Here is a 124,834-nt window from a genome sequence, read left to right on the forward strand (position 1 = left end):
TATGCCGATTCGTGAATTCCTTACAACAGCGCTATGAGTAGACAGTAGTATGATTTCCTCCCTGCAGATGAAAACAACTGAGATCAAGCAATTTGCCCACAGCTAGTAAATGCTGGTGTTGGGATTTAAACTATTCAGTCCAAAGCGGTTCAGCCTGAGTGCATTTTTGCGATCCCGACACTGTGTTAAAGTGGGGGGCACAGATGCAAGGGCCGGGCCCATCTTTGCCCCAGCTTTTCAGTCTGTATGATGTCTATTGAGTATCTCTACAGGGAGTCGTGGTATATATCACGTATTGAAAGTCATACCCTCTAGAATCATGAGAGGGTTTATAAATTCAAATCGGCTTCAACAGGGCTTTAAGATCATCATATTGCAGCACCCCAGAAATAGAGGTTTTCTTGGAACACCAAAAATTTTAGGGAAACATAATTCCTCAAAGGTGATGCCAGCAAAGCCTTCCTACAATCTCAAAGCTCCCAGTTTCCTTGCTTGTTCCTGGTTCAGAAGCTTGGTTGCTGAATTAATCAAGAAAAGCTAGAGTATGCTGCAGTAACAAAACTCCCAAATCTCAGTGACTTAAAACAATACAGGTTTATTTATTTATTTACTGAAACTCTTTATTTTATATTGGAGTATAGTCGATGAACAATGTCGTGTTAGTTTCAGGTGTACAGCAAAGTGATTCAGTTATACATATACATGTATCTATTCTTTTTCAAATTCTTTTCCATTTAGGTTGTTACATAATATTGAGCAAAGTTCCCTGTGCTATACAGTAGGTCCTTGTTGGTTATCCACTTTAAATATAGCAGTGTGTACATGTCAATCCCAAACTCCCAGTCTATCCCTCCCCCTAATCCTTCCCCGCTGGTAACCATAAGTTCGTTCTCTCAGTCTGAGTCTGTTTCTGTTTTGCAGGTAAGTTCATTTGTATCCAATAAAGGTTTACTTTTCATGCATGATACATGCCATAGGTCATGGGCATGTAGGAAGATACTCAAATGTTCCATGCCTAACCCGGGTTGCCAGGGGGTCTCTGCTCCTAGCGATTATTCAAGAACCCAGGATGACAGAGCAGCCACCATCTGCAAGTTGGTAGTTGCCACGCCAGAGGAAAAGAATGCCTGGGAAGTTCTTGACCTGCAATTAAAGTTTCTGCCTGGAAGAAACACAATTCATGGGCCCAAACTGGTCTCATGGCCTCACCCAACCACAGGAGACCAGGAAGTGCAATTCCTATATGTGCTGAAAGGGGGGAGAACAAGCAATCATTGGCAAGCAGCATTAACAACTTCTGTGAAGCTCAGTCTGAACCACCACGAGAAAGAGGATTTCAGAAAGCGCCCAATACACTAGTGGGAATCTGCTGAGATCGTGGTAGCACAGTGAACAGGGGTCGGTGCCAAGCCTTACTGAGTCTGACTTAAATACATCAGAGTAGAAAGCACTCAATTTAGCCTGTTGTTTTCTTGACTTCAGTGACAGCTCCATCCATTTTTCTCTGCTTCCCTCCTCCCCCATCCACCTGCCAGGTTCCAAAATTGTACTAGCGATGCTGTTCCGTTGATTTTATTGATAGTGATTTAGAGGGTTGCATGAAACCATGACTGCAAAGGGTGAAGAATAAGAATGTACTGGTAAACATTTTATGTACTATCCACTGATGAAGTGTTCCCCAGAGGGGGCTCTGTGGGACTCCTTCCCTCCCCCTCATGTGGTAGAGTCCTTTCATTTCGTCTGCACTATTTTTGGTGTGTGTAAGATAAGAGCTCTGCGGCACACAGAAACTTGCCATCAAATTGGATTCTGGATTGACCTAAGCGGAGGAGGTGAGAGAACTGTCACTGCTTCTCAGTTTGACTGATTGTGGGAAAAGGCTGGTTGCAAATGTGGTTGATCTGGGTGTGTCCTCCACAAGGAAAAAGGGAAAGGGAATTGATTTTGGAGTCGTACAGGCCTGGATTCAAATTTTAGTGGTGCCACTTTTTAGTGGGTCATCTTGGGCAGATCTTCATCCTTAACCAACTCAGTGTCAACTGATCTCTTTTAACAGACATAAAATAAGGAAAGCAGTAGGCTGCCATGACCTTATCCTTGATTCTGACATCTCAGGAACTGTAGGGTTATTACAGCAGTGAACCCATAGGGCTCTGCTTCGGTGCAGTATGTGGAGCCCAGGAGACATAGGTTTACATGAACTTGTCACCCCCCCCCACCCCTTCAAAGGACCATAGTTAAAATATTTCAACGTGTGGTTCGTATTTAGGGGGTCAAAAAATAGAGCTCACTACTAAAAAGACCTTTCAAGGAGAGAGACATGAAAATAGTCTGGGCTGGGGTAGGATGTTGTCGGGTTACTGACTGTAAGCAGCCCGATTTTAAAGGTTACAACACCCGAGTGCATCAAAAGTAGGAAAAGTCCAACCAAAGTGGTTGCTTTTATTCCTTCGTTATTGATGCAGTGCTGGGTGAATATACTCCATTGCGTCTTGCAGAAACTGGATTTAAACCATATTTGTTGTTTTCTGTTTCATTAGAGTGAGAAGGATAACAATATGTGGTTGAAACAGAACTCATGAGTTCTGAGTAAATCAGTGAATCACTAGTATCATAGATGACTATCAAAGCGAAGGCTTTCCCTTAACTTCTAGTGACCGCTCCCTCCCCAGGTCTAATCCTGGGGGACCTGGTAGCTTTCCTGCTCATTCCGACCTGTGGCTGCAGTGGTGAGTTGTTAGAGCCTGGGACTACCTGACTAAAGGTAACTTTAATGAATCAAAATCCCTGGGAGGTGTGGTCCAGGACTGAATTTTTATAAGTTCCCAAAACTCTGATGTTTGAAAACCATGGACGTGGAGTCCACATATGAAATCATTCCTAAACTCCATTATCGGCAAAGAGAAGCATCACACTTTTGAAGGCTTACGCAAACCAGAGGTGGGGTGTTCTAGAGCTTGACCATGGGCAGAGAGCTTCCTGAAATTCAAGCAGGTGCCCACTTCCTCCAGATTTATACTCAGAACTCCAATAAGCATCTAGAATAAGAAGTCATTTGCCAGGGATTTTCTACCTTTATTTTACATTAGTTCATTGACTTTTTTGTGACTTTTCGTAGATTTCTCCTTAAATTTTCAGAGGCTTATGTCTTTCCCCTCTAACTATGGATGACTCTCTTGGCTGTGTCTTGCTACTCCTTCGTGTTTCCTCCAGTGCCCAGCACATAATCTGTGCTCTGTGGAGATCTATGAATTCGTTGATTTGAGCGCAACTCAAGTGTCAGTTCAGCTAAGGGGTTAAAGATACCCTGAAGGAAATATCCGTGTCTGAGTTTCCCGCTGCATCCTTCCTGTGCCTGGAACAGTGCTGCCACAGGGCAGGTGGCCAGAATATGCCTGCTGATTGGTTGACTGACCTTAGACTTGCTATCTTATTTGGACCATTACCTTCATATCTTTAGGAAAAGCTGCCCCTGCTGGCAGCCACCTGTGAACATGCAGGCATTCCTTTAGAAATGGCTGCTTCCTGGGTGGTTCCTCCAAAAGTTAGTGTTAACACCATCTGACTGCCTACCTGACGTCTCCTCTTGGATGTGCAGTGGACATCTCTAACCGAACATGCCCCAAACAGGGCTCCTCGTCTTCTCTCCATTCTGCTCCATTCCCATTCTCCCCATCTTGGGTAGTGAAAACCCCATGCTTCCAGATGTTCACGTCCAAAACTTTGGAGTCCTCTTCTGTGCCACTCTTCTTCTCGTATCCCATCTCCATCTGCAGTAAATTCTGTTCACTCAACAAATGCATGCAGAATCTGACCACATCTCCGCACCTGCACGGATACCTCTCTGGTCTTGGCCACCATCATGTCTCTCGTGCATTTCTGCAGTGCCCTCATAAGTGGTCTCCTTGATTCTACCCTCACTCGCCTCTAGTCCATTCTCAATACAGCAGCCGAGGTAAACCTCTGAAAAGCTAGATAGATTATGTGACTCTGCTAAAACCCTACAATTCCTTGTTTTCCTACTTCCCCCAGAATAAAAGCCAGAATCCATAATTGGGCCCTTCTATACCTCTGTGACCTCATTTTCAATGACTCCTTGCTCCATCTGTCCCACAATCATGCCAGCCCCCCCCCAACACCCCGGAGGTGACTGTTGTCTCTGCCTAGAATGCTTTTGTGCCCCGTGGATACCTCCTTGCTTCCTTCACATTCTTGCTCTGATACCATCTTCACAGTGATTCCCTCCCCTACCACTCAGTTTAACACTTTAGCACCCACCAACAGCTGTTTGCAATCTTCTTAATTTTCCCATAGCATTTACCGCATTTTAGCGTCATGTATAAACTGTTTAGTGTTATCTTTTAACTGTTTAGTCTTATCTTTTCCCAACCAGAATGAAGGCTGGGCAGGGATTTTTGTCTGTTTTGGTCACTGATCTTTTCCTAGTGCCTAGATTGTCTAGTAAATTGTTAAGGAAGGAAGGAGGGAAGGGAGGAAGGAAGGAAGGACAGACTCCATTTTGTTAGAAGCCCTAAATATTAGATCGAGGTTGTTAAGCCGAAAGCAATATAGGTCCACATTGTATGGGGGAAGAGCACCAAATTATTAGTGAAGGAGGTATTTCTCACTTGCCAATTGTTTCTGATTGAGCTCTATATGAGTGGTCTGCAGTGCCTGCTCAGATTGATTAAATGACTTCCCGTCTACTCAGCTCCCCATCAGTTACTTGCTGTGTTCTCACCTGTCCACCATATTGAATGGTGCACGGCTCCCTGTGGCTCCTTGTTGGGCTTTCAGAGCCATGGGTTTTGTGACGTAAAGTTCCACGGAGGGTGGAAGGCGAACATATCCTATAGAGGTTGAGAGAATCTCCTTACTGGTGGCAAGGTTCCCCACTGTAAGTGTCCCCTGGAAGCCAAGGCCTTCTTGGGGGTACTGGATGATGCCAACCCGATGTGGAAGCTTTTAAACCATGACACCTGATCTAGGAACCACTGCGGCCCATGGTGAGAAGGCGGATCCAAGAAAGATGTGGGTGGGAAACTGTTGCTGCTCATCAGCCATATCCTCTGCATTAGCATTCAACAGCAGTGCTGGGCATTAATGGGGGAGAGTCTGTGGTCATTGCCAGGCCCATGATTCCCTGTGAATACAGTCCTTAAAGCTATCCTATAAGGCGGATTAATGGTGAGTTCATCCCATTGATGTCTTCCAGCCATCAGTAGCTCACTCTTCTGGGTACCCATGCTGCGCTAGTTGACATCCTCATGGGCTGAGTTATTAAAAGTCTTCGATGTGGTTCCAAAAGGCAAGGGCCACATGGGAGGGTGGTTCGTCTGGGTGAAAGTGATTGTAGTGGTTTTACGACACGGTCACAAGTTCTTTGACACACTCCCCATCAAGAGGTGGGGTCTATGTCCCCTGCCTTGAATCTGGGGGCGCTCTGTGACCATGGTGTACCAACAGAGAAAGGTGAAGCGATGCCTAACCCTTTCAGGGTTAGGTCATTAAATGTCATGCTGCTTCCACCTTGCTTGTGGAAACACTTACTCTTGGAGCCCCGGGCCACTGTGTAGAGTCTGACTATCCTGAGACTGCTATGAGTGGCCACATTGGAAGGCACTCCAAATGACGGTCCCAGTTGTACAAGCTCATCCTTCCTGACTCGGGCACCAGATGTGTGAGCCAGGAAGCCCCCTGGAAGTGAGTCCTCCAGATGTTGTGGAGCAGAGAACCTTCCCCGCTGTGCCCTTTCTGAATTCCTATCCTGCAGAATCCTCGAGCATAATCACGTGGATGTTGTTTCATGCCACTATGTTTTGGGGTAGTTTCACAGCAATACATACATAACAGGAAAAACGGCATATGGGGAAAACACCAGCTTTGGAGTCAGGTATAGACAAGTTCAAATGCCCGCTCCTACTCAGCTAGCTCTGTGACCTTGGACAGGGTCTAATACAGCGTTGTTTTTTTTTTTCTGTACGCGGGCCTCTCACTGCTGTGGCCTCTCCCGTTGCGGAGCACAGGCTCCGGACGCGCAGGCTCAGCGGCCATGGCTCACGGGCCCAGCCGCTCCGCGGCATGTGGGATCTTCCCGGACCGGGGCACGAACCCGTGTCTCCTGCATCGGCAGGCGGACTCTCAACCACTGCGCCACCAGGGAAGACCTCTGATACAGTTTTAAAGGGGAGAATATCACCTATATTTCAGGCTGACGTGTGGATTAAATGAGGTAATACATGTACAAGTCTTATCATGTATTAGGCTTTTGAAAAATAAAACCTTAATTTCCTCTTCTTCCCTTCCACCCTGGGGAGAAGAAAACAGTGTAACCTATGTGAGTTTATCCAATGCATTTTGTGATCCCAGGGTGGGTCACTATGCATTAGAGCTGTCAGATCACTTGTCCCACTGCCCCGCCTGCCCCCCCCCCCCCCCCCCGTTCCTCTAGGCAGGGCCGGCTCTCTACTAACTTGAGCTTAGCCCAGGGCCTGGCTCAAAACACTCGCTCTGTAAATGTCGTCAAATTACCGTGTTGAAGAAATGTCCACAGGCAGAAAGCAGAACCTGTGTATATGACTTCACTGTGGGGTAGGGGTGTATGAGGAATTATATCTCTAAGAATTGAAACTGATTTTTAGAAGTCAGACTCTAGCACTCGATTGCCAGGGATCAAATCCTGGCTCTGTTCCTTACTGGCTGTGTGACCTTAGCCAAGTTGCAAAACCTCCCTGTGCTTACATCTCTCCATCTACAAAATGGCACCTACCTAAGAGGTTGGTTGTGATGAGTATACACTCTGCATGAAGCACCTGTAACAGTGCCTGCCTGGCTCACAGTAACAACGTAACGTTGCTTCTCAAAGTGTGGTCCATGGACCAGGTGAATCCATAACATCTATGAACTTGTTAGAAATGCAGGAATCTCGGACCTCAACACAGACCAATCAAATCCTAGTCTGCGTTTTGACAAAATCTCCAGGTGATTCATGTGCCTATAAAAACTTGAGAAAGACTGCCTTGGCAAGCCTTGGCTCTTATTATGGTGTGGAAAAGAATTGTCATGCATGGGGACAACCCCTTCCTAAAAATTGTGTGTTGCCCCAACATGCAGGGGTTTACAGAGTGAGGTGACTTTGGGGATTAGGCCAAGCGAAGGACAATGCCAAGGGCCGCCACACACTTGGCCAGCAGAATCTTCTCCCCTGGCCCCGCTACACTCCACCCTTCAGCCTTGCCTCTCTTCTCGATTTCAGGCTAATGCACGCCTTGCCACGTGGCTCCTGGTTTATTTCTGGGCCTGATTCCTCTCTGCAGTACAAGTGCGGCTCAGTGTTCGGTGCGTGTTCCAGATGAAGGGAAGTGGTATCGTCTGCCATATCCCATGCCATGGAGATTTACTTTACATTGTCAGAGGCACCCTCCTTTGTTACCACTGTAAGTGCACCTGTAATTTGATCTCAAACCAGCTGCCCATTTAAAAAAGTATTTTGTGTAAAGCCTGAGACAGCCCCACAGTTAACACCTCTGCCACTCTTGTGCAGAAATAACGATCGTGGCCTATTTGTGGACTGGTTCTTTTTAAATTTTCATTAGAGTACAGTTGATTTACAATGTTGTGTTACTGTTAGGTGTACAGCAAAGTGAATCAGTTATACATATACTTGTATCCACTCGTTTTTAGATTATTTTCCCATAAGGTCGTTACAGATTATTGAGTAGAGTTCCCTCTGCTATACAGTGTTGGGAAAATAGGAAGTCAATGGATTCTGCATTAGGAGTCCTTGGGCCCCTATGTTGTCATTTGACTGATAAGGGCCACCCAGGTCTGGGAACGCGGTTGTTTTGAGGGCATGGTGGTAGCTGGGTCTTCCCCAGGAGCAGCAGGCGGGCTACAGCCACCGCACAGCTCTCTGGACCTTGTGACGGGGTTGGGAGCCGGCGGGGTTGGGGATGTATTGTCTACTCCCCCATGGAGCCGCTCCAGCCTCTCCCTGCCCCATGGACTCCCCCTCACCTCCTTTGCTCACAGCCGTAGCCTCTTAAGACACCATGAGATGCCAGATGCGAAGTGGTTTGGAACAAAAAGGGAGGAAGAAGCGACAGCTTCGCTGAGGCCCCTGCGCTCATGCCGCCCCCTCCTCCCGCTGTGGTTTAAAGATTCCGTTGTGGGCACAGAAAGCTGCATGTCTTTATGTCCCCAAAGGGAGTCGTTCAAATTTGCAAAGCCTTCATCCCAGCACGCAGGAGTCCGAAGGTTTTCTGGACCAAATGATCTCCCCCAGTACAAATGTTATTGTTTTAATATAATGAAAAATGCAGTGACATCAAGGGCTCACAATAACCTCCATCATTCATCCTTTCAAGCCCTGCAAGTGTATTTAGTAAACGGAGAGAGTAATCAGGGAGCACAAGGCAAGCTGCTCTATTATTGAGGTTATTATGGAATCGTCAATGTTTCCCTTCTTATTATAGTTTTCCAATTAGTGGGAAAGCAATGGCAATAGCCCAGCTTGGGGTCTCCAGGGAGATGCCTGAAATTTTACATGGGACTTAAAGGGGTAGTAGGAGTTATCAGGGCTGCGGACTTGTGCTAATCTTCCCTTTCACCAAGCGATTAGGTGGAGAATTGTGGACTTTCAGTTTTAATCAGAGGAGCTGCTGGAACTTTCATCACGGCTCTGAATTATGCCCGTGGCTCCTTCCCTCTCTGATGGAACAGGTTCACTGGATCCTTTGTGTGCAGGATCTAGGATTATCAGGGCTTTCTGGAATTGGCAGCCACGTGGGCAGCTGTTTCCTGCTCTGCGTCTGAGGAACCTTCACTCCACTCCAGGCTCTGTGCCCCCCTGTTCCTCCATGGGTGTGTCCGAGGACACCATACTTAGCTGGGCACCTCCCCTGCTCCAGCCATCCTGGCCAACCCCACTGCCTGTGCCCATCGTCTTCCCCGGAATGATGCGTCTCCTTCCTCTCGGGCCTCTACTAATCTGTAAATAGATCCTTGCTTCTTAAAAAATAGAGTATGCTGACATCCGATTATAAGAACAGTTCATTTTAGAAAATGTTGATAATACAGAATATAATATAAACCACCATATATCCCACTGCCCCCAAAGGTAATCATTTTTAGCTCTTTAACGAGGGTTTTCATATATGCATATTCAGTTACTTTCCGCACTTGACAGTGTGCCATGAGCTTTTCCTCACGTCATCAACGGTTCTTCTACAGCAGTGTTCTAAAGGGCAGAATAGTATTGGCTTGGCCAAAAAGTTCATTCGGATTTTTCCATAAGATGTTATGGAAAAACCTGAACGAACTTTCTGGCCAACCCAATATTTTATTATATGGATACCTCGTTATTGTTTTAAAATCAGTTCCTTATTTTGGGCCATTTAAGAGGCTTCTAAGAGTTCTCTCATATAAACTATGCTGTGATGAATGTCTTTGCACATATCTGTTATTATTTCCTTAAGATAACATCTTAGAAGCAGAATTGCTCCGTTAAAGTGCATGTGAATTCTGAAGGGTTTTGAGCGATATTGGCATTTTAGGTTAAATAAATATTGCTCCAACTTCCTTTGGCCCAGCAAGCAGTTGTACTGTTAGGAGTGCACCCTAGTTTCACCAGGATAAATCTGTAAGTTTGTGAAGGGTGGGAACCACACCTCCTCCTTTTGTCCCTGCACCAAATGTGGGGCACTAGGTCTCTTGCCCAGCTAATCAAGGCTGGACCAGGTGAGGAACTCACTCTCAGGGTTGTACAAAGTTCAGGATCACATCTGGTCTTTATTTATAATACTGATCATTTTTTTCTGCATGGAATTTTTGGGCATCAATTTTGATTTTTAAAATAATATTGCATTAAAATATTATTTATCTCGATTACTAATTTTTGGCACTCCCTTAAATTTTGCTCCCGAAGTGAATGCCTCGCTCTCCTCACCCTATTCCTGCCCTGTGCCAGCTTTCAAGATCTTCCCCAACCTACTGTCACTTTCAATGCAGGGCCTTGACCGTGTTGTCCTGCCTGAGCTGACCATTGGCCGAGCAGTCAGCCATGTCTCTCTGGTCCTCTTTTTGCAACTGTAAGTGTGTCCCGTCCCTTGTAGATGTAGCTGATGAAAATGAGAGCTCTAAGGTTGAGGTCATCTTTGCCCCACTTCCCTACTGGGTGTCTGATGCTTCAGGAAGGGGAATCACTGATTCAGAGCAAGAGAATGAGAGCCATATTTCTTGGTTCTGGGCTTTCCATGCGCAGAGGTTTAATTCTGGCCAGGAGGTTCAGGAGCCTCCCAGCGATCCTCCCTTCCTTTCCCTGCTTTCTAAATCCACAGGCATCCTGCCCCATGGTCTCAATTAATGGTAATAATTATGATAGTAATAATAGACACTGTGATCAAGCACTTACTGCATGCTCAAGAGAACATAGCCAGGGGGAGATGGGAGTCCTCATTTAAATGCAAGTCACCCGGCCATGGCAAATTGATTGCAAATTATAGCGATTACAGCTCTGGGCTTGGCCTACTGTGTTCAAAATCTAATTTGGCCATTTTCAAGGTGGGTGACTTGGGGCAAATAACTTAAGCCTTCTTAAGCAAGCCTCAGTTTCCTCAGCTATAAAATGGGAATACCAAGAGCGGCCGTCTTTTTTTTTTTTTAATTTTTATTGGAGTATAGTTGATTTACAGTGTTGTGTTAGTTTCTGGTGTACAGCAGAGTGATTCAGTTTTGTGTATAGATATACATATTCTTTTTCATCTTCTTTTCCATTATACGTTTTTTATTACAAGATATTGAATATAGTTCCCTATGCTATACTGTAGGGCCTTGTTGTTTATTTTGTAGAGTAGTTTGTATCTGCTAATCCTAAACTCCTTATTTATCTGTCCCCCCACTTTCTCCTTGGGTAACCATAAATCTGTTTTCTATGTCTATGAGTCTGTTTCTGTTCTGTGAATAAGTTCATTTGTATCATATTTTGGATTCCACATGTGATACAATATTTGTCTTTCTCTGTCTGACTTACTTAGTATGATAATCTCTAGGTCCATCGTTGTTGCAAATGACATTATGTCATTCTTTTTTTATGGCTGACTAGTATTCCATTGATGTGTACCACATCTTCTTTATCCATTCATCTGTTGACAGGCGTTTAGGTTGTTTCCATATCTTGGCTATTGTAAATAGTGCTGCTATCAACATTGGGGTACATGTATCTTTTCGAGTTAGTTTCCTCTGGATACATGCCCAGGAGTGGGATTGCTGGATCATATGGTAGCTCTATTTTTAGTTTTTTAAGGAACCTCCATACTGTTTTCCATAGTGACTGTACCAATTTACATTGCCACCAACAGTGTAGGAGGGTTCCCTTTTCTCCACTCCCTCTCCAGTGTTTATTATTTGTAGACTTTTAATGATGGCCATTCTGACTGGTGTCAGGTGATACCTCATTGTAGTTTTGATTTGCATTTCTCTAATAATTAGCAACGTTGACCATCTTTTCATGTGCCTATTGGCCATCTCTGTGTCTTGTTTGAAATGTCTGTTTAGGTCTTCTGCCCAGTTTTTGATTGGGTTGTTTTTTTTGATTTTGAGTGGTATGAGCTATTTGTATATTTTGGAAATTAAGCCCTTGTCAGTTACATTGTTTGCAAATATTTTCTCCCAGTCTGTAGGCTGTCTTTTCATTTTGTTGATGGTTTCCTTTGCCGTGCAAAGGCTTATAAGTTCGATTAGGTCCCATTTGTTTATTTTTGCTTTTATGTATTGCCTTGGGGGACTGATCTAAGAAAATACTGTTACGATTTATGTCAGAGAATGTTTTGCCTATGTTTTCTTCTAGGAGTTTTATGGTGTCATGTCTTATATTTAAGTCTTTAAGCCCTTTTGAGTTTATTTTTGTGTATGGTGTGAGGGGGTATTCTAACTTCATTGATTTACATGAACCTGTCCAGCTTTCCCAACACCACTTGCTGAATAGACTGTCTTTTCTCCATTGTATATTTTTGCCTCACTTGTTGAAGATTAATTGATCATAGGTGTGTGGGTTTACTTCTGGGCTCCAAGAATGTCTGTCTTACAGGTCATGCTTTGCCAATAGAGTACCAAGCCCAATGTTCAGCACACAATAAGTGGTGATTCAGTGTCAGTGTGGCAGAAGCAGTAGTGATCCTCCAAAATCTGTTCTCTCCTTCTTTTATAGTACCAGAATCTCCCATTTTTACTAGGCATATGGTCATACTGAAAAAAGACACCTCTTCACAGCCCCCACCAGTCAGTGTGGTCACCCTACTTCCAAGCCTTTAGAGAATTATAGGCTCAATCCCTGCACAGAAGGGGCCTTAAGAAATCATCTTAGTCTTTTTTAAAAAAAAATATTTATTTATTTATTTGTCTGCACCGGGTCTTAGCTGTGGCACGCGGGATCTTCGTTGCAGCACACGGGATCTTTGTTGCGGCATGCGGACTCCTAGTTGTGGCATGCGAACACTTAGTTGCGGCATGTGGAATCCAGTTCCCTGACCAGGGATCGAACCCGGGCCCCCTGCACTGGGAGCGCGGAGTCAGCCACCGGACCTCCAGGGAAGTCCCTCCGTCTTTATTACACAGTGTGTGTGGTCTGAGGCCCAGCAGTGCAGCCGTCACCCGTGGGCTTGTCAGAAAAGCAGAGTCTGAGATGCTACACAGCCCTGTGGAATCAGAACCTGCATTTTTACAAGATCCCCAAGTGATTCCGGGGCACCCTAAAGCTTGAGAAGACTAATCTAGTCTAATCCTTAGCTCTGGCTCTCCCTCCCCCATTCATCACCTCTGCCATCTCTCCATTGCACCCCTACCTGCTCTTTCTCCCTCTCCTTTCCCTCTGGTGGCCCTCCTCCCATATGGGGCAGAGAAATAGGACAACTTTATGCGATGTTCTTGAGAAGTTGCTTGCCTGCTTATCTAGGCTCTCAAGGTGCTCCTGCCTTGCCTCACATTCTGGATGTCCCCATACCACCAGGCTTGGCCCTGACTTACAGAGGAATGGTGGTTGCTTATGTGGAAGCAGAGTCACCAGCTTCTGCAGGGACTGCAGCATCCTCAAACCTGCATGAGAAGAGAACATGTCCCTGGTGGGCCCTAGAGGACATACTGTCAACATAGGCGCTGGGCCTGGGGATAGGCCTGGAGAGGGAGCTCAGTGAACCAAAGAGCTAGGATAGCTGAGTGACGACAGAACGGCACTGATGTCATAGCAGCCAATCCTCAAATCTGCAGACAGGGACCCAGTAGATCCTGTCAGAAAGGCCAACAGGTGTGGAATTATTTTTTCAGAGTTTGCAAAAGTCAACTTGCTCCATACTTAAACTTCTGCACACTAGCCTTCAAATTCAGCTTTTTCAAAGATAGCAAATGTTAATTGAGCTCCTACTATAGGCTGGGCAGTGTGCAGGGTTGAGGAAGTGATGGTTCCTGTCTTCCTGTTCACAAATGGAGACAGAGACACTTGTGAATCCCTGGAATTGAAGAGAGCCTGAGCTGGAGCTGTGGTATAGACACGGAGAGGACAGGAGAGATGAGGCTGGCATGGGGGAAGGCGGCCCGTCCGCTGGCTGTCAACCCCTAGGCCGTCAGTCTTGCTCCTTCCCTACTGACATTACCCTAATATTGTGCAGGTATTGGGTGATCATGGCCTTCAAGGGAGTTGGAATGTATGCAACTTCGGCAACTTGAACAAGTTAATAGAGAAAGGGAGGATTTTACTTTTTCAAAAACATCACTGTTGGAAGTAATCAGGTTCCCTTTTCATCTGTTTATGTCTTTTTAAAATCTATCTCCTCCCACTGCAGTGTAAGACCCTTGACAACAGAGATTCTGCCCGCCTTGCTCAGAGCTGTTCTCCAACACTTTGGGAACAATGTCTGGCCCGTGGTAGATATTCCCATGAAACCTGAAGACCCACGCAGTCATGCAGCTCATTTCAATTCAGCAAATAGTTATTGATTTGCTGTTGTGTGCCACACCCTGTGTTGGGCCCTGGGGATACTGTGGCGAACAGACACACACAAGAAGACAAACGCAAAGCACTGCAAGTGCCGGGAAAGCCCTGCGAGCCTTTCGTTAAATCAGAGGTGCTGGGAGAGCCCTCCCTGAGGCTCGAGGCAGAGTGAGAATTACCCAGATAACTGGAGGTGAGTGGGCAGGAGGGAGAGTGCTCCAAGCAGAAGCAACAGCATGAAGACTTTGAAGAGAGAGGGGACACTGTGCAGGTCCCAGAGCCTGAAAGAAGGTCAGAGCTGTAGGAGGATGGAGTGAGGAGAAGACGGGTGACGTGAGAAGGCAGAGGGGGCCAGGTGGACAGAGACGACAGAGACAGAAGGGAGAGCAGGTGGGGGGAAGGATGCAGACCAGGGCTGCGTGACCGTGGAGGTCCACGCGGGGGCACACGGCAGAGCTGCGTGCTAGGCACTGCAGGTGCGTGTGCCTCAGTGTTGCTGAGACCTGACTGCACGGAGTGTTTCCCCCATCGTCCCAAAGCCCACCGCTGAGCGAGGAGCGTGGATTCCATGTTTGGCTGGAAGAGCAGTGGCGGGAGAGTCACCCCAACTCCAACAGCACCACCGGGAGGGGCTTTGGGGCAGAAACGGTGATGGTGGTGGGTTGCTATGGAGCAGAGCTCTGGAAGTTGAGCTGGCCTGACAGTATGGGCTTTTTTTTTTTTTTAATTTTTAAAAAATTAATTTATTTATTTTTGGCCACGTTGGGTCTTCATTGCTGCGCGCGGGCTTTCTCTAGTTGCGGCAAGCGGGGGCTACTCTTCGTTGCGGTGCACAGGCTTCTCATTGCGGTGGCTTCTCTTGTTGTGGCGCACAGGCTCTAGGCGTGATGGCTTCAGTAGTTGTGGCACGCGGGCTCAGTAGTTGTGGCTCGTGGGCTCTAGAGCACAGGCTCAGTAGTTGTGGTGCACGGGCTTAGTTGCTCCACGGCATGTGGGTTCTTCCCACACCAGGGCTCAAACCCGTGTCCCCTGCACTGGTGGCGGATTCTTAACCGCTGCACCACCAGGGAAGTCCTGATAGTATGGGCTTTTAAGAAAATGCTGCATTAAAAAAAAAAAAAGAAAAAAAATGTTTATTTATTTATTTATTTTATTATTTATTTTGGCTGTGCCAGGTCTTAGTTCCAGCAGGCAGGATCTTCATTGCAGCATGTGGATCTTTAGTTGTGACATGCAGGTTCTTTAGTTTCGGCATGTGGACTTTTTAGTTGTGGCATGCGGGCTTCTTAGTTGGGGCATGGGGACTCTTAGTTGCGGCATGCATGTGGGATCTAGTTTCCTGACCAGGGATTGAACCCAGGCCCCCTGCATTGGGAGCTCGGGGTCCTATCCAGTGGACCACCAGGGAAGTCCCAAGAAAATGCTGTGTGTATTCCTTATTATTTTATTGACATGTGCCTTTAATTTTAATTAAAATAACAGGAAGGAAGTATCTGAGGCTTTTCCTGGGGGCTCTAAGCCCTGCATTTAGCCTTGTGAATAGGGCTGTGTACACTTTCTTCCCCTGGGTCTTGCTCAACTGATGATCTTTGTTTAAAAATGCTTCTCGCTCTGGCAGGACTTGCTATTTCAACTGAACTCAAGAAGTATTTCTCGAGCACACACTATATCAGAAGGGCTACAGAGGTAAATGAGACAGTCCTGGCTCGGGGGACCACACCGTAGGGAAGAGGTATGTAATCACCAGAACTATGGTGCAGGGAGGAACTGTGTGCTCTAATGGGTTTAAGTAACATGCTTAGAGGAGTGGGGGACCTGGGGGCAGGGAAGGTTTTGCTGAGGGGTGACTCTTGTACTGATGCTTGGAGGAGGGATAGGCAGTTGAAGCGGAGGGAACAGCATAAGTGAAGGACCAGAGGAGTAAACACACCCCAGTGTCAGAAGCATAGAATGTGTGCAGGGACACAGCATGAGATGTGGCAGTGACCCCCTTGTGATAGCTTTGCACTCTGTGTTCAGGAGTTAAAATTGCCTCTCGAGACAGTGGGGAGGCATTGAAGGAGGGTAGAGACACAGTCTGACGTGTGCTATAGAATGATCACCTTTCTCATCAGAGGGAGGATTGGAGAGGCAAGAAGTTGGAGATACGATGGGGCAGGGGACGGATGAAAATTTTAGTATATGGCTAAGCAATTGGAAAGGAGCAGTGGGTCTGGAAAGGAAAGATTAAATACTAGCTCTACAAGAGAGAGGTGTTTACCAACCTCACCTGAAATGAAGCTCACAAATAATCTAACCAACCTACTCTCGTAATTTCAGAAATTGTAATACACTAAGTGTAGTGTAAAGGAGAGACACCAAGAAAGTCATTTATAATCAAATAACATGCATTTCAGTATGAAGTAGTCAGATATTCTCACCCACACTAAAATCACTGTGGAGGTGACAGTCACAAATACAACGTGATGTGAAGTGGAGCTCTTTACATGCGATTTGAATACCTTGAGGGGTTTTCTGAAGTGCAGGACAGTTCTTGGAGAGCCAGTGATGTAGGGGAAGAATCAGTGGATACCAAGGTGGACTGGAAAAGCCAGGGGAGGATAAGGGAAGGTGTTAAGATGCCTCTGGCTTTCTAGTCTAGGTGACCGGGAGGAGAGCGCTGCCTCGCCAGAGGCTGGGAACTCAAGAATGGAAGGTTTGGCGGGGTGGCTCCCGTGCAGGTAGAGGAAGCAGGTCAGCATTGACTTTGGGAAAAAGCTGGGTGTGAGATGCACAGTGGACCTCTCTGGGTAGGGCTCAGGAATTTCCCGGAAATCCATGAGCACTCCCTCTGAAACAAGAGGTCACTGAATTTGGTAATAAAGCAGTAGCTTGTGATGTGAGAGAGCCGAGGTAGTTACAGTAGTGAGGGATGAAGCTAGAACACAGATAAAGGATGACATTAGCGGTTAAGGAAGTAAAGCAGCAGGTTTTTTTTTTTTTGTTTGTTTTTTTGCGGTACGTGGGCCTCTCACTGTTGTGGCCTCTCCCGTTGTGGAGCACAGGCTCCGGATGTGCAGGCTCAGCGGCCACGGCTCACGGGCCCAGCCGCTCCACGGCATGTGGGATCTTCCCGGACCGGGGCACGAACCCGTGTCCCCTGCCTCGGCAGGCAGACTCTCAACCACTGCGCCACCAGGGAAGCCCAAGCAGCAGGTTTTAAGAATTGTTGCAAGGAGTGGTGAGTGGGAAACTAGTTTGGATACAGAGTGTGTGTGTGTGTGTGTGTGTGTGTGTGTGTGTGTGTGTGTGCGCGTGTCTAGCGTTAGGGGTGGGTGGCATAGAGAAGGGGACTTACTATTCATTTGGCATGTGTTCTATTTAGCATTTGGAGAATTATACCCTAGCCAGCATTTTATAAAATTTGTTGAATTAATAAAAAACAATATCAAGGCTTTTTTTTTTTTTCCTTAAAAAAATTTCAAAGGCATCTGGCCCCGTGTTCCTGGTACACATCATTACCACTTGATCATTGTCAGTTGAATCTAGGCGTTGACTGGGCTTCCAGTGAAACGGAGGTAACGTAGTTAAAGGATGTGTTGGCAGTTTAATTATTGTTTTCTAATGACCAAGCCAAAGGATCTCCTGGGATTGGTAGGAGATTCTGTTGGACTAAGGCTCCTTGAAGAGACAGTGGGCAGATCACAAGTATTTTTCCATTTGGACATGGACAAAGAAAAATGTGATTTTTTTTTTTTTTAAAGGTCACCTGCCTGGTGCCAGGACAGAAACTCACACGTAGGTTTTAGTCCTGAGATGAGTAGAATACGTAGAGGCTGACCTTTGAGCTCATTCAAAGGCAACACAGCCCCCTAGCCCCTCCCTCTGAGCCCTCGGTAGAAAAATTCTTCTAATCCCATTTTACAGCTCTGACCTGCTGGGCTTATTACCTTGGTCTTCTCCTATTCACCCAGTTGTTTACTACAACTGAATCAAGCCGGTGTTTCGATAATAAACTCCAGGACAGGGAGAGTTTTCAAATTTGGTGTCTTTTTCCCTAATGTGGTTTTCATTGATTCCGAGAGTTGTTGGAACAGCAGCGGCTGGTTTACAATTCCCAGGCAGGGACTGAGGCGGTCTTGTGGGCTGGTGTGCGAGAACACTGTCTCCCTTTGTACAAAGACGGCTTAGGTTTCTTCACAGCTTCCTCTCCTGCAACAGCTCAGGAAGCGTAAATGGATTGGGGGATGGGGCACGTGTCGAATGGAAAGGTTTTGTAATTTCAAGGCAACCAAACAAAATAGATCCTGCAGAAAGGTTTTACCTCGTCACTAGCAGACAATAGGATTTCTCACCTACAGATGGTGAAGAGAGAAGAGCCTTAGCCAGAACATTACGTAGAAATTACTTGTCAAGTTTGATCAATTCAGAGAAAATCCAAATCCCCTTTGAAAAGGCACAGTTGATATTCGAAGATTAGTGGGGGATGTCCTTATAGATCCATTGTTTGGCTAAACTGTCTGCATATGCAGCATGTTTGCTAAATGAATGATACATTTGCATCTAAATGGTCCATAAATAATTTGATTCTGCTCTGGACAGGGTAATAAACAAGCCCCCTCCCCACTGTTGCACTTGTGAGCGGGCTGGGAGTGTGGACTCCTCTCTTATTGCTTGGACTGTGCTATTATTTGACAAGGCACTGGGGAAGGAGTACATGAATCTATTAAGGAGAACCAATCTCCATTATGCGCTGGGATTTGAGGGAACTGGCAGAGGAAGCTTTCATAATGTACAGCTTTTGGTCTCCGGCTGTCTGGGCAAAAATTTTAAAAAAAAAGAAAAAGAAATCAGAAATCAGAGTTGCTGCCACTGTAGCAAACCTGCCTTGTGCATTGGGGACAGTGTGAGGCGTTAATTACCATCTGTGTGCTGCTTTTTATGAGAGCGTTAAGTACCTGTGCCTCCCATCCAGCACCTGAGTGAGTATTTAGAGCACACATGTGAACGTGGGACCCAGGATCTGCGTTCGAGTTGATACTCTGAGGACTTTAGCTACTAAGTGGACACAGCCAGGTATTAGGATCACACAGATCGTTCCCTCCGTGTCCAAGCTGATGAGTTCCAGCTCTTAATTTGGAAGGCAGGGAGCTTAACGGCGGCACTGCCAACTGCTAGTTTCCATTTTGCAGTTATGTCATGCCTGTTATGTCAAAACTGTGACTCTTTATGGCATCCTTTCATGAGATTTGTGACGGTCCGTTCTTTTAAAGGCTCCAGGGGGATAGTATACCTTGATTTAAGAAAGCTCAATCTATTAAATCCAGCTTCGCGTGAGAGAAATATAGAAGTACAGTTACTCACTTCGCAGAGGACGCACAATGGGGTTCTTTAAGTAGTAAATATTATGTGTGGCACTTAGTATGTGATTTAGTTCATTGTTTCAGGAATAGGTCTATTGGCAAAATGCAGTCTACTTCAAGGATTTTGGTGCTTCTTACTTCGGGTTATTCACCCCTTGTTTCCCAGCCCACACCGGCACTGGGACAAGCCAGAACTCAGGCGATCAGTCCAGTGGTAGCTGGTTTGAATCCCCAGTTGTGTTCCTGGAACTCTGAGCCTCTCATTCTTTACTGAGACAGGTAGTGTAAGTTGACTTGTGTAGTACAGATTCCAGTCCCTTTCAGTTTGATTTCTGGAGCTTAGAGAGCCTGAAAGCTAAGACCAATTCTGCCTAGTTTCCCTGGCATTTAGAACTCCTCATATGATTTAGGGATTTGATCTCCCGGCAAGCACAGTGGCAGGGATAGCTGGGCTTTGTAGGGGAGGAAAACTACTTTCCCTCTACCCTTCTGAGCTCTTAGCTGAGATCCCTGTAATAAAACACAGATGGACAAGAGAAAAACAAACAGCAGTTTATTAACATGTACACCTCATGTATACATGGGAGACACCCAGGAAAAATGAGTAACTCAAAGAGGTGGCTTAGAATTCAGGCTTAAAAACCATCTTAATAGGGACAGGGAGAGGCGGGTATAGGCCTTTGCGGTGGGAGGGAGAGAAATTGACTTTTAGGAACGATGAATGGACCCTTAGAAGCACAGATGGGAGGTGTGGTAGTTTGTGATGAAGTTTGTCTGAGTGTGGTGTCGACTTCTAGTTCTCTCTCCTGTGATGAGTCCATCTTCCCTTGTTGATGAAACTCCTGGGGAGGGGATTTATGACAGTTGAGTTCCTTCTGAAGGATCTTCTTTAGGCAGATAAGGGGAGTTCAGAGAAAGCCTTTCCTTGTACAATGCTTGAGATTTTCCAAGTGCCTAGGGCTCAAAATAATCAATATACCAAAGTGGCATATTTTGGGGTGGCATGTCCTGAACTCCTATAGTCACATTTTGGGGTGCCGTATTCTGCTTTGGGGTGCCTTCACTCTTCTGAAGCAGCTGTGGCAGAGTTTCTGACCCTAGCATCCGGCCTCCTAGCATCAAGGTATCGAGAAGCAGAAGTCAACACAGTGGTGTTTCTGCTGGAAGAATTCTGTGCAGTGGCTGGGTGTTTTCTCTGGCTGCTCTGTCCCTGACTTTGTGACTCTCTGGCCTGCCTGTGAACCACCTCATGTATTTTCTGCTTAAACTAGCTGCAGTAGATTTTATTGTCCACAACTAAAAATCTTGACTGATATACTCCCCCATCCCTGTGTGTCCTGGGTGGTTCACACTCAGGCCTCTGGTGTACAGCTGTGCAGGTGGTGCACTGCACAACTCCAGAGGGCAGCATTCACCTAGGCTGAACACCTTTTCCTTATGAGCTGTTCTCCTGCAAGGCTGTTGTCGGTCTCTAAGCTCTGCTGCTCCCACTGCCTTAGTTTGGGCCTCACTCCACAGCGGGTACTGTAGCCACCCAAGTGTGAAGGGAGAATTTTGTACAAAGATGACAATTCTTTCAGCCCACATGACCTTCTCCAAGGAATTATAACTCTTTTAGTCTACAATTTCTTCTGTCCAGACATTTAGAACAAAATTTTCCTGGGCCTGGAGAATTGTATTAATCATGTGTTTTATTTTTTATGATGTTTTGACATCTTGGCGCCTTGAGGACCTAGAAGAGGGACAGCCCCTCCTAAGGTTAGATAGGTAATTCCTAGAGAGAGCAAACAACTTGCCTGAGAGCAGGCCCTTGATACGCAAACCAACCAATCCTGAATCCACACCCCTACCCTCCTCCTTTTGTCAGGCCCCTGCCCTAAATCACCCCAGGGGCCAAGTGTCCAGCAAATAAGAGACAATCCTGGTAGCCCAGAGGCCACTGAGATTCAAATACCTAATTCTAAACCTGCTCAGTGTTTCCTCTGCCTCACCCATTCCTTCTCAAAAAATGTACCAATAATGGCTTTTGCCCATGACGCTTTCCCCTCACTCCTGCCTCCTGATCAGCCCTGGTGCTTCCTTGTGTGGCTCTGTGTGGCATGGTGGGTCCCCCCTCCTCTTGGGAATTATAAATAATAAGCTTTTCTTTCAAAGGTAGTTGTCTCTGTGTCTACCATCTTATCATATCTGATTAAAACAAATCCTGGGCATCTTAAAACACTGGGGAGGAAAATATTTGAGTGGCACTAGATAGTATTGTATTCCAAAGTCTTTATGTCTTATGACAACCTGGATTTCCCAAGACAGCACCCTTGTATTTTGATTGTCCTCTGCTTCCGGGAAGTTATTTAAAGAATTCCCCATCAATGCATTCCCCCTCATTGTTATAATGAAGCAGTAATCCTGGTGTTTTGGACAGGTCACTGACCATCAGACTCAAAGTCCCCTTTATCATTTACTTCAGAGAACCTAGGAGCTATCATGAGTAAGGCTCTCTGTGGCCTTCTAGAATCTCTAGCTCTTCTAGAATTTTGGAGGTGAATATATAGATTAAGATTCCAATAGGACTCTAACTTCATTCTTATATCTGGAAGAAAACGCAAAATGCCTTTAGAGTTTATAGTTACTCTACCAAGACCCTAAACAATTATGGAATCTCAGAGTGATAAAGGATCCTACAAATTACCTAATCTAGATATTTCCTCTATTACTCTCTTCATTATTCAGTGCCACTTCATCCAACTCTCTTCCCATTGCATGAATCCTTTCTGTCATTTCCAACATTTGATCATCCCCTTGAATCTGTATTAAAGTTCATTGTTGTGTATTCCAGTGCAGGAGGTGACAAACTGTAGCCCATTGGACAGATCCAGTCTGCTCTTTGCTTTTGTAAATAATGTTTTATTGGAGCACAGCACACTCATTCATTCATGTATTGTCTGAGGCTGCTTCCACACCACAATGGCAGAATTAAATAGTTGCCATAGAGGGCATATAGTCTGCAAAACCTAAAATATTTATTATCTGGCCAGCCCCTGTCCTAGCAGATAGAATGGGCTGGAGTCCTGGACATTATTTACAAGTTCTTCAGGGACAATGTCAAGTTCATCTTCCTCCATGAAGCATTTTTTAAAATCATATAAACTTCCATCAAGCTCCTCCTCAAACCATGCCAGTTAAAGTCTTTTTTTTTTTTAAGTTTATCTATTTATTATTTTATTTTAGTTTTGGCTGCATCGAGTCTTCGTTGCTGCACGCGGACTTTCTCTAGTTGCGGCGAGCGTGGGCTACTCTTTGTTGTGGTGCGTGGGCTTCTCACTGCGGTGGCTTCTCTTGTTGCAGAGCACGGGCTCTAGGCGCGTGGGCTCAGTAGTTGTGGCTCACAGGCTCTGGAGCGCAGGCTCAGTAGTTGTGGCGCACGGGCTTCGTTGCTCCGCGGCATGTGGGATCTTCCCGGACCAGGGCTCGAACCCGTGTCCCCTGCATTGGCAGGCAGATTCTCAACCACTGCACCACCAGGGAAGCCCCAGTTAAAGTCTTAATCATTTCACTAGCTCTTTATTATCTAAGGCTGTGTGTTTCTACTCGTCTAGGCGTGAAGAGCCTGTTTGCTCTAGAACTATCTTTTTAGGAATATCAGTGTAAGCATGGAGACAGTGGCTCCTTCTAGAACAAATTTATTTACATTCCTGGGTAGTAAAAAATAGAGGTATTCCCTCCTCAGAGAGATTTGCTTATATTCCAGAGTAATAAAAATAATCTCTCTCTCCAGAAAGGAGGAGGGGCAGGTTTGCTAGCAACCCCGTATAAGATCAGAGTCTCCTGATCTCAGGGTTCCTCTCCCTAATTTATCCCCACTCTGTGCACAGTCAGCGCCTGTGCATTGTTCTTTCGGAATTGGGGCTCAGGGAACCTGGACTAAAATGTTCTTCTCACTGTAAACTGTAAATCGTCTAAATCCATTTGGGCTCTTTGTCTCCTTCTGGCCAAATCTATGGATGCATGTAATCCAACCCAACCACTGCTACTGGGCTGCTGCTTAGCAACTGCTGGACCATTTGAGAGTTGCTTTATGCACATTTAAATGCATTTATTTTGGCTCCTTGAGTCCACTAAGACATTCCTGAGGGCAGGGACCAGACCCTCTTTTCCCTTTGCATCCTCCAGCAAACCCAACGTACATAGGCATTCAGTAATATTTTTTTGCTTAGGCAGAAGGCGCTCCTACATCCTGTCCTGAAGCATTCTTCTTAATGGCACATGAAGACTTGCGACTATTTCTAAATTGCCATGGCTTCCCTGTGCCCAGGTGCCCCTCAGACTCTGGGATCTCAAGCCGTCCTGGGCTTGTTAAGAAGCAGAGGCGAGTTCCAGCCCGCCAGAGCCCACCCAGAGAACAGCCCACCATGGATGCGGCAGCGAGGCCTAGGGAATACCGCTCCACCAGCCCTGTGGCCGGAGAGAATTGGCCATACACTCGGCTCCCCAGATTATAGGCAGAATTAGCAAGATGGGGACACTCCCCCTGAGGGCCTACTGTGGCTAGTAACCTGCACCCACAATAAAACAAATGCACTTTATGGACTCTTTCCTCCTAGGTGTGCCAGATTTAGCAAATAAAAATACTTTTTACTTTATTTACTAAGCAGGCTTATTCTCTGCCCTCTCCCCTCTAGAGCCCATTCCCCAACTGAGCCTCACCCTCAGGATGTGGCCACATCACTAAACCAGACCCAGTGACAGTGGTTTTCCTGATTCTCTTTTTTTTACAGAGCACCTTTCCCGGGTTGGTGAAGATGCAGATCTGAATGTTTAGGGGATGGACCCAGAGTTTCAGGAGACCTTCCTTGCGTTTTGCTGACTGACCTCGACCTCCTGTCATTGTTCGCAGGAAGCAGGACCACAGGGTAGGTGGTGGGCTCACCTTCTGAATGATCTGGAAACTTTTCTGTTGCAGGAAGGGCGACCCCTTCCCGGGCCTGAGAGTGGGCTCCTGTCAAACACTTGGAAATGGATTGTCCGAGGAGACACACGTACTGATAAAGCAAATGATTTTATTGGGAAGGGGCACCCGGGTGGAGAGCGGCAGGGAAAGGCAGCCCAGGAGAACTGCTCTTCACGCGGCTTGCAGTCTCAGGTTTTATGGTAATGGCGTTAGTTTCCGGGTTGTCTCTGGCCAATCATCTTGCTTGGCCCGTAGCTGGCCTGACTCAGGGTCCTTCCCTGTGGCGCGTGCATCTCTCAGCCAAGATGGATCCAGCGTGACGGTTTCTGGGAGGTTGGCAGGGCATGTTGTCTCCTCCCTCCTCCTTTAGGCCCCTCCCGAATTCTCCTGGTTAGCTTTCCTCGGCAGCGCTGCATTCTTCATCGCGACCTTCTGATGAGGTCCTTCAAGCATCATGCCTGGCGAAGGCGGGCGGTTTCCGTCAACGATTCCCTAACATTTCGATGTATTGGGGTGCTTGATTTCCCGTTTGATTCTGTTTTGTTTTTTAACTCTGTAATTGCCAGAATTATGCGTCAAGTCAGATGTAAAAATCAAGAAATGTCTATCTCTGTGTATTAACAAAGTTGATTTGGAACCTAGGAAGAGGCAGAGAGAAGGGAAGATTGAATTACCTCGTGGATGGGTGGTAATCCATGCCCCCAACTTTATCCTTAATAGATGCTTTTCCCAGTGGCCCCCTTACAGAGGGTGTACAGAGTTTATCTTGTCTACCTCTAGGCTAGTAAGAAACTAGTTCAGTGATTTCCTTTTCTCTCGCCCCACAGGCAAGGCTTACATGGGGCTGAGCTCTGAGCGGCTGCCGAAAGTGGCCTGATAATTCGCATTCCCCACAGAGGGCCCTGAAACGGTGACCCCTGTTCAGGCATCCTGGGTAGATTTGCAGGATAAATAAATGCCTCCCTGGGGATTTGCGAGGTATCTCCCTGTCAGGGCTGGGGGCAGAGATTTAAATATGAATTACCATCCCAACCTGACAGGGATTTACAAGATAAGCCCCTTCTGTGCTCCTGGGGAAGATTTACACAGAAGGCTGCCTGCCCAGCCTTCTCTCACGCCTCTGTACCTACCATCTCTGCCCCCAAATGACAGGAGAATAGAGTTCCCTCTGCCAACTCGGTTTACAGGGAACCCCTACACAATTGCCGTCTGCTCTCCTTTTTGGACTCCATTTAAGTGTTTCCTGCTTCTCCATCTGAAGGTAACTGTGATCGCTTCCCATCACCTCCTTTCCTGCCTTCCTTCCTCCCGCAGAAAGACCGGCTTTCTTCTTCAGGTGGCTTTATCTGCTCCCTTATTATAGTCTCCTGTGGCCCCTGTTAGCATCAGTGTGTTCAGTTCTGGATTTGAGAATCTAATCCTCAGCCACATACCTCCAGCAGAATCCTCTGGGGGAGAATGTTAAATCAGAACCCTGGGTTCCACTCTGGACCTCCTGAAGGAAAATCTCTAGTTTCTAGGGCCCAGAAATTAAGTTCTGTTGATCATTCTTAAGCACACTCAAGTCTGAGAACTAACCTTGCATCCCAGAGTGGGTTCGGGGCTGGGCCTCCCTCCCCGGCTGACTTTCCGATGGGTGCGTCTCCCCCTTCTTTAAGTGGAGTGTCTCTCTGGCACTCAGCAACCTTACTGTGCATCTTTGAGTGTATTTTTAGGGCAAGGGCAAGTGTTTGGGACACCATGGTGTGCAGAACTGTCCCAAGAAAGGCCGTGGCCTGAAAAGTAACTGGGCTCATGAATATTCATGCTGGCCCTGTGGTCAGTTTTGATCACTCAGATCAATTCGAGGCGCTTTCTATAAACCTTTGTGAGAGCTGAAAACAGGTTCTGGGACCAAGAACGTAGGGAAGAAGATAGAGGTTAAGATGACTTGACAGGCAATAGGATTAAAACTTGCTCAATCCTGATCTTGCGAGTAACTAACAGTGGCCTGAAACTAAAGAATTAAACCATGAAGGCTCCCTTGACAACTGATCTGATAGGCCCAGAAGTAAATTTCAGGGACACTGTTGTCAGGCAGAGGCAGGGGAGAGCTGAGATAAGGGGCACTGGGAGGAAGGGGGTGGGCAGTGACGGCCAGCGAGGGAGGCTTTGGTCTCTCTTCTCAGGGTAGCACCAGATGCTGAAATAGTACTGAGGGCAGATTAGCTGCCACAGCATTTATTCACCTTCAGCCGTACTTTCTCCCCTACATCCAATTATGACTTTAAAATGGAGGCAAAAATGAAAAGGGGAGGAAGATAATGAAACATAAGTCAAACGTGGCGGCTGGTGAATTTCTGATAATTGCACTGTCGGGTATCGCGTTTCATTTCTATTCCCTCACGTGGCACAGTAGCCTATGGAGAGAAAAAAAATCCCAACGACGACAAACAACTCCAAAGGTTCGAGGAAACAATATCAAATGCAATTTAATGACATTTTTCATGGGAGACAGAGTAGAGAGAAAGTAGAATTCTAAATCTGCTGCTGCTTCTTGTCTTTAACATCATAAGAAAGCCTAGAAAACTATATACACATCAATTCAGATCAAGTAAAGTGATTCTCAATTTCCTTTCTCTGTCTCATCTCAATACCCTAAAAAAAGGTTAAAAAGGGGAGGGGAGTGTTTATAGTACAGTACTCAAGGTTAAATATTTTCATACAATATCGGAAAACACAAACCCTAACCCATGTAGGTAACCCATGTGATAATCTGATTTGGGGGAAACAAATCAACGCTTATCTACGACAGATTTCTTGGATCTCTTTTTAGTGAAGTTTTTCTTGGCTGGCCATTGTCCAGGTTAATACACTAGAGAGCTCACCAATCCTTAAAGGAAATCTTCAGAACAAATAATCTGAAGGTCTAACAATCTACTAGGAGACTCTACTCTTGATGCTATTTGTAGCTGAACTTTAATCGAAGCATAATTCTTTGATGTCCAGTCCGCAATCCCTTCCCCTTCCACCAGAAATTGCATCCAAGTGGAGGCTTCAACAAGCCTCACTTCTTTCACTTACGTTGAAGCCACTGGGATCAGAGTAACTGATTCACTATTGACCTTGGAGATTCTGCCTGCTACAGGGCACTCAGCCTGGAGTTCCTTGTGACTTTTATCCTAGTGGGAACCATACCCTTAATTTGGAAAGAGTATTGGTCTGGGTAGGCTATGGATTGTGAACAGGCTCCTTGTTGGGTTGCAGTGAAGTAGCCAGATTAGCGCTAGGCTCTGTTCTTCATGTAACATCCCCTGATCTGTTCCGTTTTTTGTCCTTCAGCTTTGAGGATGTGAGGGTCCTATTTCTGTGGTCATACATTTTATGTGATGTTTGCAACTACTGCCCACTGTGTCATTCTCAGATGTTGGATATTTCCAATCTCTAATAGCAAAGTAAAATATTTCTTTAGGTTTTGGTCTATGTACAGAGGTAAGAAAAATGACCTATAAGAACAAGCAATGGGAGATTCTAATTTTGTAGAGTTTGGTCTTACTTTTGGGATTGGGATTGCAATAGGTTGGTTTTGTGGAACCATAATTTTTCCATGAAAGTCATCAGATAGAACTTCCCACACTAACAGCAATAGGGAAGGATCTGGAATAGGGCAGGGAGTGCCCTTGAAGTTGCTTAGAGGCCTCAGACCCCCTTCTCCGGAACAATTTGTGTTTTCCCGAAAATTTGCTATTTGGCTAGCTTGGCTGTTATCTCTGTCCCTGTCAGTGTGGGCACCAGGATCTTGTTTCTCCTTCCAAGGTCCCCTCTCCCCACCCTGCCATGTGCATCAGAACTGTCCAGGCAGTGGTGTGCTGGTAAAGGCTTTCACAGCTAGTTCTCCAAGTGGGAAACACCCTGGCTTATAGCATTGACAGTTTCCGTGGGGTAAACACTGCCACCGTGGCCAGTTTCAAGCTGTTACCATGATGTCACCAAACATGGGGTTGGTAGCGCATCATTATATAGTATGTTCACCACACACATATGATCAAGGTAAATAATCTTGAGAGCATAGAAAATAAGAGTAGTGAAATAATTAGGAAGTGATGAGTTTTGAGTATTTATTACCTTCTTTTTAATAGAACTTATTTAATTGTAAATTTATATAATTTAATTTTTAATAGTGGCTGTGCTTAACAGTTTGTAAAATTCCTAAAGAATTTAACAACTGTTACACAAGCCAGCTCTAGCACACCGTTCTGTCTTGGTCTGGGAAAAGAGGGAGAAAGGGAAGAAATGAAAGGGCGCATTTAATACAACTCTACTAAAAGGCCTCTCTATGCCATTCAGTATTTATGACCGGTCCTTCTGAGCCTTGGGTCCATGAATTTCTAGAAATGACATAGTTGGTATTGGTCTGAAGCCTGGACTTTGGAGCAAGACACGCTAAATTCCAGACCCAGCTGTACCATTTGCTACTGTGTGACCTTAAAAGTGTCTAATCCCTCTTAGCTTAAGTTTCTTCATGGGTGAAATAATAGTACCTGCTTCATAAGGTTGTCATGGGGATTAAATGAGATAATATACTCAAAGTACTTAGCTCACTAGGTTACATAGTAAACCCTCAATAAGTGGTAGCCATGAGTACTATTATTATTATTAACCTGATCCGTTTCTTAAAGGTCCACGATAGCCACAGGTAGTGATGGGGTCTATCGCAGCTGCAGGTACATGGAGAGAAGGATAATTAAAGGCAATCTTCTTTGCCTGGCCTGACTTCCATTCTGCACTGACCATTTATGTAGGCTCAGCCTCAAGGGCTAGCTTGGCTGTTATCTCTGTCCCTGTCAGTGTGGCCACCAGGATCTTGTTTCTCCTTCCAAAGTCCCCTCTCCCCACCCTGCCGTGTGCATCAGAACTGCTGGAGCTGCGGGTTGGCAGCACAGGTGGCTGCAGGATGACCCAGTTGTTGGGGGGAAGGGTGTTGTGTTTGTGGATCAGTTATTTTTGGCAGAGAAAAGATTGCTGATGGCCATTCAGGGCAAAAGCTGCCCGAAACTAAATCCTCACTGGGAGGCCTGCCAGGACCCAGCCGAGATGGCCAGGGGAGGGAACGGGACCGAGAGCAACGTCTGCTTGGCGAAAGGTCCACTGGTGAGCGTCGTGTGGGGTTTGGGGGCCCCGTGTAGCTGCCGCAACCAGGGATTGGCCGAGGGGAGAACAAAAATGACCAAAAGGAGGGGGAAGAGGGCCTACTGGGAAGGCTTACAGGTATTCAGCTTCCATCAGACGAGACGGAGTCGACTGAACATGCTTACTTTCTTCAAAAACACGAGAGACTTCCACAAGAAGAGGTTTGGCAAAGTGTTCTGACAGCCGAATAAGGGAAGGCCATCTACCTGGAGGCAGTATGGATTTCCGTGGCCTCTTCATTCATACTGCAACGGGGCGCTGGACGCATACTGACCAGTGATAGCGTGTGTGTGCTGAATGGGGCCCTCGGAGCATTTTAGAAGTAAGGGAAGGAAAGAGGACCCTCTCAGGTGTCTGAGTGATGGGGACAGCCCTTCAGGTCAGAGGACCTGGTCGCACCCTTCAAGTTCCTTGTGTTTGATGCCGAATCGTGGTTCTGCTTATGAACTGTCAAGGGCACAGAGGGCTCTTTGCCTGATACAGACGTGCTCCACCCCAGGGAAAGGATTGGTGGATTTTATAACTTGATAATAAAGCTCTCTCAGGAGAGAACTCCCTCCCAGAGGTGGGAGATTCATTTTATCCTTCGCTTTTTCAGCTGCTTCTCTTCCCCTGCATCTTGCCCATCCTTTTCTATGAATTGCTCAACAGACGGCAAAGAGATTTTGAAGAAAGCACCAAACCCTTGAGGCCTTTGATTTTGGAGCAGGAAAAGATGGTCCGGGCTGACAGCAAGCTCATAACAGCCTGGCAAAAGAGGGTTCAACCTCTGCCCGTTTCCCCCAGCCCCGGGATCAAGCCAGAGGACACATGGCGTGGTGGTGCCTCCAGCCCGGTGCCCTGGCCTTCGGAGGAGACGCCATCTCCTTGTGTCCAGGCAGCGTGGCCCCTGAGGTTCCTGGGAAGGTGGCAGACTTGCGTCTGGTTGGTCTGAAATACATACCTCTGAGCTGGCCAGGTCCCGTTCCCTAATCTGCTGTCGGCACGCATTTCAGAGTTAGCTCACTCTGAAATAGATTAAAAAGAGAAGGAAAAAATGATTTGGACACTGTCTCCTTTCAACCCCAAGAGTCTGCTTCGTGACCTTGGTGACTTTTGCTCAATTTAGAAGCAGCGGAGAAGGGAATTGCAAGGAGACGGTGGCGAGAAATCACCATTCTGACTGAATCCGATTAAAAGTGTTCTATAAGACTATACCAACAAATCAGGACAAACCTCACACCCAGATCTTGAATCACAAGATGTTTACGTAATATAATGCCCATGGCAGACGAATATCAAATACCACAAAGTACCTGAGACAAGAAAAGAAAGGAAGGAAGGAGAGAAGGAGGGAGAAGGATAGAAAGGAGCCTGGAGTCCTGGCCTTCTGAGATCCAAGGGCCCAGGCAAGAGTTCCTCGGGGAAGGGGGGCGCTGCACGTGACCGTCCGGGGCCTCTGCTTCACATCTCAGCTTCCGAGGAGCAGACCTCCGTCGCCGCAGTGATGGCAATCCCGATGGCGAGGCTGCCGTTGTCGGAGAAGAGCTGGGCCAACGAGGTGTTGAGGACGAGGCAGTCCCCGTCAGTGATCACCGAGTCCACGCACTCCAGCACAGACCTGGGGGTGGCCTCCCACTTGAGACGCCGGTGGTTTCTGTTGAGCTCCAGGCGGTAGGTGAAGCAGTCGGCCTGGGTGGGGGTCCCGATGAGCATCATGGTGGCGAAGAACTGGGGGTGCCCTGCGTGCCTCTCCCGCTTCCTAAGCACCAGCAGAAAGTGGTGGCCGAGGCAGTTGTGCATGATGATCCAGTCGGCCGGTGCCGGGAGGTGCATGTCCGTGGCCAGGAAGACGATCTCGGCTCCCTGGAGGATGTCCACCCTGTGCATCTGCTGCAGGTGGGGCACCACCACCTCCAGGTGGCCTTCCCACTGGCAGGAGAACAAGGGGCAGGTGCAGGGCGTCACCTGGGCAGCGTGTAGCCCCGCCTCCTGGTTCGGGGGGTGGTGGTGAGGGCGGGCGTGGTGGCGGAGGTGGGGCTGGCGGGCGTGGTGGCGGAGGAGTGGGGGGAGGAGGTGAGGGGGGAAGCTGCCGGGCTCCGGGGCGCTCTGGGTGACGGCGCATCGGCCGGACACATACTGTAGGCGAAAGAGAAGAACGTTAGTGGCGGTGAGATCAGTCTCTCAGCCTGGCTGAGACTCCCCCGGTGTTCAGAATGTGGAAAGCAGACTCTCCCTTACCGGTAGAGAAAGCTCTATTTCTTAAAAAAATGAGACCTGCCAGACTGTTTTCCAAAATGGCAGCACCATTCTACATCCCCATCAGGCATCTAAGAGAGTTCCAATTTCTCCACGTCTTTGTCAACACTTGTTATTATCTGTTTTGACAAATATTTTAATGAGACGGAATTCATTGTTTTGAATGTTTTGCCAGATTTAGATGCTGAAGTCTTCTCCAAGTCATTTCATTTCAGTATAGAATGTAAATTTACCCAATCGGAAATAGAAGCTTCTTCAAGAGATTCCTCCTGCAAGAAGAGATTTTCCAAATGTATTAGTATATTTAAAAAGGAAAACAGGGCTTCCCTGGTGGCGCAGTGGTTGAGAGTTTGCCTGCCGATGCAGGGGACGCGGGTTCGTGCCCCGGTCCGGGAAGATCCCACATGCCGCGGAGCGGCTGGGCCCGTGAGCCACAGCCGCTGAGCCTGCGCGTCCAGAGCCTGTGCTCCGCAATGGGAGAGGCCACAACAGTGAGAGGCCCGCGTACCGCAAAAAAAAAAAAAAAAGGAAACAAAACTTTAAAACAATGAGGGACACGGTGGATGCTTTGGGTCGTTGAGATTCTGAAAACTCATCCAAGAAAATGCAATATTTCTGCCTTTCTGATTCTTCAATTAGATACTCAGGCAATTTTCCCCTTCAAATAACTTGCATTGATGGTCATTAGTCATAAAGAACAAAGAAAGCAATTTTTTTTGTGCTTTTTTGATACTGTTGATATTTTTGCGCAGGGACTGGAAGTCAATGGATTTTTTTCCCTCTATTTTATCATTACTATTATTTTTAGAACAAAATTTTGGTAAATACCTATTTGTCCTTCCAGTGCTGCCAGGGGTTGTGCTATCTGCAGTGCCCTTCTAGGTAGTAAGGCAACCATGGGACCCCGAGCTGATTGTGTGCAGCTGGACCACAGTCCCCAGGGAGGGAGCCTGAGCTATGACTCCTGGGACTTTGCCCCACCAGGCACACTTCTGTCCTGCTTTAGGCTCACTGTTCCAGAGCAACTTGCCAGGGGCTCACAACTAGGCAGCTTCCCCCCTGAGACTCTCTTGACCTTTTGTTCTTCACGACAGCGTGCCCACCAGTGCCCTCAAAACGTCAGGAGCTGTGACAACACATTCTGATCAGGTATCAGTAAGCATTTACTGAGCACCTGCCATGACCAGACCCTAGAGATACAGCTGTGAGCAAAATCAACACTGCGTTTCTCGGTGTAGGTGGTACAGACATTAGTGCGTATCTAATTAATTACGGTTTTGAAAAGGCTCCTCCCTGGCACAAGGACTGTGATTCCTGTTTTTCAGTTGAAGAAACAGGCTTCAGTAGTAACATGCCCAAGGTTACAAAGCTGGGAAGTGAAAGATGGGATTCATTTTCACGCCTCATGACTCTGAACACAGCAACTGCCCTCCCCTCAATAATCCCACCTCCAGCTCCCTCCCCCATTCTTTGAGGTTTTTTTCTTTAATTAGTCTGTGGGATCTGGGCTGTGCAGGGGAGGTGGCTGGTCTGCAGGGTGCTCCAGGCATGAGGCGTTCAAGTGGCAGCCTTCTCTGGGCTGCCCTCGGGTTCGCTCTCCAAGCCCCTCTGGACTTCGGGTGCCTTTGGGCACTTGCCTCGCTTCGGTTCCTTCCCAGCATGACCAGGGTGATGGGTGATGGTCTGTCTCTCATACTCATCACTGTTACGGCCAGTCTCTGTCTCCCCGGGCTCAGAGAGTGGCTGAGAGTGGAGGCCTGGCGAGCTTCCCTTTCTTTAGAGCACCCAGGGACACATACACACACACTGGGGGCCCAACTAGCTCTGTTCTGGAGTTGTTCGCCCCCGCTCTCTCCTCCACCGGGAGCCCAGCTGACCTGGAGGGTGAGTTACAGGGCCCTTCCAGTAGCTCCTGCGTGGCAGCTACTGGGCAGCCTGTCATCACCCATCCTGCACACCCGCCAAGCCACCTGTCCCAAGGGGGACAGTGTCTTCCCCTTGATGGAAAGGCTGTGTTCTAGAATCCTGCTAGTGATGAGCCTGACTCAGCCTTTAGAGTTAAATATGGGGAAGGGAATTAACTAGTATGTAGCATCTACTGAGTGCTAGGCGCTGTGGAAAGTAGATATTTTTTGTGTCATTATTTAATTTCTCACAGAAAAGATCAATTTTCTTACTTTTTAAAAAAGTTAAATCTTGCTTATTTCCTACCTGCTTGCTGGTGGCTGATATCATTTAGTCAACAGGTGAAGGAGGGGGGCCAATTCCTAGGATCCCTTGGGATTGTACAAGTAGCCCAGGCTCATACACTCCACCAGCCAGATGCAAGGACCCCTCCCAGGTCCTCCCAACAGGCCCGGCAGAAGATCAGCCTCTTCTGTTTCGCTCAAGAGGACCTGGTGTTGGCTTCTCATGGAAAGCCCCAAACGCTGTCCCCTCTCCTAGCCTCTGAGAAGCCCCCCACCCTCATTTAGGTCACAGCAGTCACGAGAGAAACATGTTATGTGTGTCTTCTAGATGAAGAAACGGACACAGAGAGGTTGAGTCACTTGCCCAGGGTCACACAGCTTATAAGGGGTGCAGATGGGAATGGAGCCCAGATCAGTTAAAGGTGATATGGATCATAGCCTGGGAAGATCACCAGCTGGATGTTGGCCAACTTTGGTCTGTTCCACTGTTTACTTGTCCAGCAGCCTTGATTAAGTCAGTTGCCCCATCAGCAAAATATTTATTTCATAGGGTTGTCGGGGGATCAAATGAAACAGTGCCTGTCAAACAGCTTTAACAACCACATCAAGTATTACATCAGTAAGGCATTTCCGTTTGGACACGGTTTGGGATGAAGAGTTTCGGTGGCCTTCCCCCTCGGTCCATGGCTGCCTGCCTTGGTACTGGTCAGCTGACCCTCGCACCTGGGCAGCACTCTGGGCTGAACACAGGCCACCGGAAGGGTCTGGAGACCCCAACATAGCACTTGGCTGGGGCCTCCTGTCCTATGCCAGTGCATGATGATGGAATATCCTGAAATTCCCATCTCAGAAATGGCCTCTGGGCTATTCTCTGCCCTTCTGCAGAGGCACCTTCCATCTTCTCCATCCTGTTCTGTGTAGCTAGTATCAGAGATGTGAAACCGAAGTAAGGAGGGCATGAGGAAGAAACACCTCGACCTCCCTTTCTTCCCCGACTCCAGTCTCCTGCCATACCTCCCATTGGCTAAACGCAGTCAGAGACATAGCAGAAGGAAGCCCAGGCGGTGCACTCAGTGAGGGTCAGCCGCCGTTGGAAACGGCGCTTCACCAGTGAGGAGCACATGTGAAGAGGGAATGCCCACCTGTATGCAGATGGCTCAGTTCCCTCCTTTGTGATGTTAGCTGATCCGACCAGTCTGGGCCTCCTAGGCTGAGCTTCGATGAGGCTGACAGTGGGGGAGGCAGGGAGGGCTAATATATGCCCACGATCGTTAAGCCGTTCGACAGGAATGGATACACCAGCTGACACGTGCACCGCCTCAGTACAGGCTGAGAATACTGAGCAGAGTACGATCCCAGTTCCTGTCTCAGTAGCTCACTGTGATTAGTATAATATAACACAATGCAAAAATGCAGGACCGGAGGGACCCTGAGTGTGCAAAGTGGGGGCCGTAGTTATTCTAGTCAGTGCCCAGTGCCATTTACCCTGGGCGAAGCAGGAAGGGTGATGCTCTAACAAAGTAGGCAAAAGGTTTGCTGTTGGGGTGAATAACAGGTTCCAAGGAGCTTGATCTGAAAGACCATGGGATTTTTTTTTTTTTTTTTTTTTTTTTTTTGTGGTACGCGGGCCTCTCACTGCCGCGGCCTCTCCCGTTGCAGAGCACAGGCTCCGGACGCGCAGGCTCAGCGGCCATGGCTCACGGGCCCAGCTGCTCCGCGGCATGTGGGATCTTCCTGGACCAGGGCACGAACCCGTGTCCCCTGCATCGGCAGGTGGACTCTCAACCACTGCACTACCAGGGAAGCCCCAACTATGGGATTTTTAAGAAATGAAAAGTTCCAAGTGGCTGTCACTAGAGGATCTGCCAGAGATGGTGAGGAGGGGGGCTGGAGAGCCGTCGGACCATATTGCCAAAGTCTTGGCACGGAGATGACACCCAACACTCAGGGGCCATCCGTAGGAGGGCTCAAGGGACACAGCTTCACACTTTAGGGAGCCCCTGCGGGCAGCATGATGGCCCAAGCCCACCAGCAGAGCCGGTTCCAGCTGTCACTCAGGATGGGGCAACAGTGAGTCCTGGCACTTGTCCAACCCCTGGACCCTAGGCTTGGCCATTCCACCCAGACTCTCCCCTTGCTTCCTTTTGGCCGCGTCTTCCACTGGCCTTTCCGTTGTTTAATTGCTGCAGGGTAACAGAGCAGCCAGTGGTATAATCCAAAGTGACTGAAGTGAATGACTATGCAAATAAAGCGAGGCATTATCAACTCACGGAGACCCCTGCGCTTGCTGTGCCCTGAGAAGGCGCTAAGAATAAACACAGCCTTAATTCTCCATTTCTTCCTGCTCTATCTTCTGACGCAAAATATGTTTCATTTAAATGATCTTCGGCTGAGCGAGGTCACAGGGCTGCTGGCAGGGAGAAGGGATTCTTTTAATTGGCAAAATGCTAATCGTTTTGGAAAATGAATTCTAATCTTCCCATCTGATACAGCGGATGTGTGAGTAATTACTTTCCTTCACTAAGCTGTTAATGCAACATTAGTGATTACATTAATTAAAACTCTTACAGGGTGATAAACCCCTCAGTCAGTCTGAGGATGTCTTCCTTCCATTGGCCATATTTAGCTTCCCATTTGGAAGAGAGATCTTGAATCAACCTTTAGAATAATTCGCAAAATTGGGTTTAGAAATGTTAGGCTTTATGGACTGGGTATAATTCTCTCCCCAAGCATTAATGAGACCATTTCCACTGAGGGTGTAATTGAATTTAAAAATGCCTTCCTTAATTTCATCAGCCACACTCCCATGGTTGGTAATGGCTATCCCTACAAATCCTGGCATCCAAAGAGGAAACCTGCCCCTGGAAAACCACGTGACCCTTTCTCCAGCATCTGTTCCCTCTGGTCAGTGAGCTCATTTGGAGGACTGCTCTCTCCTTCCACTCGATTCCAGGAACTGTGCCATGATAATTAATGCATTTCAGCTGAAGGCAGATGTTTTGCACCCAATTTCAAATGACAGGCATGTGCGGGACTTCCCTGGTGGTCCAGTGGTTAAGACTTCTCCTTCCAGTGCAGGGGGTATGGGTTCGATCCCTGGTCGGGGAGCTAAGATCCCACATGCCTTGCAGCCAAAAAACCAAAACATAAAACAGAAGCAGTACTGTAACAAATTCAATGAAGACTTTAAACATGGTCCACATCAGAAAGAATAAATGCTCTAAAAAAATAACGACAGACATGTGCTTTGAGTTTGCTCATGCCCTTATTTGTGAGAATTAATGAAGTGAAGCTTTCAGTACAGGGGGGGAAGGGGAAAGGCAGCGATGCTATCGATGTATCTCACACACAGGAGAGAAGAGCGGGGAGGAGTAACATTTAAGGGCAGGTATCAGAACATTGGGATAAAGTCAAGGATGGAACTTAGTTGGGAATCAGGTCTGCAAAGAAGGGAGGCTGATACAACCCAGCAATCCCACTACTGGGCATATACCCTGAGAAAACCATAATTTAAAAAGAGTCATGTACCACAATGTTCATTGCAGCTCTATTTACAATAGCCAGGACATGGAAGCAACCTAAGTGTCCATCGACAGATGAATGGATAAAGAAGATGTGGCACATATATACAATGGAATATTACTCAGCCATAAAAAGAAATGAAATTGAGTTATTTGTAGTGAGGTGGATAGACCTAGAGACTGTCATACAGAGTGAAGTAAGTCAGAAAGAGAAAAACAAATACCATATGCCAACACATATATATGGAATCTAAAAAAAAAGGTTTTTGAAGAACCTAGGGGCAGGACAGGAATAAAGACACAGACCTACGAGAGAATGGACTTGAGGCCACGGGGAGGGGGAAGGGTAAGCTGGGACGAAGTGAGAGAGTGGCACTGACATATATACCCTACCAAATGTAAAATAGATAGCTAGTGGGAAGCAGCCGCATAGCACAGGGAGATCAGCTCTGTGCTTTGTGACCACCTAGAGGGGTGGGATAGGGAGGGTGGGAGGGAGACGCAAGAGGGAGGAGATATGGGGATATATGTATACATATAGCTGATCCACTTAGCTATACAGCAGAAACTAACACACCATTGTAAAGCAATTATGCTCCAATAAAGATGGTAAAAAAAAAAAAAAGAAGGGAGGCTGGAACCTAGTTGGGAATCGGGTCTGCAGAGAAGGGTGAGTATCTGTACCCGCTCCAGGTCCCACTCTGTAGTCTTTAAAAATCCCCTCCGTTTCTCAGAAGGACGGTCAAGGCTGAAGGTTTAGTGTTCCGCATTCCATTTTCCTGGGACACCCACCTCTCCACCCCTCTTCGCAAAACCTAGCATGACTGTGCATGTGCATATGAAACCCAGGAGGACTCTGGAAAGCTTCCAGCAAACAGTTGAGAAATAAGTTACACGGAGATAGAAAACAACGATGGGGCTTTTATTGCCTGGGATAGACTGTCTTCCTTAGAAAATGTGTCTCATGCTCCTTTCCCCCCAGACGGTTATACTGAGAACACAGAATGAATGAGAGCTTCGTGTGGGCAGCATGATAATGTCTGTAATTTTCTTTAAAAGGCTTTCATAGAGAGAATGTGATAGGAATTTGTACATTTTTAACCTACACTCCAGGGGCTGTCAATTCCCTAATCAGGAATTCTCACTTCAAGGTGATCACCTAACATTTTATCAGAAAGACCACACTCCAGAGATAACGACTACAATTGCTTCGATTAGCACCCGTATTTCTGATCCACACCAGATGCTGCTAATTAACATTTCCACAGAGGTTTCCATTGGTGAAATTAGTAGTTTGTTCCTCAGCATAGTAGATGCTAGAAATGGACTCTCCTTGATGAAATTCCTGGTTTTCAAGCTACGAAGATTGTTTAAAACACTTCAGAGGAATTCCACACTTTAGGGACGAGCCCGGGAGCTTGTTCCCTGACTATTCCTGCCTCTGGCCACTGAGTCAAGGACTTACCGTGGTTTGGTACCATCTCTAAGAGTATCAGAATCTTGCTCCTGGTAGATCACTGCATACAAACTTTCCTCACTGGCAATTAAAATTTTATGTAAATTGAGCAAGGAGACACTTGTTAGCAAACACACAGAAGCCTTGAGTCCTGAGCGTTATATGCCAGAAATAAAAAAGAGGAAAGTGAGTTATTACTGTGAAAAGAGGAAGATAAAAATGTGGGTGGATCAAATTTTTAGAACCCAAGGTCCATGGGTGAAAAACAATGAAAGGGGTTCGTACAGATGTCTACACCGGCACTGGTCCTATGGTCTCAAAAGGCTCGTGACTCAGCTGGTCATCTTGTAAATTCAGACCCTGGCTGTGTGAGAGGCTGGGAAGAAATGTGTGGACGACATTGTGAAAACAAAAAATATGACTCAGTCCTCAAGCACCCCAGGCCTTTCTTTAGTTCCTAGATCCTGGCCCATTACCGCCCAGCATGCCTCCATCATGGTCCCAACTGGTATTGTCACTTTGAGACCATCAGCCCCTGTAAGATGGGGATGCTGCCTCTCTCCCTGACCTGAGAAGTCAAGCAGTGGTCAAGATCTGTCCGTACAATTCATTTTTTAATTTCAACTCGTTTTGAAAATCACTAGTGCATGGCTTTCTCTTCTTAGCTAGGTTGGAAGTCAGAGGGCAGAGACAGGGTTTAGTTTGCTCAGCGCTTAGCCCCGTGATGGGCAATGCCAGCACCGTGTAGTGTCTGGCATCTACTAGACTCTCCCTGAGTATTTGTTGCTTGAATGAATGAATGAACGATTCATAAATGGAACCGTGTCCTGCACTATATCCATGGAAAGGCTGCTTGTCTTCAGTCGGAGGCTCTGTTCTCTACCCTTCCTTCCTGTAGACATATGTGTGGCGTGGTGTGTGTATGTGTATGTGTGCGCACGTGCACGGGAGTCCATAGCTGTTGGCTTATCAGGTAGGTCTCCTGGTGGCTCCTCACTCAGAACCTGACAGTGATGGGACAATGGGACCTGACCAGGAGCAGGACACTGAAATGTACCCAGCTGCCATCATGGAAAGTCAAATAACAGCCTCGAAGAAGGAACTTCTCATGCCAGCGAGGTACTTTCTTTGCTTTTACTTTGTATAGAGATTATTCGGAGTCCTAGGCATTCCCTTTATCAATAGCAGATTGTTTCTTACAATTTGTTTGGGAAGGACAACCCTGGATCCAGCAGACTGTCTTAGATTGTCTTAATCTAACCCTCTTAGATTGGTCTAGACCCGCTTTCCCCTCTGGCACTTCGGCAGGACCAGTGACCTAACTAAAGGTTGGATGCCCCCAAACTTCCAGTTTCTGTTAACAATCAGCAGGAAGTAACTTCAATCCAACCAAAGATTATGGGCCCTCCCCCAGTTTTCCCCTTCCCCATAAGGTGGGGGGACTAATGGGTTGTGCCCACCCAGAGCCCTGAACTGGCCCTTCCAGACCATACTCCAGATAACTGGGATCCTGGAATTCCCTACCCAGTGGCTCTGAGTCAGCTTCTGGGAGCCTGTGCTATTTCTGGGATCCATTATCCCGAAGGTGGACCGTTAGACATGAGGTGTGGCCCATGGGGGACTATTTGGGGCTTGGATGTGTGGGCTAGGGTGTCCACTTGCCTTTGCCTGGGACTCATTTCAGTGCAGCATGAAGCCTCATTAGGAAGAAAGTGAGATGGGTTGCGGACGGGGGGCTGTGGCCATCCAGATCGTTATGAAGGGATAATTATTAAAGTAGAAGGGCACGCCATATTTTAAGTGTCTCTTACCTTGATCTTTTAAGTGTTTAGACATGCAGTGTGTGGGCTTCCGCCTTCACTTTTGCCTAGAGCCCCGCAAACATTAGGGGCGGGCCTGTAGTCAAACCACACAGCAGAGGAATCCTGCTCATTTCCATTTATTCTTTGACTCTGCCTTTTATCTGCAAGGTTTTGAGATGCTAATGAGTTTTGTGAATCTCTCCGATGAAAGACCTTTCCTGAAAAGCAACTTCTTGAGTAGTCAGACTTTTATATCTGCAGCTGGCAAGTGAAACCCAGGGTCTGTGTGAGCAATTTAAAGGTTAGGATTTGATTGGCTGAAGACCCATTAACTGCAGGGATCTGGGTAGGATTACTTAAGGACCCTGGGGGTGACTCAAGGGTGGTGTACGTAGAATGCTGGGAGCTGTCTCACCTGATCTGGATAACCTCGGGTTGTGGGCAACAATTTTGCTCATGTACCTGGTGTCGCTATGGTGGGATCCGGGGCCATAAAGTTGGGGGGGGGGGGTTGCTAAAATGGTTACACATGCAAATGCAAACTTCAGAAGCAGATGTGTTGGCAGGCTACGAGTGGACAGCGGTATGTCCTGGGTGGTCTGAGACATTCTGATGGCCAGGCTGCCCCAAGGCCACATGCCACCCTTGTTTGTCTGGTTCTTTAAAGACATTGTGACCAGGAACTCCACAAATTCAGCTCTCTCCACCAGGGCTCTCAACCCTCCCCATCTCCCACCCCCGGGGTACCCTTTGGCCTGGCTAAGTTGTATTCCTCCTTCCATGTTCTGTACTGACTAGGGCTGCTCTGTCTGCTGCGTGTTCCTTTATGACACATAGCACACTTATGTGTTTTGCTGCTGGACCGTGATGTGAGCTCAGGTGGTTGAGTGTTGCATCTGTTTCTTCCGTGCTGTATCCTCAGTGCCGGCAGTGCTTGGAACATGGTAGGAACCCGAGAAATATTTGTGGAGATGATGAACGAGTGAATCCTCTCCATTGAGCTGTCACCCTAATACAATCCAACCACTTCTCACCATCTGCCTGCCACCACTCTAAGGCAAGTCACCCTTACCGCCTTTCTGGGCTACTATGATAGCCTCCTGACTAGATGTAGTGGGTTGAAAGGTGGCCTCCAAAAGGTGTCCACATGGTAACCCCTGGAACTGAGAATGTGAATTTATTTAAGAAAACGGTCTCTGTAGATCTAGATAAATTAAGGATTTCAAGATGAGATCGCCCTGGATTATCCAGGTAGGCCCCAAATCCAATGACAAATGTTCTTAGAAGAGACAGAAGAGGAGAAGACACAGACACAGACAAGAAGACCATGTGAAGGTAGAGGTGGAGGTTGGAACAATGCTGCCACAGCCAAAGAATGCCCAGAGCCACCAGAACCAGAGCAAGGAAGGATTCTCTCCTTGAGCCTTCAGAGGGAGCATGGCCCTGCTGACAACTTGATTTTTACCATTTTGGCCTCTAAAAGTGTGTGAAAATAAATTTCTGTTATTTTGAGCCACCAAGTTTGTGGTTTTGTATGGCAACCCTAAGAAATGAATACACAAGTCTTCCTGCATCCATTCTTGGCCTCATACAGACTGTAACTTTTCTCACAAAATCTTTTAGTAGTTTTCCATCAGTATCAGAGTGAAACACAAACTCCCTATCCATGCCATCAAGAACCAACATACTCTAAAAGACATACAGATGGCCAATAGGCACATGAAAAGATGCTCAACATCACTAATTATTGGAGAAATGCAAATCAAAACTACAGTGAAGGGCTTCCCTGGTGGCGCAGTGGTTGGGAGTCCGCCTGCCGATGCAGGGGACACGGGTTCGTGCCCCGGTCCGGGAGGATTCCACGTGCCGCGGAGCGGCTGGGCCCGTGAGCCATGGCCGCTGAGTCTGCGCGTCCGGAGCCTGTGCTCCGCAACGGGAGAGGCCACAACAGTGAGAGACCCGCGTACCGCAAAAAACAACAACAACAACAACAACAACAAAAAACTACAATGAAGTATCACCTTACACCGGTCAGAATGGCCATCATCAAAAAGTCTACAAATAATAAATGCTGGAGAGGGTGTGGAGAAAAGGGCAGCCTCCTACACTGTTAGTGGGAATATAAATTGGTGTAGCCACTGTGGAGAACAGTACAGAGGTCCCTTAAAAAACTAAAAATAGAGCTACCATATGATCCAGCAATCCCACTCCTGGGCATATATCCAGAAAAGACGAAAACTCTAATTCAAAAAGATATATGTACCCCAATGTTCATAGCATCATTGTCTACAATACAAGACAAGGAAGCAACCTAAATGTCTATCAACAGGTGAATGGATAAAGAAGATTTGGTATATATACACAATGGAATATTAGTCATAAAAAAAGAATGAAATAATACCATTTGCAGCAACAACGATGGACCTAGAGATTATCATACTAAGTGAGGTAAGTCAGAGAACAATATATCACATATATGTGGAATCCAAAAAAGTGATATAAATGAACTTATTTTCAAAACAGAAATAGATTCACAGACATAGAAAACAAACTTATTGTTACCAAAGGGGAAAGAGAAGAGGAGTGATAAATTAAGAGTTTGGGAATAACAGATACACACTACTATATATAAATAGATAAACAGTAAGGACCTATAGCACAGGGGACTATAGTCAATACTTGTAATAACCTATAATGGAAAAGAATCTGAAAACGAATATATATTCTTATATGTATAACTGAATCACTTTGCTGAATCACTTTGCTATACACCTGAAACAAGCACAACATTGTAAGTCAACTATACTTCAGTTAAAAAAAAAGAAAAAGAACCAACATCCTCTGACGCCCAGCTAACTCTCTGCCTCATCTCTTCCCCCCTGCATCCCTTTGCTACTCTGCTCTAAGCACATCGGCCTCTTGCTGTTCTTTGAACACGCTGTCTACACACTTGCCACAGGGCTTTTGCACTGTCTATTCCCTTTACTTGGAACAACACCAGCTACCCACATGGCTCACTCTCGCACTTCATTCACGTCTCTGCTCCTCTACTCTGAGGCTGTCCTTCACTTATCTGTTAAAGAAACCCTCTCAATCCCCTTACTCTGCTTTATTTCACTTCCTAGTATTTATCAGTTCTATACAATTATAACATTATATTATAGTATATGTAGTGTAGGTCATATATTTATTTGTGTACCGTCTGTCTTCCCTACTGCAATGTATATTTCTTGGGACTAGGAATTTGGTTGTGTTCACCATTGTATCTCTAGAACATTATCTGATACCTAAAAGAGCTCAGTAGGTTTTTTTGGTTTTGAAAGAATGGATAAATTCCTTTGGGTCTTAAACTTCTCCATCTTAGAGAACCTGGGTAAAGTGCACGTGTCACTGGGATGTTGATATGACAGGGACTCTCCCCACTCCCCACTTCCTCCACCCCCTGCCCCCAGGTCTCCCCATCAGAGTTTTGTCCAACTCTGACCTGGCAAATTTCTCATAGCTTGTGGCTGCCGAGACCATGAACTTGTGGTGTCTGTAGGGGCACTAGGGCGGCACTGGAGAGCAGTGTTTACTCATGTGCGTCCCTGACCTTGGGTGTATCTTTGACCTGCTTATTTGCGGATTCAAAGTAAAATGCAGCAAAAACAAACCTGACCTCACTCTGACCAGACTTTGACCCTGAACCCGTGCTTGCGATCAGGCCTAGCTTACTGTGTAAATATGAGGCCTGGCCTCTAGGACTTTCAGGCCTGTCCCATCCTGGTTCCCAGTCTGTCTCCAAATCTCCCAGCGCTGACAAACTCATGCCTACACACCTGTATTCCTCTAAATCTTCTAGGCCCAAGACAACAAGGCTGTGAAAGAAGCCGGGGGTCCCTCTCTGTCTGCTTAGGACCTCTGCTCAGAATTCTGGTTTCCTTCCTGAGGACTTGGCTGAGGACGGCCTCACTGTCAGGAAACGCCGTGTCTACCCCCAGGCGTGGAGGTAGCAGTCTTTCCCAGGATGATTGTCAACTTAGTATCCATGTACTAAAACCAGAGCTGCACAGATCTAGAGCAGAGAATCAGGTCATTTCACACACACACAAATCCATCTTCCAACGGCAGGCTTAATTCTCAATAATCATCCTTAGCAAATTAGGCCTTCCTGTGAGCCCATCCCTAAAATAAGAAGCATGTCGTTTGACCAAGCGTAGATGGAAAGACAGTGCTGCAGAGTAGAAAGAAAACATTTTTGAAGTCAGACCCACTGGGGTGTGAATCCTGGCTTTGCTACTAAAAGCTGTGAGACCATGGACTCATTAATTAACCTCTCCATACTTGTTTCCTCCTCTGTAAAATGGGAGTTGTAATATCTCATAGGGTTGAAGTAAGGACTGAATGAAATACAAAGTACATTGTATCATGCCTAGCCCAGAGTAAGAAGATGTCATTACTATTATCATTATCACCGTCATCACTGTTGTTATTATTATTATTGAATAGCTAGCTAATCGAGATGTAAGCTAAGGTAATTCACCCTACATAATTTCTAGACACGTACCTGAATTGGATGGAATCATAAAAACACCAGAGCCCTTCCAAATCTCTCTTAAAACCTCCCTGACAGCTCTCATCCAAGACCAGTGTTTTCACTTAGCAGAAAGCCTTTTACTAAATCTTTTCATCTCATCACTGGCCAGTGGGTGCTGGCTGCAACGTACAGAGTAATTTAATACACGTAAGGAGCCTAGCTCAATACGTACTCAATAACGGATGGCTGTTATTTTCATCATCATTGTTATCATCACCTACTAGCATTTTGGTCAGTGCAGCCCTGCTAGAAAGTTCAGGTGATCCTATGAGCAGGTCTGGTCATTGGCCCTCCCGTGTTCCCACCATCGCACCCCTTTCTCCTCCACTGAGCAAGCCTGTCTCCTCGGGCCCCTCATAGTGGCTGGGCCTGAACAGCAGTGCTTCCCCTAAGACCAGCTCCCCCTGCTTAGGAACCACATCCTACTTGCTGTCTTTAAAATGTGTTTCCTGAGAGAAGTTTGCCCTGTGTGTCTGCTTCCCAGAGCCTCATATCTACATTGCCCACTGCTCACCTGGCATATGGCTGTGAATATGTAGTTGACAAAGGAAAATTTGGTAAAGGCAATAGTATTCATGTTGATCTGAACCATCATTATAAATAACATCTAGGGGCTTCCCTGGTGGCGCAGTGGTTGAGAATCCGCCTGCCGATGCAGGGGACACGGGTTCGTGCCCCAGTCCGGGAAGATCCCACATGCCGCGGAGCGGCTGGGCCCGTGAGTCATGGCCGCTGAGCCTGCGCGTCCGGAGCCTGTGCTCCGCAACGGGAGAGGCCTCAGCGGTGAGAGGCCCGCGTACCGCAAAAAAAAAAGCATCTAAACATCTACCATGTGGAAGAGTTCCTGAAAAAACAAAGGCATGGCCATAGTGAAACAGATCAGTACGGCTGTTTGGCTTAAATGAAACAGATCAACACCACCAGGTGCTGGCAAGGATGTGGAGCAGTTGAAACCTCAGACGCTGCTAATGGGAGTATAAATTGGTACAATCACTCTGGGACCCCTTTTTTGGCAGCATCTGGTAGAACTAAATGTAGGCCAGCCCCTTTGACTCAGCAGTTCCACTCCTGGGCGTTTACCTGTTGGGAAACAATTCTCTGTTGGGCTCTTGCATTTCTGTACACCTTGTAAGCAAGGCATTGAATGTCCTTTGTTCCAGACTATGTTTTCAAGGCTGTTTGTATACTGAACAGCCTTGAGATACAGAGCTAGTGTCTCCCTAGCAAAAGGGAGATTTGCTTACAGTCTTGGGACACAGATATTGTATCTCCCTCCAGAACTAAAGGCAGGCATGCTTACTGTCCATTATAAAAAAATGTGGGTTCCCCAAGCATTTGTAATACACCCTACTGTGTGTGTGGGCCTCATTTGTCCCTTTCTGCATTAATTACCCTTTAGGGATTGGGTCTCAAAGAGCTGGTGCAAAAATGCAGATACTCTGCCTGCTGCTCTTGCTGTGGGTGAGAAACGTCCCTTCACCTCTGACCCAGGAGTGTTGTGTCTTCTGCCAGCATCCATGAAATGGGCAGGCTACTTTGTGAGCCTGTAAATTGAGTAAAATCTCAGACGCATCTTGGTTACATTCAGACCCTGACAGAAGTGAGCATTGTGTGATCAAAAAACATACACATGGATATTTATAGAAGGATTAATTCATAGTAGCCAGAAGTCTATAAACCACCTAAACGTCCTTTCAATGGGTACACTGTAGTATATTCCCACAATGGAATGCTACCCAGCTATCACAAGACAATGAAAGACTGCTACACATATGGCTATATTTCAAAAACATGTTGATTAAGAAAAGCTAGACATAGAAGAGCACATACTTAATGATTCTATGTGTATGAAGTTCAAAACCATGCATAACTGACCTATGGTGACAGGTCTGAACAGTGGGACCTTTGTGTGGGAGCATATTGACTAGGAAGGGGCATGAGGGAACCTCTTGGGGGGGGGGGAGATGGAAATATTTTAACTTTTGATCCAGATGGTGGTTAGTTGGATGCATATATATGTAAAAATCTGTCGGGATATATACTAGAGATTGTGTACTTCACTGCACGCTATATGTGAAAGAAGAAAAACCAAACAACAAACAAAAAAGAAAGAGAGTGGTAGAGTGGGTGTGCATGGCTGTTGTCTCCAGGTCACTGTTAAATGGGCCTATCGTACGGGGCTTAAGGCAGAACCCAGAAAACCTTTTCTTTCATGTTCCCCATGTGTTCATTTGATCCTCTAGTGATCTGGTTGCCTGGGATGCTAATAACTAGGGCGATCAGAGGATGGGGATGGGAGTCACAACAGGGACAGGCTCTGAGTATCCAGGGAGAGTTAAGAGTTCCTTGCTCTTGAAAGGTGGGGTCTGGCTGACACTCCCAGGGAGACTGGAAACCAGAGGAAAGGATTGAAGGTATTCACAGCTGTGCCTGGAGTTTGGCAAGCCTAGCCCTTTGGTCCTTGGGGCAGAAGGCTGTTTCCTGAGACCAGATTGGGGGCTAAGGACTGAAACTAATACCACAGCAGGACCAAGGATTAGAGGAGACTAACCCCTGGCTGTGGGCTGAGGCCTGGCTGAGTAAATGTCTCCTCCTGTCTCTGCAGGGAGGCTCTCCCCACCCCTGCTGATGGCTCCAAGTCAATCCCCTTAAGTGAGGTGGGGGCCGGTGTCTCATTGACTCTAAAGCTCTCCCAGTAGCTGCGTACATATTTAACGCAAATCTTAGTTAGGCTTAAAGGGGAAAACATGGGAAAGCAGAAAGGAGAATTGCTGCCCCCTGGGCTTGGAGGTTAGCAGTCTGGCCAGTCCCTAATAACTCATTCATCCAATATTCATCTTTGAGTTATGACAGTCACCGTGCGTCTCTAAGGAACATGTTTATTAGTGTCCGCAAAGATAATTAGCCCAACGTACTTCAAGGCAATTGAAATTGTCCCCAGAGGTGTATTTCTTTACAGAATTCACCGTGGCTACATTTCAACATTGGTCCTGTTTTGGTCCCGTTTCCCCCATTGGAGGGTGCTCTCTTTCTACAAGGGTCCCAAACTCTCCAGCTGGCCCAAGGGGAAGGAGATGGTCCCCAGGCTCTGGCTCGGCCCTCTGCAGGCTAGGATGGCAACAGCCTGAACAGCGCCTGCAGAGCGGGTCCCCTCTGGGGTCACCCCAGGAGGTTGGGATGGCTTCCTATTTCTCTGCCATTCCTAGTGCTCTCAGGGGATGTTGTAGAAGGGAAGGCACATGCCCTGCACTTGTATAAATCTCCTATAGTAGCGGTCCCCCACCTTTTTGGCACCAGGGACCGGTTTCGTGGAAGACGATTTTTCCACCGACGGTGGGTGTGCGGGGTAGTTCAGGCGGTAACGCGAGCCATGGGGAGCGGCAGGTGAACCTTCGCTCGCTGGCCCGCGCTCACCTCCTGCTGACCAGTACCGGTCCGCGGCCCAGGAGCTGGGGACCCCTGTCCTATATCATCCCTTGCAGTTTCATAAGGCACAAAACTCTCCTTTCACTGTTCCGCAGAGAGTGGGCTAGACCCGTCGTCCTCAAACACTGCAGCGTGCATGCGAATTACCCGGGCATCTTGTGAAAGAGCAGACGGCGATTCAGCAGGTGTGTGCCGGGGCTGAGATTCTGCGCTCCTACCTGTGCCAAAGCTGCTGGGTCACAGACCACACTTTGAGGTTGAGCAAGGGGCTAGGCCCACTCTTCCCCGCCCGCTTAGATCCTACTGGCCATCTCTTTTGGAATCAAACAGATGGTCCTTAAGGACCTCAGACATTCCTCTTAAGTCTCTGCTTCTTTTTTTTGTGTGTGTGGGCCTCTCACTGTTGTGGCCTCTCCCGTTGTGGAGCACAGGCTCCGGGCGCGCAGGCCCAGCGGCCATGGCTCACGGGCCCAGCTACTCCACAGCATGTGGGATCTTCCCGGACCAGGGCACGAACCCGTGTCCCCTGCATCGGCAGGCGGACTGCGCCACCAGGGAAGCCCAAGTTTCTAATTCTTTAACATACTTTGAGGGCACCTTCGTAATAGAGGTGATCTGGCTCCCCTATTCTGCAGGATAACGGCTTGATTTGTCAGTCGTATAGAGTGCCCAGTACCCAGACAGAGCCTGGTAACACGGGCCCACTTCACAGGAGGGGCAGGGGGGAGACATAGCTCTGAGGGAATTTTTTTTGTGTGTGTGTTATTATTTTTTTAAATTTTATTGGAGTATAGTTGATTTACAATGTTGCATTAATTTCAGGTGTACAGCATAGAGATTCAGTTATACATATACAAGTATTCATTCTTTTTCAGATTCTTTTCCCATAAAGTTCATTACAGGGTATTGACTAGCGTTCCCTGTGCTCTACAGTAGGTCCTCGTTGGTTATCTATTTCATAGGTAGTAGTGTCTGTATGTTAATCCCAAGCTCCTAATTTATCCCTCCCCCCACCGACGTTTCCCCTTTGGTAACCATAAATTTGTTTTCGAAATCTGTGAGTCTGTTTCTGTTTTGTTAAATAAGTTCATTTATATCATTTTTAAAAAATTAGATTCCACATATGAGTGATATCATATTTGTCTTTCTCTGTCTGACTTAATTTCGCTTAGTATGATAATCTCTGGGTCCATCCACCTCACTACAAATAACTCAATTTCGTTTCTTTTTATGGCTGAATAATATTTCATTGTATCTATGTGCCACATCTTCTTTATCCATTCATCTATCGATGGACACTTAGGTTGCTTCCACGTCCTGGCTATTGTAAATAGTGCTGCTATGAACATTTTGGTGCATGTCTCTTTTTGAATTATGGTTTTCTCAGGGTATATGCCCAGTAGTGGGATTGCTGGGTCGTATGGTAGTTCTATTTGTAGTTTTTTAAGGAACCTCCATACTGTTCTCCATAGTGGCTGTATCTATTCACATCCCCATCAACAGTGCAAGAGGGTTCCCTTTTCTCCACACCCTCTCCAGCATTTATTGTTTGTAGATTTTTTGATGATGGCCATTCTGACTCGTGTGAGGTGATACCTCATTGTAGTTTTCATTTGCATTTCTCTAATAATTAGTGATGTTGAGCATCCTTTCATGTGTTTGTTGGCACTCTGTATATCTTCTTTGGAGAAATGTCTGTTTGGGTCTTCTGCCCATTTTTGGATTGGGTTGTTTGTTTTTATGATATTGAGCTGCATGAGCTGCTTGTATATTTTGGAGTTTAATCCTTTGTCAGTTGCTTCGTTTGCAACTATTTTCTCCCATTCTGAGGGTTGTCTTTTCGTCTTGTTTATGGTTTCCTTTGCTGTGCAAAACTTTTAAGTTTCATTAGGTCCCATTTGTTTATTTTTGTTTTTATTTCCATTTCTCTAGGAGGTGGGTCAAAAAGGATCTTGCTGTGATTTATGTCATGCTCTGAGGGAATTTTTAAGCACAGAATGGGAAGTTGGTTTATCTTCTTTCTTTTCACAGTATTTCAATTCATTTTTTAGGAGCGAGTTTAGCTTTAATTAATAAATTCTTCACTTTTTATGGCTGCCTGTAATTTCCTACTGTTTAGTTTAATTGGGTTTTCATGTTTGGAATTCAGAAACAGCTTCCTCCTCCGAGTTTTAAGTAGCAGTACATAAACAAACAAGCATCACCCTCTTCGGCAGTGTCCGTTGATAGCCATGCCGTTCTGCTGTCACAGAGTGAATTCATTCATTCACTCACTCACTCATTCATTCAACAAATCTATATTGAGCTGTTACTCTGTGCCATGGGACGTGCACAAGACAAGGTGGTCCCAATCTTCACAGAGCAGACTTTCCTAGCAGGGAGAGCACATGCTCACAGGGGTCAGCCAGGGATTTGTAGGAGAATGATCAGGGCAGTACCCTGTGCGGTGTCTTGCAGAGAGAAGCTGAGTGCAAACGGCCCTGTCTTTTCTGCTTTCTCCTTTCTTAATGTCGAACCCACGGGGAGGGGAGGGAATGTAAGGGGGAAAAGAAGGTGCCTTGGGTGGGAGGTGAGGAAGGAGCTAGAATCCGCTCTAGAATCTAAGGGTCTGGTCTCTGTATAAATTACTTGCAAAGGCAGGGGGGTTTGGAAGGACTTTGTCTTCCTCCCTGTACCTTCCCCCATTCCACCGTGGCCAAAAATTTCTTCCATGAATCTAACACTGGAGAATATGTCGGAAAGGAGATAAACTGATAATGGCACAAAGGCCTTCCTCCATAAAACACAGAAATGAGGAGTCCTCAATTCTAGCCCTGCTAACGTGCCAGCCTCCTGACAAAGAGTCAGAGTGAATGGAAGTCTCTTCAGTTCCTCCCTATTACTGGAACTCGGCATTTCCGCAGCATTTGATCTTGGCCGAGCACTTAACAGTAATTTCTTGGCTAATTTTCCCAAGTCTTAGTGGACAAGCCTTGGGATGAAACTTACATTTCCTTGTGTTGGCTAAGAAAGGAACTGAGGCATAGAGTTGAACCCCCGACCATGTGTGATGGGGCGAGGACAGGGGCACCTGGCCATAAAGGCTCCTAAAGAAATGAGATGTGGTCACAATTCTTCCACTCCTTCCAAAACCCAAAGCAACTCTTCACTTTTCCAGGTCTTCATTTCCATAACTGTAAAATGAGAATGTTGGCACCTGCCCTCCAACTAGAGGAGAGAAAGGAGATGTGAAAATGTGTTTTAAATGGTGAAATCCATTTGCAAGAAAGTATAATATGGATGCAAATCGTGGGCTGCTTGCCCCAGTGTAATTGTCCTGGCTGACACGTGCTGAGGGCCTGGGCTAAGTGCGTTACACGCATCATCTCCTTTAATCCTCCTCTGGCTCCAGGAGGCGGGGACCATTATCACTAGCAATCTGCATCCCGGGAAACTAGAGCACAGAAAGGATGGGTCTCTCCCCAGCAATCCCACTCCTGGGCATCTACCCGGAGGAAACCATAATTCAAAGAGAGTCATGTACCACAGTGTTCACTGCAGCTCTATTTACAATAGCCAGGACATGGAAGCAACCTAGGTGTCCATCAACAAATGAATGGATAAAGAAGATGTGGCACATATATACAATGGAATATGACTCAGCCATAAAAAGTTAACGAAATTGAGTTATGTGTAGTGAGGTGGATGCACCTAGAGTCTGTCATACAGAGTGAAGTAAGTCAGAAAGAGAAAAACAAATACCATATGCCAACACATATGTATGGAATCTATAAAAAAAATGGTTATGATGAACATAGGGGTAGGACAGGAATAAAGGCACAGACATAGAGAATGGACTTGAGGACACGGGGAGGGGGAAGGGTAAGCTGGGATGAAGTGAGAGAGTGGCACGGACATATATACACTACCAAATGTAAAATTGATAGCTAGTGGGAAGCAGCCGCATAGCACAGGGAGATCAGCTCGGTGCTTTGTGACCACCTAGAGGGGTGGGATAGGGAGAGTGGGAGGGAGACGCAAGAGGGAGGAGATATGGGGATATATGTATACGTATAGCTGATTCACTTCGTTAAACTAACACACCATTGTAAAGCAATTTTACTCCAATAAAGATGTTAAAAAAAAAAAGAAAAGATAGGGTCTCTCCCTATAACTTTGGGGTTAGCAGTAGTGAAGCTGGGTTTTGACCCTTGGGAATCTGGCTTCTGAGCAGGGGAACAGAGTCCCCCAGGCCTCCTGCCCCCTCTCTGTGTGCAGCCAAAGCTCAAGTATCCGCCTGTGGATTATCTGCAGCTCGTATTTCATTTTACTCCAAGCTGACTTTTTCTTGCCATCCAGTTCAGCTCATTAGTTGGCAAGGGAGCTCAGGGACTTAGAACTAATCCTGATATTAAGTAAAGAGCAAAGCATAATTAGGAAGATAAATCTTCTGGGGGAAAAATGTATGTAACATATTCCAAAGTCAAGCGTGGATGATTTTTCCCATCTTCTAGATGATCTACACCACTGTTCTCTTTTTCTAGCCCAGATAACTATGGCTTGATGGTGGATTTTTTTTTTTTTTTCTTTCTCTGATCAGAAGGGAATGAATTCTGGTCAAAGAAATTTCAGAAAATTCTGCATAGTATAAAGAAGAAAATAGAAAACTCAGAAGGCCACTATCCTGTTGGTACCACTGTTAATGTTTTGGTGGGTATTTTTTTCAATGCCTTTTAAACATAAATACCTAAATATTATATGTATGGTCTTGTACACTGTTTCTTCCATTTGAGAGCTTATGGAACAATACAGTACATGTCAAACAATGTTGATTAGCACCAGCATTTTTATTGGCTCCATTGACCTCAGAGAACTCATGGAAGACTCATATGGAGGGTGGCATAATTGGTTTTGTGCACATCTGGCTGAGAGATACAGTTGCATGCCTCCAATCATTTATTCATTCATTCAGCAGACCTGCCAGATATTGGGCGTAAAAAGAAAACTAAGATTCAGTTCAGATCTTCAAAGAGTTCACTGTCTTGTTTCAGAGTCTCTGCATCAATTTCTTTTGTGGCCTAATCTCACTGTCCTCTGTTGTCCCCTCTGCCCTTGTCCACAGGGTCCAAGAAGTAGCTTTGTCCCTGGAAGCAGCCAGGCCTTATTCACTGACCCTCCCCCCCACCTCCAGTCCCTTCCCCTTTTTGCCTCTGGGTTTAACAGTAGCATAAAACTAATTTATAGCTCTTGCCAGGAAGAGGACAAGTTTTCATCTCAGCCCGTCATGGGAAAAGCTGTAGTACAAATGAATAATTGTTGACCCATGCTACCTATTAGAGATTGTGCTGGGGTCACCTCGTGTGTTGTTTTAACACAAGAAATTAAGGGCTCTGGCAAAGGTTTCCACGGGGACTGAATTGGTAATGAGGTAGAACATTGTCTTTGTGGGTGACCTCTCCTGGTGCCATGTTCACAGTGGGGAGGAGGGGATGGGACCTCGCTTCCGCGACCCTCCCACGAGAAGGGCCAATTCTGCCTGTGTCCACTTTTGATTGTAGGCTCAGGGCCATTTTCTCCCAGGCTCCTTATCAACCAGCTTGTGCCTGTGAAGCAACTAGAGTATGCTGGACACCATGTGATGTGTTGAAGGGGACACGCACAGAGACGTCACTGTTTTGGCCATCAGGGGGCTTGCCAGCACAAGCCATATGTGAAGCCATATGTTTCTGTGATATAAGAGAGCGTGGAGTGATGCAGGCTGCGTTCCCTCTAGTATCAAATGGCTTGAGTTATAGGAAAAGGCTTGTGCAGGGGTTGGCCCTTGAAATGGACCAGAAATGATGGATGAGAGCTGGATAGTGGAGGGTTGGGAAGAGAGTGCTTCCGGAGGCCAGGGAACAGCGTGAGCTTGGTGAGGAGCTAGTCTTTTCATGGACTGGTGAGGCCTTAGCAGAATAATGAGAAATAAGGCCGAATGAGAAAGGTGTGACCACATTACCGAGAACTTTGAGAGCAAGATGGGGTGGGGGGTAGCATGGGGATTCACTGTGGATTGGTTTCGTATCCTGGATACATGATCATGATACACAGGGTGTATTGAATATGCCATGCTTTCTAATATTAGTGACTGAAAATTATAATGGAAATAGTGTGCATAGAGCTCTTCACACAGCAGGAGCTCAACAGATACTTAATAACACGTTACATTATTCATTGTTTTGCCTTGTCTTCAGTCAAGAGCTACTGCCTTAAACCATCACTTTAGCATTTGAAAGTGTTTTCATGCCTAGTGTCTCATGTACTCCTGAATATAGGGAAGGTCAAGTGCACTTGTCACCCAGTTGATGACATTTGCTGATATTCCCTACATTCTAGGCATTGGTCTAGGCCGGCAGCAAAAGACTCTGGCCTAGTGTCACAGTGGCAGGGAGGCTGAGTTTTGGTGCGGATTCTGCCCGTCCAGGCTGACTCTGGAAGATGCAGGTAGCAGGAGGGGAAAACGCTCTTCATGGAGATTGGGACATTATGTAAAAGAATCAGCCAGAAAATTGGTTTAAAAAAAAAAAAAGGAGTTTAAGGTTCAATAAAGTGGCAGAATGACAGGAGTCTAGTTTTTTCCCAGCCACTAGGCCCTGACCTGATGATGAGGGTGGTGAGGTTACAGAGCAAAGTGGGGTGAGCCAGGGAAGGAACTATTGAGTTAATCTTTCTTTTGTATCTTGGAGTATGGTCCCTGAGCAGAAAGGAGAGTGGGAAAAGCTTCTGGATTATTAGGATAATTCTCAGGTAAGGTATTCATACGCTAGACTGGGGAGTCACATTGGCTGTCACTAGGAGCCACGGTTCATGTTTTAGGATAGAGGGTGGGCTTCTCTGGGATGATGCACTATTTTAAAACAGAGAGCAGAGACCTTGGAGAGCTTCATGAAAGTGCCCTGCTAGCTCCAGTTCTGCATTCAGCACATTGCTGTCCCCAATTAATATTGCACTAGGCAAGTGAAAGATGGCAGAACCAGGAGTTCTGGGTTGAGCAGCCTTGGATTACAAAGCCTGTTCAGTAGAGTGTGGGCAGGAGCAACTTACTCTTTGAAGTAGTTTGAAATGGGGACCGCACTTTATACAACTCTGACTTTCTCAAGTCACTGGTGGGTATGTAGAGGTGATCAAGAGTGTCTGTTGATTTGCCTAAAGCTGGAGTGTATGGATTTAATTTTATTCATTCATTCATTCACTCAGCACACTTTATCAACCATCTTCCATGTGCCAGGAACTGTGATACATCCTGATGATAAAATGATAAATAAGGCCTAGTGTCTGCCCTCTAAATAGAGGACAGTCTGATGGAAGGACAGGCTGGAAAACAGACAACTACAATACATGTGTGGTCAGTGCTATGGTAGAAATATGGCCAGGAAATGATGGGAGCAGAGGAGAGACAAGGAGAGAAGTCCAGCCAGGGAAAGTTTCGTAGAGGAGTTGATAGTTGAGCCCAGCCTTGAAGGACAAATAGGGACTACCTTGGCAAAGGGCAGGTTGTGGGGTGAAGGAAAGGACATTCAGGTAGACAAAAAGCAAGGACATGTCAACAGAGTTGAAGGCTACAAATAATTCAGCCAGCCTGGGAAGTCGAGGTGGTCAAGGTCAAGGTGGGTGGGAATGATGAGAAATGACACAGAAGAGGCCATAGAGCTGTGGACGTCCTGCCAAGGAGTTCGGGTCTTGTCATGAAGGCTTTGGTGGGTCCACTAAAGGATTTTAAGGGGGAAAGGGAAGAGGCTGACATCAGCAAATTTCTTACTAAAAATTTGACACGTAGATGGGGTGGGATGTAAAGAGGGATATAAGGTTAGTAGCAGTTAAAGTGTATATTTTTATCTAATTATATACATCCCTTTTTAGAGATGCATATAGTTGTACACTGAAAACAGATCGATTCCTAGAAAGTAAATTGTGGTTGGAACTTTTACAAATAGAATGGTTTTACATATTACATTTTTAAAAATAAAATCACTTTATATGTAATTTAGGTGAGTTCATTATTACCATTCCTACTATTAATATATTAATATTCTATAAGTACATATGAATTAAAGCAAATCTATTTGTAAAAAGCAAAGACTTTTTTATATTGCACATACTCCATCTTAGGCTGTAAAGTCATACATTCAAGTTTTGTGTACTCTATCAGGTATTTTCTTTAATTATATTTTTATTTTGAACTCATTTTAGACTTAGAGAAAAGTTGCAAAAAGATTTCAGAGATTTCCTATGTACCGTGAATCCAGCTTCACCTAATGCTAACAATTTGTATAACCATCTTGCAATTGTCAATATCAGGAAAATAAAATTGGTGCAATGCTCTTAACAAATTACAGACCTTATTCAAATTTAGCAATAAGCTACTTCCTAAGTCTTGATTAGCATATGTTTGTTCAGGGAATCACTCAAAGGGAATAAGGGGAAATGAGAAGAACATTCAAGAGAAGGAGAGGAAAATGGCTCTTGACTTGGTGGAACATGTACCAAGTGTGCTGCGTGGAGAGCCTGGGTTGACCAAGCTGGATCTAACTTCTTGTCTCACATTTAAATTGATCCACTGGGGTTAGTGGGCAAAGGTGGGACACACAGAGGGGTCTCCTTTCCCCCAGAGAACACCTCGAGTCGTTACTAAAGGACAGTGTACAAATAAGAAATGAAAATAAGCAGAGAGGAAATTTGTAAAAATTACGAAACACTGTTTTACTTCAGCCTATGCAAATGTATGTATATTTTCCCTAGAAGAGATGAGTTCACAAAAGTAATCTCAGAAGAGATGGAAAATCTAAGAAGCAATAGAGGAAGCTGTCATTCCTCTCTCACACCCTCCCAAGATGCAACCACCAGGCCCAGGTGGTTCCACAGAGGAATTCCACCAAATCTTCACCAAACAGATGATCCTTATCGTATTTAAATTGTTAAGCAGACTAAAAGGAAATCTGATTTTTAGAAAACCATCAAAATATTAACAATAAAATTTAATGAAGATAGCACAAAAAGAGAGCTTAGACTAATCTCACTTATGAATATTGGTGTAAATTTCTAAATAAAATGGTACAAATAGAGTATGGTAGCAGCATGTTGAAAGAATAATACCCCTTGGCTAAGAAGGATTCATATCAGGAATGCAAGAATGATTCAATATTAGAAGGCTGTTAATATGATTTACCATATAAATAGATAAAAAAGAATTACATAATTATCTTCCTTGATGTTGAAAAGATAGTTGATAAAGCAAAAAATGAGAGAAACTATCTGCAAATCATATATCCAATAAGGGGCTTAAATCCAGAATATATAAAGAGCTTTTACAACTCAACAACAAAAAGACAAATAACCCAATTAAGAAATGGGTTAAGGATTTGAATATGCATTTCTCAAAAGAAGATATATAGCCAATAAGCACATAAAAGGAGTTCAATGTCATCAGCTTTCAGAGAAATTCAACTCAAAAGCACAATGAGATACCAATTCACACCCACTAGGATGGCTAAAATAAAAAAGATAGATAACAAGTGTTGGTGAGGAGGTAGAGAAATTGGAACACTCATACACTGTGTGTGGAAATGCAAAATGGTACAGCTGCTTTGGAAGACATTCTGGCCACTCCTCAGAACATTAAATATAGAATTACCATATGACCCACTCCTAGGTACATACCTAAGAGTAATGAAAACTTAAGTCCACACAAAAAGTTTCACACAGATGTTCACAGAAGTATTATTCACAAGAGCCAAAGACGTGAAAAAAACCAAATGCCCATCGACTGATAAATGGATAAAGAAAATGTAGTATGTCCATCCAATGGCAGATATTTTGGCAACAAAAAGGGATGGGTGGGACCTTCAAGAAGGCGGAGAAGTAAGATGTGGAGATCACCTTCCTCCCCACAAATACATCTACATGTGGAACAACTTCTACAGAACACCTACTGAATGCTGGCAAAAGGCCTCAGACTTCCCAAAAGGGTCTTGGTACTCCAGTCGGGTGTCAGGCCTGAGCCTCTGAGGTGGGAGAGCTGAGTTCAGGACACTGGACTACCAGAGACCTCCCAGCCCCACATAATATCAGTCGGCAAGAGCTCTCCCAGAGATCTCTGTCTCAACACTAAGACCCAGCACCACTCAATGACCAGCAAGCTCCAGTGCTGGACACCCCATGCCAAACAACTAGCAAGACAGGAACACAACCCCACCCGTTAGTAGAGGGGCTGCCTAAAATGATAATAAGTTCGCAGACACCCCAAAATACACCACTGGATTCGGTCCTGCCCACCAGAAGGACAAGATCCAGCCTCATCCACCAAAACACAGGCACCAGTCCCCTCTACCAGGAAGCCTACACAACCCACTGAACCAAGGGGAAGACACCAAAAACAACAGGAACTACAAACCTGCAGCCTGTGAAAAGGAGACCCCAAACACAGTAAGTTAAGCAAAATGAGAAGACAGAAAAACACACAGCAGATGAAGGAGCAAAGTAAAAACTCACCAGACCAAACAAATGAAGAGGAAATAGGCAGTCTACCTGAAAAATAATTCAGAGAAATGATAGTAAAGATGATCCAAAATCTTGGACATAGAATGGAGAAAATACAAGAAACGTTTAACAAGGACCTAGAAGAACTAAAGAGCAAACAAACAATGATGAACAACACAATAAATGAAATTGAATATTCTCAAGAAGGAATCAATAGTAGAATAACTGAGGGAGAAGAACAGATAAGTGACCTGGAATATAAAATAGTGGAAATAACTACCACAGAGCAGAATAAAGAAAAAAGAATGAAAAGAATTGAGGATAATCTGAGACACCTCTGGGACAACATTAAACACAACAACATTTGAATTATACAGGTCCCAGAAGAAGAAGAGAAAAAGAAAGAGTCTGAGAAAATATTTGAAGAGATTATAGTTGAAAACTTCCCTAATATGGGAAAGGAGATAGTCAATCAAGTCCAGGAAGGGCAGAGAGTCCCATACTGGATAAATTCAAGGAGAAACACGTCAAGACACATATTAATCAAACTATCAAAAATTAAATTCAAAGAAAACATATTAAAAGCAGCAAGGGAAAAGCAACAAATAACATACAAGGGAATCCCCATAAGGTTAACAGCTGATCTTTCAGCAGAAACTCTGCAAGCCAGAAGGGTGTGGCAGGACATGTTTAAAGACATGAAAGGGAAAAACCTACAACCAAGATTACTCTACCCAGCAAGGATCTCATTCAGACTTGACAGAGAAATTAAAACCTTTACAGACAAGCAAAAGCTAAGAGAATTCAGCACCAACAAACCAGCTCTACAACAAATGCTAAAGGAACTTCTCTAGGCAGGAAACACAAGAGAAGGAAACGACCCACAATAACAAACCCAAAACAATTAAGAAAATGGTAATAGGAACACACATATCGATAATAACATATCGATAATTACCTTAAATGTAAATACATTAAATGCTCCAACCAAAAGACATAGACTGGCTGAATGGATACAGAAACAAGACCCGTGTATATGCTGTCTACAAGAGACCCACTTCAGACCTAGGGACACATATAGACTGAAAGTGAGGGGATGGAAAAAGATATTCTATGCAAATGGAAATCAAAAGAAAGCTGGAGTAGCAATTCTCATATCAGACAAAACATACTTTATAATAAAGACTATTACAAGAGACAAAGAAAGACACTACATAATGATCAAGGGATCAATCCAAGAAGAAGATATAAAATTGTTAATATTTATGCACCCAACATAAGAGCACCTCAATACAAAAGGCAAATGCTAACAGCCATAAAAGGAGAAATTAACAGTAACACAATCATAGTAGGGGAATTTAACACCCCACTTTCACCAATGGACAGATCATCCAAAATGAAAATAAATGAGGAAACACAAGCTTTAAATGATACATTAAACAAGATGGACTTAATTGATATTTATAGGACATTCCATCCAAAAACAACAGAATACACTTTTTTCTCAAGTGCTTATGGAACATTCTCCAGGATAGATCATACCTTGGGTCACAAATCAAGCCTTGGTAAATTTAAGAAAATTGAAATCATATCAAGTACCTTTTCTGACCACAGCGCTGTAAGGCTAGATATCAGTTACAGGAAAAAAACTGTAAAAAATACAGACACATGGAGGCTAAACAATACACTACTAAAGAACCAAGAGATCACTGAAGAAATCAAAGAGGAAATAAAAAAATACCTAAAAGCAAATGACAGTGAAAACATGATGATCCAAAACCTACGGGATGCAGCAAAAGCAGTTCTAAGAGGGAAGTTTATAGCAATACAGTCATACCTTAAGAAACAAGAAACATGTCAAATAAACAACCTAACCTTACACCTAAAGCAATTAGAGAGAGAAGAAGAAAAAACCCACAAAGTTAGCAGAAGGAAAGAAATCATAAAGATCAGATCAGAAATAAATGAAGAAGAAATGAAGGAAACGATAGCAAAGATCAATAAAACTAAGAGCTAGTTCTTTGAGAAGATAAACAAAATTGATAAACCATTAGTCAGACTCATCAAGAAAAAAGGTGAGAAGACTCAAATCAATAGAATTAGAAATGAAAAAGGAGAAGTAACAACTGACACTATAGAAATACAAAGGATCATGAGAGATTACTACAAGCCACCATATGCAAGAAATGGACAACCTGGAAGAAATGGACAAATTCTTAGAAAAGCACAACCTTCTGAGACTGAACCAGGAAGAAATAGAAAGTATAAACAGACCAATCACAAGCACTGAAATTGAAATTGATTAAAAGTCTTCCAACAAACAAAAGCCTAGGACCAGATGGCTTCACAGGCAAATTATGTCAAACATTTAGAGAAGAGCTAACACCCATCCTTCTCAAACTCTTCCAAGATATAGCAGAGGGAGGAATACTCCCAAACTCATTCTATGAGGCCACCATCACCCTGATACCAAAACCAGACAAAGAGGTCACAGAAAAAGAAAACTACAGGCCAATATCACTGATGAACATAGATGCAAAAGTCCTCAACAAAATACTAGCAAACAGAATCCAACAGCACATTAAAAGGATCATACACCATGGTCAAGTGGGGTTTATCCAAGGAATGCAAGGATTCTTCAATATACGCAAATCAAACAGTGTGATAAACCATATTAACAAATTAAAGGATAGAAACCATATGATCATCTCAGTAGATGCAAAAAAGCTTTTGACAAAATTCAACACCCATTTATGATAAAAACCCTCCAGAAAGTAGGCATAGAGGGAACTTACCTCAACATAATAAAGGCCATATATGACACACCCACAGCCAACATCGTCCTCAATGGTGAAAAACTGAAACCATTTCCACTAAGATCAGGAACAAGACAAGGTTGCCCACTCTCACCACTATTATTCAACATAGTTTTGGAAGTTTTAGCCACAGCAGTCAGAGAAGAAAAAGAAATAAAAGGAATCCAAATCGGAAAAGAAGAAGTAAAGCTGTCACTGTTTGCAGATGACATGATACTATACATACAGAATCCTAAAGATGCTACCAGAAAACTACTAGAGCTAATCAATGAATTTGGTAAAGTAGCAGGATACAAAATTAATGCACAGAAATCTCTTGCATTCCTATACACTAATGATGAAAAATCTGAAAGTGAAATTAAGAAAACCACTCCCATTTACCATTGCAACAAAAAGAATAAGATACCTAGGAATAAACCTACCTAGGGAGACAAAAGACCTGTATGCAGAAAATTATAAGACACTGATGAAAGAAATTAAAGATGATACAAAATAGATGGAGAGATATACCATGTTCTTGGATTGGAAGAATCAACATTGTGAAAATGTCTATACTACCCAAAGCAATCTACAGATTCAATGCAATCCCTATCAAACTACCACTGGCAATTTTTACAGAACTAGAACAAAAAATCTTAAAATTTGTATGGAGACACAGAAGACCCCGAATAGCCAAAGTAATCTTGAGGGGAAAAAAAAGAGCTGGAGGAATCAGACTCCCTGACTTCAAACTATACTACAAAGCTACAGTAATCAACACAATATGGTACTGCCACAAAAACAGAAATATAGATCAACAGGATAGAAAGCCCAGAGATAAACCCATGCACCTATGGTCAACTAATCTATGACAAAGGAGGCAAGGATATACAATGGAGAAAAGACAGTCTCTTCAATAAGTGGTGCTGGGAAAACTGGACAGCTGAATGTAAAAGAATGAAATTAGAACACTCCCTAACACCATACACAAAAATAAGCTCAAAATGGATTAAAGACCTAAATGTAAGGCCAGAAACTATCAAACTCTTAGAGGAAAACATAGGCAGAACACTCTATGACATAAATCACAGCAAGATCCTTTTTGACCCATCTCCTAGAAGAAATGGAAATAAAAATAAACAAATGGGACCTAATGAAACTTAAAAGCTTTTGCATAGCAAAGGAAACCATAAAGAAGATGAAAAGACAACCCTCAGAATGGGAGAAGACATTTGCAAATGAAGCAACTGACAAAGGATTAATCTCCAAAATATACAAGCAGCTCATGCAGCTTAGTATCAAAAAAACAAACAACCCAATCCAAAAATGGGCAGAAGACCTAAACAGACATTTCTCCAAAGAAGATATACAGATTGCCAACAAACACATGAAAGGATGCTCAACATCACTAATCATTAGAGAAATGCAAATGAAAACTACAATGAGGTATCACCTCACACGAGTCAGAATGGCCACCATCAAAAAATCTACAAACAATAAATGCTGGAGACGGTGTGGAGAAAAGGGAACCCTCTTGCACTGTTGGTGGGAATGTAAATTGATACAGCCACTATGGACAAGAGTATAGAGTTTCCTTAAAAAACTAAAAATAAAACTACCATACGACCCAGAAATCCCACTACTGGGCATATACCCTGAGAAAACCATAATTAAAAAAGAGTCATGTACCACAATGTTCATTGTAGCTCTATTTACAATAGCCAGGACATGGAAGCAACCTAAGTGTCCATCGAGAGATGAATGGATAAAGAAGATGTGGCACATATATACAATGGAATATGACTCAGCCGTATAAAGAAACGAAATGGAGTTATTTGTAGTGAGGTGGATGGACCTTGAGTCTGTCATACAGAGTGAAGTAAGTCAGAAAGAGCAAAACAAATACCGTGTGCTAGCACATATATATGGAATCTAAAAAAAAAAAAAGGTTCTGAAGAACTTAGGGGCAGGACAGGAATAAAGACGCAGATGTAGAGAATGGACTTGAGGACACGGGGAGGGGGAAGGGTAAGCTGGGGCGAAGTGAGAGTGGCGTGGACTAGTATATACTACCAAGTCTTCTAATGTGTTTTAGAGTCTGCATCCCCAGTTCGTCCATAGAGGCACAGGAGCGAGCTGAGAGCTTATGGACCTGGAGAAGACACTGTGTGTAGAGAAATCAGGACACAGCGGTGACCTGCTCGGACCCGTGACCAGAGACCAGAGGTCAGCAAGACCTCTTCGTGGGTGCCAGTATGGATAGCTGACAGTGGCTAGAAAGAATGCCCACCAGACCCAATCATTGACAGCCCATAGGCAAGTGTCTATCAGCTCACAAGAGCTAATTGTTAAAGTTTCAGGAATTTTATGTGCTGATTGTTAAACCCAGCCATTACTAAAATTAAATTATGTAAACTGCCAGGTAAATTACATTAAAACAAGAAAGGTAGTAAATACTCAAAAGTTATCACTTCCTAATCATTTTACTATTATATGTGTTCTTGAGGTTATTTACATATCTCTAAACCTTTGTATCTTTATCTGTATGATGGAAATGCTAAATAATGGTAAACATCTCTTCACAAGTTCAGGTATAATGTCACGTCAGTAGCTTGAAATTAGCCGCGGTGAGAGTGTTTAGGAAATTGGCAAATGCTGGAAACCAGGGCGTGATTTCCTGTTTTTTTGACTCTCTAGAGTAGATTGAAGAAAGTAATGGAGAAAATGTTAATAAGGCAAATTACATTTAAAAGTGTGTTGTGTATATAGCTGGTTTTTTGGTGAGTTAAACAGCGCAGAAAATGGAGGAAATATTCTTGTAGTATTCTAAAATTATTACCTGATTCAGACAAGAGGTCATTCAAATCACTGAGGAGTGAGTGATATTCTGTTATTTACCTTTGCTGGTTTACTTTTATCTTGTTCACATAAAAGAAACTATCAACCAACATTCACAGGGAAATCATACACATTCATCAGTGCTGTGGTGACTTCTCATAGTAATCTGACCTTGTCAGAAGATGGCTGAATTGCAACCATAAGTTGGCTATGGGTACAAAAGTTCAGCAAAACCAAGGCATTCTGTGTGGCTATATGGAATTTAAAATTAAGAATATTGTATATTTTATTATTTTTTAGAATTGTCTCACATCCTCTGTATAAGTTTATAATAAACTTACGTACATATGTATACACGTACTTTTTCCCCAGAGAGCTGATTGTTAAACGTAGATCAGAACATCACTCCAGGGACTTCCCTGGTGGTCCAGTGGTTAGGACTCCGAGCTTCCACTGCAGGGAGCCCGGGTTGCATCCCCGGTCGGGGAGCTAAGATCCTGCAAGCCGTGCAATGAGGCCAAAAAAAAAAAAAAAGGTCACTTCATAGGCCCCTCAAAACGTGGACACAACTCTGGGCAAAAGTGGGGAATGTTCAACTTGGCTAAGATTATTTCCACTCTTGACGGAATGGGAGCTCAATATATATATTAAATTCAGTTATAGAGAAAAGAGTCTTGCATTTATTGCACTTCACAAATTATGAATATGTTTAAGATTTGTACTTATTTCTCATCTGAAAGAGCTTAGCTGAATAAGAAGCTTCTGAGACCAGAGTGCCCTCGGTTTATGCCTTCCGCGGCACATCCCACACGGGGAATGAGCGGGCCTCCAACTCTGTTGTAACAATATTGATGGTCCCTTCTCAGTCCTGACACATAAGAGAAGTTGATGAGGGTCACTGAGTCTTGAAGTGGACATAAATCCTGAGGCTGCCCTGCATAACCTTTGACCTTTCAGTGGCTGCCGCCTTAAGGTAATTGGCTGAGTTGTTGGGAGTTAGGGTGGAGGGAATTGGGGATGTTGGGGGCTCTATAGAACCGAGACCTTTAAATGGACTCCATAATTTCCATTCCACATTTAAGGCTACCCTGGAAATTTATAGACTATGGTTTGGAAATCATTACAAGTACTAGACGTGTTTTTCGTGCCTGCAGATCTGTGGAATGAGAATCTCTGGACGTTGTAACAAATGCCCTAAATAAATCAGATGTGCCCACTAGAGATGGAGAGCTGTGTCTCATGGGGATTTTGCCAGGCATGACTCCTGATCATGGGCAGATCAGTTGCTTCAAGACTGCAAGGAAAGTTTCAGCCAAGGGCATCGGTAATTTGGACCATCTTCCTCTAGCCTGGCTGAGACTCCAGTCAGGGAACACTGGGCTGAAAAGTACCCAAGGTGCTTACCCAAAAAGGTCCTACCTTCATACTGACCTTGTAAAATGTTTACAATATATTAATTTTTTAAAAAGAAAGATAAGACTGTATATGCATAATGCTATTTAACGCTCCTCTTATAAAAATACAATCAAAGGTATTGTGTTAAAAATTTACTGGAGGGCTTCCCTGGTGGCGCGGTGGTTGGGAGTCCGCCTGCTGATGCAGGGGACATGGGTTCGTGCCCCGGTCCGGGAAGATCCCACATGCCGCGGAGTGGCTGGGCCCGTGAGCCATGGCCGCTGGGCCTGCGCATCTGGAGCCTGTGCTCCGCAACGGGAGAGGCCACAGCAGTGAGAGGCCCACGTACCGCAAAAAACAAAACAAAACAATACAAAAATTTACTGGAAGCACAATCACCAGAATTGTGGTTATCTCTGGGTGGGATTGATTATAGGCAATTTTTTTCTTAGTGGTTTTCTATATTTTATAAGCATCCTTACAGAGCATGTGCTGATTTTGTCATTAAAAAAGTAAATGTTATTTTAAAAATAATGTGTGTAGCAGGGAGAGAGGGAGAAAGAGAGAGAGAGAAAGGGACAGGAATGAAACAAAGCAAAAACAGAAGAAAAAAACCACTTCCATTCAGAACTCCTCCTATCAGTAGGCCCCCTATTTGAGCCAGTTCCGACCCACAGCACCCAAAGTTCCTAAACCAGTGCAAAGTCCTGGGGCAACAAGCTGAGGGCACAATTCAGCAAAGGTAGCTGAGGAGCTGTCGGCTTAGATCACAGCGGCCCACAGCCAACATTCTGGACCCTCCCAGGAAACCGAGCTCTGCATCCTCCCCCAGGAGATGCCAGGGCCCTCCGGTTGCTCAACCCAACCTCCACCTTTCAGTGAAGGTGAGAGACAAGCAGGTCCGGCCCTTATCCCGTGTGCATCGGGGATGCTCCGCAATGGCTAGCTGGCTGAATGGATGGATGCACTTCTGCTTCGCATGGGAGTCAGCTTCCACACAGAGCCTGGGTGAAGGATGGTTTGTACCAGGAGCACACATATATCTTGGCTCGTGTTGTCGGGCTGATGTAGTGCTGCTGCAAACCACCCTGGATACTTAAAATCCAGGAGGTATTTTTCAGACTCTGCTACCAGTGGCTGATTTGGTGGCTTAGACATGGGGTATTGATGTGTCCTGGAATCAGAGCAAATCACACTCAGGAAATAGAAAAATGCTGCCACAGGGAGTGACGTAGGACGGGAATTTTAGCCCAGTGTTTGCGTGGAGCTAGTCAATTTCTCCACTTCTAGTCTTGGAGTCAGAGACAAACCCTTAGAGAAACAATGTGCTGCTCTACTTGTGTGACTGATGGGAATCTAGAATGGTACTCTACCAAAATGATTACTCTGAACAGATTCTACTGTGAAAATTTGACTGTGAATTGTCACTACCGATTCAGTTACAGGCAGTTCTGGAGATACGAAGCAACAAACTTTACAAAGTTCCCCTGGGCCCTCTGGTTCATTTTCTGTAGTTAGAGTGAGGATCTGCATGTACATCACCTGCAAGGGCGTGGAACAGACAGAAACCAGGCCCAGAGTCAGAAAGAAAGAAAATGCACAGCTTGCATGCCCGTATCTCTCTGGTTGGTTTCCACGGGAATATGGTTGAGGAACTATTCTGTTACGCCCAGGAGCAGTAAAATAGAGAAGTTCAGAGCATGAATGTTGGAGTTCTGGTTCAGCTGTTTATTCGCTGTGCAACCTGGGGAAAGTTACTTAACCTCTCTGAGCTTCCTATGTAAAATTAGGACAATGAGAGAAGTTCTGTCATAGGGTGATTTTAAGAATTAAAAGAGAGAGTCATGTACCGTAGCACATTGTCTGGGACAGAGGAGTTGCTAATCAGTGTCAGTAGTGGTAGTGACGATGATGATGGTGGTGGTGGCGTTCGATTCTGGAACTTAGCGAGGCAGGACTAGTTGGAGGGGGTGAAGGGTGGTGGTAGTTCGCACTCTGGCCATGAGGGAGGCAATGAACATTTCCTTAGAGAAATGAATGTTTTCAGGGAATTCCCTGGTGGTCCAGTGGTTAGGACTCTGTGCTTTCACTGCCGACAGCACGAGTTCTATCCCTGGTCGGGGAACTAAGATCCCGCAAGCCGTGCAGCGTGGCCAAAAAAAAAAAAAATGTTTTCAGCCTAACTAGATTTTGAAAACTCTGTAATTAGGCTTTGTTGATAGGACAAACAGATGTTCTGGAAAAGCATTTTTAGTGCCCTCTAAATGACACCTCGTATGGGTGACTTTTTTTTTTTTTTTTTTAATTTCAGGAAACCACTTCAGGGTCTTAGGCTATGAAACTGTGGTCCTGGTACACTTCCTGTCCTGAAGTTTCTTGCAGACAGGAGATAACTACTTTTGTGGTCACCTGCTCCAGTTTCTCCTTCCAAGGTTCCCAGGGCCACCCTATCCTGGAGTTTGCTGCTCTTGGTTTAACTTCCACTCCTTATGTGTACCAACCTCTACTGACCTAGGGCTCAGAGGTCATTTTAGGGAGTCTTCCCAAAGGAAGGTGATTCTGTCTCTGGGGAACCAGAGAGCTTTTAACCTGGTCTTGTTGTGAGAAGGGCTCAGGGCCTGAACTCTGCCCTGGAACCCTGTGGGAAGCCTCCATCTGAACTTTCAGAGATTCCTCAGCCGTTGATTGGGCAGGGATAGATGCCGAAGGACATATTCAGAGAACAGGAGCCTAACTCTCCCCATGTGCTCCTTTTAGCCTAGAGCCACTCATCCAAAGGACACCTCCCAGCACCAGTGGAGATAGAGAAGAAACAAGTGAGTCATGTCGAGCAGACCAGGGACTTCTGAGAAGGAGCTGCCAGTGGATTCCCAAGCTGTTTGATGCAGAAACATGGCCTGAGGTTGATAATGCAGGGTCAGGCTTGGGAATGTGTCCCAAGCTTGCTAGTTTTCACAGGGCATTCACTTACAGGATCTCCTTTTGTCCTCACCCAAATCCCAGGAGAGAGGACGGACAAGCCCTGTGAGCCCATTTTATGGATGAGGAAACAGAGTCAGAGGGGTGACACAACTGGCCTAAGGCCTTGCAGCTAGGACATGGCAGGGCGATGGCCAGGATGTGGTCCCGTTCCTAGTTTATCCTTTCTTCCCCCCCACCCGAAAGAGGTTAAAGACAGTCCCTGCTAAAGAGCTTTCCCCAAGGACTTTGTTAACAGCATCCCATTAATCCTCACAGCCATTCTGGAGCAGCGGGTGGCTAATATTATAATGATTATAATGATCATTATCATGACATAGAATCACTGGGAGCCTGGGGAACAGCTTCCTTACTGCCGCGCTTTTCTGTGACCCATATGGGCGTGCGCCTGTGTGTATATCTAGATATGGATAGATAGGTAGATAGAGAGAGAGATAGATAGACAGACCGACCTCCCCATCTGCAGGGCATCCAGGTGAGGCAGCTCGCGCTGGGTGCTGAGAACAAGGCCTAAGGTCCCAGCACTTGTGAGCAGGAATTCTGTATGTTTTTCTGATAATCTAGGGGCACAAAAGCCTTTGAGGATGACAGGCACAGGGAGTTAACACGATTAGAGAAATTTGGGGGCGTCTTCACGGGCTCAAGTGCAGGCAGCAAATAAAGGTGCTGAGCCCCCTGCTGACTGGAAATGTGAGGCCACAGCCTATTCTCAGGAGTGGAAGGAAGCCAGTGTATGGAGGCCCGCCCAGGCCTTCTGGGCTCCCAGGGGGCTGCTGGGAAGTGAGAGGGTACCCAGCCCTTGCTGTCAGCACAGTCCACACTCAGAAGCAGATTGGCCAGACCAGCGAGAAGGTGGTGAGTCTGCCCCAGGACCGGGTCCTCGTTCACTGCCGGCCTCAGCTCTTTACTCTGTGATGCTCTCGTGCAGCTGAAAAGGGGAGAGGGCCAGGTGGGAAGGAGGCTGTTTGGCTTCCACGGCGTAAGGGGCAAGAGGAAAATCCCTGCCCTTGGTGCTGGGGACCCTGGATGCTCTGGTCTGAACGTTTGTGTCCTCCACCAATTCATATGTTGAAATCTTAATGCCCTACGTGATGGTATTAGTACAGTAGGTGGGGCCTTTGGGAGATGCTTACGTCATGAGGATGGAACCGACATGAATGGGCTTAGAGCTCTCATAAAAGAGGCTCCAGAGATCTCCCTGCCTTTTCTGCCGTGTGAGGACATATGACTCTGAAGAGACCCCCACCTGGTCATGCTGGCGCCCTGATCTCAGGCTTCCAGCCTTCACAGCTGTGAGCAATACATCTCCATGGTCTATAAGATGCTCAGTCTGCGGTACTTTGTTTTAGCAGCCCAAACAGACTAAGGCACTGCAGGTTGTTGCTCCCGGTGTCCTGTGTCTGAGGCCCCTTTGGTCAGCTTTATGCCGACAAGCCCTTCTTCCTGGCCTTACAGAGTCATTCATTCTTTTTTTTTTTTTTGGCTGCACTGCATGCAGAATCTCAGTTCCCCTACCAGGGATTGAACCCAGGGCCACAGCAGTGAAAGCCCAGAATCCTAACCACTAGGCCACCAGGGAACTCCCCAGGGTCATTCATTCTTTCATTCACTCATCTGTCTTAGTTCAGGCTGCTGTAGCAGAATAATATAGACTGGGTGGCTTAAACAACAATTTATTTTTCACAGTTCTGGAGGCTGGGAAATCCAAGGTCGAGTGTGGGTAGCTCCAGTGTCTGGTGAGAGCCCTTTTCCTGGTTTGCAGATGGCTGTCTTCTTGCTGTGTCCTCACATGGTGGAGGGAGCTCTAGTCTTTTCTTAGAAGGAGGACACTAATCCCATCATGGGGGCTCCAGCCTCATAACCTCATCTAAACCTAATTACCCCCCAGAGGCTCCACCTCCTCATATCATCCCCTTGGAGGCTAAGGTTTCAGTATATGAGTTTGGCGGGGGGACACAAACATGAAGTCCATAACACTCATCCATCCATTCAAGAAGTGTTTGTGGAGCATAGTCCCCGAGGCCCTGACAGTCCAGTGTGAGCAACTGACAAGTAACCAGCAGTGACGTTACATGGGAGAAGTGCCCTGGCACGGCGTGGTCACTGGGTGCCAGGGAATATTTAAGAGGAAAACGAGCACCATTTCAGAGTGTCGGGGGAGGCTTCCCAGAAGAAGTGACCTCTCAGGGAATGAACAAGAACTGGGCAAGCAAAGAGAAACAGGGGAGCAGGCTAGCTGGCACAGTCAGCAGCACCTGCAGAGGTAATGCCGCAGCGTGTAGGCTTCATTCTCATCTCAGCTCCTCCCCACAATCTCATGCTGCTCGGGTCCTTCTGGGCTGCAAGTCATGAGTTTATTTTCCTGCAGAGATCTAGCAGAAATAAAAAAATCACTGTGGGTGCTTGTTGGGTAGGGCCTGCACTGCTGCCTGTTTTGGATGTGATGGTTAATTTTATGGGTCAGTTTGGCTAGGCCATGGTACACAGATATGTGATCAAAGACTAGTGCACATGTTGCTATGAAGGTAAATGTTTGGGGGACGAGATTAAAATTTAAATCAGTAGACTTTGAATAGAGCAGATTACCCTCCACAACGTGGGTGGGCCTCATCCAATCAGTTGAAGGCCTTAAGAGAAAACAGAACGACATACCCTGAGGAAGAGGGAATTCTGTCTGCAGTCTGCCTTCAGACTCTAGTTGCAACATCAACCCTTCCCTGGGTCTCTAGCCTGCCACCTGCCCTGCAGATTTTGTTCTTGCCAGCCTCCACAATCGTGTGAGCCAATTGCTTAAAATAAATCTCTCTCTTTTCGATGCATTGATTGATCCATCGATAGATAGATACAGATCCTATTGGTTCTGTTCTCTGGAGAGCCTTGACCATTACACTGGATAAACCCTGGCGCCTTGAGGTTGCCTTGATTCATTTGAAAGTGTTAACGTTTTATCCACCAGGAAAGACCATGCTTTCTGGCTTTTTCTGCTGATCACAAAGGACTTGGTAGGAAAAAAACAGCCCCGAATTCCATGCCTGCCCCAGGTCTCTAGAGTCCAGACAAGTCAATTAACTTCCTGGGAGTTGGTTTCTTCATCTGTCACACAGCTGACAGCGGCAGTTAAGGTGACATGGCAGCATGGGGAGCCTCATAATAAAAATGACAATAGGTACTACTTACGTAACATTTTTCCAGGAGCCAGCCCTCAAGGGAAGCACATTACATGCATGATCTCATTTCATTCTCACAGCAAAGCCACCAGTTAGGAATCATCCTCAACCCCGTGCTAGAGATGAGGAAACTGAGGCACAGAGAAACTTAGCTGCATCACCCAGATTCACCCAGGTGGATTGGAGGCAGGAGTGAAGAAGCCCAGGCAGCCGCCCTGCTAGGCCTGCATTGAGACAGAGGAGGGAGGCTGAAGCCCCCTCTAGTTTGTGTCTGTTTTGCGCCACTCCATTGCTCCGCTCCGGGGGAAAGGCCCCAGGCGACCTTCTGGCCCTGGTTCTGCCAGCCTCTTCACCTTAGGATCCTGGTGACCAGACTGGAATAAAGACAGTGAGGTGAGGCTTTATCCGGTGTTCACATCCCAGCAAAAGAAGAGAGGTGTTTACAGCCACTTACCTCCACTAACAAGTGGAGTGGAAAATTATGTGCATGTATCTGTTTTTTAAAGTGTTGTTATAAATTAGACCAGTTGGGTTATAAAACCCTTTAGGAATGGCATTCATCCGGATGGACACGTCCACAGAAGCCCCAGGACGGCAGCCCTCCGGGGCACACCCTCTGATGACGCTTGCTTGGCACGGGTAACGGAGCGCACCGTTCACCTTCGCCTGCTTCCCCTCCTCGAGATGCCGAAGGCTCGTGGGGCTGCTCTTTGCAAAGTGTTGATGTATGAGATGGGGGCTTCCACTTGCCCCAGGCCTCACAAGGAATAAGGGCAGGTCTGCTCAGGGTGATGGTGCCTGGTGATTCCAGAGTCCTTCTGAGCAGCCGCGGCCCCTTTTCCCACCACCTTCCCTTCCTTCTTCACATCCTGAATAACCTGGGGAGAAAGACTCTCCACCAGGGCCGCTTCTGTGGGAGCCTCTGGGTTCCCAGGGACTTCTCTTTCTCCTCCCCCCCCAGATTCTGGGGTCCTTGGAGCGGCCTCACCGGGGAACAGCCTGCTGTGGGGCATCTCTCTGACATGCTGCTGCTGGTGTCTTCCTGGAAAGTCCTCTCCTTCCCACACTCTCCCAGCAGGCTCTGTCGCTCCTCTTCTGTGTTCCCCTCTGTGCTTTGTACATAGATACAGGTACAATTATGGGTAGGTTGTGTCCCCGAAAAAGATGCTGAGGTCCTACCCCCAGTACCTGCGAATGTGGCCTGTTTGGAAATAGGGACTTGGCAGATGATCAAATTAAAATGAGGCTGTTGGGGTGGGCCCTGATCCAACATGACTGGTGCCCTCATCAAAAGATAATTTTGGACCCAAAGACAGACACTTACAGAGGAAAGAGGATGTGGAGACACAGGGAGAGCGCCATCTACAAGCCAAGGAACTCCCGAGGCCACCGGAATGAGGTGTGGGACAGATTCTCCCTCCCAGCGTCAACCATGCCTGTGCCTTGATTTTGGACTTCCAGAGCCATGAGACAATTAATCTCTGAGGCTCAAGCCCGCTAAGCTGTGGTACTTTGTTATAGCAGCCTTAGGAAACTAACACAGATACTGATAGCCCAATCACAACCTGTTACATTTATTTGATTTCTCGTCTCCACAACTATAAGCCTTGAAGGCCTGGACCGTATTGCCCCAGGATCTAGTACAGTGCCTGACACATAGTAGGCCATCAGAAAATGTCAGTGCCATTGAGGTGGAAAACTGCTAGAGAAAACTTTGACTGTTGTCCTAATTAACTATACAAAGATGCAAATTACAAACACGTGTTGCTTAAACAGCTCTGTAGCCCTCTTAATTATATCATCACCTAGATGGTGCCCCCAGGAAATACCTGTTCTGGATTATTGGGTTGATAATCAATGAAGTGGGGCAGAAAGGCAGTGAAGGGGGCGATTTCTGGTTCTTATGCTTCAGCACCACCCTCCAGGAAGCAGGGCTGAGGGCCTGGGGAAGAGGCAGGAGGGATTTATGAGGGCCATCGTCAGGGAATGCATCATACCTGTGTGTTCCTACCTGGGATTACATGCTTTTGCTCCTGGGGCATGTGTGCCCCGCTGCGGGGGACACGTGGGACCCAGGGCATCTCAGAAGTCTGGCTCCTGGAGCTACCAGCCCAGGCCCCCCAGAGTTAGTCCTGACACCTGCTCAGCTACTCACAGGGCACCTTCTAAAGACACTGAGGTCTCAACCCGCACCCGTCTGATATCCTGCTCTCATAACTGGGGAGCAATGAGCAGAAAAATTGCAGTCTTTCTGGAACGTGATTTGGGAACTTGTTCTTCAACTCTAATGTCAATTTCTCAGAGGTGACTATATTTCCCCAGTAATCACTCATTACTTTTTCAAAGTCCAGACAGACCTCAGAGATCTCGCCGGTTCGGTTCCAGACCACCGCAATAAAGAGAATATTGCAATAAAGCAATTCACACACATTTTTAAACTTCGCAGGGCATATAAAATTTACAGTTACACTACACTGTAGCCTGTTAAGTGTGCAATAGCATTATGTCTAAAAAAACAATGTACATACCTTAATTTAAAAATAATTTATTGCTAAAAAAATGCTAACCATCAACTGGCAATGCAGGGTGGCCACAAACCTTCAGTTTGTAAACAAGGCAATATCTGTGTAGCACGATAAAACGAGGTATGCCTGTATAGTCAGCAGCATATTGGATCATGTGAAAACACACTGAGCCAAAGGGGTTTTTCTTGTAACGTAATAAACTGCATTTGAATTTGAATCTTTTCTGATTTAAGCTTCAGCTCTGAATTATTACTCAGGAGTGATTAATGCCATGAAAAAGTGAGCTAAAGTTTTCATTATCAAGTGAGTATATATAGAGAATGGGGAAAAAAAGGCATAAATAATGTTAATTAATATTAATAAGGATTGCCTCTGGGCTGTGAGATTATGGGCAATTTAAGTTTTTAATATTTTTATTGCCAAATTTTGAAAATGAACGTGTATTTTTCATACAATCAGAAAAATGTTATTTTTTAAAAAGTCAGTAGCCTAAGTACAGTTGACACATATCTATTGTGTGAGAGCTGGGTGTACGCAGACCTGGGAGATAGAAATTCATCCTCGTTCTGAAACAGGAGGAGCTGTTCCGAAAGCTGAAGTGCTCTCCAACTCCACCTCCTGCCGCCACGGCCTCCAGCCCAGCCTTAAATATTAGCTCTGTGTGGTTCTACTTATTTCCTTTATTCAAGAGCAAATGAAGGCTGGAGGTCACATGGTCGTGGAGTCTATGCTCGGGTTGCCCTAGAGAGGCAACCCCAAGGGATTCTCTTAATCCCCCCTCAGGACGGACAGCTCCTCCTTTGGTTTAACTGGTCCCTTCTGCTGTAGATAACGCCATTAGCTCTTATTTGAACCTCAGTAGAAGGTGGGCACTGTATTCCATAATGGTCTTGGGGGTACTTGCATAATAACATAATCACAGCTCAGATTTGCATGATGCTTCAGAGGGGTGGTTTCTCAGGTCTGACTGCACAATTGATTTGTCTGGGGAGCTTTTACTGCCCGGCCCACCCCCAGCCTGCTGACTTAATCCGCTTCTGGAGTCTTGTGAAAGCTCCCCAGGTGATTCTGATATGCAGCCAGCGCTGAGAAGCGCTCGTCCGCTATTTCAGCTGATTCTCAGAACCGCTACAGGCAAGGCAAGTCTGCCCCAGTTTCCAAGGCAAATCTTTTTATAGCTACTACTTTACAAACCTTAAGTCTCGTTCTACCTCTGGAGTTTTTCCCATTTTCTTCATGAAACCTACAGTTGATATAACTTCCAGCTTTAAAATTTTCCAATTATCTGAATGTAAACTCTCGGCCCTAGAGAGCTTGGTCTATTCCGTGATCCCCCAAGCACTGGCAGTATTTTGGCCTCAGACTTAACACCATCCAAAGACACTAGGAAGCTTTTCCTACTCCTCTCTGCCCACATTATCCTACCCTTCCTTTAAGACAGAGGTCTAAAGACGCAGATGCCTTCAGGGCAACCAGGTACCATGAAAATGTTCATCTGGTGGTTTAATCCTATAGGTCCACAGTAGAGGAGGTGATACGGATTTGTATCTGGAGTGTGTCCGTCCTGCCTGTGACCTTGGGCAACTTGCTTCCTGCTCTGATCCTCAGTGTTTTTCCTCTGTAGTATCATCAGGACATTGTGTTTTTTGTTTTTTGTTTTTTGCGGTACGCGGGCCTCTCACTGTTGTGGCCTCTCCCGTTGCGGAGCACAGGCTCCGGACGCGCAGGCTCAGCGGCCATGGCTCACGGGCCCAGCCGCTTCACGGCATGTGGGATCTTCCCGGACCGGGGCACGAACCCGTGTCCCCTGCATCGGCAGGCGGACTCTCAACCACTGCTGCGCCACCAGGAAAGCCCCAGGACGTTGTTTTGATGGCCTACATAGTAGACTCTACAAAGTTCAAAGACACGCTTTCTTCCGTTTGATCTCCACACACTATAACTTAGGCAATTTTTACATCCCATTTTACAAACCACGCAAATTTGACTTAAAGAGGTTTAAGTGACTTGTTCAAAATCACACAAATAGAAACCGGCAGAACTTGGTTTTGAAGTCAGTTCCTATTAGTTCCAAGCCCTTAATTCGTCTCACTGTGCCATATTAAGTTGCCTAAAAGTGTCAATTATGTTCTCCGCCCCCGAGGGTAGTTAGTGGGATTGAGTGTGATAAGGCCCAGAAGCAGGCAGGGCACTTGGCGGTTCTTGCAGTCACTAAAGCATTGATAGTAATAAAAATAGTAACAGAGTAACCACGGCCCCCCTACGATTCAGTGTCTTTCCCATATTCTTCCTTCTCTCCCATCTCTGTAAGCTCAAAAGGGTCTGGGCCTGACCTCATCTAATTAAAGCAGAATCTCTGGGGGTGGGGACCAGGTATTGACGTTATTTTCTTCTTTTAAAGCTTCCTAGCTGAGTCTAACAGGCAGGCAGGGTTGGAAACCACTTGCTAAAATCTCTCCAGACCCCCAGACTGCATCACACAGAGCCTGGCATGTAAAGAAAGGGGTGTGATGGATTTATAAAAACAGTGCACCGGGAATGGAAAACCCAGCTTTAAATCCTGCTCTACCACTTATTAGAGAAAGGGACTTATTCTTTCTGAGCCTCAGATTCCTCATTCTAAAAAAACGAAAATGGAAAACAGGCCATCCTCTCCTGTCTGCAGGGCTGGGCTGAGAAATGGACACGAGACCTAGCGTGTGCTGATGTGCTCACATCTAGGAGTGCCAGAACGTGGTACCTGGGCAAGGCACTGGGACAGCATCACTAAGTATTTAGTGATTTTCACTAGATCTTTTCTACCCATCTTTTCTTCACCCTTAAATATGAGGCCGGAGGAAATAAATAAGAAATATAATTGCACCTCACACTTCAGGACTCCCCAGGCAGCTCGCATTAATAGGTCTCTTCAGCCATCCTCTAAGTGCTAATAATTCCTGGGTGTTTTGATGGTAGCACTTTCTCCCAGAGATGAATTGACCCCAGCTAAGAGCTCAGCTCCTTCCCAAATCTCATTACAATCAGCCTTGATGGCAGACAGGCTTCAGAATGTAACAAAATTAGAGCTTTTAAATCATTATCTCGACTCTGGGAACATCACATTAATAAATGGGAAGGAAGATGATGGAGAAAAGGCAGGGAAGGGATTGCAGCCTCCACGCCAGAGCTTCCCACCATGCTGTTCACCATAAAACACAGGAGGGGAAACCGATTTCACCGAAGCCGGGAGCCCTGCCCCCAGCCAAGTCGGGGTGATGTGCTCAGTGGTAAATCTGAAGTGACCTTTTCGCACCTCTGTAAATTAGTTTAGTGCTCCAGATGACCACTTCTCCCAGCTTGCTTTCCTGCCGAAGGTAACGGTAGGGAAAACTAAAAAAGTCAGTGTCTTTTATGAAACATCTTGGTAAACAGAAAGTGACTTAGGAGGCAGCCCTTTCTGTTGCTGCAACTCATTTCCCTCTCGCTGCTCTCTGGAGCTGCTGAGCCTCGCATCGTCTGTTCATTCATTCCACTGCCGTCAGAGCACGCTTGTAACAGGTAGAGTACCAGGTGGGCCCAGCGGAGCTTCCAAAGATGAAAGCCCGGTCATGTTTTCTACTTGCTACTCATCTCCCAGATCGACGATGTTTCCCACCACCCAGCCCCCTCCAAGGTGTGTGTCCTCGTCGTTTCTTTTCTGGATATTTCGACGCCTCTAGAGGGTCTCCCACTGGCATTCTCTGCCCTGAGTTTAAGACTCCTCTCCGCACTCACTCTCCCCCAGGCAGTTCTCAAGGGTCTAGAACAGGGACACTTGTCAGCGGCCCCTTGTGTCTCAGAGGACTTTCCCTTTCCCCCGCGTCACACTTGCCCAGCCACACACAGCCTCTGGGCTTTGCCATTATCCTGCTTTGTCCATAGGATGACCCTTCCCCCTGCTCCCTCCTCACTACCTGGACTCATCCTCTAAGACCCAGCTCTCATCCGGAGGCTCCACCCACTCGCCGACAAAGCCCAGGACTCTCAGCACTCAGAGGTCCCTGCCTGCCTCCCTCTGGCTCCCAACACCCCAGCCCTGAAGCTTTGTTTCTTGTTTTCTCCTCTGTTTAGCCTCTGCCCGAAAGGTGTTTTCCCCCAAGCCCTGCGGGGCCGGTTCTGGAAACATTCTCTTCATTCAGATTTGAAGTCAAGTGCAATTTGTTTAGAGAAGGCTTTCCTGGATGACCCAATTCCTAGAAGCTTGTAATTCTCTGTAAAGCGTGTAACGTTACCCTATATATTTGTTTATTTACTTGAGCTTTATTTTTCTTTTTCCCTGGACTAGATTGAGATCAGCCCCGTGAGATTAGGGACCTGTTTATCTTATTCATTAATATATCCCCAGAGCCTAGGACAGTGCTTGGCACATAATGTTAAATAAACATTTAAACGGATGGATGGATGGATAAGTCAACAGCCTTCTCTGCCAGCCCTCCTCTCTCCAAGTTGTGTTATTACAGGAACTCTGTGCTTTCTCTTATCACTCTCCTCGTGTCTGTGCTGCAGCCTTTATTATGCGTTAGTGGATTGCAGCAAAATCTCAGTTCCTAACAACTGACATCCTTAAATACATTTCTTTAAATTGAACATGGATATTCCCTCTCGGAGTTTATAGTCCCACAGGAGAGAAAGGGCATCCTTGGAAAGACCTCAATCCTCTGTGTGAGTTGTAAGTGCCCTAAAGGGAAGAGGTGAGGCGCCACGGGAACGCAGGTCATCGCTTCGAAGACCGCCTAGCTGCCCACAGTCCTGGGATAACAGGCACCCCCAGATTAATACCCAGGCCAACCATGTCCCGAAGATTCCCTAGGACTGTTTCTGGGAGACATACAGGTGGACTGGAATGAACACCGGGCACTAGATTCATCCATAGAGTCACGAACAGGCTGAAGACCTACTCAACACCAGTTCTCTTTTTTTCATGGCAGCTTAGTGGCCAGTTCCAGTGCTGAGCCAGTCACTGTTCTTTGATTCTCCGCCCTTCTTGGCAGTTCTGGGTGGCTGTGACCCAGCTCTAGTCAATGAAATTTGAGGGCCACCATTTGGAGGTGGGGGTCCTGAGAAAGCTTTTGCTTTCCCTATTGTGTGTAGTGTCACCCTTTCCTCTTCTACTTATCTTGAATGTAGTCAAGATGGCTGGAGCTACAGTAAGCATATTGCAACCATGAGGTGATACCCCGACAAAAAGGGCAGGAGAATCACAGAGAGGCCAATACTGACATTTTGAGAACTGAATGAATGCTAGAAACTATCTACTCTTAGACTTTGTTTTGTGAGAAAAATAGGCCTATATTTGTTCAAGCCACTGATGCTGAATTATTCTGTTATTTTCGACGTATTCTTAACTGATAGGGAACTAGGCAGACATGTCCAGTCTAGGCCTGGAGCTGGTCCGGAAGGTCACAGAGTTCTCGGAGGGATTGGGAAAGCTGCAGACAGCAAAGAATTAGACCAAGCACTGACAGCTTGCTCCCGGGACAGACTCTTTAGTCTCATAGGCTTCAGGAGCTACCTAAGCTCCTGGCTACATCTTGCTCAGGTTAAAAAGCACCACCAGGGTGGTCTTGGGTCTGACTGTATGAAACCAAAGTGACATTCCCCTTCCAGCTCATTGCAACCCCTATCAATAAAGCTTTTCATTTTATCAACCTTTCCAACCAAGATTAATCCGTCTTTCCTTCCACAATTCTTTGTAGCTCCTCCACTCAAGGCTGGCTTCGTGGGCATCAAAACTGTGCAGGTACACAGGGCCCTGCACTTGGAATGGTCCCATGCTTGATTTTAATGCACTACTGTCACTGCTGTGAAATTCTTAATTTTTTAACATACGGTCCTAGATTTTCACTTTGTGTTGTGCCTCACAAATGTCACCAGTCCCGCCTCTGTTACAAACTTTGACTTTGGGCTATGTCTTAGCTTCTCTGAGCCTCAGTTTCCTCATCTATGAGATGAGAATAATCCTAGCTGCTTTGCCCGGTTGTTGGGGAGACTAAATGAGACATAAGCAAAGCGCCGCACTGCGCCTTGCCTCTGTGAGTGCCCTGTTCTGGTTCCTTCTCCCGCCCTTCTCTTGAGTATTGGTCCTGGCCTGACTCACACTGCAGTTAGTTGCACCCACGCCCATTTCCATAGTTGAAGTTCACATTCCTGATACGTCATTTAGGGGGTTGATTGCCAGTTAAGCTCTTTGAGAGCCGAGATCCTCTTTATTTCTTCCCATGGTACCTGTGATGGTCCTTTGTCCTTGGCGGGCATCAGGTAAAGGTTTGATGATGTACAGATGCTGCTCTCGAAGCTTCTAGGACTCTAGGAGAAGCCCACTTCTCCTTTGGAAGTGGGATTTAAAGAACAGCAGAATTTAACAGCAGTATGACAAAGAAGGCATAGTCAATATTTTGTGAGACTCAAAACTTGCTATCCTGGCTTGGCTTACCTAACATAAAACAGTCAGAAAAATCTCTCCACATCCTCTGAGCTTACATGTGGAATTAGATTAGAGCTGAGACATCACCATAAGGAATCAATGCAACCAGGACCAGGCCTCTTTTGGGGGCCCAAGGTGAAGTCCACTGCAAGAGTAATAAAGGTCTTTTTCAATAAGCCAGTTTCCACAGTGGGCTCTAGTTTCCCTTAGGATTGAATTCCAGTCACATCATAATGCCCGATAGCCAAGGGGAAACCTGCTTACCACGCAGAAAAGTTGACACCTAGACCCAAGTGTGGTTTCCATGAAATCCGTCAGTGAAAATGAGTGGTATTGACAGACTTGTTAGGTGGAGGAGAGTTTTGGACAGAACTAACTCATTCTGTTGCATTTAGAAAAACTCTACCTTAAACAAATCCATACCTTTCAAAGTTTCAAGCATTTTAAGCACCAGCTTACATAGCTAACGCACAAGTAGTTAATGTCGCTGATATAATAACCACCAGTGATGAAGCACTTGCACGTCCTTCCTCTCCTGCAATACCCTGAGGTAGGGAGTTGACCTTACCTACTCCTCGTGAGTAAGTTGAGGTTTAAGAGGATAAGTGACTTGCTTGAGGGCATGGAGCTGGCCAGCCCCAGCTGACTGACTCCCAAAACTGCTCGTGTGTAAAGTGCATTAATCTCAAGTGTGCAGCTTGGTGAATTTTAACATGTGCATGACCCAGTAACCGCCACTCTGATCAAGATGTGGAACACTTGCAGCGTTCTGGAAGCTTCTCTCCATCTCCCCCCCACCCCCCAGTAATTCCTCTTCTGACATCAATTAGTTTGAGACAGAACAATCTTGCTTGTTTCCCTTCCTGCATTTTTTCCTCAGAGAAGACGGAGAGGTTCTTCTGTCTCTCAGCCCTGCTAATAAATCCTATCTATATCATGTGTTCAGTTATATGTAAAATCTCTATTTAGAGTAAAAAAATACCTTGTATTTCTAGAGGCTTCTGTGTTCGAGACACAAGCCCCACACTCCGTGATGCCCCTCTCCTGGTGGTGAGGTCAGGCCTGCCTTTAACATTAGGGAGACCCCAGGCAAGGGTAACATAGAGGCCCACAGACCACTTGTCGAGATGTTTCAGAGTTACAGCTAAGCCAATAGGTTGATAAAGTACTTTTTTTTTTTCCGTCTTGATAAGTAAACATCTTCATAACATGTTAGAAGACCAAGCTTGAATTTAGAGTGCTCAAACTCCTCAGAATTCTGAAACATGGTGGTAGAGAGTCAGCTGTGGTTCTAGGCTGGGCAGCCTGCCCTGCCTCTCTTCCTATTTCTGGCTCCATCCCATACCCGATGTATGTACATGGCCACCCCAGCTTTTACATCTAAGTTCTGTCCACGGTCTCCACAAAAATGGAAGCCTTAACGTTCCTTAATCAGCCTCCCAGCACGGTGGTGGCATGGGACACCTTTGGAAAGACAGATCTGCAAAAGATAAGCTCTGGATACCCAGAGAGAGGCCTGGAAGGGAAGGTGCGAGCTCCAGGTAGGAACGTTCACTTGTGGCTGCAGATTCCTTACCCCTCACAGCATGAGGAGGGCCAGGTGGGACCTGCAGAGCTCGGGGCTTAAAATGCCCTTTTGTCTGGTCCAAGGGTGGTTCTACAGAATTGCAATCATTGGTCTCAAACAAGAGACCATTCTTGTCCTTCTCAAGTTCACTCTGAACAGTTGGGTTTGGTGAAGCCCTTCTTCACTGAGGGCTTGCCATATGCCGGGCAGTGAGCCCTGTCCCGACATGAACGGAGCTTGCTCCCAGCTCTCCTGCCTCGAGTCTAGTGGGGGAGCCCAGCGGTTAACAATTCTGGATCATGATAGAGGTTTGGGGAAGGCATCCTGCAAAGAGATGGCATCTCAGCAGTCTTGATGGGTGGGAAAGTACTAACCAGACGAAGAAGCAGGGAATGGTATTCTGGGGAGAGAGAACAGCGTGGGTTAAGAACGGTCTGTGTAGTGAGCTTAGAGCCCTCCGACCTGGGAAGGTTTGAGCGGTGACATGGGGTGTGTCAGGAGAGGTCAGTGTATGCTCTGACAGGAACAGGGACCATACCTCTGGACCCTCGCTTAAAGCAGAAGTGGGACACAGGCAAATCAACATCTGTAGCCATATGACTCTGGCGTTGATATGGAGACCATGAAATCGAGAAGAAGATAATCCAGGCAGGAGCTAATGAAGGTCTGCTTATTCATTGATCGAATGGATATCCATTGAGCCCTACAATATGGCAGGCACTGTTCTGTATTGGGGGTAGTGCAGTGGACAAGGCAGAAAAGGGCCCTACTCTGAAGGGGTTCGAATGAGAAGGCAGGGACACCACAGATACATAAAGAAATAAATACTTCAGATTATTTCAGACAGACCTAAGTCCTGTGGATAATAAATCATGGGATAGAGATGATGGAGGAGGTGGGAAGAAGACAGACTAGCTCAGTCTTTCATGTGTTTCTACAACCAGCATGTATTTATTTACTGAGGGCCTGCTATGGGCAATGGCACTAAAATGGAGAGATTTAAACAGACACTGTCCCTGGGAGAGCCAGGGGGAGTCAGGCATCATTGGAATATCCCATCACTGGAGGTTGTACTTTGAAGAGAAAGAGAATAGGCTTTGAGAGCATATAACCAAGGAACCTGACCTAGCCTGGGTGGTCTGAAAAGGCTTGCTTTGGGCGGGTGGAGAAACATTCCAAAGGCCCAGTGATGGGAGAGAGCACAATGGACAGGAAGGCTGAGCCAGGCCCAAGAGGCCGGAGAATGAGGGGGAGAGCGGCGTGGCGTGAAGCTACCCATGGTAAGCCAGGGCCCCGCTATGACCAGCAAGTTCAAGGACTTGACCTTTTTTTTTTTTTTTTTTTGAACAAAGTATACTTTTGGTATGGTAAAAAATATATAACACAAAATTCGGCACATTTAGTAGTTTTAAGTGTGCAATTCAGTGACATTAGTTACATTCACAGTGTTGTACCACCACCACCATTATCTCTTTCCAGAACTTTAAAAAATCACCCCAGACAGAAACTCTGACCATTAAGCAAAAACTCCCTAGTTCCCCTTTCCCTCAGCCCCTGGTACCCTCGAATCTACTTTTTGTCTCTATGAACTTGCCTATTTGAAATATTTCATGTAAGTGCAGTCATGCAGTTTTTGTCTTTTTGTGACTGGTTTATTGCACTTAGCATCGTAGTTTCAAGGTTCATCCATGTTGTAGCGTATGTCAGAATTTCATTTCTTTTTATGGCTGAACAATATTCCACTATATGGATATACCATATGGATTTTGCTTATCCATTCATCTGTGGATGGACACGGGTTGTTTCCACCCTTTGGCTGTTGTGACTAATGCGTCTGTGAACATGGGTGTACAAATGCCTGTTTGAGCCCATTTCCAGTTTTTGTGATATATACCCAGGAGTGGAATTGCTGGGTCAGATGGTAATTCTATGCTAAATTTTTTGAGGAACTGCATACTGTTATTTATAGCAGCTGCTCCGTTTCACAGGCTCACCAGTAGTGCACAAGGTTTCCAATTTCACCACATCCTCTGACAACACTTGTGATTTTCCATTGACTAGGATCACCAAGTCTGCACCCTCTCTCAGTACCTACTCTGACCACTCAAGTCTGGCAGGCAATCCTGGGATTCCTCATTTGTGATGAGCATGCCTTCCAGTTAGTTGAAAGAACTCAGCACCTCTATTACCAACGTTAGCTAGGAAGAGGGATGGAGATGGGAGGGAAATGGATAAGAACTGGGAAACTGGTGAAGAATTGGGGACCTCTCCCATGGGTATTTGTTAAGTAGGTATCTTTTTTTTTTTTTTTTCTTTGCTGTACGCGGGCCTCTCACTGCTGTGGCCTCTCCCGTTGCGGAGCACAGGCTCCGGACGCGCAGGCTCAGCGGCCATGGCTCACGGGCCCAGCCGCTCCGCGGCACGTGGGATCTTCCCGGACCGGGGCACGAACCCGCGTCCCCTGCATCGGCAGGCGGACTCTCAACCACTGTGCCACCAGGGAAGCCCAAGTAGGTATCTTTTGAGGGTCCTTTTACTCTGTCCATGATAGAGCCAATCCTCATAGCAGGTCCTCAATAAATATATGCTCATAGCAGGAGCTCAGTAAGTAGACACATGAACAAATGGGCTACCCCATCTTCGTTTCCCCATCACGTTCAATGCTCTGAAGACCTGCTAAGGGTTCTGCTCCCACCGGGACCCTCAGACTCCTGTCCAGTGGACCCAGCAAACCACCCTGGGTCTTTTCTGGAGCTGAACACTGCTCGCCATGACAATTTTTCTACAGAGTGCTTATTACTCTGCAAGAAATGAGGAAAAAATAGGCAGGTTGCCTTGAGTCCTTTTTAGAACAACAAGGGCTAAGCAAACAAAAGGATGTGGAAGGGGGTAATTTATCCATATAATACACTTCACCCACATTGTGATTTAAAGATCACAAAGCACTTTGCCAGGTATCTTCTTGTTTGATCCTTACAATAAGCCACTGAGGTTGGCAGGGTAAGTACTGCAGTCCATCCCAGATTTGCAGGAAAGGGCAGATTGAGAAAGCAGGGGTGGTCTGCTGAAGGTCAAGCTGAAGTGTCAGGGGCGGGTCTGTCTCCATGCTTGGCACCCGTTCCCTCTCCCCCAGCGCGGTGATGATTCACCCCTGCCTTGCTGCCCCCAAACCTGCTCAGGGATTCTAGGACGAGCTCAGCCAGGCTTTCACTAATCAATCAAGAGTTTTCCTGAGGCGTCCTCACAGATTTCTGGCTAGTCTTCTCAGAAGGTGTTCTTGCAAAATGCTTTCTGATTTTTTTGCCCAATCGGTAGTGAGGTTAAAAAAAAAAAAGTCCTCCATTCTCTTTTTCTGTATCAGCCAGCCTGGCAAGGTCTGTTTCATTCCTGAGACTCAAATTGGAAACTGTCTTCTGTTCTCATTCATTTGGGTTGTAGCGGTCACTACATTCTAAACAATTAATCCCTGGGTGCCAATTTCTTACTAGAATTATCCTGGACTCAACCACTGGTTTTCTTAGCAGCAAGGCCGCAGCAATTATTTCGTGGCTTTTGTAAGTAAACATGCTGTGCTTGGCACTTTACAATTTTTATCATCATCACTGAGTTATCAACATTTACCTCTGTCAGGGGAAAGGAAAGGCTGTCCAATTGTGAAGGCCTGGCGATCACATACGCCTGTTTACCAGCATCCGTGGGGCTCCCTGGGGCTCCCTCCACTTGCTGAGAAGAGGGAGGAAGTCCCCCAGGCCCCCAGTCCTCTGTCTGAGTCAGGGACCATCTGAGAGGTAATAGTAAACCAAGGGGAAGAAGCGATCTGCCTCTAAGGTCTCAGGTTACAGGGCTGTGCTCCCTGGGTGCTCAGGCCCCATAGCTGGCAGGCAGTGTCCTTGACCTCATGGGGCTTGTCTGCCTGGGTTCTCAGCTCCTTTTCTGGGGGGGCCACAGAACTTCCCTTCCAAAGCTGGGCCACTTGGAGTCAACCCAGGGAGTCTGATGTGGTCTGTGGGATACTCCTTTCCTTCCAGCAGGAAAGACTGAGCTACCCTAGCACCATCAGGCAGCCCAACCCACCCTGGGCTAGGAGAGGCCCGCTTACCTTCCTGTGAATTTACCTAAACTTAGATCTTCTGGCATAACAGGTGTAACAGGAGACACCGGAGCAGCTCTGGGGCCAGGCTCCTGAGTTCATGCTCCTGGCTCCACCTCTCAGTGCTGTGTGGCTGCGGACACAGTGCTTACCCTCTCTCTGCCTCTTTCTTCATCTGTATACTAGTGATAGTTATTGCCCTATTTCACAGGGTTATTTTGAGGATTCAGTGAGTTAATATTTGTAATTAGAACAGCGTGCCTGGCTCATAGTAAATGTGCCTTTAAAAACAAAAAGGAACTTTAACATCTAAAGGAGCTTTCTAATGTTCTTTTGTCCCTCTTAGGTAGAATATAAAGACAGAAAGCCTAAACCACAAAACCCACTGGTTCGTTTGAATACACCAGCAAACCAAGCCCAAACCCATGTTCTTTTAAAAGTACCTGTGGCACCATCATGGTAGTGACTCCCAGACTCTCCCAAAGTGGACCTTAAAACGTTTTTCAGCAGCATGTAGAGAGAGAACTGACCTGCAGATCATCAACTACCCAGTTTAAGTTAGAGCAGCTGTAACAGAGTGGATAGAAGTCAGAACCCACGAGATTCCTCTTTCCTCTTACACTGCATCACTGTCAGGACCTGTGGACTAAGTGTGCCCTCCTTGCATCTGGTAATGACAACAACAGCCCTTACAACAATCCTAGGATACAAGTACTACTGTTACGATTCCCATTTTACAGATGGGAAAACTGAGGCCGAAAAAAGCTAGGTTGCAAGTCCAACGTTGCACAGCTTATAGCTGCAGAGGCAGTGGTTGAACCCAGGCAGCGTGGCTCCAGAGTCCCTCCCTCAGCATCACACTACACTTGATTGAATCACTGACCCCAACTGTGAGCCCAGACCCAGTCCAGGCTTAGAAACCCAACACTGTCCTCAAGCAGGAGGGACTTGCGGGGGCTTGGGCCAAATTTCACTGCTCGTCTAGCTCTGGCCTTGTAACCCGACTGTCCTCCTCATAAGTTTCCAGCTTAGCGTAGGCTTCAGGAGACAGGCTTTGTCTCTTTCCTGCCCTTAAACCTCTGTCTTGCTAACCCGCTCAGTTCTCCCGCTTCCTTACCATGGTCTTACAGTCCTGAGCCTTCCATTTATTAATTAGACCCGCATTCACCAAGCACCTAGTGTGCAATGGTCATTTACGCGAGGCCTGGGGATACAGAGCCTTGGGGGGGGGGTGTCTCACCGTGTGTGACAGGGACACAGATGTGCAAATGGTTGCATAGAATGGAAGAGTCTGAGGGCTGTGAGGAACATCAGTTCAGCTGAGGTGGACAAGACAGGTTTGATTCTCCCTGGGGAGAGAGGTTATCAGGACAGGCTACACAGAGGAGGCGGCACGGGCTGCTTCCTGCTGCTGCGCATCCCCGATACCAGCCAGTTGCCTGGTATTTTGCTGGTTGTCTCTTTGCCTGCCTGGACACACCCACATGACCTCAGAGTGCAAGAAGGAGCTGCATTTATCATCTTTACTTTCTAATTGGTTAGTAGAAAATGTGCAGACGTCTGCCGTCCAGTGCCAGCTCCAGGAACAGGGAACTGGCAGGTTCTAGCGCCCCCTAGACCGCCCAGGCGTCCTGATGTTGCAAAGTTTCACGTCTGTCTGGAGTTGTACCCCTTGCCCTCCCTAACAGTGACCCTGCCCCTGGTCTTCCCAGCTTCACGTGGAAAAAACATCCTCCCAGGGTTCCCTTTTCTACTCCCAGATACCCTTGGGAGAGCTCAGTTGTAGAGAGAACTTACTGTATTAATTCTACACCCAGATAACAAAAATACGATGTAGAGAATGTAAAAGACTCATCTGGTGACTTTGGATAAGTTAACCGAGTCATTTCTCATCTTGAAGATTTCTCCCTTCCCTGCATGACAAGGCTCTCTTCCTTTCATAATTTCAAACTTTCTCATTCTCAGAGAGTTTCCTGTAACCCACTATTCAAATAATGCCAGAAGTGTTTCCTGGAGACTTCCTTATTTACCATGAAAAAAAAAATGAAAAGAGGAAGGAAGGAAGGCAAAAAGAAATCAACGTCTACGAGGGTACTACTGCGTGCTTGGCACTGATCTAGGTGCTTTCGCATGTATTTGTCACATTTAATCCTCCACCAGCTTCTCAGCATTTGTCTTATTATAGACAAGAAAAATGAAGCTCAGAGGGGTTGTCACTTGCCAAGGGTCACACAGCTATGAATATTGGAACTAAATTTGAAACCACATCTGAGTCCAAAGGCCATGATCTTTCCAGTACACTGAGAGGTGTTTAAAACACATCTGTAGAATTTCACTTTTCTACTAAATTTCTGTCACGATAAATGGGTTAAGCTTTCCAATTAACTACTTGCGTCCTCCATTTTTCTTCCATTTTATTCACCTGTTCACGCTACCATTTGGCTTCAATTGTCTCAAACCCCTTTGAAAAGAGACCACGTGTGGATGAGGTCAGCAGTGAAGAGCGGTCCTCCGCACACCAAGGTCACCCAGGAGGGAGGCGCAGAGCAAGTGTCACCTCTCACCTGACAGATGGAGAAGCCAAGGTTAAATGACTTGCCTAAGACCCCGTGGGAACGGAGCCAGACCGCAGATAAGGGCTCCAGCCTCTCGGTTCTGAGGAAGCCTCCTCGGCCGAGCATTTTCATGGAGCCGTGGTGAGTGCCTGGGAGCCCGCCTTTCCGCTCTCATTTCTCTTGGGTTCTTGGAGAGCCGCAGGTGTCTGGCACCGACTTCAGCAAGCACGCTGAGAAGGGTCCAACTGGCTTTATTTAATTACCATAAACAGATGCATCACTGGGGCTTCATGAGGCAGCTTCTATTTTTTTGTCTTTTGTTATTCATTTGTTTTAATTGAACTATAGTTGATTTACAATATTGTGTTAGCTTCAGGTGTAGACGAAATGATTCAGTTACACACACACACACACACACACACACACACACACACACACACACATATATATTCTTTTTCAGATTCTTTTCCATTACAGCTTATTACAAGATACTGAATATAGTTCCCCGTGCTATGCAGTAGGACCTTGTTGTTTATCTATTTTATATATAGTAGTGTGTATCTGTTAATTCCATACTCCTAATTCATCCCTCCCTTTCCCCTTTAGTAACCATAAGATTGTTTTCTATGTCTGTGAGTCTGTTTCTGTTTTGTAAATAAGTTCATTTGTATTATTTTGTAGATTCCACATATAAGGAATATTATATAATATTTGTCTTTCTCTGTCTGACTTCATTCAGTATGATAATTTCTAGGTCCATCCATGTTGCCGTAAATGACAATATCTCATTCTTTTTTATGGCCGAGTAATATTCCATTGTGTATCTGTACCGCATCTTCTTTATCTATTCATCTGTTGATGGACACTTGGGTTGCTTCCATGCCGTGGCTATTGTAAATAGCACTGCTGTGAACATTAGGGTGCATGTATCTTTTTGAATTAGAGGTTTTGTCTTTTCCAGATATATACCCAGGAGTGGGATTGCTGGATCATATGGTAGTTCTATTTTTTAGTTTTTTAAGGACCCTCCATACTGTTTTCCATAGTGGCTGCACCAATTTACATTCCCACCAGCTGTGTAGGAGGCTACCCTTTTCTCCACACCCTCTCCAGCATTTACTGTTTGTAGATTTTTTGATGATGGCCATTCTGACCCATGTAAGGTGATACTTCATTGTCGTTTTGATTTGCGTTTCTCTAATAACTAGCGATGTGGACCATCTTTTCATGTACCTGTTGGCCATCTGTATGTCTTCATTGGAGAAATTTCTATTTAGGTGTTCTGACTTTTTTTTTTTTTCGGTACGCGGCCCTCTCACTGCTGTGGCCTCTCCCGTTGCGGAGCACAGGCTCCGGACGCGCAGGCTCAGCGGCCATGGCTCACGGGCCCAGCCTCTCTGCGGCACGTGGGATCTTCCCGGACCGGGGCACGAACTCGTGTCCCCTGCATCGGCAGGCGGACTCTCAACCACTGCGCCACCAGGGAAGCCCTTCTATTTTTTGATTGGGTTGTTTGTTTTTTTGATATTGAGTTCTATGAGCTGTTTGTATATTTTGGAAATTAAGCCGTTGTCAGTCACATTGTTTGCAAATATTTTCTCCCAATCTGTAGGTTGTCTTTTCATTTTGTTGATGGTTTCCTTTGCTGTGCAAAGGTTTATAAGCTTGATTAGGTCCCACTTGTTTATTTTTGTTTCTATTTCTTTTGCCTTGGGAGACTCATGTAAGAAAATATTGCTACGATTTATGTCAGAGAAAGTTTTTTGGTCTGTGTTCTCTTCTAGGAGTTTTATGGTGTTGTGTCTTATATTTAAGTCTTTAAGCCCCTTTGAGTTTATTTGTGTGTATGGTGTGAGGGTGTCTTCTAACTTCATTGATGTACATGAAGCTGTCCAGCTTTCCCAGCACCACTTGCTGAAGAGACTGTCCTTTCAATGAGGCGGCTTCTTCACGTGCTCATCAGCTCTCCTGCTTATGGGGAGGCCGGGCAGGGCTGGGGTCGGCAGAGGTGCCTGCAGTGCCAGCCCCCTGCCCCCGCTGTGGTCCTTCCGGCCGTCACCCCGAGGGCCGTGGGGATGAGCAGGGGTCATGCGGGGCTGGGAATGGTGGTGATGGCACATCGCTCAAGTCTGAGGCACTTTCCTCACAGAATTCCTTTAGTTCCTTCGTGTCAGTGTCCCCCGTGAGCCCTCTGCAGCCTCTGTGACTTTCCCCAGATGTCGGAGCTGCTGGATGAGGTGACCCCTGGGGGATTACCTTGGTGGCCTCCCCTCCACAGCGCCTGGCTGAGCGTTTTCCTCACGCCCCCTGAAGTCAGTATAGACGCTGCCCCTCGTGGCTCCAGCTTGTACCCTGGAAACAGGGCTCACAAACGTCATTCCGCTGTCCTCCTAGAAGCTCACCTCTCACCCGGACACCTCCCTCAACTCGGTTCTTCCCACGGCAGTTTTGGAAAAAGGAAATGTTTGAAGAGCGTTAGGGGGAACGGTCGACCCTTCCCCTAATCAAGATAGAGGCTCAGTTAAGTGAGGTAGAAAATGGTCCTTAAAATTGCGTTCCTCTTCGATTTTAGTTTAAGAAAATAAATTTAGTAATAAAGTATGGCTTCTAATGGGAAAGGAAACTTCAAAGGCCTGTGGATCTCTCAGAGAACTGGTGTGACAGGGTAAGAGCCACATTCTCTTGAAGGACATTTTTGCTTTTGTATAAAAAGATTTCTTCTTTTCTCAGAGAAAAAGTGACCCGTTTAGTGCTATCCCAGTGCTTAGAGAACGTTTTCATTTCTGACGTGGTCAACTAGTTCCCACTGTCATTGAGAAGCAAGTGGGGAATTGACAAGACGATCACATGTCCCAGATTTGGGGGTCAGTGCTGGTTTCAGGTGCTCTGTCCTCCTGTCCAACCATGTAACCCATTTAGAAAAATGATCATAGGGGCTTCCCTGGTGGCGCAGTGGTTGCGAGTCCGCCTGCCGATGCGAGGGACACGGGTTCGTGCCCCAGTCCGGGAAGATCCCACGTGCCGCGGAGCAGCTGGGCCCGTGAGCCATGGCTGCTGAGCCTGCGCGTCCGGAGCCTGTGCTCCGCAACGGGAGAGGCCACAACGGTGAGAGGCCCGTGTACCGCAAAAAAAACAAAAAACAAAAAACATATACACATATGTAGTTTTAACTTGGGTTCCCCCAAAGTAGAGCCTGAGATAAAAACTTGGATGCAGTGGTTTATTTGGGAAGTGATTCCAGGAAGCAGGAGGAAGGGACAGAGTCACTGCCATTGGCCACAGGGCTCCATTCCACCAGGCAGCCCTGGGGAGCCTAGAGCATGCCTCCCAGGATCGGCCCCCAAGAGCTGGGGCATCTGTGTGTGTTTGACGTATGCAGACAGAGGGTGAATGAGACAGGATCTTAGCTCAGTATTTTTAAATGAAATATAATATACTCAATATTAGTCCTATGGCCAGTTGTTTGTTGTGAAAAGAGAACACTGAGGGATGACATACCAAGAAGTGCTTAAAAGCGCAGAATTTTAATTTTAAACGGCTCCGCCACAAACAGTTGTGTAAGAGTGAGTAAGTGCTTTACCTTTCCTTTGCTTTGATAGAATGATAATATACTATTTCCAAGGGAGAATCAAATGCATAGCATTTAACACAGTTCCTGGACATAGCACGCCTTCAATAAACGGTAGTTATTTTGTGGTTGTTCTGATCATTGTTGTTATTATTGTGTGCATAACTGTGACAGCAGAAAACGACAGTCTGTGGATTTCAGGATATGTAGCCAGCTTAGCCTAAGTCACAATATACCTCTAATTTATAGAAAGGGAACGCGAGGTTCTGAGTGACTACTTGCCTGGGACTTCCCAGCACATCCTTGGTGAAGTCGTAGGAATTAGATCTGAGGGACCATGGCATTGGCTGCAAAGCTGGGCAGATTGCTAGATGGGCTGGCCAGTCTTTTGTAAAATCTGGTATTGATCTGATTTGGTTCTGTTTCTGTGGAGCCTTCCTAATGCCATGCTAACCCCGTCTTCCGTCCCCAAATGTGGTCTGCGATGGCCTTTCCCTTCCATAGAAGACACTCTCCAGTTTCGTCCTGTGGGGCCCTGTCCCTTCCACAGGCCAGTGTCTCCTGGCTGGAGTTCTCGGTGCCACCTGGAGATAGCTCTGCGGCTCACAGCTCCCTCCTAATCACCGGTTCGTGATTAAACATCCATTACAGGACCAAGGAATTATTGAGATACAGCATGTTGCAAGTAAAACTGCTATTTCCTGTTACACCACAATTCTAAATTATCCACAAGACCTTTGTTCTTCTGCTAAAAACATTAGGCTGGTTTCTGATGGTGCTTTCATCCTGGGGCCAAGGTCAAGATGAAAATGCAGCCTTTTGTAGCAGAACTTGATCCACCCTGCTATGTGAAAGCCTGGGGTTATGGCTTCCTGGCTTAGGTGATTTCACGTAGAGCCTCATCTCAGTCACTCGCTATGTATTTGTGCCAGCACTAGAGACATGAGGAACATTGCCTTTTTAACGCCCCACTCTCACCCGGCTGGTTTATACCTTGGCAAGGTCCTGAGGACAGGGACCCCTTGGGAAGATGCCCAGTGTGTATGGGTCATAGTAGACAGGCAGCATCCTTATCGAACGCCCCTACCCCCCAGCAGTGTGGTGGCACAGGTAGAGCAGTGGACCCTGCCCCTTATCAGCTGTGACCTTGGGCATCACCCCTTTGGGCCTCATCTGTTAGACCAGGACCTGGAACTGGAGCATGGCTCTGGTTCTCTGAGCTTGGACCTGCCATGCTCAAAATCTTGGTCACTCAACAGACAGGTCCTGTTACTGCTGACCCATCCCTCTCTTTCCCCCAGCATCCAGTTTGAGTAGAAGTTTGATCACTCATACAAGTTGGGCAAAAGAATCTTGGTCACATCTTGTGCAACAGGTAACATCTCTAAGGGACTCCACTTACTAGCAGTGATGGTTACCATTTATGGAGTGTGTATTAGGTGCTGGGTGCTATGCTAAGCACTTTATGTATATCACGATATTTCACCTTCAGAACAGTCATTTTAAGGTTGAGGAAATGCGGGCTTAGGGAAGTCAAAGAGATTACTCCAGGCAAGTGACAGCATTGGATTCAAACCCAGATCAGTCTGACTCCAAAGCCCATATTCCAGGACCTCAGCTAGAATGTTGTTCTTTTCTCGCCCATCACTGACTTCCCCCTTTTACCTCTTTCCTGAGGCTGGAGTGGTCAGTTACAGGTTGGGCTGGGGAGAGGGATCTTGTTCATCTCCGTGCTTTCCTCCACAGTGCTGGGGACCAGGTTTCCCCATCCAGTGGGCTTCGTACCCTGTGATCTTTATATATATATATATATACACACACACACATATATATATATATATATATTTTTTTTTTTTTTTGGCTGCATTGGGTCTTCATTGCTGCACGTGGGCTTTAGTTGGGGCGAGTGGGGTCTACTCTTTCTTGCTGTGTGCAGGCTTTTTATTGTGGTGGCTTCTCTTGTTGTGGAGCACGGGCTTTAGGTGAGTGGGCTTTAGTAGTGTGGCACGTGGGCTCAGTAGTTGTGGCTTACAGGCTCTAGAGCTCAGGCTCAGTAGTTGTGGCGCACAGACTTAGTTGCTCCGCGGCATGTGGGATCTTCCCGGACCAGGGATCGAACCCGTGTCCCCTGTGTTGGCAGATGGATTCTTAACCACTGTGCCACCAGGAGAGCCCTGTACCCTGTGATCTTGTGCTATTCAGAGACCACTCAGGGTACAAACAGGTTGGCATCTCAGAACCTTCACTGACTCTGTGTGTGTGTGTGTGTGTGTGTGTGTGTGTGTGTGTGTGTGTGTGTAGAAACTCAGGTTGGAGTAAGGGAACTCAGCCCTGTGGCCTACCTCCGTGCTTTTTAAAAAGTGTCCGATGACAGTGGGATCCAGGAATTCTTTCTTGGCTTAGAAAGGTCAGAGCACCCCTCACCTGCCCTTGATGCCAGGGGCTGCATTCTCCATTAAGCATCAACCCCCTTCATCCTGCCCAGCTCAGAGGGAAGCTACTTCCTCAAGGCAGAATGAACTGAAGGGCAGAGAGAAAATGTCCAGTCTCCCAGGAGGCTTGCAGGTTTTGCCCACCTACCTCTCCCTACCCCGCTGCATCTCTCAGCGGTGTCACTCAGCCTCAGACCCACGCCCTCCGGATCAGGTGCCCCTCACAGGGCCGCTTGCCCCTGTGCTTAGTCAGGTGCCTCTAATGAAAAGAAAGCATGCATAAGTCACGAGGGCCCGTTCCCGGGGTGGGAGGAAAAGGGGCCTCATCCGCAGGGCTCCTGGCTCCGATGACGGGCACCAGGTCCTCAGCCCCTGTTCCACCGCAGGCACACGTGTCCTCCCAGCCCCAGCTCCTCCTCTCCCACTGCACTTCAGGGCTCAGAACCCAAGCAGGGTTCAGGGCTTTCTCTGAAGTTAGGCAGTAAGGACAAATCTGACTTTTACGTAAGGCAAGAAATGGTTCCGTTCAAAATCTCTTCAAGGCCAAGGGCAATTCACGGATACCAAGGAACAGCAAGCACTGAGGCCTGCCGGGAGGGAGGAGAGGCGGAGAAAGACGGAAGGTGGGGTTTTGGGGAGTTGACTCTAACTTCCCAGGAGTGGCTTTTAGTTTTTATCCTAATGACCCGTGTTGACAATAACTGCTACTATTTATCTACTCTCTCTGTGGTAGACATTTTCCTTCTGTGAACTCATTTACGCCTGCAGCGGCCATAGAAGGTGGGCGTTTGTTTTTTTTTTAACATCTTTATTGGAGTATAATTGCTTTACAATGTTGTGTTAGTTTCTGCTGTATAACAAAGTGAATCAGCTATACATATACATATATCCCCATATCCCCTCCCGCTTGTGTCTCCCTCCCACCCTCCCTATCCCACCCCTCTAGGTGGTCACAAGGTGGGCATTCTTTTGTCCTTTTTATAGAGGAGGAAATGGAGCCTCTGAGAGGCAGTCATTTGTTCAAAGTCACACATCGGCCAATGGCACAGCCTGGATTTGAGTTCAGACCTGTCTTCCCCAAAGCCCATGTTTTTTTCCTACACCCACTGCTTCTCCCCATATTGACCTGGTGGATTTATAAAATATGTACTAAGGGCAAAATATAATGCTCTATGCTTTTTTTTTTTTTGGCCTCGTGGCTTGCAGGACCTTAGTTCCCCGACCAGGGATTGAACCCAGGCCCTCAGCAGTAAAACCGTGGAGTCCTAACCACTAGACCGCCAGGGAATTCCCTATGCTCTATGCTTTTGACAGTGTATCTCTTTCCATGTGATTTTTAAATATGATGTGCATGCATCCATGTTAATTATATTGTTTTTAAAATAATTCAGAAAAGAAAAGGGAAGAAGATTTATGGAGGGGGAAGGAGAATAAGGGAGGAGGATGGAGAGGCTCCAAATTGAAATGTGGATCTGACAAAGGGGAGATGGTGGGTGTGTGGTGCAGCCCATGGGGTCACACTGCTGGCCTGGGCCTGATGGGGTGCAGGAAGGGGGGTTCCCGCAATTTTCTGCTTCCACAGCATGCAAGGGATATTTAGTTAGGGCTAATTGGAAGGCAGCCTGGGGCAGTGCAGGGGATCTAGGTCTGACATCAGGAGAGCCGACTTCTGGTTCCTAAATTCTGCCACTAAATAGGTTGACTCTGCAAAAGTCGAGTAGTGGGTTGAAAAGATAGATTCACATCCTAATGCCTGGAACCTGTGAATATTACCTTAACTAGCAAGACAGTGAATATTATATGACCGAAGGTGAGATTAAATTAAGGATCTTGCAATGAGAAGCTTATCCTGGATCACCCAAGGAGGCCCTAGATGCAATAACCTGTATCCTTATAAGATGTACACACAAAGGAGAGAAGGAGGCCATGTGACCCCAGAGGCAGAGATTGGAGGGATGTGGCCACAAGCCTAAAAGCACGTGGAGTTCTCAGAAGCCAGATGAGGCAAGGGACAGACTCTTCCTTGGAGCCTTGGAGAGGCCTGGCCCTGCTGACACCTTGATTTTGGACTTCCAGCCTCCTGATTTCTCTGAGAAATAGATCACTCTGATTTTCAGCTGCCCCATTTGTGGTAATTTGTTACAGCAGCGGTAGGAACCAAATACAAGTCATCCCCCTCTCTGGCCTCCGTTTCCTCAACTGTAAACTAAGACGGTTCAGGCTCCCAGTTCTAACATTCTCCCCGTCACTCTCTGAGCCACAGAGAACGGAGCTCCGTTCTCCAGGTAACCCCTTCCACGTGGCACTTTGTGTCTAAACAGGCCACCTTTCCCCTTTGGGGAACAGAGTTGGTTGAGTCCAGATGACTTTGCTAAGAGTAAAATACCACCCCAGACAGTTAATTTTTGTTTTTCTTATTGTTAATTGCTAGAGAAACGTTCTGCCTTGCCCCAGGGAAGCCATCCAAATAACTCTGACCTCTCTGTGGATTTCAAAAAAAGTGTTCAGTCTCAGTTTTCTCATTTCTTCCAAACAGTCCCTGCAGCTTGAGGGACCATGGTGAAGGGAGAGCCACAAAATTTGCTCTGGGGCTGCCGGATAAATGCAGTACGGAGGCAAGGGGCTCACATCACCTCTGCGCCAGCTCCAGCCTCCCCTGCTTCCCCGTCACCAGCACGCTGCTAACCGAATGGCTGCTCAGGGCTCGCGCCTCCAGTTATATGACTCAGGAGCCTCATTTGCAATCACCATTAACCAGAAAAGCCGCATGACTGCTCTGTGCCTACAGTGTCGAGTGTCTTATAATATTCACAGAAACCAAAGGGCTGGAGGAGGCAGCAAGGGAAAGCCTTTAGAATAACACTCACAGAGCGAGGACAGCCAGCTCAGCTCCTCCCTCATCCTTCCCCCGCCCCCGTCTAAGGTGCTGTTGGAGCTGTGAAGAGCCTCCAGCCTGGGCAGCAAAGGAAGATGGTGAAATGTCCAGAAGACTGGGGATGCGACCCTCAGAGATGGCTGTGTCAGGAAGAGCTGAGCAACCCACACCCTGCCTATGAAGCAATATTATCGGAAGCCTTTAACTGCCTTAAACTAGTTATTCAGGCTGAATACTCCAGGACCACCTCTAAACCTCTAAAAACGATGTTCATGTCTTTAGCGTTCCTTCAGCTGCCTGCCGTGCTATGTCAAGCAGAGTTAGTGAAAGCCCCAGGGCAGGCGCGGGATCTCCAAAGATCAGCCCATGAACGGTAGAGGTGAGGGTTGCCCTTGCCCCCCCGCCTCTCCTCAGCTCCCTCCTTTGATGATCCCCAGCCCACCAGCTCCACCATCACTCAGAACACATTCATCCATAAGGGTTGGTCTTAGAATGAAAGGCACATGGATGCTTTAAGTGATGGTACTAAAATGCCCTAATTTTAGATTTAGTATCTGTCAGGCACAAATTAAAGCCGTCATTGTCCCATATGCCCTTCCCACTGTGTGTGTGACTGTGAGTGTGTGTGTGTGTGTGTGTGTGTGTGTGTCTGTCTGTTTGTCTGTCAACTCAAGGTTAACGGGTAATAATCGAAAAGAGCTCCAGGGACTGGACCGGCTGGATGGAGGTATGAATAGCCTTCCAGGAGAGGTGGGAGAGGTTCCGCCCTCGGGTCTGGGTGCCGGGGAGGGCACTGGGGGTCTCAGCAATGACATTGGCCCTGGTGGGGGCCTTTTGGAAGTCTGCCAGAAAGTGTTTTGCTAGACTTCTTTCAGAACCTCGTTTATCAAGCACTGTGGCTACAGGGAGGAAGTCGCCCAGCCAGCCTCAGCTCAGCGCCTGTCCGCTTGGGAAGCGCTGAGCACTGACCCCAGAGGGGTCTGGCTGCCACTACAGACCCTTCCCTGTAGAGGCCTGGGTGCAGAGACTGGCCAGGTCACCCCTCAAAGGGCACCTCTGGGGATGGGACAGAAGCAGGGAGGGCTGCCCGGGGCAGGACATTGTACAAGCAGCGAGTGTCGACGGGAGAGGGGCCAGGAGAGAAAGGCTTTCTTGGTTTGGAAACAAGCAAAGGACACGAGGGAGAAAGCAGTGCTGAATCAGGACCAGGAGTCCGCACCCTCCCCGGTGCCAGCCTGCAGCCCGTGGGCCACATTTCAGTGACCTCCATGAATGGGGAAGCAGATGGCAGCCAGCCAAGGTCACCGGCTCCTTGGTGGTCCCTTTTCATGGGGTGGGAAGGAGAAGTGGGGGCCCGGGTCCCTTTAAGGAGCCATCCCTGTAGGCAGAGACAGACAGACAGACACAGGGCAACACGGAGTGCCATTTGCAGTCCACAGAGCCAGCTCTGCTATGGATTCTTCTTGAAGCAGAAGACCCTCCTATTCCAGGCCAGCGACTCTAAACACCCCTTTAAAGCAGGGTGGGCTTAAGGAGTGTAATGGCTTTAACTGGGTTGTCTGCATCCCCCAGGAAGGCTTCTGCCTTCCACTTAGAAGGAAAGGCATCAGCTTGCTTGAAGGAATCCCAGGTTACCGAGTAATCGCCATAATAAAATTGAGAATGAAGGTGACCCATAGAAGCATGGTAAATACACAATTTTGTCTGCTCAGTAAGTGAATTTTGATTATAACTCAGCACTTGCCTCAGGTCGTAAAGCACTGCTAGCATTCTCAGGAAAGGACAAAGTGCAAAAAATGCTTCCACAAAGAAAAACACAGGCTTCCCAGCCCTCTTTGTAGCAATATGCAACCTAGAAAATTGAAAGCAAGGTTGCAGTCTCTCTGTCCTTCGTCACCATTTTATGTACTAGCCTGTCATACAAAATGCGGGGAGCACCGCAGATCAATAGCTATTCTGGGTTAACATTGCCACAGCTTTTTTTTTTTTTTTCTTTAAAAGAAGAATTTTTCTTCCTATGTGGATCACAGCTTATTACATCTAAGGCATACTTCTGTGGTCTGCCTATGGAAAGGAATGCTGAGAAGGAGCAATTTCTTTGGAGGTTTTATGCATTTTTTAATATCAGTGATGGGGCAGCAATGCTCCTAGAGAACTGTTCCTTTATAAGCTCCAAAGTGTTGTTAGCCCTCAGGTTTGAGAAGCAGGTAAAACTTACCTGATGGGCCACCTGGAGCCTGGATGAGACCTCCCCAGGGGCAACCTGGGATGCGGAAGTCTGTCTCCGCCTGGTACAGCCTCTGTAAATCCTGTGTGTCCTGCTGCAACCCCTGGTAACATTAGCGGCCGTCGATTTGATTTGTTTATCTGCAGTGACACTCATCTGAGCAAACTCTCTAAGTGGCTTTTTATAGGAAATGAAAAGCCAAATGAGAATGTATGTGAAAAAGTGAGCCATGGGAAATAGCCTCTCAAAGCATATGTCACCTATTTTTATGTTACTAAGTTGGCTGAAGGCTTTAAGTGATAACTTTTGAAGTTCCTAATGGAACCGTACAAATTATGTACGATAATGTAATCTTTTTTCGGAGGAGACCGTTATAAAGCACAACTACCTTGAGTATCATCTCTTTTTCAGCCTCACAGAGTCGTGGAGGAGGCAGGCTAAAGATACATAGGTTCATTTTGCAGGTGAGGGAGGGAAGGCTCAGAGACATCGAGTCCTTCAAGGTCACACAGCTAGTCAGCACTGACCCAAGGACTCCGACACTGACTCTGGACTCCTGAGTCCGGGCAGCAGGACTACCTGTTAATATCCAGGCTGACATCACTGAAACATACACACAGATGCTTTTCACTCCACCCCACACCAAGATCTTAGCACCCTTCTTCCCCTCCGTCACCTGCTGCAGCCAACGAACCATCCAAATTCAAACTTTGGAAATGCTAAGTCTCATAAAAAATTTGTAAAGGTTTTAAAATGCGAAACAGGAATAAACAAAATTTCTTGCCACAGGGAAAACTAACTAATGTAAAGCGACAAAACAATGGGAGTTTGAATGCGGTCTCAAAAGTGGCCATAAAATGGAATTCAGCATCATATTTTAATAGGTACATCATACACTCGCTTTGCCAAGGATGACTGGGGGTGAATTCTCATTTATAAAAGTAAGCCATGAAGGGAAAAAGAAAATAGGAGAATGAGGGGAAGAGAGAGGAGGGGAGGGGAGGAGGGAGAAAGGGAGAGAGAGAGTGAGAGAAGGAGGGATTGCAATTGGGGAGGCTGAGTGGTTGAGGGAGATGGTATTAGTCACAGCTTGGGGACCGCGGAAAGCCGGTTCCTAGGTCAGGAGCACCATAGCTGTCCCAGAGTAGCGCATCACCCCTCCATCCAGGAGTGGCCTTGGCATATGGCCCCAGGGGCTCCAGGCAGCTGTCCCTCCTGAGGACTTCCAGGAATTGTGGGGAAGCGGGGGTGGGGGTGTTGCAGGGAGGCATCCTTCAGCACTGGCCTGCAGGGCTCCAGCCGAAGAGAGTTTATAAAGTGATGAGCAACAAGCAACATCGCCCAGCAGCAGTGGTCAGAATGACAGTTCTATTCTGGCAGAGACTATTCCGTGGCTCAGCTGCAGACGTGCCCTTACCCCCGTCACTCCGCCTTGGGTATAATGAGGACAGGAAAGCAACTCCCAAACGAGTCCATTGTTTATTTGGGGACAGAGCCCATTGGGCTCAGACTTTCACACTGGGGGGAGTTCAGCTGCGCCCTCGCACCGCCGCTCCCGCCCTACCTTCCCGTCTCCCCTGCCTCCCCTAGCCAGGGGCTCTGCATTCATTTCCCCCAGTCTTGGCGGTGATGTGAAGCGGTCCCTCCAGCCCTTATTTTGGCTGTTCTCTTAAAGGGCATTGACCTAAAGGCACAAACGCAGCGGCAGCGGCGTCGGAAGCGCAGCCGGGCGGGCGGCCACAGCAAAGAGGCACCCGCAGCGCCTGCGGTGATTCGGGCAGTGGCAGCTCGGGGCCGGTTTCATTTCGATACTCTTGAAGCAAATCTGCCCCTCCTGTCCTCCGCGCACCGGGCGCATCTAGCTCGAAGGAAGGAAAGAAGACAAACTCCTCCCGACATCCCCGCCCCCCGATCCCCACTCACGCCGAGTCTGAGCACAAGGGGAAAACACTCTGAAGAAGGAGCCCTCTCCCCAACTCCCAGATCCCTGCCTCGGGGTTCCTGTCCCCCCACTCCGACCCCAGTTACTTCAGTGGCAGCCAGAGGAGCTTCCTAAATCCGTGTGCTCGCCTGCCTTTCCAGCACGTGGGACAGACTGCGATTTGAATAACTTTTCAAATCCTGTCTCCTAAACACTTGCCCACAAATATTTGGGAGAGAGAGGGGCAAGCCCCCTGCTCTGTCCACCGCCCTCACTTCTGACCTCCGCCCCACTCCTAGGCTGACAGCGTGGAAAAAAAAAAAAAAGACTCTCACTCCAGTTGCTCTTGCCAGTCGGGGAAACAACACACTGTCGCCGAGAGCATGCAACCACCAAGAGAGGGAGAATGAGCCCCGAGGCCCCGGCCCCGGGTACCCAACACCGTCCTGGCGCCAGTGGACCAGCCTTTGCCGCGAGTTCCCCGCGCTCGCGGGAGGGTCACAGACGCCCCCGGAGGGTGGACTTGAACCCAAGCCGCGGGAACATCAAGCGCGAGAGAGCCACTCACCTTTAGGTTGTGCGTGGGGTTTACAACGCAGACAAGTTGCCCAGCGGCGGCGAACACCCGTTTAGCCTTGTAGTGCTGAAAGCGGAGGTGAATGAGATCTAACACAGCCCCAAAGCACTGGGTGAAGAAAAGCATCACAACTTTTTTGGGGGGGTTGTTGACACAGGAAGGCAGCGGAGGAAGCTGTAAGTCCTTGGGCTCTGGAAGGAGCGCAGCCCCTGAGACACTACGCTCCAGCCCGGCTTACTGTGCTTTCGTATTCATCATCAAAATAAGACGGTTAGAATCTTGCAGCAGTGAGGCGGCCAATCAAAAGGACAGAAATGTTATCCTTGAGGTGCAGAGACAGCCAATAACAAATGCCTCCCCTACCGAAACTCCCTGATGAATTGAGCCTGGCGGAGAATGTATTATTGAACATTACCATAGATCAGCACATTGCATTTATCTTGTGATTACAGCCAACCATACATAATGCTGGGGAGATAGGCTGACAAAATTGATTGCTTAATGTGTCTCCATTTATTAATTGACTTAATTTAACATGAGAGGCTTTCTTAACACGCTGGCAAAAACGTAAAGCATTTAAACCGCCAAATAGTAAAACACCCTGCTCCAAAGTAAGCAGATGGATAACGCAGATCGCGGCTTGATTCACCAGAGCTGCTTGGGAGAAAATCAAATATTACAAGACTCCTCCGATTCCAGATAAGGGTTTGGCAACAGCAGAAACGTGCATCTTTCAATCTTGTGCTCCGACTCTCTCTGCAGTTTGGATTTCAGCCCCTTGATAAATCTGACTCTCCACTCTTTATCAGAGAAAAAGCATTCCTGACAAATAAATGCTTTTGGAGTTGAGGGGGAAAAAATGTATGTATATCTATAATACTGTAATTACTGAAGCCTGAAAATATTAAAGCATAAAAGTGTACGGAGTATGCTTCTAAAAATAATGAAATCCCTGATGCATGAATGCACACACACAGAAAAACCTACACAGAGAGGAGAGTGGCTTGTAAATCAGCAAAATAATTACAGATGCGGAGGGCTTTTGCTTGTCATTCATTTGCATATTGGTGGGCAGCAAATTGCTAATTAACCACTAGATTGTTGGAGACGTTAAAATAGAGGTTAAGAGCACACATACAACATCATTTGCTTGTCTCTGCAAATGCCAGTAGCACATTTCTGTGCTAGAGAAGGCAGAGGGCATTCCAGTCCTCAGACTGCACTCCCTCTCTCTCCAGAACTGGGCTGGTAGAGGTGCTAAGCCCATCCACTGGTTCTGGAAGAAAGGCTCCTGTGCAGTACACGAGGAGTCTTAGGGTTTGGGGGGAACAAGCTCTGATGGCTTAGTCAGTCTTTGGGACTAAATCAGGAGAATTGCATGTGTTGTGTTTCTCATTCTCTTTGGTTGTTTCTCGGCTGGGAAGCCAGCCCAGACGCAGTGAGCCTGTGTGAGCATCAGTCTTGGGTGTGAATTACACTCAGAGTGTGAGCCCATTACTTCTTCCTGAATGGCTCTCGCTCCACTCCGGCTACAGTACTTGGGTTGTAACGTAGGCAAAGCGTACACACACCTGGGACACCTACATCTGTGACCTGGTCAGGCAATTAAACCAACTACTGATTGAAGTATAGGGGGAAAAAGTGCAGTTTTCCTGAAACCAGGACAAAGCCTAGGTGTTGGTTTTCACTTGAGTTTAAAACCAAACCAATGTGTTCAGAAACAAATAAGCCAAGCACCATTTAAAATGGAAACTTTGTACTTTCTAGAATAATTGCACTGGCACAAAATTAGAAGATGACAACATTTGAACTGATTAGAACCTCATCTGTATGATGCTTTTATAGGATATGAGTCCCCGGACCCATTCATAATATGGTTCATAGATAAGAGTTGCTGACCTACAATACCAGAATTCTCTTTGTAAAGTTTTCATTTTCCAGAACAAGCTTTCAGCAGTTCAGCAGGAAAACATTCAGTATTCTTTTATTGCCTTCCTTAAAAGAAATAAATAAAAGTGACCATACTCCACCAGTTCATAATTCAGAAGGTCCGAACTTCCTCTTTCCACATCCTTTGTTAGAGTGGAACTATTATGTTGTTTGTTTCTACCTCTGGGTAACCTCAGACAGGTTTCTTAAAACCTCACTTAGGCTCAGTTCCCACGCCTGTAACATGGGGATAATAGCAAATTATTTCCCTCTCAAAGTTATTGTGAAGGCTAAGATGATGTACCTGGAAGAGCCCAGCACAGTGCCTGATTCAAAGCAGGCTTTCAATACTTGAGTCTATTGAGTGTCTTGTGGAAGAGTGATTATGTTCTGAATGTTTTTCCTTCCTGTTCCGCAAAATATTTTTCCCCATGAATATTCACCCTACCATCCAGGGTCACAAAAGCAGAGGACATAAGAGCAGACTTGACTCTTGCTATGTTCTTAAGGGTGGATGTTCCTGGTATTACCTGGACAGTGGGTCTGGGAGTGAGGGCTGAAGGGCTAAGGAGTGCATGTTGACATCAGTGGTGAGAACAGAGCCACAGACCCGCTATTATGGATGGTTTTCCTTAATCCCAGACCTGACCTTTTGTCCTACTCTCGAGCCCCAAACTGGTTTACGTCACTCTACTTTCGAATATTAAGCATACCCATCTGTTCTCGGAATCAGTCCTCAAAATAATCATCCATCGGGAAATGTCTGAAGCTAACCCTGATAACAAACGCTCATGGTTAATGTCCCCCAAAACAGGGTGGCACAAACTAGCCTTCGTGTAGAGATTTAGAGCTGTGTTCACCTCTTGCCACTAAGTTGGCCCCTCTGCGGTAGCCACACCAATCCTCTCATGCTGCACTACGATGCCCAAGGCTTCCCGTTCACCTCCAGAGCAACCAGCTTTACCTTTTATCTGGACCAGCAAGTCTCAGAGATTGGTAATTAGACAAATTTGGATTGAAAGCCTACATTGCTGCTTACTGTTACTTTGGGTAAATTATGTAATCTTACTGACACTTAGTTTTGTTTGTCTGTAAAAATGAAGCTAATGACTCCCTTGTAAAGCAGTTTAAAGATGAAGTGAGATAATATAAGTAAAATAACCAGCCCAATGACTGGTTTTCATAATAACTTTAATGAGAAGCTATTATCATCATCTCATCAAAAAAATTTTTGTCCAGGGCAGCCCAAAGTTCCGCTGAGCATATAGAACAACCAAAATTCTCATGCACTGCTGGAAACCACTTTGGAAAGCTGCTTGGAAGCATCTAGTAAAGCCAAACATATGGGTACCCTATGACCCAGAAAGCCCACTCCATGTACCCAACAGAGATGTGAGCATGTGCTTAGCAAAAGACTGGTACTAGGATTTTCATTGCAATGTATTCATAATATAGTTTCATAGCAACTGTAGTCACAATAGATAAAAACTGGAAACAACCTCAGTATCTCTCAAAAATAAGATGGATAAGTTACATTATTTTTTTCCTTCCTTTGTTAAATACTACATAAAAAATAGAATAAACTATCGCTACGTGCAACAAGGCAATAACATGGATGGATCTCACAGATACAGTTTTGAGGTAGAGAAGCCACATGCAAAAGAATACATGTTGTGTGATTCCATTTATATGAAGTTCAGGAACATAGAATAGGTTATTCACGGGGCAGGAGATCGGGAGATTGGTAACCTTGGCAAGGTTACGACCGAAGGGGACATGGGGTAGGTTTTAGAAAGCTAGGTAGATTCTGTTTCTTGATCTGTGTTCTAGTTTCATGAATATTGTGGATTGACTCGTTTTCCTGAAAACAGATATGCTGAAGCCCTAATCCCCAGTGCCTCAGAATGTGACCTTATTTGGAAATAGGGTCATTACAGAGGTCATCAAGTTAACATGAGGTCATTCGTGTGGGCTTTAATCCAATATGACTAGTGCTCATCTAAAAAGGGAGAATTTTGATGTAGAGATATACACACAGGGAGGATGCCACATGAACGTGAAGACAGAGATCGGGACAGTACATCTATAAGCTGAGGAACACCAGAGATGACCAGCAAACCACCAGAAGCCAAGGGAGAGGCATGGAAAAGATTCTCCCTCATAGCCTCCAGGAGGAACCAACCCTGCTGACACGTTGACATCAGACTTCTAAGATGTCTCCAGCACTGCCAAGACAATAGATTTATGCTGTTTAAGCCACCCAGTTTGTGGTACTTTGTTATGGCAGCCCTAGAAAACAATACAATGGATATATCTGTTGGGTGGAAATTCTTTAGGCTGTGAACTTATGATCAATGCCCTTTTCTGTATGTAAGGTATATGCCCCAATTATACTGAAATAACATGTGGATGAGCATATAATTGAACTTTGAAGTAGTGAAGTATTCATAAAGATTTTAAAAGTTTATTGAAGTAATCACAAAGGAAAATACTTGGTTACATAAAATGTTAAACTCTGTGTCAAAATAATGTCTGACAACTGACATTGAAAAAACCCAAAATACTGAGGGATATATTTGCAGCAATTATGACAGCAAAAGATTTGTATTCCTAATAAAGAACTCTTGTATATCATTTTAAAGAACTAAAATTATATAAAACAAGATAGAGGATATACACAGAGTACACAGAAGAAATTTAAAAATTCATAAATGAATGGTAGATGTTCAATAGAACTAGAAATCAAAGAAATGCATTAAAACAAGATGGCATCTTTGGGCTTCCCTGGTGGCGCAGTGGCAGAGAGTCCGCCTGCCGATGCAGGGGACGCGGGTTCGTGCCCCGGTCTGGGAAGATCCCACGTGCCGCGGAGCGGCTGGGCCCGTGAGCCATGGCCGCTGGGCCTGCGCGCCTGGAGCCTGTGCTCTGCAACGGGAGAGGCCACAACGGTGAGAGGCCCGCGTACCGCAAAAAAAAAAAAAAAAACCAAAAAATCAAGATGGCATCTTTTATGTGTCAAATTGGCACTTTTTATTTTTAAACAATAATAACCAGGGCTGATGAATCTTCATTGAGAAGGACATTGTCCTCTGCTGCTGATGTGAATAATAATAACAAACATTTAAATGCTTTGTAGATATCAGGCACTATGCTAAATAGTTGGCCTTTGTAGTCAAGTATATCTACAGTCAAATATCTTATTTTCCTTTTCACAGTAACCCCATCAGATGTTCTCGTTTCCAGACAAGAAAGCTGTGGCTCAGGAATATTAACTTGTCCACGGTTACCTAACTAGTAAACGGTAAAGGTAGGATTTGACCCCAGACTTCTGCAGTGCCAGATACTGAGATTTACTGCCTCTGAGAGTGTATACTTGTTGTACCCTTTTCTTGAAAACAATTTGACAATATGCATTAGCTGCCTAAGAAGGTCCATAAACTTTGACCTTCTAACTAAATATCTAGAAATCTGTTCTTATGATATAAACAGAAATGTCAACAAATATTTAAGTATGAGGATGTTCATTGTTGTATCACTTATACTACTGGAAATGATAGAAGGAACCTATGTGTCCAACATTATTTAAGTGGACTTAAGTAATTTAAGATACATCTAGCCACAGCATGGAATAAACTATAGCTGTAAAAATAGGTTTCTGGAAAAAGTATAGAAAGACGTATGCATAAAGCTATTCACTGTGGCACTATTTGTAATAGTTCAAGACTAGAAACCTCCACATTATCCCTCCATAGGGGACTGGCTGAATAAACTGTATACATTTATCAAATGGTGACAATTAACCATAAAAAGAAATGACAGTTATCTCCAAATACTGCTAAGCAATGAATTCAGGTTATCTTGGTAGATTAAAAAAAGTAATGTGAAGAATTTTGTGCATAACATGAAAATATTTATCTTAGAATGGGGGATATCTATTTATTTGTTATTTGTGTTTTAAAAATGGAAGAATGAATTAAAAACTAACAACAGGGCTTCCCTGCTGGCGCAGTGGTTGAGAGTCCGCCTGCCGATGCAGGGGACACGGGTTCGTGCCCCAGTCCGGGAGGATCCCACATGCTGCAGAGCGGCTAGGCCCGTGTGAGCCATGGCTGCTGAGCCTGTGCGTCTGGAGCCTGTGCTCTGCAACGGGAGAGGCCACAACAGTGAGAGGCCCGCGTACCGCAAATAAACCCCAACAAAACAAAAATAAAAACTAACAACAAAGTTACTTATAGGGGTGAAAAGGGAAGAGGGTAGAGGAGGCAAAAATAAAGGTAGACTTCTCTGAATATATCTTGTTCTGTAGTTGGACTTCAAAACCTTGAAATTATTTTATAAAATTATAAAACAAAAATAAAAATCTTCAAAAGTCAAAACCAAAATAAAACAAATCAACTATTTGACAAGTTGGTGGCATATGCACACAGAAAAGACAATTTTAAGTTACTTTGGAACACAGTAAGATGACTATAAATCCTTAGTAAAATGTACTCCAAAGACAGAAAGAAGTTCAAAAAAGTTAACTACCTTTAGCACATGTATTGCCGGTGGTAGTGTCTGTAGTGGTTTAAAAATATATCACCGCCTTCAGAAAGTGGAGCCTAATCTCTCTCCCCTTGAACGTGAACCAGACTTGATGACTTACTTCTGATGAAGTGTGGAAATGATGATGTGTGATTTTTGAAGCTAGATCATCAAAGGAATTGCAGTTTCCCCATTGTTCTCTTGGATCACTTGCTCTGGGGCCGGATTTCATGCCATGAAGACATTCAACTAGCCCTCTGGAGAGGCCTATATGGAAAGGAACTAATGTCTCATGCTAATAGCCAGTACCGACTTGCCAACCGTGCAGATGAGATACTTTGGAAGCAGATCCTTCACCCTTGGTCAAGCCTTCAGATAGCTGCAACTCTGGTCAAATGCTTTACTGCAACCTATAAGAAACTCCCCACCAGAACTACCTAACTGAGCTGCTCTCAAATTCCTAACTCACAGAAACTGTGACATAATAGTTGTTTAGTGTTACTTTAAGCCGCTAAGTTTTGGGATAATCTGTCATGTAGAAATAGATAGCGAATACAGAATCTGTTCCAGGACTGGGGTGCTGCCATGACAAAACCGTAAAATTTATGAGTGGCTTTGGAATTGGGCAGTGGACAGAAGCTGAGAGTATTAATGAAAGCCTAAAGGGCCTCGAGAAGACTGTGAATAGAAGCCCAAGGTCAAGAAGGGCTTATTTTGGAAGGGTTTGTGAATGTGGTTTTGTCTGAGTGGGCTACACCCAGAATCATAGGAGATCCATAAAGTTTTTAAGAGAAGTAAACTGGCAGAAGTACCACATGGATTGGATTGAAAGGGGCAGAATCAGTATAAAATGATAAGAGGCCTTTGGACCCTGAAGCTTCTACTGGTAGGAAGGAAGCTGAGAATACTCTTCAGTAGAAAACATGGGCTACCTTTTATGAAAAAGAGAGGATGACCTACAGGGTGGAAACAAGAGCTCAGAGGCTGGAGCTTAAAGCTGTGGAGACTCATTTTCAGACCTGGAGTCCTAAACAAGAAACTTTCAACATTTGCCCTGATGCATTTTCCTATCTTTTGCTTCTTTGTGTCTCCTATTTTCCTTTATTTTGAATGATGGTAGTGGTGGTGGGGTGATGGTCCATGGTAGTTATCCTGTGCTTACCCTACCATTGGATGTTGTGTGTGTGTGTGTGTGTGTGTGTGTGTAGGTGGCAATTAACTTTTCTTTTTAGATCATAGGTCTTCATATTGTGAGGAACTGTACTCGAGGAGCTGTTCTCTAGGACACCTGAGGAGTCTCCTCCACACTTGTACATGATTTAGTACCAAGATCATGGACTTCAAGCTGATGCTCTAAGAGAATAAGACATTGGGGAAGTCTTTGGTAGGGGTGAGTATATTTTACATTTATAATGTAAATTAAGTTGCAGCCAGAGAGTGAAAAGAAATATGCCTGCAAATTCTTTGACATTCCCCTTTCAGTGGGTAGAGACTAATTCTTCTCCCTTTGAATATGAGCCATACACAGTGATTCACTTATAACAATAGAATGTGGTAGACGTGACACTGTGTGATTTTTGAGGCTAGATTACCAAAGGCCTTGCCATTCACACCTTGCATTCTTGAATAGCTCACTTTGGGGGAAGCCAGAAATCATACCATCTGGACCCTCCAGCAGCCCTCTGAGACCCACTGAAGTCTTCTTTCAACACCCAGCGTCAACTTGGTAGCCATGTCAGTAGGTCCCCTTGGAAGCAGATCTCCCAGCCCCTTTCGTACCTTCATATGACTGTGGCCCTGGCTAACATCTTGTCTGCAATCTCATGAGAGACCCAGACCCAGACCGTGCAGCTAAGCTGCTTCTGATTTGCTGATCCATAGAAACTGTGACATAATTAGTGTTTATTGTTGCTTTGAACCATTGGTTTTGCGGTAATTTGATGTGTGTGTATTGTTAATGAAGCAAATAAGTAATTATGCTGGTGTCATTGATGTAAGGGAAAGGAGCCACAGGTGTAAGATTGATGAGGTTAGAAAAAATACTGTAATCTTGAATTCAAATGGCGATCATTGCAACGGTATATTTTATGTTAAAGGGCAGTAAGAGCAGAAGGAGAGGAGGAGGGACAAGGGAAAGTGAAAGCAGAGTTCCTTAATTCTGTCCACAGAAAAGACCTCGAAAATGAATACCTGAAAACCCAGATTCTATATAAAATTTCCCACTTAAAAGCAAACAAACTAGATCTCTTTAAAGAAATGGCTCGTTCTAGATCTGGAGCAGAAATGTTTAAGATGAGCCTGGAACATCCCATAACAACAGAAAGTAAGGATGCAGTGTTTTTTAAAAGTACTAGAGGGGGGCTTCCCTGGTGGCGCAGTGGTTGAGAGTCCGCCTGCCGATGCAGGGGACACGGGTTCGTGCCCCGGTCTGGGAAGATCCCACATGCCGCAAAGCGGCTGGGCCCGTGAGCCATGGCCGCTGAGCCTGCGCGTCCGGAGCCTGTGCTCCGCAACGGGAGAGGCCACAACAGTGAGGCCCGCGTACCGCAAAAAAAAAAAAAAGTACTAGAAAAAAAATGCGAGGATCTTTTTCAGGATTTAGAAAGCAACGTGAAGAGGCTCCCACGGCCTGAAGATGGGACGGTTGGAGCATAATTAAGAATAATAACTGCAAGGGACTGAAACACATCAAATATGTTTAAATCCACACGTACATAATGATACCAGCAAAACTAATTAGTTCCCTTTGCATGGTGCTTGGCACTTAATTCATTATTTTGATAACTGGCAAATAAAGGGAATAAATAAGGTATTTATCCTGCCTTTCTTCGATGAACTGTACCTCAGTGTAATTAAATAGTCAGTGAGGAGAAGTTTCTCTTTATAGCAGTTAACGAATGAAGAAATAATGGTAAAATGAGAATATTCACCTTTTTGAAATTCCTAATGAAGTAAGGGATCTGGGCGGTGATCATCATTGGCTGCTGACATCACAGAAAGACAACCAGGTATTGGGTACCTCCTGGGAAGTCACAACAGAGCATTCTTACCAAAGTAACAACATGAATCTGATCAATCTTTGGGATGTAGCTACTGATCTTCAGGAGATACAGGGGACAGAGGAACATGATAAATGACAACATGGAGATCCAATTAGCAAAATCCAGGGCGTAGGAAACTCTACAGGAAAAATGACCAGGTTCTTTAATAAATAAATAAAACAGTGCTTAGAGAGAGAGGGATGGGGAAAAGGAGAGAGAGAGAAAGACATCATGTTTCAAATGGTTTTTACAATGTGCAAAAATGCCCAATGTATATTAAGTTAGGAAAATCAGAATATAAAATTGTATTTATAAAACAAATCCATCTTACTTTCTGAAGAAACATATAGCACAAGAGAAAAAAATGTTCAAAAATAGTAACAATGTGTGTGGGTAGCAGGATTATTGGTAATTTTGGAATATTGTATTTTTCAAATCTGTTTTAAGATGGAAATATTTTTATAATCACTGTCTCTCTTGGAATAAGGACAAATAGATAAATTACTAAAAATATGTCTATAGTGAGGGGAAAAAAAGCATATTACTTTAACACTTGTTTTACATGTGGTGGCCCTGTGCTGTCCATTGAGATTCCGTTTTCTGCAAGAACACTGACTAATGCCATTGTAGTGTGTTGATGGGTCCCATCTCCCTAGTATCAAGCATATATTTTATTAAGGGTCCTTTGGGAAAGACCTGAATTCAAAGGAATAAGCCAGCCCTTCTAACTCTGAGATGGGCATGAGAAGTTAGCCCTCACATAACTGTTGAGGAAGGTCAGCATCTGAATTATGAAGTCTGGCTTTTGGTAGGTGATGAACAGGAAAAGGAAACAGACCACCTCGACATAGCCCAGGTTGGGTACAGATGGTCTAAAAGCAACAAGTTTATTCTGTAATGTTGCCAAGGCAACAGCAGCTGCTTCTGGCATTGCGGAGGGTGAGGGAGGGAGAAAACAGGAGAAATAAAGAGGCAGAATGATCCTGTACATCTTTCCTAGGAAAATAGGAAAGAATACTGACTATTTTCTGGGTGAACATGCTTCCATAACGCTTAAAGTGTCATCAGTGAAAGGCAAATGGTGTTTTTCATAAACAGGAACGCGGTCCCTCTTGTCATATTGTCATTTTCCCATCTATGACTCCAAACAGCGGTGGATGGGCTTTCTTACAGCTCTATCCCCTTGAGTGTTAAAACACCTTGATGTTTTCTTGTGACAGTTACTGCAGCATCTATTCACGTGGCTGAAAGATGCTTATGTTTTGACTGTGTCTGGATTTGCAAGGGAAGAAGAGAGGAAAGGAATAGCCTTGGCCCTTTTCCTCCTCTTCTCCTCCCCTTAGCTCCTGCCTCCAGATCTTTCTACCTGCAAAGGAAGAGGATGAAGCAAGGAGAATGTGGCAGTGAGGAGGGAAAGAGAGCAGCAGGTCTGGGGAGTGTGCTAGAGATATTTTCAGCCAAGGGCTACCCGGCCACAAGGCAGCCCGCATGGGGACACTGGGAGCCTGGGAAGAGTTGAGTCAGGGTGACGTAAGCAGGGCTGGAGCCCAGCTCTGCATGTGATGGCCTCAGAGAGAGAGATCAGAGTTGGAGATGAAGACAGAGCTACAGAGACGGTCGGTGGTAGATGTTGAGCATCAACATCATTCTCGAACTGGAGAAACTCACAGCTCTGATGCCCTGGCTCAGGGGAAGACTCTCTTTCCTGCCTGAACCTCATTTTGTGTGTTCAGAACCTGAAACAGTCTCTGGGCAGTTTTCACTTGCTCAGAAGGGAAGAGAATTTAGAGCCCTGCTCGTGCCCAGTTGAGGCTGAATATTTTTTCAAATGCCAAACCACTTTTAACACAGCAGAATGGCCTAGAGATCAAAAGTCTGAACTTGAGAGTCAGGCAAGTCAGGGGAGCCTGGATCTCCTGACTGGAGCTTCCGCTCCAGCTGCTTATTCATTACTTGTTATATATTATTTCACTGGCGTCACATTTACAAGGATGGAAGCAGGTGGCTCAGCTGTGCCAGGCCTTAGCTTCCTCTCTGTCGGTGGGGATGCCAGGGCCAGCCTCCTAGTGTTGGGTTGTGACTAGGACTGCACAGTGGACTGCAGTTCAAGTCCACTGTGCCTAGTGTTGGCACAGCTTCTGTGACATTACTGTTATTATCATCTCATTCGTCTTTGAACATGTCTTTGAAAAGTGGGAAGGAATAGAGTTCACCTGTGCTTGCTTCTTGGATTTGAAAGTGACACTAGAGTAGGTAGAAACCCTGACCAGAAAGTTAGGTCACAAGTTGGCCATGGACCTGTATTAGGGTTCTCTAGAAAAACAAAATCAGCAGGAGATTTTATATATACATATATATATATATATATATATATATATAATGTAATATTATATATATAATATGTTATATATTATCTCTATTACATATAGCTATAATTATATATAATATATATCTATAATCTCTATGTATTAAAGAGAGAGAGAGCAGGGGCTGGGGGGTTGGAATTTATTTTAAGGAATTGGTGCACACATCATGGATGCTGGCAAGTTCAAAATCTGCAGGGCAGGCCAGCAGCCTAGAGGCCCAGGGAAGAGCCGACGCTGCAGTTCAAGTCCACAGGCAGTCTGGAGGCAGAACTTCCTCTTCTTAAGAGGAAATGAGTTTTTTCTATTAAGGCCTTCAACTAATTGGATGAAGCCTGCCCACATTATGGAGGGTAATTTGCTCTACTCAAAGTTTGCTGATTTAAGTGTTAAGCTCATCAAAAAATACTTTCATAGAATTATGTAGAGTTATGTTTGACCAAATATCTGAGTACCATCACCTAGCCAAGTTGACAGATAAAATTGACCATGACAGGGCCCCTTAGAGCACCGTCCAAACATTGGTACCTCCTCACGAGTCAGTAACCATGACCCCAGAGAGTCACTCACACAATAAATAAGTTCCATTAATGCAGCTCATTTCATGGCATCTACAGAATAGCTGGGACCAGATTTCAGTTTTTCTTTATTTGTGCTGCACCCTTCTTTAGGAGAAAATCAAAGCACAGCAAAAGTTGATAGCAGGAATTATGTCAAAAAAGGAATTTCTACCACAGGTCCTGGGGTTAATATGTATTTATTCCAATCTCTTAAATATTAAGCAAAAGAGGGAAATATTTAAAGGGAGCTCTAGACTGGGGACCAGAGGTTCAACACTCCACCCTGCCACTTAGGCAAGTGTCCTGATCCATAGTGAGGTGGATAATCACACCTGCACCAAATCAGGTAGCGGGGAGGACTTGCCACGATCATCTGTGTCAAAGTGCACAGATATCGGGCTTCCCTGGTGGCGCAGTGGTTGAGAGTCCGCCTGCCGATGCAGGGGACACGGGTTCGTGCCCTGGTCCGGGAAGATCCCACATGCCGCGGAGCGGCTAGGCCCGTGAGCCATGGCCGCTGAGTCTGCGCATCTGGAGCCTATGCTCCGCAACGGGAGAGGCCACAACAGTGAGAGGCCCGCGTACCACACACACACACACACACACACACACACACACACACACACACACACACACACAAGTTCACGGATATCAATTATACTTGAATCTGGAAAAGGGTTGAAAGCTGAAACCTTGCTGTGTAAACAGAAAGTATTGCTGCTTTTAACACTAGAAGGAAGGGAAGAGGGAACCAAGCCACATATCTCTGAGGCTGATACCTCACTCTTTTCTCTCTTTCTCTTGAGCAAAATTTCGCTATGTCCTGACAGCCCATCTCAGCTGTTCCTCCAGTTTATGGCTGCCTGCCCATCTTTCTTTGTCTGGTGCACACGAGTGATACAGAGCTCTTTCTGTAAGCTGCAGTCAGGAAAGGAGTGTGTCCTGGTTGGGAGTTCAAGGGCAAAGATGATACACAGGATTTTTTTTTTTTTTTTTTTTTTTTTTCGGTACGCAGGCCTCTCACTGTTGTGGCCTCTCCCGTTGCGGAGCACAGGCTCCGGACGCACAGGCTCAGCGGCCACGGCTCACGGGCCCAGCCGCTCGGCGGCATGTGGGGTCTTCCCGGACCGGGGCACGAACCCGTGTCCCCTGCATTAGCAGGCGGACTCTCAACCACTGCGCCACCAGGGAAACCCAATACACAGGATTTTAAAAGGTGCCTCTCGTGCGTCTAGGGAAAAAGACTCAGACACTGTTGCTAAAAGTGTAAATCGGTACAAATCCTGGTGTACAGTTTGGAAATATTGAGCAAATGCTTATAAAAGGGAAAGATACCTAGTAATTCTATTCTAAGGACTTTATCCTTAAGTAAGTAACAGACAAGTATGCAAATATATGTACAGGGATACTCATTAGGGTCTTCTTTTAAAAGTGAAAAAACTGCAAGCAGCCTAAATGTCCAGTGATATCCAGGATTGAATAGATGAATTACAGTCCATCTTGAGAGCAGAATATTATTTAACCATTAAAAATAATAACCTGATGATGTGTACGCACGTGTGTGTGTCTAAAGAGATTCATGATACACTGAGGGGAAAAAGTAGGTCACAAAGTATTAAATTTAGATTTAATTCCATTAAAAATAACCACACACAGATATGTGAAAAAGTTTTGATGATGTCTTAGTTTGTTTGGGCTGCTATAATAGAATACCACAGACAAGGTGGCTTATAAACAACAGAATTTTTTTTCTCATAGTTCTGGAGGCTGGGAAGCCCAAGATCAAGGCATGGGCACATTTGGTGTCTGCTAAGGACCCACTTCCTGATTCGTAGATGGCGGTCTTTTACATACTGTCTCCTTACATGGCGGAAGGGAAGAGGGAGCTCTCTGAGGTTTCTTTTGTAAGGGCACTAATCTCATTCATGAGGGCTTTGCCCTCGTGACCTAATCACCTGCCAAAGGCCCTGCCTCCAAATACCATGACATTGGAGGTTAGGATTTCAACAGAGGAATTTATGTTTGGGACATAAACATTCAATCTATAGCAGTGGATATACACCAAAATATTTACAGTCATCTTCTCTGGGTAATAGAATGTTGGGTGGTTAACTCTTTTTAATATCTGTATCTTCTATTTTTCTACATTGAGTGTATGATTATTTGTATCAGTATAACTGAGAAAATCAAGGGGGAAAATGCCTTTCTTGGATATTATTTACTACCCTACGATCTGCTCATCCTTGATTAGAAGGGTGAGTGCTGTGTATTCTTGAGGCCTATCAGGACATCTGAGGAGGAAAATTGTACTCAGCATTATTTATTTTTCACCCTCCATGGCGTTTTAACATCAATGTTGACAGTAACCTCTCAGATTGATTTTCTCTGTCTTGTAAAAAAGAAAATCCTAGCAGACACCAAACCAGAGAGCTCTCTTTCTAACAAGTCTACATTGTGAACCATTGCAAGGGAAAGCAGCCATTTAATCCCATAAGAGACCCTAGCACCCATATTGTCATAAAGACTGCAATCTTTGAGGTTTGTTAACAAAAATTCATCAAGAAGTTTCTGGGGTTAATGGCAAAAACCAGAAATCAGGAATATAAACAAAGGTGGCACTGAGAAACCTTGATAGGTGTGTGTGTGTGTGTTTCTGTAAGCAGAGTTGATAATTTTTCTTCCTCTTGGCCAACCATGAGACCTGATATTTTTAGCGTATGTAATAGCAGGGCTTGAAACGCTGCTGTTTCTTGATAATACTGGGACATTTCACCCTGAGTGCTCAGAGTGTAGATAACCCAGAAAACAGCTAGCACTTTTCAGATTGGACACTGCAGAAATGCCAGTGTATAATCACGTTACCCTGTTCTCCTTTTGCACCGTTGATCTGTAATCAGGGGTTTAGTCTCCTGACTGCACATACGTTAGGACCGCTTGAAGTAGTTTCAGGCTTCTAGATCCTGAAACACCAAGCAGAAGGCCCAAGTCACTCTATATCTTAAAGAGGCAGCAAATAATGAGTCAAGATGGAGGGAGAAAGGGATTGCAGGCAGGAAGGCCGACACATACCCCTATATCTGCAATCTCAGATGGGCTTCAGAGGGCCAGGCAGTCAGCGTTTTGATGGGCCGCTTGCCTCTCCGCATTCTCATTAATCATGGAGATGATAGATTCTTCTCTCGCCATGTCTCTACCACCTTAGAACTCCTACTAGGCTTTATTTGCATTTCTCTCAGGGCATTTAACTTATTCTACCTTGCCTTGTAGTAAAATATGAAGACTTCTTAGACTCTTACTAGATTGCAAGCTCCCTGAGGGCACCGACAATTTCTGCATTGGCTTGGCGTTGATGACGTACAGTACCTAGCAGAGATTCAGTAAAAAAAGAAAAAAAAAAAAAAAAGCATTGAATGAATGAATGAATAATAGACAGTAGCGCTCAAAATTTCCTCCCTTCCACTGACAGAGAGAACAAGAAGTTGAAGCTCTTTAGGAAAAACAAAAGCTGATTTTTCAGTCTCCTAATGGTTCAGTGGTTGTGTGTGATTCTTCCTTTTCAAGAGAGGAGATGGCTCTGATATCCCTAACATCACCACTGTGATGCTTCCTTACGCTTCCCCTCTCAGCAGAAAAGGTGAATTTAGCGATGCAATCCAAAGGGCTCATTATTCAAGGGCCTGTTCTGTATCTGGGACCCAGCCCGGTCCATTTCTGTTTGCACGCCACTGTTGACAAGCTGTCTGATGGTGGAACAGGTACTTCCACTTAACAGTCTATGAAATGGATTCGTAAAATCAGTCCATAGGTATTTATTATTCAACTGTTATGTGCACAATCCTGAAATGTACAATACTCACATTTATAGAATTTTTGGACTGAATAGGAAAGCAAAGTGGTTTCTCGTAGATTACAAGTAGTCTAGATCACTTAATCCATCCTCGTTACAGAAAAGATTGCACCAAACGATTCCAAGACATCCTTAGCAACAGCACCTCCTCTTCCTCTCCCTCACCCCCGCTCATCTGTCCTCCAACCATCACACAACCTTCAACAAAGGACCTGTGCTCAGAGTACTATGCTAAATGCATACAATGAATACAGAGGACTGTTGGATCAATATATGCGTGCTCATAGAACTGTTTTTCATGGTGTAGTTTTACACCGTGGGCTGAAAGAGACCATATCTTCCATTTCTAATGATATCCTAGCACTTTGTCACTTCTTTGAAGGACGTGCTAATAACGTTAATAGAATGTACAGCGACTTGCTGGCCCCATGCCCCTCCCCATCTCCCAGGGTCCAAAGGAGCATGGCCAGTGGCAACCTCCGGGTGTTTCTGTTAAAGGTGGCCATGGCTTCCCCAATGAGAGCTCCCGGGAGAGGGAGGCTGCCCCTGTAATTCGGCGGTGGCCCCAACTTGAGCTCCCCCAAGAAGTGTGAGCTACGAATTTCATTACCCGCACCAGCCCTTCCTTCCTTACTCCTCTGGTACCTGTAGGTCTTTCTTCATTGAAGGAGCTTCACTCTTCCCTTACCTGAGATTTAAATTGCGCCTCACAAGTGCCCCCAAATCACTGGGTCAAATCCTCCAGGGATCATAAAGAAAAAAAACCAACGTTTCCAGGAGTGAGTTATATATGGCAGTGAATTCATGCATTTTCTGTAGCTCCTCATTTCCTTCCATTATGTTAATTCTTCCAACTCAATAACCTAATTCCCTGCCCCCCACTGCACACATTTTTTTTCCCCCTCAGGGAAGAAGCTGATTGATGCTGAAGTAAGAATCCATCCAATTTTGTGATGGTCTAAGTACTCCAGGCAATCGCCCTGCAGCTGCCAGTGGCTATCTTAAGCCCACACCAGAGCAACCACGGTTTCAGCAGGCTCATTCAGAGCTGCAGGGAGGTCGGAGGTGTGTGCTAGGTGTGCATTTCGGAGGTTGTTTGCACCACGTGTCTTGGACAAACGCCAAGGTCAGGAAATCTCCAGAAGGCCATCCTAACACTTCCTCTGTGATCTGTCTCGACCTGCCTTTGTGCCACTTGGGGAGGTGCTCCTCCTGTCTGCTGCCATCGCTCCCTCCTACCGTCTGTCTTGACTCAATGCTTATTTATTATTCAATTATTAGAGTTATTGGACGTGTTCATGGCTTATTACCCTCTGGGCGCATTTACAAGTAGGATAGGAAAAACCCACCGCAGCTTCATTTCTGTTGTTACCACAAAGTGTGTACTTACTGTGAAACATAGTCTTTGTTCCACAAAGCTTTTATGGAATATTCAGCCTCTCAAACCTTGATTTTCCTTTTAGGGGCTACCTAAAATGTATATAGGCGTCTTCTATACAAAGTAGGTTAGAAGCAGGCGCTACTGATCGACAGGCTGGGCTAACAGCCACAGTTACTGGGAGGAGGACCCCATGAAATAAAACCTGCTTCCTGAAGGTGATACCTGGTCTTGATCATGTCAACATTTGCTTCATAGACTGTGTTTCCATGCCTTTCTGGTCTTTCTCAGAAGCTTGTTCTCTCTTTTTCCTGTGTTGTGTAAACAAACACATGTGCATGCAAACACACACACACACACACAGAGCGGCAATATCACAGGCTCTTATCCACAACACAAAGAAGTATTAACAGTTTTCTGGGGACAAAGGGGACACATTTCATGTCATCATAGCCAGCCTCCCTTGTGGATTCTTTCAAAGGAGAGAGGTTCCTAATTTTCTGCCTTGCTGTAAACCCTGATGCAGAAGGAAGGCCGAGAATATATGGGCTGACGGTACCTGGGGCTGGTCTGCTTCTCTGCGTGTAAGATGATAATGGATTTGTAAAGCGCCAAGAATGCAGACCATTTCTCCTTCCTGCTTCAGAAGAGGAATGCTGGAATGAAAGGGACAGGGGAACCCAAGTTTTATTATGCTGGCTGTAAATATTCAGTGATTGTCAAGAACGCAGGGGAATGTGAGAGTTCCGTCATTTCTCCTTCCTCATTTTCTCTCATTCCTGCCGTTGTCTTAGTGCAACCCATCCCAGTGATTAGGTGGACACCCCTATGACTGGGTGCCCTGGCATCACTGCAGGACCATCTGGAGCCCAAATGATGTCCTTGCCTCCTGGCAGCTCATGTCACAGGTCCTGACCCTATCTACCCACCAGGTATTCACCAGAATCTCTGCTCTGTCTTCTTGTAGTTCCCTGCAGGAACAGGGCAGCATGTAGCTCTGACCTCTCCTGGCAATAACACCTGGATGCTTTATCCACTTATCTTTTCAAGGCTTGAAGGGAATGTGTCCCAAACGAAAGGCATTTGGCTTGTTCTGCCCAGGGTCCCACTCAACCAGTGAAAGCAATGCTGACTCTGAAGCACTGGAAAGGACCATTTGGAGTAATTTAAACACTAAAGGAGTGTTTGGTGGTTGTCCAGCAAACACTGCTCTGTTATCTGCTGCTCTGTTATCGGGCAGGCCAGCAGCGCTTTCACCCCCAAGTCACTCCCTCCACGTAATTTGCCGACCACAACAGGACAGCACCTGAACAAAACACTCTTCCGTGGGAGGCTGTGTTACAATGCCATTTTCATCTCAGCATCCTTCTTCCTTTAGAGATGTCTGCAGCAATTCTCACTCCCTGCTGCATCTGTAAAGTTTCCACTGCCCATTTCCTGATGATACACTTTAGTTTGTCTCTCGGAAACATTGTCATTCCACTCCAGAAACACAGCCCCCAAACTGTTGCATCCAGCCTTTTATTTTTTTCCCTCGGCTGTTTGAATCAGGGGATGAGGGTGACTGATGCTGCAGTACAATAACCCGCAATCACTTATTGTACCGGCTCCCGAGAGGAAAAGCTTTGTCATTGAATTGCAAATGGCTGATCAAAAGCAGTAAACCTCTTCCAAGAACAGGGTCTGGCTTTGCCGCGTTGGGCTTTGCCAAATATTTCAAATAGCCTTTCTGATCTAAGCAAGGTGGGATGTTGGAATTTATCATTAGTCTAAGGCAGTGTTCTTAAACTATAGGTCGTGATCCACTAGGGGTGTCTAAAATCAGTTGTGTAGTTTACAAGTAGCATTAAAAAATAGAATTGAGGGAATTCCCTGGCGGTCCAGTGGTTATGACTCCACCCTTCCACCACAGGGGGCATGGGTTTGATCCCTGTTATGGGAACTAAGATCCCTCAAGCCAGGTAGAGCGGCCAAAAAAGAAAAAAAAAAAAAAAAAAAAACCAAACTGAATAAAATAAACACATGAATACACCTCATGTAATAAAGGTAGATGTCTTTGGATTTTTTTTTTTTTTTTTTTTTGGCGGTACGCGGGCCTCTCACTGTTGTGGCCTCTCCCGTTGCGGAGCACAGGCTCCGGACGCACAGGCTCAGCGGCCACGGCTCACGGGCCCAGCCGCTCCGCAGTACATGGGATCCTCCCGGACTGGGGCACGAACCCACGTCCCCTGAATCGGCAGGCGGACTCTCAACCACTGCGCCACCAGGGAAGCCCTGTTTTGTTTTTTAATCTTTATTTTTCTTGTGAAATATATTAAACTCCCAGCAGCATATATACAATTTATATATTTTAGAGACTAGTAAAGCAAAACCCTGAATTCCCATCACTACGGTTAAGAACTAGGACAGAGCCGTGCCTTCTAGAAGCCATCTAAATGACCCTCCTCCCCCACAGAGGCAGCCACTCTCCTCTCCTGACTTTTATGATAATCATCCCCTTGCTTTCTTCATAATTTTTCCACCCATGTATACATCAGGAAAGATAGAGTTTAGTTCAGCCTGTCTCTGATTTCTTCGTAACAGTTCTTCTGGGATCTGCTTCTTCCACTCAGTGTTTGCTGGATTATTCCCATTGGTGGAATTCATTCATTTTCAGCGCTGCATGCTTTTCCTCCTATGAGTGCATCGTGATCCATGTTCCGCCCCAGGGCTGGTAGGCATGGGGGTGGCTCCAGATTGGGTGTTTGCAAACAGGGCTGCTACGAACCTTCTCCTTCATTTCCTTGGCACACCTGCAAAGGAGTTTCTCTGGATACACAGGAGAGGGGTGCTGGGTTTGTGATTCCTGCACGTTCTCCCGGGTGAGGTGCAGTTCAGTGCTTGTACCCATTTTCCCCCCCACCAGCCCACACATTGTTTTATTCAGATGTTTTTCTGACTGGGGGCTGTGATCAAAAAAGTTGGAAAACACCAGTCTAAAGGCTCCTAAGGTAAGAATGGTATTTTTATAAAACTCAGGATTTTCTCATTGCCCGGTGGTGCTGGTGGTGTGTCTCTCTGTGTGTGGAGGTGGCCTCAGAGGAAATCGGAGCCGCAGAAAGGATAAAAGGATGCTCACATTGACTGAGCACTTGTTCCCTGCCAAGCATGGAGCTCAATGCTTTTCCGCTTTCCAAGTATCATCTCCTAAATCTTCACATCAGCCTTAGGAGATGTGGTTAATCCCACTGGATAGAAGAACTGAGGTTCAGAGAAAATAAAGAACATGTCCATTTCTCCAGAGAATATATACAGATTGCCAACAAACACATGAAAGGATGCTCAACATCACTAATCATTAGAGAAATGCAAATCAAAACTACAATGAGGTATCACCTCACACCAGTCAGAATGGCCATCATCAAAAGATCTACAAACAATAAATGCTGGAGAGGGTGTGGAGAAAAGGGAACCTTCTTGCACTGTTGGTGGGAATGTAAATTGATACAGCCACTATAGAGAATAGCATGGAGGTTCCTTAAAAAACTAAAAATAGAGCTACCACACGACCCAGCAATCCCACTACTGGGCATATACCCTGAGAAAACCATAATTCAAAATGACACATGCACCCCAATGTTCATTGCAGCTCTATTTGCAATAGCCAGGACATGGAAGCAACCTAAGCGTCCATCGACAGATGAATGGATGAAGAAGATGTGGCACATATATACAATGGAATATTACTCAGCCATAAAAAGAAACGAAACTGAGTTACTTGTAGTGAGGTGGATGGACCTAGAGTCTGTCATATAGAGTGAAGTAAGTCAGAAAGAGTAAAACAAATACCGTATGCTAACACATATATATGGAATCTAAAAAAAAAAAAAAAAAAGTGGTTCTGAAGAACCTAGTGGCAGGACAGGAATAAAGATGCAGTTGTAGAGAATGGACTTGAGGACACGGGGAGGGGGAAGGGGAAGGTGGGACGAAGTGAGAGAGTGGCAGGGACATATATACACAACCAAATGTAAATTAGATAGCTAGTGGGAAGCAGCCACATAGCACAGGGAGATCAGCTCGGTGCTCTGTGACCACCCCTCTAGGTGGTCACAGAGCAC

General features: G+C 45.8%; 1 protein-coding gene across 1 annotated transcript; it reads right to left on the reverse strand.

Annotated features, from left to right (window-relative positions):
• Positions 1 to 30,561: 30,561 nt before the first annotated feature.
• Positions 30,562 to 103,233, reverse strand: SIAH3 (siah E3 ubiquitin protein ligase family member 3). Its single transcript, XM_029210079.1, has 2 exons — positions 103,084 to 103,233; positions 30,562 to 31,555 (listed from the first exon to the last, which is right to left on the reverse strand). Exons 1-2 carry the CDS (start codon positions 103,216 to 103,218, stop codon positions 30,881 to 30,883), a joined length of 810 nt encoding a protein of 269 aa, XP_029065912.1. The 5' UTR covers positions 103,219 to 103,233; the 3' UTR covers positions 30,562 to 30,880.
• Between the last annotated feature and the right edge of the window lie 21,601 nt (positions 103,234 to 124,834).

This window comes from Monodon monoceros, unplaced genomic scaffold, assembly GCF_005190385.1.
Source record: "Monodon monoceros isolate NGI ecotype Baffin Bay Population unplaced genomic scaffold, NGI_Narwhal_1 Super_Scaffold_8, whole genome shotgun sequence".
In the NCBI taxonomy this organism is placed as follows: domain Eukaryota; kingdom Metazoa; phylum Chordata; class Mammalia; order Artiodactyla; family Monodontidae; genus Monodon; species Monodon monoceros.

What these genes read in the sequence shown, in the direction of transcription:
- SIAH3 (XM_029210079.1), bottom strand. Translation starts at nt 103,218, where the DNA reads ATGCTTTTCTTCACCCAGTGCTTTGGGGCTGTGTTAGATCTCATTCAC. An exon ending in ACCCCACGCACAACCTAAAG is followed by an intron (nt 31,556 to 103,083) that starts GTGAGTGGCTCT and finishes TTTCGCCTACAG; the next exon opens with TATGTGTCCGGCCGATGCGC.